The sequence below is a fragment of the Pavona decussata genome, unplaced genomic scaffold (assembly GCF_977016875.1).
Source record: "Pavona decussata unplaced genomic scaffold, jaPavDecu1.1 SCAFFOLD_137, whole genome shotgun sequence".
NCBI lineage: Eukaryota > Metazoa > Cnidaria > Anthozoa > Scleractinia > Agariciidae > Pavona > Pavona decussata.
Genome location: NW_028145550.1, coordinates 1,199,451 through 1,317,331, shown reverse-complemented (window position 1 = coordinate 1,317,331; position 117,881 = coordinate 1,199,451). Strand labels below are relative to the sequence as shown.

The 117,881-nt window shown below is 39.4% G+C and overlaps 3 protein-coding genes and 2 long non-coding RNA genes across 9 annotated transcripts; 3 read left to right on the top strand and 2 right to left on the bottom strand.

Moving 5' to 3' along the window:
* Positions 1-6,926: 6,926 nt before the first annotated feature.
* On the bottom strand, positions 6,927-9,564 carry LOC146467228 (uncharacterized). Its single transcript, XR_014867809.1, has 2 exons — positions 8,923-9,564; positions 6,927-8,092 (listed from the first exon to the last, which is right to left on the bottom strand). It is a non-coding gene; the product is annotated as an uncharacterized LOC146467228 (long non-coding RNA).
* Positions 9,565-12,450: 2,886 nt separating this feature from the next.
* On the top strand, positions 12,451-44,062 carry LOC146467226 (polycystin-1-like protein 2). Its single transcript, XM_085126024.1, has 21 exons — positions 12,451-12,475; positions 16,206-16,263; positions 17,447-17,731; positions 18,377-18,642; positions 18,734-19,068; positions 20,536-20,674; positions 21,101-21,210; positions 21,533-21,591; positions 22,284-22,450; positions 24,411-25,143; positions 26,364-26,816; positions 30,093-30,258; positions 30,744-30,887; positions 31,257-31,382; positions 32,577-32,822; positions 33,382-33,636; positions 34,335-35,090; positions 35,392-35,628; positions 37,757-39,043; positions 40,146-40,317; positions 41,164-44,062. Exons 1-21 carry the CDS (start codon positions 12,451-12,453, stop codon positions 42,912-42,914), a joined length of 7,770 nt encoding a protein of 2,589 aa, XP_084982150.1. The 3' UTR covers positions 42,915-44,062.
* On the top strand, positions 28,076-28,504 carry LOC146467227 (uncharacterized). Its single transcript, XR_014867749.1, has 2 exons — positions 28,076-28,108; positions 28,142-28,504. It is a non-coding gene; the product is annotated as an uncharacterized LOC146467227 (long non-coding RNA).
* Positions 44,063-47,463: 3,401 nt separating the features above from the next.
* Positions 47,464-94,793, top strand: LOC146467225 (dual E2 ubiquitin-conjugating enzyme/E3 ubiquitin-protein ligase BIRC6-like). Of its 5 annotated transcripts, none has more exons than XM_085126269.1 (43): positions 47,464-47,653; positions 49,526-49,707; positions 51,329-51,481; positions 52,383-52,606; positions 54,022-54,067; positions 54,557-54,639; positions 55,237-55,310; positions 56,012-56,061; positions 56,351-56,440; positions 57,897-58,155; positions 59,898-61,187; positions 61,763-61,973; positions 62,379-62,975; positions 63,728-63,856; positions 64,232-64,492; positions 64,838-65,261; positions 66,049-66,372; positions 66,927-67,184; positions 68,307-69,046; positions 69,670-69,887; positions 70,342-70,580; positions 71,152-71,355; positions 72,212-72,401; positions 72,846-73,839; positions 74,543-75,333; positions 75,805-75,993; positions 77,415-77,615; positions 77,867-77,994; positions 78,492-78,631; positions 78,981-79,112; positions 79,452-79,649; positions 80,241-80,402; positions 82,447-84,149; positions 84,678-84,921; positions 85,781-85,937; positions 86,118-86,286; positions 87,093-87,306; positions 88,365-88,846; positions 89,371-89,600; positions 89,837-89,998; positions 91,359-91,436; positions 91,815-92,003; positions 93,040-94,793. In XM_085126269.1, exons 1-43 carry the CDS (start codon positions 47,476-47,478, stop codon positions 93,265-93,267), a joined length of 13,215 nt encoding a protein of 4,404 aa, XP_084982395.1. In that variant the 5' UTR covers positions 47,464-47,475; the 3' UTR covers positions 93,268-94,793. The 5 variants fall into 5 exon arrangements, with proteins under 5 accessions (XP_084982395.1, XP_084982399.1, XP_084982396.1 ...); XM_085126273.1 differs by having other exon boundaries at positions 61,760-61,973; positions 66,055-66,372; positions 72,212-72,392; XM_085126270.1 differs by having other exon boundaries at positions 61,760-61,973; positions 66,055-66,372.
* A 3,910-nt stretch (positions 94,794-98,703) lies between these two features.
* LOC146467224 (monocarboxylate transporter 10-like) lies at positions 98,704-113,976 on the bottom strand. Its single transcript, XM_085126289.1, has 4 exons — positions 113,726-113,976; positions 106,909-107,504; positions 99,953-100,322; positions 98,704-99,347 (listed from the first exon to the last, which is right to left on the bottom strand). The coding sequence occupies exons 1-4, from the start codon at positions 113,892-113,894 to the stop codon at positions 99,217-99,219; spliced, it is 1,266 nt and encodes a 421-aa protein (XP_084982415.1). The 5' UTR covers positions 113,895-113,976; the 3' UTR covers positions 98,704-99,216.
* Positions 113,977-117,881: the final 3,905 nt, after the last annotated feature.

Sequence of the window (117,881 nt, the reverse complement as noted above, 5' to 3'; positions counted from 1 at the left end):
TAGTAGCCCCACGCAAATTTGCGTGTATTCACGCGGGTTTATGACGTGGAGGGGGGGGGGGGGGGGGCAATTTTTTCAAAGACTACATTTTTTTGGTACAACTCATGGGGACGCGTGGACCCCACGCTTACGGTCTCCATCCCTGATTATGGCTCCTGTATTTACTCATCTGAATTGTTTTAGGTTAGGCACAGAAGGGCGATATTCCATATAACAAACCTCAAAATATTTTTGCGGGTTTTTAGTTTGTTTTGTAGTGCCGACATTCTTTCGCGGATGTTGACTTCTGAACGAGTTTTGTTATAATGTTATTGAGGTAACATCTTTTGTGTAATCTCTGTTTTAATAGAGTAATCGTTTATTCAAATGTTGTTTTTGAAGATTTTGTTCTGAGAAGTCTTGACGCTTAGCCTTTGTTATAGCCTGTATTGGAAAGTTTCTGTCGGTTTGAGGTGCGTGTGCACTTCAAGAATAGATTGTTTTTTTTTTAAATCGTTCGCAAATCAGACAAGTATATTCAGTTGTTTCGAAACAAGAAGAACAAGCACATTCCTCTTTTCCCGCAATGTTGTTCAGAATGAAGTCCTTGGCGCACATGCTAAGTCGATGGAATGCACAGACCTCTGGGATAGATATAATTTATATAATTTATACGTAACGTATGCATTTGGTTCGGCACATGAAAAGTTCGACGTCTGAATCGAAGTCGAACTTTTGCCGTTCTATTCGACTGGCGCAGTCGAATAGAACGGCGGGTCGACCCAAATACAAATCTGTCGATCCTAACTGATTCATACGTCGATCTTTACATGCGCCGAACCAAATGATTAGGTTCGGCTCATGTAAAGTTCGACGTATGAACCGGGCCTCAGACTTCACTATTGTGAGTTGGAATTGGCTGAATCATTGTGTCAAAAATTTTACTTGCAAGGAAAGGTTTCAGTGTACTAAAATAGTAAAGTCTGAGGTGCCTTTGTTAAATCAGATTTTAAGTCATGGGAAGGCTCTAGAATTGAAAAAACAAATTTACATGCCTGTAAACGCTATTTAGAAGTACATAATAAGTCATCCAATGTTGCATGAAGAGCTGAACTTGGCAGATTCCCTCTAATCATTGACATAAATAAAAAGATACTTAATTACGTACACTAACTCTAAGGAAAGGATGAACACTCTATAATAATAATCCCCTCCTATAGCCTATTTTAACTTTAGCTAAAAAAAAGAACTACAACATATTGAAATTTACATCGAAAACCATATTAAAATATTACAAATTTCATACATCATTTGCAAAACTCATGTAAACGACAGTCATTCACGGCATAGGTTGCAGCGGACAGTCAAAGAGGAAAACAATCCCTAAGAATATCTGCTGACTTTCATTATAACGGCGTTCAAACCAGTTTTTACTCCAGTCTCATGAAGATGAGTGAATACTGTAATTTCCCCAACTTTAATTGTTACACATTGAATGAAAATAACATCAAACAGTATGCAGATCTTATGAAAGAGAAATATATCTCTTATTGGCATCCCTGCTAGCACCAAAACCTTCAACACTCACAAAAACTCAACTTTTATTACACAATAAAAAAAAATATGGCCCCTCTGCTTACCTAGATCTCACAAGGTAAAACGCTCCTAGGAAAGTATTAATGAAACTAAGAATAAGAAGCCACAAGCTTTTGATTGAAACAGGAAGATACGACAACATATCCCATTATGAAAGGGTGTGTAATGTTTGCAGCTGTAAAACCATTGAAGATGAAATTCACTTTTTATCAGATTGCCCAACTATTCTTCTTTAAGAGATATGTTCTTTATTAAAATAGAAAGAAAAACCCGAGTATCTCGAGATGCGCAGACCGTATGCGCAGTTACAAAAGTAGGCACCGTCCTCAAAAGGGGAGGGGGTCCCGCAGTACTTGCTTGGTTATCGACGGTTGGAGGGGTGAAATTTTAAACAGTGGCAATGTGTCAAACTAGGAAGTAAAATTTACATAAAGTGTACTTAACCCCAGCGTTTTGTTGAAATCAAGAAGTATAATCCTTAATTACAGTGTATCACTTGGTGCCATTTATTGCATAGTAAACTTCGTTCTTTGTATTCTTACTCTATCTAGACATGATAGAATCCGCCTCCCCCACCTCCATAACTTCACAAGTATAAAAGCTATAATAATTACACTTAGAAGAGAGATATAACTTTAAAAGATCTTTAAGGTCTGCGACTAGAAATGATGACGTGATTTGACTTGGTAATTACGTCATGATTGTCAAATGGCGGCCATCTTGGATCCGCCATCTTGGAAATCTGGATTTCCCTGGCTAAGACTTCAGGAAAGCACCAACAAAGAAACACTAATATGAGCTCAAACAGAAACGTTTAAGTACGAACACACCATTTTACTTCATTTTAAAAGGAAAACCGCCTGTCAAAAATTGGTTGCCATGGCGACATCAAAATCAATAAACTCTGATCGACGACAACAAATTGTACCGAGATAAATTTTTGAAGAAATTCCTGAAGTTTTAGGCCGTTTGCTCTAATATTAGAAAATTCATTTAGGTTCAAAGTTGTCGCTGTAAGAATTCGCCCCTTTCCGGTCCAGGGGCCCGTTTCTCGAAAGTCCCGGTAACTTATCGGGCCCGGTAAGTTGCCCGGTAAGCCCCCGATAAGTTTACGGGTGTTTCTCGAAACTCCCGTTATTTACGATCCCGGTGAGTTGCCCGGTAAGTTGCCCGGTAATTTACGGGAGGTCATGACCTCCCGTAAAGTGCCCGTAAAGTTTACGGGAAGCAACAATTTTGTTGCAAGAAAACAAGATGGCCGCCGGAGACGGTCATTTTTGTCCCGGTTTGTCGGTCGCGTACTTACCAAGAACGATTGATTTTAGACAAAATAGAAGAAAGAGAAATAATAGAAAGATACTGGTTATCCAGGGAAGTAATAAATTCGCTTGTTGACGAGTTACTGGAGGAAACCTTTCGAGAGACACCATACAGTACGAGAAGCGGTCCGCTGTCCGCGAAAACACAGGTAAATATTTTGCAATTTTAGAACTAGAACAAACTCCTAATCCAGTTGGTTTCAGTCGGTAAAAACCAGAGCTACTGTAGTTTGCTCAGTGGGTTTCGAATTTCGGTTATCCCGGGAGGACTTGCAATTTTGCGCCGTAAAGCATTTCATATGCCTGCCCGTACGTACGTGGCCCTTAGGCCCGGTTCATACGTCGAACTTTACATGAGCCGAACCTAATACCTATTAAGGTCGACCCAAATAATTAAGTTCGGCAGTTGATTCAGACGTCGAACCTAACTGAAGTCGAACTTAATTAAAGCTAAAGTGAGAAAGTAGATTTTCGTGGTCAGCGGCTGTTGTTTTTACTTAACAAGATTCAAAATGGCGGGAAAGATGAATTCTGACATGGAAGAGCTTGTTTGGTAAAATAATGAAGACAGGCCAAACACGGCTTCTACTGGTCGAGATAGGAAGAATATGACCTTTAAAGCTAATTTGCTCTTACGAGTACGTCTTTCAAAGATCTCCCTTTAATGTGCGAAAGTAAGGAAGGGTCTTTGTAGATCTCCCTTTATAGCAGAGGCAAATTTTCAAGTGTAATCAGGGATGGAGACCGTAACGAGATGCTATTTTGACTTGTAAGCCTGTCCCCATGTGTTGTACCAAAAAAATCTATTTTTAGAAAAAAAAATACGCCATACGCGCGTGTGCGCACGCGTTTTAACGGCCAGGATCGAGCGTGGAGAAATTGAAATTTTTTTCTACCCGTTCAAAATGGCGTCCAAATTTTAAAATTCTGCCAGGGAATATCTCCTCAGTGCCTACATTTAAGGAATTAGACTCTCACAAAAAAAAGGTAACAATTGAAAGAAGACGGGAAAAGTTGGAATAAGCGGCCTATTGCTCACATGACTCTCACAGTATAGTCAAAAAGGCGCCAAAACGGTGGCGCTGCATGCGTTGCTACTGTTGAATGAATGAAAAAAGCTTACACTCTACAAACATGTACTCAGACAGGTAAGGACTTTTTTATCTTTAGTGAATTTTTTCTCGGCTGCTTTCCGTGTCACATATAAGGTAGTAGCCCCACGCAAATTTGCGTGTATTCACGCGGGTTTATGACGTGGAGGGGGGGGGGGGGGGGGGGCAATTTTTTCAAAGACTACATTTTTTTGGTACAACTCATGGGGACGCGTGGACCCCACGCTTACGGTCTCCATCCCTGATTATGGCTCCTGTATTTACTCATCTGAATTGTTTTAGGTTAGGCACAGAAGGGCGATATTCCATATAACAAACCTCAAAATATTTTTGCGGGTTTTTAGTTTGTTTTGTAGTGCCGACATTCTTTCGCGGATGTTGACTTCTGAACGAGTTTTGTTATAATGTTATTGAGGTAACATCTTTTGTGTAATCTCTGTTTTAATAGAGTAATCGTTTATTCAAATGTTGTTTTTGAAGATTTTGTTCTGAGAAGTCTTGACGCTTAGCCTTTGCTATAGCCTGTATTGGAAAGTTTCTGTCGGTTTGAGGTGCGTGTGCACTTCAAGAATAGATTGTTTTTTTTTTAAATCGTTCGCAAATCAGACAAGTATATTCAGTTGTTTCGAAACAAGAAGAACAAGCACATTCCTCTTTTCCCGCAATGTTGTTCAGAATGAAGTCCTTGGCGCACATGCTAAGTCGATGGAATGCACAGACCTCTGGGATAGATATAATTTATATAATTTATACGTAACGTATGCATTTGGTTCGGCACATGAAAAGTTCGACGTCTGAATCGAAGTCGAACTTTTGCCGTTCTATTCGACTGGCGCAGTCGAATAGAACGGCGGGTCGACCCAAATACAAATCTGTCGATCCTAACTGATTCATACGTCGATCTTTACATGCGCCGAACCAAATGATTAGGTTCGGCTCATGTAAAGTTCGACGTATGAACCGGGCCTTAGATTGTTTTTGTTTGAGATCTAAGATGGCTTTTTTTACGTAGAAAATGCTTCCGATCGTCCGAAAAGTACAGTATGTGAATTACCGAATTAGCTGCATGCTGCATTTACTACCAAAATACCGGCCGAACTGAAACTAAACCCACTCAGTACTGTAAATAAACACTTCATAAATTCGGGAAAAAAAACGAAAGTGATGGAGGTGTCATTTTCAACTACAAAAAGACAGGAATTTGTGTTAATGACCTAGTGTAACATAGGAGTTCACAGGACAAACAAACAAACCAAAGTAAATAAAATAACTGAGGGCAAGGGTAGGGTAGGGTAGGGGGGGGGGTGGGAGTAAATAAAAAACATATGAAAATATTCTTTGGGCCATGGAAAGCAGACATACAACTGAACTGCCCAAATAATGTATTGAATGAATGAATGAATGAATGAGCAGCCACAACAGCAACTGAACAGGCAGACATAAGCAAGCCAAACTGAGTGGCAGCATGGTACAGACAAGAACAGCTGCACAAGATATTTTCGGGCATGAGGCCCACTCTTAGACGTACCAAACGGACAGTTGAACATGCACTAACACCATCCATCAGATGGAAAAGCAAACAAACAGAAACGACAGTCCCTCAGTAATTTAAAGAATGACTGAACAGCCACAGTTGTGACTGAACAACACATAGACAATAGAGTTAAACCACCATGAATAAGTACCAAGACAGCTGGAGGTATGGCATGAATGGGAACAGCGGCGTAAAAGGATAGCCTCCAGAGTATATGTTGATCGAGAATTCTTATGGTGTGGGATTGCTAGATTGAATTAATTTCTTTATATAAAATTACATTTTCATTTGAAATTTGGTGGAGTAGTTTTTTGGAAACCATTAGCAATTACATGTAATTGGCATCAATTGGATTTATTTGGAGGAATAATTTGAATTTTTTTGGAATAGAACCTTGAATATTTTTTTTTTAATTTGAATTATTGAATAAAAACTTGAACAATTTTGTGAACAATAACTTGAATAATTTTTTTAAATTGTTATTGAATAATTATTTTTCAAGATAATTTTTATTGAAAATTCTTTTTCATCCACAGGGGTTCAACTGACAGAAGAGGGCTAACTGAGAACATCAGGAGCAGGGGAACAACTGATGGAAGAAGACTGAGTGTGAACAACTTAAATGAATTTTAATGAAAAATGTAATTAAGAAAAATGTATATACATGAGTAATTGGGAGAATTAAATGAGCTTGAAAACTGCACTGGCAGTGCCGTCACTCATTAATCATTAAAAACAAATCCTTTACATGTGATAATTAAACTCAATTTTACTAAATGTTGCATAAGGTTAGACATAGTTGTATATATTGGAACTGCTAATTCTTTTAAAGTATTTCAATACTTTCTTTTCCTTGTAATATAGGACTTCATGAAAGTAAAACTGACTATTTTTGCTAGTGAAACAACATGAGAATGTGAAAAGTTAAGTGGCCACCTTGAAATGACCAAGTAGCAACATTTTTGGCATACGTACAGTCTGGTTCTTGTGTCAGAAAATTATATGGTTCCATGCTCACTTTGTAATTTGAGGGCTCAAATCTGCCACACAATCAGCTTCTGACTTAAGCCATTAACCAAAACATAATTTAAGTCCCATATTCTTCCCACCCCCAGGGAGGGTACTCAGTTATATTTGTTGCTGAGGTATGAAAGCTTTTGTGGGTTTGAAGTTAGGGATTTTCAGTTGGATGTTTGGGTGGCTTAGGTTTAATTTTTTTGGCAGATTTATTTGGTTAGAAAACATTTTGGTGGGGAATTTTTTGGTGTTGATAAATATGAAGCAATTATTGTATCAATTTTAAATAGAAGAAAGACCTTCACAGTTATTTATGCAACTTTCTTCTATTTAATCTTTCATCCGCAGTTCAAAAATATGTTTCATACATTCACATGGATGTATCTTTTTTATTTACAAGTTCGAATGATAAGCAGAAAAAAAGAAATAACAAAAAAATCTGATAGCCTGCATGAATAATAAGAGATGACTCGTGAAAAGTTTGATGTAAAAGATATCCAGCAAGAATATTACCTGTTAACCTGGCTATCAGATTCCAGTGGGATAGTATACATTAGTATTGTTGTAAAGTTATATTTTGGAGTTATATGGCCCCAATATCCAACACTGATCAAAGTCACAGGTCCAATGAACATGCGGTTTAATTATCTGTTCTAATACAGATATAGACGTCTATAATGTTCAAAGCTACAAGCAATAATAATATTTATTGCAAAAAGGTTGATACACTGTCAGCATTTTTCCTATTTCCCACAAATAATGCACTCTAAAAGGGCCATGAACAATGTAATACACTCTCAAGCCCCCTCCCCCCCCCCCCCCCTTCCCAGTCACTGTTTCAAGGTACAAAAGGAAAAATAATTGTTTTGCCTAGAATTCAATAAATTATACTTTCTAATCTCCACATGTTCAGCACCTCCTCGGAGCTATTAAAAAGATGCTGCATGTGGTCGGCTGCTAAGAACCTCATCAATGATAATGATGATGATGATGATATATCCTGACCAATATCGTAATAGCTATGTATAAGTAGCATTATGGGAAGGGTTCCAAAATGCTATAGGGTTCCCTAGTTCTGCCAACTCAATGTCATTAACTCACTAGTAAATGTTTTTTCGGCTTATATTGATTCCTGAAAAACTTGCAGCTAAAATTTATTGTTATTACTATTTTTATTTAGCATCTACCCCTAAAGGGCATAAACTAATTACGTAAAATATATTGGAGACACTCAGTGGATAGGCTACATTGTATACTTAAATCTGGAACATAAAATTGAGAACTGCACCTATTATCTAATTAGTCACTTGAATACAGCATTAGCTTTTGTTCATTTTTTATTAATAGACACTAATAATTAAAAATGAATATTCACACAGAATGTACTGGTGATCAGATTATTTTGAAAATATCAGTTATTCAGGAGTATGGTTAGAATATATCACTTCCAGCTGAGCTTGAGCAAGTGTCTAAATTGGTGGCCTTTTCCTTGTTTGGCCCAGTTGGTGTTGTGCCTGTCCATTTTTTTTTTTATCCTAAAAGGTTAAATCATCAATAAATTATTAGTACTATTAGAAGTGTTGTTGTCCTAGACATCATTTCAGTGACCATCACCAAAGGTCATGACTGTAATCCAATACAGTAGGTTAACCTTGGCTGGCCAGAAGTATGGCAAAATAGTCATAAACTGACCACAATTATGCTCCCACTGATATTTGCTATCACTAGCATCCTCCTTTCCCCCTCTCCCAGGTAATGCATGACTGGTTTTGGAATCATTTTGATTTTTGAACAAAAAATCACAATTTGTATTTTCATGTGAGCAATTTGGCAGCCAAGTGTTATTCAAGTGCAAATATATTACCAGTAAATAGTAACAGCGGCAGTGCAGTGTTACCAGCTGCCAGACTGACTTCCTGTATAAGATAACAATCATACTTGTAACATTATTATGATCAAAGTTATATATTAATACCATTAATCTGAATCCAGACATGACAACCACTCATTAGTTTCACAGTAGGGTTCAGGCACAGGGACAGAGACTACTTTTTTTAGCGATTGAGCAACTGAGCATGTATTAGTCATGTAAAGACTATAGCAATCCAATAAAATTCCGCTACGTAGAGTAAAATAACTAAGTATTGCTTCATACCTAGTATCTGTAATCTAGAAATTGGAATTGGCTCAGCCATTATTATTCAGACATGGTTTATTTCTAAGAGTGTGATTAGAATTAGTCATTTCCGGTTTGATGTATGTGTAGGATTTCAATAAACTGACTAACCAAGAACCGAAAATACAATATTTGATTTATAAACAATAAAAGGGATAGCTATGGTTATCTGCGCGTACATAAGCTTACCTTTAACACCACCAAATGTTTGTTGCACAACCACGAACTGACCATCAAAGAGAAAAGCAGATCGGAATCCAGCAGATCAATACACCTTCCTTCCTCCCACACTGGCGCGTTCTAAAATAATGTAAACATGGCATCTCCAATTCGCATATCCATGTGAAGTATCATCATACAAAAAATACTTCACAGACGATAGATACATGTAGGATGGCGAAAAGCGAAACTGTCGAATCGAGCTACCAAAGGCAACCGATCATCTCTTGCAAATTACATGATAATGTAAAATAATGATCTCTCTTGGTTGCTCTCCTTTGACACAACGAGAAACTCTCAAAGTTAAACTTAGCGCGTATTGTACTTTCCTTCAATAATCATGAATACAGTCCTGTCGTGCTTTTCCATCGGCAGCGAAATCGAATGAATCGAATGAACTACGCATAGTCCCAAGCCGTTCTCCTTCTCTTGTGAACGAGCGTGGAGCGCGCGCAAGAGCCTGGTAACGGTCTTCTATTTTACCGGGCCCGGAAATTACCGGGAAAGTTTACGGGTGCTTCGAGAAACACATTATCGGGCCCGGTAAAGTTTCCCGGTAAGTTGCCCGATAAGTTAACGGGCCCGGAAATTACCGGGACTTTCGAGAAACGGGCCCCAGTAGGCTTAAAAGGGGCAAAAAACATCACGAAAGTGACTTTTTCAGGCCCATACATTGTCCTTTTTCATTAAGCATTTTTACAAAACTGAAACAAATCCAACTGATGACTGCTAATCAACTGCAGCTCACGCAAATCCTAAAGTTGAAAAAAATTAACCACTAAGTTTTAGTTGTGAAATAAATGTTATGAAGAAAAATTTACATATCAATGGGTAATATTAAAATAAAGCCGGCAAAATTAATTCGGCTGTATGTTAACTTGAGTGTATTATTTCTAAAGAATGCGCCATACCTTAGATAACAACAATTCTGTAAAAGCGATATGCAAAACAATCATGGCAAACTATCTGTATTTCTTAACGTAAATCCGAGTGTAGTCAACAAAGTTAAAAAAAAAAAAACGTTTCGCCATCAATTCCACTGGTTGGAAAGGGCAATACTCTCAGAATGTTTTACTTACCAAAACGGCAAAATACTGTATTATATTGTCATCAGAACAATTAAAAACTCAAACTAAGGTTACTTTAAAGACGTAAACTGAAGGCAAGAGATTACTGTATTTATGTATTTTATCATATCTCTAAGTTGGTACGCACGGTGTGATTGGTTAATTTAGGGGCCGACCATTTAACTTTGAGGGGCGGGGGGGGGGGGGGGCACTGCACGAAAAAACGCCTTTGCGCACATCAAATGTGTGGTCAAAGACTGTCAAAGGCCGCCTTTGATTACCTTTGATTCGAATCATAGGTGACAAAGGCCGCATTTGATTCACGGTGGATTCAAATTTGTTTCGAATCAAAGATAGCATATATTTGATCCACCTTTGATGCGCGTCATAGGCGGAGTCAAAGTTGTTTGATTTAAATTTGACGCGCGTCAAAGGTAGGCTCAAAGTTGTTAATACATTTGAACTCACTTTTGATTCGAGTCAAAGGTATATGCAAAGGCGTCAAATATTTGATGCGCATCAAATGTGTTGTCAAAAATGTTATTATATTTGACCTCATCTTTGATACGGATCAAAAAAAGAGCAAATCTAATTTTTCGTGCAGTGGGGGGGGGGGGGGGGGGGGTTGATTTTGAAAAAAAATTTCCAGTAAGCTCGCCCGAAGAAAAAATTGCATGCAACACAAATGTAATAGAAAAAATTTCTTGTACTGCTGTAAGAAAAACAAAATGTTGCAAAGCTATTTGATCATTCCGGGGGGCTTTACAAAATCCCAGCAAAATTGCAGCCATTCTCTTCCCTTGCTCCCTTTAAACTCTGGATTTGGTGATGCTGCAGAATTATTGCTTCATATGTGCAATGCGTTATTAGCTTATCACAAGCAGTAATGGAGGTAATTTCTTTTAATTAAAGAATCAAGTTTTAATAGACAAAGAAAAAATTTTTTTAATTTTTAATTTTTAACAGAAACATTTCATGTAATTATTTAAATAATATTTTTGCAATGCCTTATTCTCCATTTAAATATAATATTTTTGCGATGTTTTAGAAACGCACCTATCAATGTCTAGCCCCAATGGGGGGAGTGCAGGAATACCCAGGGGCTATTGACGATTTACATTTTCAAATATTTTTGGTCAATAAATTTCAAATTCCACACCCTCTGCCATTTCAAACCTTAATTTTTGTTCAAAACGTCCCCTCCCTCAGACAAAGTTCACAGGTCAAATGCCCCACTCATGCCCGCACTCCCCCTGTTGGGGCAAGACATTGATAGGTGCATGAAAAGTAGCTGTATATTTCATGGATAAAAATTGTGCTGCAAGATAAAAATTAACAGCAGCAATGAACATGGCTGAAAACTGCAACTGTGTCCAATCAGTAAACGAAGCTATTCTATGATTGTCACATGCAAGGCAACTGTGACATTAGGAATTATTATTTTTTTTAATATATATATTCAGTATAAAAAGAAACAGATCCAAATATTTCCTGTTGTCAACCATAAATAAACAAATAACAGTAACATGTATCTATATTTTCCTGTTTTTATATTTTCAAATAAGATATATCTTTAATATAATAATTGATAGATAAATTATAATAGCTTACAACATTTTAAGGCTTTGCAGCTCCATATTAGGGATATTACTGCAATGACCAAAATGTAAATGTAAATACATTTTTTATATGTAAACACATGACCCTTTTTCGAGGAAAAAATATCCTGCAGAGAAATGAGGAGGGGAAAAAATTTCCTGCAGAGCATTTAGAAGGGAAAAAAATATCCTGCCCACCAGGTTGCTAGAGAAAAATTCTTGCTGACCAGTTAGTAAGAGGTTCATACGGCTTTAAGTGCTCGAGACCTCTTAATGACAATATAATTGATGGTCGATTTAACATCTTCCTTGTGGCATACATAACTGTAGGCGAAAACTTAAACCAGGCAACGTATTCCTCATTTAAATATTCTATGGAATATTTCTGCGGAGAATAGCTACATTGTAGTTCTAATTTTGCAAACAAATAGATATCATAAATAAACACCCGTTTTAATAGATTTCTGAGAACAAAAACGTGGATGCCTCGAACGAAATTATCATTTGAATAATAAAAAAACCATTAAGCATGCTTTAAAGACAAACAGACGCTAAGTTAAAACAACTGTCCAATAGACAATGTTAAAAGGTAATGAATCTAAAAGTATAAACACACGTTATTAAGAAATGTGACAAATAATCACCAATCAGACAGATGTGCATGCTTCGATAACAAGATCACACCCGCTTTTAGAGTTACAAGGAATTGGTTTCTCGCGAACAATTTCTAAGTCTTTGAATAGCAACGCTGTCTTTTTCGTTTTTGTTCACCAGCAATGAAACATCTTTGCATCATTGTATATTCAATTTCCCTTGTTTTGTTTTCTTGCGTAATGGAACGGGAGGCAGCTTGTCAAGGTGAGTTAAAACATTCCTAAACTTTCAAGGCAGCCCCCGTTTTCTGAACCGGTAACATATTATATAAAAAAACGTAATTTGTTTGGTTGATCGTATGTGTTGCCAGTGCCCTGGTCATCAAGGATAACAGAAATCTACTCAACTGACGTGTCATTGGCGAAGGGAGCATTGCCGACATATAGCGCCCTTATTTATAAATACATTTTGTAAAAACCACTCTACGCAGGACACCTTTTTGAGTCGCTATCGTAAGCTCTTGCCATCCACGCTGGGTGAAACTTCCGCCACGTTGGTGTAACTTCCAGTGGCCTAACAAAACGTCCTTCATCTGCAATCGCAATATATTTACGACTCCGAATGAGCACATGGCACTACACAATTACAAAGCCAAATTGTCTATGCTTAGTAAACAAACTGTGTAAGCGGTGCACGGGCGGGGATGTAAGCCTTACAAAGAATCTATCTTGACAATTCTGTCCTTCTGTGAAACTTCAAAATTTTGTCCCCAACCTTAATACTAGGGATTAAAATGAGTTTTTTTGGTGACCCGACAAAACTTCGGTTCAGCAATGTAATAGGCAGTATAGATTAACCATATTATGTAGAGACCATTAGGGTGGACTTTACGGGCACCCAAAGGTCGGTAGCCCTAGGTACGGAAAATTGCAAAATTCAACACCGTGGCTGGAATATCTCGGAAAACGATTTTCAGTGATTTACCGTTTCCCTCGCCCTTGCGACAGGCGATGTGAACTGTATTTTGTAAAATAAAGAATATCAAACAGCAACATTGGCAATAAGATACCGCGTTATGTGGTTTCAAAGATAAAGCCACATATATTGGCCCCTGGTTTAAATTAATTTTAATCCTAAGCTGAAGACAGTTATACGTTATGTTAAATCTATACTTCGGTCACCGAAATGTCTTGACGAATAAACCAGTTTCGGAGAAAAATTTCGCCATTCGACAAAACACACAGCCCGAAGATTTTCGATTAGGCATTAAGGTCAAATGAGTGTAAATTACCACTTCGCGTGAAAACGCTCGACAAGGTGACTTCATTCGCTGGACAGCAATTTTTAACATGAATCTAAAAGTATAAACACACGTTATTAAGAAATGTGACAAATAATCACCAATCAGACAGATGAAATAACTGGATCGCTAATGAAATAACTGGATCACGCTTCAAAGTCGACCTTTTTGGAACAACATTCTTGAAAGAATGAATGTACAGGTGCACTGTTTAGCAATTCTATTGACGTTATGCCGCAGTATTCGTCCACTCTTTCCTCCAATTTGTTCTGTGTTTTTTTCGCAATCTATGGTTGTGTTGCATTCAAATTGAACCGTCCAAACGAAAACTGTGCTCGATAAACTTAATATTGTTCACACGCTCTATCGCCTCATAAAAAATAGTCCGAAAATTGTAACAGTTGTAAGGGGAGTAAAATCGTATTTAAACGGACAGTTACTAAAACGAGGTTCTTTTTGGATGTATGTTCAGTACGCCGGTAAACATTTTGTGTTTATCTCCCGTCGAGTCAATATGTCCAAACTCCAACGGCCTTTAAATTACTGCGTAATATTGTATTATTATTACCGATCTCTATTAAATTTCCAAAAAACTACAAGTCAAATGTTTATTCTCAGCTTCCTTTTACGTGCGTTAAACAGGATGTTCAAAGTGTAAAGGAAGAGAATAAGATCGTCCAATTTGAAGTATTTTATTACGCCAGTAAAAATTTTGTATTTATCTCCCATCGAGTCAATATGTCCATCCTTAAAATTACTGCGTAATATTGTATTATTATCATGGATCTCTATTAAATTTCCAGAAAATGAAACAACACGTCAAATGTTTATTAGTTTCCAAGTTCTCAGCTTCTTATTACGTGAGAGAAATACGTGTGAGAAATAAACAGGATGTTCAAATTAAAGTGTAAAGGAAGAGAATAAGATCGTTCAATTTGAATGCAGCTGTATGATAATCGCGCCAGCTCATTTTGATTGACAGCTGTTCAACTTTACATGCCTACATCTTGGTAACTTGAAGTCAACTTGTGACCCAAAAGAGAAATTTTTTTAGTTCCCAAAATAAGTATGTTTTAATAAAATTTTTATCAAAAAAAAGTAAATATTTTCCGAAGAAATAACGTCTCTTGCGCGCGCAGACAATAAAGATGACATGATAGGCGAGCATTTCACGACTCAGTTCATCTGGATAGCGCACCGAGCAGAACTATATTCAGGTAACATGCAGTCAATGCCTTGCGAGGGATAAGTTATGGGTGAAAAGGTTTTGTCTTCATTTCAGCTGCCTGTATTTTAAGCCTTCAAAATATAAAAGATGTCTTTAAAAATTAAACTATCATTGTTTTTGATCCAAAGTGTGTAATGGTAGGCAACGAAACTCGAACATCTGCATGCATACATAATGAATCACAAGCATTGCAACATGTCGTTTTGTCAAGTTATTACGACAATTTATCATTTAAGTTCTTCCTGTTGTCGTAAATGCTGATTACCTATTAATTTAATTGCAAAGTCCCTTTTTAAGAGTCACGATATCTATTGCATAAAACTCCTAAAGACCAATAACCATACAATTGTAAAAAACAATATATTTGTACACAAAGAACGGTGTGATAGGAAAGCGAGCCGCAAGCAAATTGAACATTTTTGTGAAGTTCAACATGTCAAGTTGCACATGATCACACGATGTTGGAAGTATAGTATAACATTTGTAAACACTAGGGTAAATTTAGCAATATTTTTGTAAGAATTTGTCATTTTATGATTAGCGGATGTAATAAGGCTAAATGGCACGTGGTTTCTCGTCAGTCGTGTTACGTTTTACTAGGTGCTTTAAACCCGAATATATCAAACTGGAAACATTTGTTGAAAATTCGCTGGTATGAGTTAAAAATTTAAAAAAAAAAACTTTTGGACGATTTTAGCACCTCGTTTAATTTGGGAAAGATATTTTATCATGTCATGAGCGCAATTTAATGTAAAGGATCCGTCCACAATACAAAGTTTTCGCTTGAAACGCGCAAATTTCGATGCGCTTTAGCCTTGTGTCCTCACACTTCGTCGAAAATGCTCTCCAGTGCAGGATGGAGAAATATGAAAACGGAGTCCTATCGTATCATTGTGTCTGTTTCTCGCATGCGCAGATGTTAATCTAACCTTTTCTTCGGAGCGTGTTAAAGCGTTCGAGCGTTTTAGTGTCGATGGGAGAAAACGTTAGGAAAATGGTTACTAAGTGTGTACATGAGTCTTTTCGGGAAGCGAAAACGAGGCATTTCGAAAGAGCGCTTGTGCGGACGGAGCCTTAATTGTCAAAACACACTGAGTTTAAATCATGCATGTTTATGCCAACACCTTACAGCCTGATTTTTTCCGAGTGTGCCTGTGTCACTTTCTGAATAATACATCATTCTCATTTATTCACCAGGCTTAAAATATTCCAACAAATTTATTCCATCGCGCATATGCAAAACATGACATTCCAATCCCAGCAGTATGCAGGATGTTTGTCCCACGAACCTAGTTTAATGGCCTTAGCTCACACGAGTCTCCTGTAACTCAGTGGAAGAGCATCCGAACTAGTAATCGGAAGGTCTTAGGTTCGACTCCTGATAGGAGCACTCGGATTTTTTTCCGAGTATGCCTGTGTCACTTACTGGACTTCATTTCATATTTTCCCCTGATTTTTCGTTTTAGATTCTCCAGTTGACCTCGTTGCAGGTTGGCAACTTGATGGTTCCGAGAAGGATGTTATGTAAGTGAAAATTGAATGTTTGTTACTGATCAATATATTCACTATTTTGTTGCAATCTAGCCGCTGAAGAGCAGTGTAAACGAACGTACCTGGATCTCGTGTCATTCCACCGAAATTAGGGAACTTAAGCTGGGACGACGGCAACGGCAACAGCAACGAAAAACGTCACCTGAAAATATAACTTTATTTCTTTCATGCTACTTCGCGATTATTTCAACTAATTCAACTTTTACAGAAACGGCGAACTATCCAGAAGCCGAATTGGTAGGAGTGGCGTTCAAGTTAAGAAAGAAAATGAAAAATTCACCGTTGTGTGCGCACGTTCTCCAAGAAAACGTTATTGAAATATAATAGTGACATGCTTCTTACATTTAGTATAATGAAATCATTTTACGGGTTTGACTCACCAAAATTCTTTGGATTGGAAAAGCATTTGCATACAGTGAAAACTGAAAAGCCTTAAAAATATACGTACAGAGAAATATTTTTTGGTGTCTAATCAGATACGAGGTGAGACTCTAAATATAAACCTCAAATCCAAAAAATAAAAAAATAAATAAAACAATGAAGTTTTCGCTGGGCTTTGTCATCCATCTTAGTTTTGCATTAAACGGCACTAGTTTCCTGAAAAGATGAATAAGTTTCTTTGGAGCCAGAAAATTAAAATCACTTTGTTTTTTCTTCCCTTTGAGAAAATTATTTGAAATATCCGTTTTGGTTTTCCTAGAATATTTGGTGAACGACGAAAGTTACTTACTTTTAATTTTAGCACAGTCCTTACCCAAAAATGTAAAAATTACCATAACTAGCCTCTTTAAAATCTTTAACCTTTCCAGACGCAGAAGGGGCTGATTCTGAATTTGAAGGTTAATAACCTTTTTAACAGTGCCGACTGTGTATCACTAGTACCTTACGGTTAAAACATTTTTTTTCCTCTCGGCAATGAAAAAGCTTCACTTTCCTACGTCGCCCAATCGGGCGATGACTGTTTCCCCGTGGACCACCATTGGCATAATCTTTCAACAGAATCGTAATAAGATCTCATTACGCATTGGCCGGTCACATTTTTACATGTATTTGAATTTTGCGCAGCATTCTCCCAGTGAATTTAGCCAGAATTATTGTCAAATTTGACTCTTCTGTGCCCTGTGATAATCGTGACATTTTTTCTTCTTTAATCTAGTTTACATGGTAGGGCTTCCTACAGATACGAAGATGGCGTCCGGGCATTGTACTTAGATGGCAGTGGGTCATATGCAGACGTGCCGTCCATTAATCTTTACCAGTTTCCCGCGTTTTCGATCACGTGCTGGGTGAAGGTCTTGGAACCCGCCAAAACTCCAGGTTACATCTACGCTGATTGGTCAGATCCACATCAATTTTCCCTTTTGGTTCACGGTGAACGGAAGGAGATTGGGTACCAGTTAAGGAATCAGCAAGGACAAGACGTTATAGCGAACTTGACATCGTAAGTGAACATGAACCGGAAAGTTGATGTGCTGCGTGGCACTTGTACAAACAAAGAAGTATCTCTAGGTGATAGAGAATCAAAGTGCCAAATAATGGTTGAAGAAAAGTCCATAAGTTTTGGGCTTAGTCCTTCTTCAATGGATCAATATCACTTAGATGATAATTTGTGCCATGTGTGCGTTCTTGATGAGTGAATCAATTGTTCATGCAATCCGGTGTGAGCAATGCTTGACGGCTTGTGCAGCCTCATTTGTGTGCAAGCAATTTTAAATGTAAACCAACAAGACAGTAAGCACAAACATAGACACGAAATGTTCATTAAAAAACAGCAGTATGGTCTATTGTCAAAAGTTAAAACCATTAATTTGTGCATTAATAATTGAAATTATTATTAACTTTTAACTTATTGAAAGACAAAAAACTTGAACAAGTTTGATATTTTTTGTTTGTAATTCTTATTGGATATCCCCAGAACATCATATGTCTGGTTTATATGTCAGCTGGAAAAGACAACTTAAACGTTTCCAACTCTAAGCCGATTGTGTGGCTTAGTTTTGTTCATCTGCACGATTTTAGGAGGGTGAAGAATTCACACACCACCCTAATTATCAGCATATATAACTTTTCACTTTTGTTTTTCTAGAGCGATTCCTCTAAATGTGTGGTTACACGTTACAGCCACATGGGAACAAAGACTGAAACTCGCTAAAATTTTCGTCAACGGAACCATAGCCGCGAGGACAGTAGCTGCCGACGGCCTGTCAAGTTATGGGTTAAAAAATAACGCACACAGCTTTTACCAGATAGGGAAGAAGGAAGACACCGGAGAAACATTTTATGGACTCGTTACAAAACTCAAGGTCTTCAAGAAGGTTTTAAGCAGCCAGGACATCGCGACGGAGATGAGCGGTATGTTATCTCGGTTTAGGTATTATCTAAGAGGGTTGAGGGTTGTCAGCTTAACAGGATGTTCTAAACGTTTCAAAACAAAAATCTTTAGGTTTTAATTCTGATTGCTCCACGAGCCCCATCGGAGTTGCCAATCCAGGTATTATTCCTGACAGCCATATGACCGCAAGTTCCACGTACATAGGGAGTCGCTTCCAACCTTGGTTTGGCCGGCTGGGAGGAAACAGGGGCGATGGTTGGTGCTCACTGACAAGTAATAGCAACAACGACTGGCTTCAGATTTACCTTGGAGACATGTTTACAGTTTGTCGCGTTGATACCCAGGGGGACATTAATGGCAATGAATGGGTCACAGCCTTCAAATTATCTTTTTCAACGGATGGAAACATTTGGACTACTTACAAGTTTGACAATGGAATAGAAGTGGTGAGTCATTCGTGAGAAGTGATAGCTGACGGCAGACATTTGGCTCTCTCTGGCGCCATTAAACGTAGATTAAGCCTAACCAAAATTAGTGATATTTGATCGAAATTTATGGTTGAAAAAAAAAAAAGAAGAGACAGGTAGCCTAGATCTCAGCGCGTTCAATTTATCATTTACATATGATCAATGGCGGGAAAATTTCACTTTTGGAGTTTCGTTTTACATCCTGCTAGTAATTAATGTCAGTGCCTCGTTCAATTCTTGCAACTGAGCCTTTCCGCTTTTCATACTAGACAAACTGCATACATAGAGTGGTGAAATCAAATGTCAAAACTGATTAGTTTGCTGATAGATTTTTTCACGGAAGAAGGCTCACGAGCTGTTCATCATGCGAGAAGTTTCGTTATGAAAGGACAAGCCCTTCCTTTCGTTCACACCTTTACAGGTGCGAAGTGCAAATGTCGACGCCTTTCAGTCTTGGCACGTTGTTGACTCAAGCGTCCTCTGAAAAAAACATGCTTTAAATTTCATAATATCACCAAAGCAGTTTTAGACATCAGTGTCTTATTCACAATTTTTAACAGGGCCTTTATTTCCAAAACTAAGCCAATTTATCAGTAGGGGTCAGTTGTAAACATTCCAGCTGGTTGATTGACAGCTGTTGTGAAAGGCCAGGCCAGACCCCTTTTATACCGGAATTTCCTGTTTAAGTTGATGCCAAAAAGGAAAAAGTCATTATCCATTTCAAAACAATAAACACAATACAAAAGCTATCACCCTCTAGTTTTGCTTTCATTTTTTTCCTTTTTCTGTTTATTTTTTCAACATAATAATTGTAAGACGAGGCTTCGTTCATTTCTATTTTTCTTAGCCATTCAAATTATATCAAAGGAACTGAATTACAATTAAGTCAGTTAGTTATTTCTATAAATGCACTTTTAAGGTAGCCCAACGATGTCTTTCCTTTGTATGTAAATAAGCAGCGCCCAATACGAAAGCTCTGCTAGTTTTCCTTCCTTCCTTCCTTCCTCCCTTCCTTCCTTCCTTCCTTCCTTCCTTCCTTCCTTCCTTCCTTCCTTCCTTTCTTTCTTTCTTTCTTTCTTTCTTTCTTTCTTTCTTTCTTTCTTTCTTTCTTTCTTTCTTTCTTTCTTTCTCTCTTCCTTCCTTCCTTCCTTCCTTTCTTTCTTTCTTTCTTTCTTTCTTTCTTTCTTTCTTTCTTTTTTTCGTTGCTTCTTTCGTCTTTCGTATTGTACGAGTGTATTGCCTGAAGATTGTAAAAAAAAAAACAACAACAACAACAACAACAACAACCAAAAAAAAAAAACCAGAAAACGGAAACAATACATTTGAAGATTCTTCTTGGTAACTTTCATATCAAAATAAGAAACAGGATAACGAAAATATTCAAACGGGTTGATTTGGGGTACACAGTTTCGCTTGTTATAAATTAATGCATTAAACTCCTTTCAGGAATTTCGCCGCCAAGGTGACTCCAGGACTATTGACAAGCATCACTTGGTAGCGCCAGTGCAAGCTCGGTATATTCGCTTTCATCCAACTGATCGCCATGAATTCAATTGTCTCAGAGTGGAAGCGTACGGCACAAAATGTGAGTTGACTATTGGCCACATTCAGTCACAGACGAGAAGTTTTTTTTATTCGCAGAGCGCGTGTGCAAAGTCAGTTATTGTAAGGAGCATGGAGCTGTGTCGAACTGGCAAAGTTTCTGCAACTGAAGTTTGCACGACGTTTATACAACTGCTCACACAAAGAACTTCTCAGAGGGTGTCGAAAACTAAGCAACATCTAATTGCAACGCAGCTGACGCTACGATTGCTAGTAACAATTTAATATGTTTAACTGATAGCTAAGACTGAAAGCTGTACCAGCAGATGGTTAAAAAAAGGGACCCAGTGTTTGAACAGTAAATAAGCGTCTTCGTAGAGCAGACTTGTACTGGTTGTCTCCAAGGTACACCGTACCATTCCTTCATCTTCTATGTCATTAATGTGATGATGTAATATTTTTCTTTCAGTGTATCATTTTAACGTATGGCTTATAATTGCAAACCAGCAGTTAACTTTGGACCTTCTGAACTCAACTTCTCAACAGCACGAGGCCATGAAGACCAATGTGAAAAACGAGGTATGGATAACTACTTCTTTCGATAACACACGATCTGTAAGGTTCATAACAGGTATAATTTTTAATGCTGTAAAGTGTTGTTGACTTCTCGGAAAGCAAGGTTTATTTAATGAGGTTAAATATCAAGTTCCTTAAAGTTTGATTCAGTTTGTTTTCTTGATGATTTTGTTTGCTTGTTTTTAGTTCTAGTGGGCTGTTTTATTTATGTGATTATCGTCAAAATGTTTAATCAAAGGCCGTGTCAAATGACATAAACTTCATTTGGGTTTTGCCCTGTCGAGTTCAAGTCCATGATGTTTTTACTCTGATACTTTATCTGCAGTTTACCAGTATTCTTGGTGGATCTTATGGTTTTGTCATGGCTGAAGTTCAGAGATTTGGGTAGGATATTTGTTTTCTTTTCTTACAACAATTTACCAGATCTATATTGATCAAACTGTAATGTAATTGAGATAATGATGAGATTACTTTTATTTTGTATACTGTCTTCCTTGGATAAAATTTTTCTTCGACACTTGAGATACATCTTGAACCATATTCAGTACTTACTAATAATAATCAAAGATTAGGGAGTGCGTTCGATGATCTCGATTCCAGGCTCTCTCCTTTGCCAAGTTGGAGATGATACCATGCGCCCCTGCAAAATCTGCGGGGGATGCCAAATACGCGTCCCAAGATCCATTCATTCAAGGCAATCGACGTTGTCCCATACAATCTCGAATCCAATCTGTATTAGGAGGGTGATTTTCTACGTCGAACGCAACCAGATCGTTATAGATCAAACATTGATGTAGCCGATATAATGATGAAGTTACTTTCCCTCTGTATACTGCCTTGCTTGAATGAAAGATTTCTTCGACATTTGAGATACGTCTTGCGACATAGTACTACAGGACAATCAAGAACTCATTGAGGAGGGGATAAAGACACTTTACAAAGAGCAGCACCTTTTTCTTGTCTTAAGCCACTTGCCACCGAATTAATAAACGTTGTCCGGTATTCGTTCGACAATGCAAATTAAGTTACTTGTTGTTGTGTTAAGTACCTTATGATAAGTATCCTTATTTTTCCAGGGCGCAGAGTTCTAGCATTGAATCCAACACAACGTTACCAATGGTAGATATAAGGATCTTCTGCATCACCTCAGCTGTTAAGGATCAGCTGCTCAGCAAAATAAAATCAAGCATAAAGTCTGTACCGTTTTTTGACAGTAACTATTTGGACGCAGTAGATACAGCAGGTACCAGGAACAAGCTCTCTGAATTTTTTTTCCATTGTTACGTACTTGGGAATCCATACAGAACTAGGCGTAATATATCAAATTCGAGGAAGAGTGTTTCATGTAATATATCAAACACGAGGGAGAGTGTTTCATCAGATATCCAAACACTGAGAAGTAGGTTGAAAAAACGAGGCGAAGCCGAGTTTTTTTAAACGACTTCGATCACATTTCCAAACCTCTTTCACGGCAGTGATTTCCTTTGTCTTCTTTTCATGAATTATAAATGAGTTTGGAAACGTTATTTTCAAGCGTTAAAGGCATATAAGATTTAAAAACCGACGTTCAATTGCATTTGTATAATAAGATAAGCTAAAAAGGTGCTGCATTGGTAATAATCAGTAGGCTGACTCTCACACATTTAGGTAATTAACAACCAATCGCTCTGCAATGGCCCAGAAACCCGTCGTTAACCCTATTCAGCGAAGGCTGTTTCGTTCCCGAGCGGCCTGGGACTCTTGGCAACCACAAGGCCATTAAATCTATGACAAGGGGACTTGTAAGGTCTATGGAATGTCCCAAACTGTTTAAGGTCAACAACGTAGACCGATTGTGTCATATCACGTTACAATCACGTCATTTGTTCTTCACAGCCGCCAACTTAGATCAGCCATCTTGGATTTCCTGATATCTCCAAAACCGCGGAAGGCTCGTCCAAATTGGTTCAAAATTTATCAAAACCAATAAATAAGAACCAAACTGGTATAAAAATATTAACATTACAAACATAAAATGATAATTTATCAGAAGGAAAAAATATCCAAATTTGGCAAAAAACGGACTGTCAAAGTCTTGTTGCCATGGACACATCAGATCACGTAACCAATCAATTATTATATCAAACTGTTACCAGATAAATGTAAGGAAAACTCACAAAATTTGGGGATATTTGCTCTAGTATATAAACATAAAAAGTCAGCGCAGGCACTTTGTGCCCCCCCTCCCCACCCCTCCCAGACTGAATACGGTTAACCAAAACCCTGAAAGTTTTAGTCGCGTGGGACATTTTGTCTGGAAAGCGAGGTCAAGAGAGGTCAAGCCACCACTTCATTGCTCACTTTTCCATACTTGCCCTCAATCCCCTCTCTTTTCCACATTTGTGTTGTTTACCTTGAAGCACGAAGCCATATTTGTCCACTTGCTAGCCAAAACGTACGCCTGTACGGGAACGGGGACTACCACTTCAGACGCTTAACGATAAAACTATAACCTTCATAATAACTATACTCAAAACAAGGAAATGATAACAACTGTTAAATCTATTACGAATTGGGGCCTTCAAATTTCTAAGAATAGTTCTTTAAATGATTGGCATGCCTTACCAACGGAAATAAAGGCACTTTCTTCAAAATAGTCCATTTTACAGTGCAACGAACTCAACTGGGGCCACCCAACATTAATCAGCCAATCACAGGTCACGTTCACAACAAAAGAGTCTTGTAAGCCAATCAAAAATGGGAACATTTCTTTAAATTTCAAAGTGTCGCTTTTTTCGGTGGCCCCGGTTGAGTTCGTTGCACTTTAAGTTCGTGGAGCAAGCATTTCAATTGTGCTTTCTTGAGATGCTGTACTTGTATACATTTTTCTTTTTAACTTTTTTATATTAAACTGCTTCTTTTGTAATCAAGACATAATGTTTTGTAATCTTATTATTAATTGAAGATCTTATTACTCTTTTGTAATTTAATTACGCAATTTGCTTTATGCGCGACGTTTTTAAAATAAAATGCTCTTATGCTCTAATGACTTATGAAATTTTAGTTTTGCTGTTTATGTTATGAGGGGCTCCTGAAAACCACTTGTGACGTAGGCCCTCTGTCGAAAGGCTATTATTATTGTTATTATCATTATCATTATAAGTATTTTTTAAAAATGCTTACCCAGTTTGCAGTGATTGTTGTTGTTATTGTTGCTTTTTCAGTTAACTGCACATGTTTGCCAGCAACTGTTAACCTGAACTTAAGCAAGACGCTAGACCAAGCCAAAGTTTTTTCTACAACGGACTTAATGGTCGTCAACGCCGAAGTAAACCACTCAGTTTGCAGCTCGTCAGCGCAACTGAAGTCATACTGGCATATTACCCAAGCATCCTTGAAAACAAGGACTTTTACTACATTTATGCGTGCCCCACTTGGTACCAGTCAACCCTTTTGGTCAATGATCCCACAGAATCCGGACAGCTTCTACTATGTCAGTTACATTTTAAGAATTCTTCCCGATTATAAAGTCATAGGATATGACTATGGTTACGTTTCAGTCCTTCAACAGTCGCCTGTCGCTATCATTTCAGGAGTCTCGTCGGCAGCTCCAGGAGAAGGGGATATTACATTTAACGCTTCCATTTCCTACGACCCAAACGCAGGCAGTGGAAATCCATTAATCTTTGCATGGTTCTGCAGAAGAAGCTACGAAGCATTTCCTGCAATCGACCCTCTTCCAGTTGTCGATATTCCAAATGGAAACGCAAGCGCATCAGGTGGTTGCTATGGCTATGGTCCTGGAAGACTCAGTAGCGTCAATGAAGTTCTTGTTGTGAATGTAGATCGGATGGAGGCAGGCCAAACTTATGTTTTTGAACTTTTGGTCTCAAATGGTGAGAAAAGCTCAAGGGCATCCCATTCGCTTACCTTGAAACAAAAGGCATTCTTCATAAGGTAAGAGGCCGTTATCTCACTTTATCCTCATGCTATAGAGAATACAGCCAATCAGAAATCCAGAAACCCGTTGCATATTCTGTGATATGCAACGGGCAGTATTCCACGAAAAAATCCCATTTAAGGACGGTGCCTACTATTGTTACTGCGCATACGTTCTGCGCATCTCGAGATACTCAGGTTTCCTATGGGTGGTTCCCACTAATACAGGGATAATTTTGCGCGGCTTAAAACTATACGGAGAAAGCACAACTTAGCAAGTGCTTTTGTTATCTCAAAAGAAAATTAGGGGTAACCATGCATTTTTCAGAGATAATTTAGCTTCAATTTAGGAAAAAAATCCCACACATTGCTTTATATTTTGGCGCTTTTTAGAGATATTACTGCTTAATTATCTCTGAAGAATGCGTGGTTACCCGCAATTTTCTTTTTGGATTCCAAGAGGCCTTGCTAAGATCTGTTTTTCCCGCATAGTTATAAGCCGCACAAAAATACTTCGGTATTATTAGGCACCGTCCTTAATAAGCAGTACCTTTTTATTTTAATATTTTCCCAAAATTATGTAATTTCAAAAAACGTTGCCAATCTGTTGAATATTTTTTCACTGATTGTATTTGCTGTGAAAGCATTAAAGAGTGGCCTTTTGTGTTAATTCAATGAGTGGCATGAAATAAATTAGTTATGCAAAGCTTTCTCGTGGTATACAATGAATATCCCACTCGTGACTTGATTTTTCTTTGTATACATATTTGCCTAAAGGCTCGTGTGTATACCAAGAAAAATCAAGTCACGAGTGGGATATTCACTGTATACCACTCGAAAGCATTGCATAACAAGTATGAATTTACTTGTAGACCAAGCCAAGTGACATTCCCCTTAAGGCCCCGGGAGTGCCAATACCTTACCGGTAAGGTGGTAATTTTATTCAAGCGTCGTTAAAACTCCTATTTTTGCTCAAATAGTTTACCCCTATATTCATGGGTTCAACTTCAAGGCAATAATATAGGCAAATATATGACAAATGCCACTGGCTTCAAATGTCTGAAGGACGTTCCCTTTATTGCGGCTTTTATTTCTGGGTTATAATACTTTTATTAACGCGTATTACTACATTTACTAAACATCTCTATTCCCCATGAATAACACTGAATAAAAGAAAATGATGAAGCCGTAGATGCAGTCAAATGGTTATCACCTGCATTTGCCTTTTACACTTTCAGGTGCCTGTATAACTGTGGCCCTAAAGTTATTCCCAGCAAGAGGATGATTATAGAATCCAATTGTACAGAAGAACTCTGCAAAAGCATCACTCAATATCGCTGGTCTTTGTTTAAGGTAGATGCTGCAGATTCCAGTCAGTCTTGGACGGAAATCACAGACTTAAGCGACCGAATTCTCACAGAGTTAGACAACCCAAGTTTGGTTCTTGGCAAGCTCGATAAAAATAGATATTCACTTGATATGAATACCACTTACAAGATAAAAGGCTCAATTGTTTTGGAAGAAGGACGTTTTATGGAGGACGAAATAATCTTTCAAACTGTACCGCCTCTGTCTATTCCCAATAGACGATGCAGTGTTACACCATTGGAAGGATTAGTGTTGGAAACGAATTTTACAGTGAACTGTTCCGGATGGACAACCCAATACTCAAACTTAACATACACTTTTAGGTATATGTCGCTTAAAATACAATAGCTAGAGGTTACGATATTTTTAAAAAAAGGGAATATCGTTCGTCTTGGAAGTGGCACAGATGACTGAATGAATTGCCTATCATCCCAAAGACTATCCATCCCTGGCAACGATTTGGCAACGTATTGCATAATTTCCTCGCCCGAGCGTAGCGAGGTTAATAAATTTGTCGGGCCGAGCCGGCCCGAGCGGAGCTAAGCCGCGCGAATTCGAGCGAAAAATATATTTATATATATATATACAGTAAAAACCCGCGTGTAAGAACCTACTTTTTTAGAGTTTGGCAAAACAGGTTCTTATATTTTGGGGTACTTACTGGCGTTTTAGGCTAAGTAGGTTCTCAATTAGGTTCTTAATTTTTACGGAGTAGAAAATACTGTGGTATAATATATGGTTTGTTCTTCATTATAAACTGTTAACAGTATTTTATAGAATAAATGCTTATAATCAAGATCAAACCAGTTTCAAAAAAATAAAACCAGTTTGAAAAAAATAAAGCAGTTTCAAAAAATCAAACTGATTTGAACATTGAACCACAACATATGTTCCCATGGAGAAACTGGTAACAAGTCTAAAGAAAGGGGAACCAACTTGTCATCTTGATATTTCAAATATCAGAAAATGCCAGATCTAAACTTGCAACAAGAAATGGCTTTGTATCTTCTGTACTGGTTTATATAAAAATGAGCTGCAAGATGATACAGGCATGAAAAACTTAAACCAAGACCAAGATTACATACAAATGATACATTCTTTTAATTGTAGCCGAATTGTTTTATAACAACAGTTCACATTTAACATACATGGTGCATTTTTAGTTTCACTGTGCAATTTTTTGATCTCTAAAGACAACCTTTTTGGTAAAATATCGTAAATAAAATAGTTTAACCCTGCATATAAGAACCTGTTGGAATTTTTTTGGCTAAACAGGTTCTTATATTTTGGGGTATTAAAGTAGCAAATTTCTGCCAGGAGGTTCTTAATTTTCTAGGTTCTTACACGCGGGTTTTTACTGTATACCAATCTCGTACCCAGAGTCTTCCCGGCGTTGCCCCGCTGACCAAAAAGCCTGAAGACTCTGGGTACGAGATTGGCGGTAATAAAATTCGATGTCCCCAGAGTCTTCCCGGCGTTGCCCCGCTGACCAAAAAGCCTGAAGACTCTGGGTACGAGATTGACTGTATACGTATCTATGAAGGTGTCCGCACAATGACGTCAGACTGTCTGGCGTCGTCTAGAGCAAAATTTGCATACATCGAAAAAAATGTGCGTGCATGATCAAATTTCAACTGTAATGTTCCAGATGTTCATCAATATTCACTGGATACAGAACTATCTCTCCAGCATCTTTTCCCTTTCCTTTAGAAATCTTTTTTGTGAAAGATTGCAGTAAAGAAATTACACGTTTTGTGGCCGCGGTAAATAATTTTCCGTGGGAAATAAATTCATCGAACACGACAGCGCTGCACGCCCGTTGTAAATTACGTCGCGTCAGAAATAGATTTTCAACCGCAAACTAGCCCGTGGAACTACGAAAACACCATGCTCATCAAAAAAAATCTTATGCGCCTTTTAATCTCCTCGTTTGATGCTACAATACGAGTAAGGAGGGCTTTCCACCCAGCCCCAGCTTCGCGAGGTTTTGCGAGTCACGTATTTCTAGTTGTAATAATAATTGTAATAATAAGCATAGTTCTTTTGACGGGTTTAGTAGCCTCAATGTGTCTACAATAGTTAAAAGAGTCTAAAGCCCCATTTACACTACAGAAAATTTTTGGCACGGCTCGGATAAAAATGGCACGCGTACCCAAAAAAAAGGTTCAGCTCGGGTAAATTTTGTAGTGTAAATGATTTTGCCGTACCAAATTTTATCCCTGCCGACCCAAAATTTTACCCGTGCTCGGCCCTTCTGAAAAGGTAGTCCGAGCACGGGTGAAATTGGTACGCGTTCCCAAAAACTCGGCCCGGCTCGGACGAAATGTGTAGTGTAAACGATTAGCCGTGCCAAACCAATTTTTTCCTGACGAGCCTTCGTAACTGTGGTCAGCACCATCTGTTGGAGCATGTGTAGTAATTCCATTCAACATGGCGGAATCGGCGCGCCCTACAACAAGCAAGTCACCAAGAAAATCTCACGGTCACTCTAAGAAAGGAAATGAAGCAAAGGAATACACTCCTTGTCCCTGAATACTGTTTCTAGCAACTCAAATCAGTGACCATTACGTGTTAACATCCAAAATCATTGCTCGATAGGACAGTTACAAGCCAGCATTGCTGCTATGACAATGAACATATTTGTATCTTCACGTCTTTTCTATCATTCTGGAAAGAACAACAGGAAGAGACTAATTTTCGAAGTCCCTGCGACAAGATGTGTGGCCTTTTTAAAAGTAGACACTCCCAATACTTCTCACCCGCCATGTTTGAATGAAATAAGCCATTGGCCGCATGCGCCCTATGGAATAATCGCGTACGCTACCAAAGATGTTGAGCCTTTTACCCGTACCAAAAAATTTTCTCACGCCGCTTAGCACGGCAGAAAAAAGGACGTGTAAACAGGACATCAGTGCTATAGTTTTTGGTACGTGTACCATTTTTATCCGAGCCGTGCCAAAAATTTCCTGTAGTGTAAATGGGGCTTAAAAGTGTAATCAACAGTATCATGAAATAACTTATGCATACCTAGTTTTGAATAAATGGGTTTTCAAAAGGGGCTTAAACTTAGATAATAGGGAGCTTAAGCAACGACGATGTCGACGACAGCGACTACACCACAAAACAATAGATTTAATAGGCAAAAAACAATTGCTCTGCACGTGCGTTTTACAATTTAATAGATTTCTTTGCTGTCCTTTGCAAAACAACATCGTGAAATGACCAAATTCTAGGGTTTTTGAAGAACGTGAGGACACGACGTTGAATTTTTCATCTTCTTTCTTCACTTGAACGCCACTCCTACCAATTTGGCTCGCCGTTTCTGTAGAAGTTGAGCGAGTTGAAATAATCGCGAAGTAGCACAAATGTAATAAAGTTATATTTTCAGTTGACGTTTTCGTTGCCGTCGCCGTCGTCGCTGCTTAACCTCCCTGATGAGTCCTCATCTCAAATTTGGCTTGGTTTTGAGTTCCATCATCTTGACGCGGCAATGGAGAAAACGCGGTCCCCATAAACCACAAACCACTGAGTGGAGTAAATATAGGTCCAAACGTTATCCCTTAGATGAATGTTTTTATGACCTTACCTGTTTGTTTCAGTTTTATTTCTTCAACTGGCTTTGTCATGGTCAAAACTGGTTCCCACATTCCTCTTTTATCAACAATGCTTCCTGAAGGAAATGTTACCGATGATTACAATGTCACCATAAAGGTAGAAATAAGTGACCAAGGAGGAGCAACTCATGAAGACATCATCAAAGTTAAGGTGAAATTATTTAAATACATCATTTGCAATACGCTCGCTTCGTAAGTTAAATAATTCAGAAACCGAGCAAAATTTACGATTTCTTTTTTTAAACATTAGTGCTAACAACAGGCCACCTGGTTGTAAAATTTGATTAACCCTTATCTACTTTTAGATAACAATTTTTCTCACCTAAATGACTGTCAAAAGTCCATGTTAAGAACCTTCAACTTTTTGGCCTCTATGGACCTTGGATCCTTTCCTGTCCCACTTCAGTGTTGATTTTAGTCCATCCTAACTGGCCTCAATGTTTCAAGGGGGAAGAGTGATAAATAAAATTGAAGAATGACTCTTTCAGAGACAGTCCATCGGCCAGGCGTTGTTTCCCGAGGACTTCAGACCAGGCTTGTAAATGTTCACTCTTTTTAGCTTTAGCAGACATACCATAAAGTCTTTTTATGAACCATCTAACTCTTGCGTTGCATAATTATCTTTACACGACTTAGGTGAGACCGCTTCCACAGGGAATAAACGATTCGTCAATGGTTGAAAAGGTGACTCAGAATATTGAGACATTTTTAAAGAAAGGGCAAGTCCATGAAGCCACTACTCTGGCCATTTCCTTTCTTAGTTCAAGTGATAATGACACGGTAGGTTGGAGAAAACAGCCTTATGTTCCTGCAGTGTTTCTCAGTTAGTCAGTTAGTGTACTGGGCGAGTGGATAACCAGTTATTATTTCTTGTTTTTTCATTGTTGGCTTGTTTTTCTTTGGGCAGCAATGACTCAAGGTCGACATCTTAACATAGAAAAGAATTAGGATAATTAAACTTGTCAGTAGTATCGAATATCCCTTGTTAGTGAAAGAGGTATTTTTAAAAGATATTGGAAGGAATACGTAGGAAACGCAATGTGCATCAATATAGCAATCTAATTCATTGCTTATATGATTGCAATATTGTCTTTCTGTCTGTTTTCAATCCTTCTCTCCTCTTAGCTTTTTTTCTTTCTTTCTTGTTAGGCCAAGGATGCCACATTGCGTGCTATGGCTGAGGCGCAAGTTTCACATGTTAGTGAAGTGACTCAATTGTCTATGATTGTTGTCATGGCGACAGAGGACAGGGATAAAATTCCTCTTGACACTTTAGTAAGTAGTTAAGTAACCTCTACATGGCTATTCTCAGCCGGCTTTTCAAGATTGTACTCAAGCTAAGCCCCACTCTTCTCGATCCACTCTTAACAACCATTTGTCCAGTCAAAATCGATTAGCACAATGCAAAATGTGGTCACTGAAAAGATGAATAACGCTAGTTTTAAATAAGAATGGCGGATTTTGTGACGCACCTACAATCCTGGCCAAAAATGTTAGGACGATTTTCAAAAACTCAACGTAATTCCAGTGGCTATCAACATTGTGTGGGGAGGGGGGTCTTCCAAAAATCGCAGTGACAGCACCACCAAGCTTATGGTGACTGGTTATGGATATCCATAACACAAATGTACAATGCCAACGCTATTTTCGTATCTGTATATATTGGCAAGGATTGTAGTTAAACAAGAGCAGAAGTCACATACCTTGGGAAGGTTATAGAGGTAAGATAGATATCCTACAGGAGAAGACATCAGAGCAACAGAAATGAATCCACTTTCGACTACATCTGCCAATTCCAATCTCAGACAACTAGCTTGCCAGCATAAACCGAATCCTACGTCAAGCTCTACCCATTATTTTGGGCAAGTTGCACAGCATGTGAAGACGCCATCATTGACTGTATGGCGTTTCCAACAATGATGCAGTAAACATACGAACTCGAAGCTACTCAAGAATACGTCAGAAGCTTGCCCAGTGAGGGTCGTCCACTAACTGACGGATGAGCGTCAATGCTGTGTGAACATACACAATGGAGCTAACTAAACAAGTGTATTTTTCATCTATTATATAATTTTAAAAGTTTAAAGGTTACTCCTGATAGGGGCACTCGGAATTTCTTTTTCCGAGTTTCCCTTTGTCATTACTGAATAATACATCATTCTCATTTGTTCGTCAGGCTTAAAATATTACATCACATTTCCTTTCATTGCGCATATGTCACTCATTGTCATTCCAATCCTAGCAATGTGCAAGATGTTTGTCCCATGAACCTAGTTTAATGGCCTTAGCTCCCACGAGTCCCCTGTAGCTCAGTGGTAGAGCATCCGAACTGGTAATCGGGAGGTCCTAGGGTTCGACTCCTGATAGGAGCACTCGGAATTTATTTTTCCGAGTTTGCCTGTGTTATTACTGAATAATACGTCATTCTTAATTTTAATGTCTTTGCTTTCTTTTTCTCTTTTCATCCAGGAGGATGCTGCAACTTTACAGACCACGATGATCACCTTCCTTCGGACTCGCGCCCAAGACAGGGATGTTGTCCATGAAGTTGGTGGCCAAATTTTAAGCGGATTATCAAACACGTTGAATGCTTCTTCAGATATAACTGCTCACAGCTACGGTCAACTTACAGTACAGCAAGAAGACACCGACTTAGCAAAAGGATTCCGTAGAAGGGCTATTCAACAAAACACAGTCACCAAAGGGTTTTTCAGGGTGAATAACGAAGTTTTCTCTTCTTTTGTTTTGATGTTTCTTTTTGTTTATCGTTCGTCTGTCCTTTTGTCTGTCTCTCTGTCTGTCGACATTTTTGTTTGTTTGGTTCTTCGTTCGTTCCTTTCTTTACTTGTTTGAAGTAACCCCGTCGTAAATGCCATCGTGTGTACTTGAAATGATCTTATTTTGAAATGCATTTCGTTTTGGGTATTTCTACCTAAACATTCATAATTTACTTACATACATACACATACATAATTCTACTATCGTGTAAAAGATCATAGCCGAGAGTTAGACCCTCTACTAGTTCTACTTACATAACACTGGATGCAAAGAACACAACACAAGATCAAAACCGATGGAAGCCAAGTATGGACGCCCCATATATACCCATAGGACGGAAGGGAAAGATAATGATGACAAAAAACCTTAAAACTTCTATTTCTTAGGTTTTATTTTCCATTATTAGTTTCAGTGTAGTGAGTTTACATTTTATTGAAGTGAAAGAAATCACCTTCTATCATGTCTAAAAGTAATATAAATCGCTATTGAATGACAGGCTAAGAACTTAACGGAAAAAACGTTAACACTGGTGGATACACTTGGCACCGCATTGCTTTCCATTAAGATGAGTGGCCAGAAAAAGAGTCAATATCGGAGCAAGACCATCGGTATGACACTAAAACGACAAGCGCCAGCTAAACTGGGTAGGGAGAGGTTTCATGGAAGCGACGAAGAAGGCGGCGTGGTTTTTCCATCTACTGACGTGCTATTCGGGAGCAACGAAACGAACTTAACTTCAGTTGACACCCAGGTGAGTTGCAGTATAAAAGTTCAGAGCGCTAGAATTCCAGAATTTGTTCCACTGAAAATAAATCGAAACAGTTCTTAAACGAGCAAGATCCAAAGAACCAAAGAGAAGAGCAATGAATAAATGGATGGATGAATAAATAAAATGATTACTTTGTTGACTAACTGACTGACAGGCTGACTGACTGACCAACTGACTGACTGACTGACTGACCGACTGATTGACTGACTGAATTACTGACTAACGAACTGACTGATGGACTAAAGGACTGACTGACTTGCTGACTGATTTACAGATTAACTGACAGATCAACCAACTGTCTGACTGATTGGCTGACTGACCGGCCGACCAACTAACTGACTGACTGACGTTTGGTTGGTTCGTCAGTCGATTTGTTTATCGTTTGTCTTCTTGCCCGTCTACTTACTTGTTTATGTTGTCTGGTTGGAAAGAACCGTTACGTATTCCTGCAATTTCCCATTTTTTTGCGAATTTATTTTAATAATTTATGAAATGCATATCTTTTTCATGTCTAGGTTTATTTATCTTTTCGTATGATTTAGTAATCGTTGGTACAGTCCATTAGTCACAATTTATTCCTTCATTATATCTGTTCCTACCTTCTTTTATTTCATTCACGTAGTCATAGAAAATAATCTGGTTGGTCATCTTTACAACTTCATCTTTCCTTCTTTCAATAGATGGTGACTTTGAAAAAGAATCCTTATGTCTGGGCAAACTCTTCCAAAGACATAAAATCATCCGTACTGAGTGTGGATTTAAAGAAACAGGATGGATCACACTTAAACATCTCTGATTTAACTCATCCCATTGAATTGATCATACCAGAGAAGGACCCTGAGGAGCCCATTGAAGATGACTCCCAAGCCCATCTCTTTGTCAAACCTTACAATGATTCTAGTGCAATTCGCTACCATAAGATTACACTCTACAATGATTTTGAATCTGCGCTTGTAAAAATAACGCCAGAAGACAATGCCTTCTTTGATGTCTTTGTGGGTGCTGCTGTGAAACCAACCCCGAACAACTACACCTTCAGAACAACAATTCCAGATGTTTCATTGTGCGAAGGGTTTACGCCTGGAATTGGTTACATCAATTGCTCTAGCAATCCCTACGTGTTCTCATTGTCAAGTAACGTCACTGGTTACATTGGAATCCAGTATATTGGCATCCGTCTGGCTCAAGAAGCAAATGCGAAAAACGTACAAAAAAATCTCCGACGTTTACAGAGGTCCTGTAAAGATAGCCAAGGTCGACAAAAACGTTCCTGCATCGGTGTCAAGGATCCCCCGACAACCCCTCCTCCGACACCAGAAGTTATCGTGCCAACGTATGATTCCCTCAGTGATGTGAACTACACGATGTCAGTGAAAATGAGGAGTTGTCTTTACTGGTCTGAAGTGAAAGAAACCTGGACAAATGAAGGGTGTAAGGTATGTTTATTCTGGGCTTATTTTACCACCGAAATTAGAAGTAACTGCAAAGAAAGGGCGCTGAAAGTGGTTGAATGAAAATTTAGGCTTGATGATTGAAATAGTTTGTATCTAATCGTAAATTCGTTAAAAGCATTGGGAGATCATTGCGATCTATGTTTGCACTGAGAAAAATTTTCTCTTTGGAAAAGAAAAAGAGCGCCCAGATAAAAAGCCTCTCGTTTCTCACTAACGGCTAGTCTTTGTTGCAAAGCAGTGACCCTTTCATTTACTGTAACGTACCTTTTTTTTTTTTTTGAAGGTTGGATTGAAAGACATAAGCGAAAATCTGCAGTGTTTGTGCTCACATCTTTCAGCATTTGGAGGAAATATTTTTGTTGCTCCTAATCCCATCGACTTCGACAAAGTTTTCACTGAATTTACACGGCTTGGAGAGACTAAAAACTTTGTGGTTCTTACAACTGTGTGTGTCATATTCGGAGTCTACTTTGTTGGACTTGTGTTTGCTCGCCGGGCCGACAAGAAAGACGCCAAGAAGGTCAGTATATTTGTAGTTTTTTCATGTGTCTGGAATATATAGCTCAATACTGCTTAGCCGAGAGCTGGCAAATTATGGCGAGTGCTACAGCCAGATCGCAACAAGAAAGGGAAAAAAACTTTGAATACTAACGAAGAAGGAGGGCAAACGGCGAACAACGTCTTAGGGAACTTGGAAGCAACCAAAATCCAAGACCCATTCTTGTTTTCAGCATGTCGTTCCATCTTCTAGCTAATTTATTCGGTAAACTAACATGTATGAACCTTTGAAAGGGTTTATTGGTCATCGTGGTAGAAATTATAACGATAAATAAATAATCGTTTGTCTCACGATGTAGTAGCTTAAGTTCTATTTTTTTATAGTCACTTACATTGTAGATTGCGATCTACAACTTAAGTAACTGTATTGTGATACAAACGATTATTTTATTCATTAAGTGTTAACCTGTTTAAACTGATTGCCAGGACCGACCAAACTTCGGCTCAGAAATATCCTGTAAATCAAGCAGTTTTCAGTGCAAACCGACCTTACAACAACCTAAGTTTGCACGTAAACTGTAATCTCGTAGTCAACAATATTCGCTGCTTGTTTTAGTTTCAGGTATATTTTCACCATTGAGAAGTTTTTTGAATGAATCCAGGTGTTTTTGAGAACAATGTATGCATATTTTTCTTTCCGAAAATTTACAGCCAACCCGCAAATTACTCGCCTGCTTCAACCTAATAAGGCGTGTATATTCACCATTTTTTCAGCCATCTGATAAACGTGCAACCGCTCAAGCAGTTTAAGGCCTGGGTCAAGGGCTTTTAAGAGGAAAAATGGTTTATTCTAGATAACTTTAACAAATTCAATGGCACAGAACTGAAATTTGGAAGATAAAAAGATCTCATCATTCTGAAAATTTCTAAGCATAATGAGTAGTGCATAGATCACGTGACATGTCACGTGATCATTTTTGTGAAAAAAGCAAAGATTTGACAGGTAGGCGACGGTTTTAAGAGATAACATCAAACAAAAACGCGTTTCTAATAAAGATTAAATATCTCCATCGCTTCACGTTTGGAATGATCGTCCATTGTTCTCCAGAAAAAAAATATCGGGGCAAAGGTCATTTTTTAGGCCACAATTCAACTTTTGATCGTTAATTTCTCCAATTTAAAAGCTTAAGGACAGTCATTCCAAACGTAGAAAGTTAAATATTTAAAATCTGCTTCGGAAACACTAATTCAGTTATTTTTATAAAGAAAATTCGCCGCCATATCGCCGATTTACGAAATTCTCATTTTTTTGTCACGTGATCTGTCACGTGATCAAAATTATACGTTAAGGCAAAAGAAAACATCAAGTTAAATATCCAGGGAAAATTTCATCCTGTCTCAGGCAGACAAACCGAAGATATAGGGGATCATTCATATTTTCTGAACACCCTTCAAACCCAGGCCTTAAACTGCTTGAGCGTATGATTACTCTAGTAATTAAGGATGTACACACACTGGTGACATTTGAACATTTTGTCAAATTTCACTGACCCAAGGGCTCGTGAAATTTTAATGGAACTATCCTCGCGGTCACTAAACCACTAATAGCATTCGCTCTCTCCATACGACTATCGATAAACATTGTATATCCTATTTTGGCAAAGATATGTCGTTTAATGGCTTAATATCTCATCATTTTACTTTAATATGCAGCAAGGTGCTTTGTACCTGTGGGGAGAGGGGATCTAACTTATTTCTCAATTACCCGTACTCTTTGTTGATATAGCACTTCAGTTACACTACATTTAATTAATAGTATGATTAAACGTCAAATTTGAAGAAACTTTAAGATTAATTAAGGAAATGCTTCCAAATGTAGCCAGTTTAGTTTATGACGGTAAATCTAATTTAGACGTTGAATCAATATTAATTGTAACTTGATCCGAGGTTCTCTCCCCTCTTGTAATTAAAGCGCCACAATTCTCGTCTTTATGTACACCCTAACTATACTTTAATAATAACGACTTTTAGTTTTCGGCCAATGGAACTCTTAAGACAGTAAACGGTTTCCGGCTTTCCTTTAGATTTCCTCACCTGGTCATGTTATATGTATCTGGTAAATAATTGCACTTGGTTGTCAACTTTTTCAGGTTGTTGCAAATGTAATTTTAAAGGAGTCTCAAGCGGAGGGTTATGCTTACAATATAAGCGTCCAGACAGGCATGTGGAAAGGCTTTGGAACATCCGCCAATGTCGGAATACTCATAAACGGGAGCCAAGGAAGCAGCGGAGGAATCCTGTTGACGGATCCATTTTCCCGGAGAAAGTATTTTTCCCGAGGAAATGTGAACAATTTCACGTTAACCGTGCCATCATCATTAGGCAAACTAACCGATATACGCATCTGGCATGATAATGCCGGATCCAGCCCGGCCTGGTTTCTCCAACAAGTTGTTATAACGGACCAGCAAACGGATGAAACGCGTTACTTTTTCGCGAACCGATGGCTTTCCCTGGATGAGAGAGGAGGTTCTATTGAGCTTGACATTCAAGCCGCGGAGAAAGACGAACTCACGTCCTTCAAGCCCTTGTTTTACGCCAGAACGGCCCGAAGCTTGGGAGAAGGACACATTTGGATTTCAATATTCACGAGACCACCACATAATCCTTTTACCCGTTGCCAGCGATTGACATGTTGTTTGTCTTTCCTTTTTACAGCGATGGTCACCAACGCAATGTTTTACCAATTTGATCGTACTCCCACTGATACCTTCAAGTTTGGACCTCTTGTCATAAGCTGGACTCAAATCAAAATTGGAATCCAAAGCAGTGTGATAGCTATTCCAGCTAACTTGCTTGTGGTTTTGATATTCAGGAACACGAAGCAAGCATTATTCAATAAAACATCCTTTTATAGAAACACAAACAAAGACGTGAAGACTCCCGGATTTCTTCCGCCTTGCTTTGTGTACATCGCTTGGTCCCTAGCCTTGCTAATTTCCTTGACTGGTGCCGCTTTTACTGTATTCTACAGCTTAATGTGGGGAGCAGACACATCAAATGAATGGCTGACATCCATTTCAGTGTCCCTCGTCCAAGATATCCTCATTACCCAGCCAATCAAGGTGCTCGCGTTGGCAGCATTACTATCTCTTCTGATAAAGAAGCCGCCTGAACAGGATCCTGTTATCGGGCCATCGCTCTTCATGAGCAAAGAAGGTGAAAATAAAGTTTCAAGGCCTCCTCAAGAGGATGAACTGGCTGAAGTAAAGGACACCAGTAAGAAAGAATGGAATATGCTCGAGGCAATCAGAGAAATTGTCTCATTCCTCGTATTAAGCTTCCTGCTGTTGGTTGTCTGTTATGGAAATCAGCACCCTTCTCGATACCAGTTTACCAAGTCTACGAGTAACGTGTTTGGTAATGAGTTTCATTCGGTGAGTTGGCATTGCTCTAATCCAATAATCTTTATTACAGACAGAATCTGTATCCAAGATATATTTTATTTTACACTTTCTCACGACATGTTGTTGAGGACGGTGTCTCTTTTTGGTACCGTGGATACGTTCTGCGCTTTTAATAATTATATGCAATTATAATACCAGAAATGGCGTCCTACCAAGACTTCCCAAGCGGCGAACGGAATGGGGAAGATGTACTACATACTTTAGAACTTAGAACGATTTCAGCCAAGCGAATTAAAAAGACCTATGCCTAACGCGATTTTTAAAAGGAATCTAAATAAGTTTTTATGTGACTTGTATTAGGTTAGTGTGTATATTTTTATCGTAGATCCTAATTTTTATTTTTACGTATTTTTATATCTTAATTCAAGGGGATTTTGTATGTTGCTTGTTTCTATTTTTTTATATTTTAGAGGACCCCCCTTAAAACCACTTTTTAGTGACGGAGGCCGCCTCTTAAAAGATGTATTTTATTTTTTATTATATTATTATTATTATTTTCGGGATGGTTCGAGAAACTCGAGTTTCTTAAAGGCAATGCATGCTAAAACAACGATATTTTTCCGTGGTTCATAACTACGCTGGAAAATCAGTTCTTAGCAAGTGTTATTGGAATCCGAAAGAAAATTAGGGCTAGCCACGACATTTTCAAAGATAATCAAGCTTCAATTTGGAAAAAATGTCTACATTGTCTTGTATTTTAACTCTTTTTTAGTTACTGTTGCTTAATCATCTCTGAAAACTGCATGGTTGCCTTCAATTTTCTTTCTGGATTTTATTAGCCCTTGCTAAGATTTACTTTTCAATTTGGAAAAAATTTCGTACGTTGTCTTGTATTTTAACTCTTTCTTAGTTATTGCTGCTTAATCATCTCTGAAAACTGCATGGTTGCCTTCAATTTTCTTTCTGGATTTTATTAGCCCTTGCTAAGATCTACTTTTCCCGCATAGTCATAAAATATCTCTGTACAGTAGGAGATATACCGTTCTTGGGACATTCTAATATAATAGTTTTAAAGGTGTAAATATTATTGACAGCCCTTATGCATATTTTTTATATATTTTTTTTTCTCCAGGTGGCAAATCCAAGTTCTCTGTGGGAGTGGGTGGATGACGTCTTACTTACTGGTCTGTACGAGGTCACGTGGTATAATGGAGAGCTATCTAAGTACAAGGAAGGATTTATCAGCAACAAGCGCACATTTCTGCTGGGGATGCCACGGTTAAGGCAATTAAGAATGAAGACAAGTAAGGCTAAAACAAATAGATATTTCACATTTGGAATATAAATCTTCACGGTCTACCGGTAATATACGTCACAAAAGAAACAAGACAATTGTCGAAAAAAAAAAGATGCGGTAATTGACAACATGACTCCAAAGTGGAGTGTCTCGAATGGTTGTTCAAGGAAACAACGATTGCCAGGAATTTTCCCTCAGGCTTCTCCGCTGATATGTTAAGTGACTCCCCGTCCGAGAGACCTCGGAAGACTTCTTGTTATAAATGCTGACCAGTGAACAATTCAAATGTATCCATCGAGCCCCTTCGGATTTCTGATTAATAGTCTGAACATTTCAGACTACCTACACACTCAGTTGAAGAAAGGTTGTCAGGTAAAACCATGGAGGATAACACCCAACAGCTTTCTGGAAAATATTTAACCTGTGAACTTATTTGCATTATTTTTGCTATAAAATTAAAGCACGTGAAAATGTGCATATTTCTTGTGGACGAGAGGAAAACACGAGATTTGCGCATCGTTCACACTCTGCACGGGACAACGTTTTTTCAATCAGAGTGTATAGGCTCAGACCGTGTTAAAGCCAATTTGTGCTCTCAAAAGAAGTAATACAATCAGAGATCATTATCCATTTTGAGGTAAAAGTTATCATTGCACGTTACATGATTCAGGCCACCTTTCGTAGACCTTCCCTCGCCCCGTTTCTTTCTAGGTAGGTGGGAACGACAACACCTTTTTAAATCACCTTCACCCGCTCTTTAATCCAATGCTCTATCACTAGATTTACAGCTGTCTTACAAGACATTTGAATGTGCTTTCAATTCATGGATTGTTTCTGTTGATTGTCTCCATAGAGGAAGATTGTCACGCAGATCTGCTGGACACCCATTTAAATGACATGTTCCCTGGATGTCTTCAGACTTACTCAAGTGATAACGAGGACAGAACCCCATACCTCCTTCCAAAATGGATTCCTTTGAATAATTTAAGTCATTTTTCGTCAATTAATGACATCTGTCCAAAACCGTGGAGATATCAGTCCTCGTCTAAAATCAACACTCTTTCGCACGAGGCTGTTACAGAGACTTATGATGGAGGTGGGTATGTGGCTGATCTCGGTTACAACAGGAAATCTGCGGAAGAAGTGGTAAGAGACCTGCGCGAGCACAACTGGGTGGATGAGCGTACTGCTGCAGTTTTCATAGAGTTTACTCTGTTTGATCCTTCTTCCTCGCTCTTCTGTAATGTCAGAAATATCTACGAAAGGTTGGCAACTGGTCAGGTCGTAACAAAAGTAGATGTGAGGGTCCTTTCACTTTATCCGTCAATGGACGGTAACATGCAGTCGTTTTACGAGGTGTGCCAGTTATTGTTTCTTATTGCAATCGTCGTATTCTTCATCGTTGAGATAGTCAAGTACTTTCGTCAGAAGAAGTATCTGTTTCAGGTATGGAATTGGATACAACTGATCCTACTTACTGTCTCCTTTGTGGCGGTGGTTATGTCATTCCTCAAAGGAAAACACACCAGTCTGTATGTGCAGGACATCCAGACGAATCCTTACGATACCTTCAGTTCTGACTCCATTGCACGCTTACTGGACATGGAAACCTTCTGGCTGTCAATGGCAATTTTCATTATCACGTTAAAGCTACTGAGGCTAATCCGATTTAATCCTCACATATGTCAAATGCAAGAAACCCTCAGACGATCAGCCCAGCCAATTTTGTCATTCTCTTTGGTGATGGCCATTGCTATCCTAGCATTCTCTCAGTTTGGGTTTCTTTGCTTTGGGGTTAAGCTGGAGTCGTTTTCGTCCTTTTTCAAGGCTTTGCGAGTGGTTCTTCTTATGTCAGTTGGTAAATCGATAAATAACGTGGAGGTACATCTGAAATATCCTTTTCTTGGGCCACTGTTCTTGTTCTCCTTTTTGCTTGTCATATTGTTCGTCCTTATTAATGTTTTTGTGGCTGTTTTGGTCGATTCGTATGCTGAGATAAGGGAAGAGCAGGGCGATGGTGGTTTTGTAGATGCAGAAGTTGGAACTTTTATGTACAGTTTCTTCTTGAAGAAAATCAAAGAGTTTCCAGGCAAATTTAATTTTGGAAGGAAGTTGTTTTTTAACAAACTGTTATCAACATCAACAATGCTACAGAATCCGTCTCTCAGTTACAGCTTGAAGTCGCAGCGGGATGAAAGCTTAGAGAAAATTGACTATGAAATTTTTGAGCCCTCAAAGAACATCAAAGATTTCCACCCACTCTTGCAGCCACTTTGTTCCCAGGAATGCAGCGATGATGAAAATGTCCGTAATCCGGCGAATATTAAGGAAAGTGTCAAAGAAGACCAGCTATCTTCTACCGAGAAGTTATGTTTAATTGGCAAGTCGTCAGAGCCAGACGCTTCGCACCCCGAGAAAAAGGTTTTCACTTTTCCCCGATGTCCTCAAGAGTGTTTTGACGATCATCGGTCTTGTAGCGCTGTGGATGACAATGAAATGTTCAAAGAAGATGACTCTCTTACTAACATCAAGATTCATTTTATGGAGATAATTACTGAGCTATCATTGATTTCCTCTTCAAAAGGACGTAAGGCCAAAAAGTAAAACCAAAAAAAAAACAAAAAAAAAAAAAGGGAGAGAGAGAAAACCAAGTGGTTCCTCTTTAATAAGCATAAAAATGAGATCGGTCTCAGCCCGGACCATGAGTGCATAAGTTTTTTCTAATTGTTAAAATACTGTCAAAATTATATTCGTTCTAATAAGATATGACAAATACCATGCAAGTAACAACCACATGCAAGGTATAAATGATATTTTGTGAGAAGAATTGTAGAAGGACCGCTTAATTAGTCATGGAGCTTCTTTGAAGAGCAACAAATATTTCCCAATGTAACACTATTAGGAAATATAAATAATAGTGCCTATATTTATGGTAAATCTTGGCAATTTGCATTGTTATCTAAGTTGTTGCGGAAACCGAGCGCACGATTCAGGTTAGCTATCAGGGGAAGAAAATTAGCTACGGGATAGTTCGCTGCAATGTTAACTGGGAGCGACATTTTAGACTATTTTTATGCTGCTGAATATGGCATACTGCTTTTAGTACGCTAAATTGAGATTAAAATAGTAAATTTGTCCAAAGTTATCTAAAGGCCGATTTAGACAGTACAACTTTTTCTTACGACTGTCGCATGCGATTGCTGCTCGCGTCATGCAAAAAGTCGCACGCAACTCTCGTCATTTAACATTGCCTATACCTACGATTGTCGCAGGATTTTAAAACATGTTTTAAAATCCTACGACATTTTTTGTGACGTGCATAACAGTCGTAAGCGAGTTGTAGTTTTGATTTACACGAACGGCAATTCGTGTCGTAGCCCTGTCGTAAGCTTGTCGCATGCGTCAGCGACAAAGTCGTACCGTGTAAATCGCCCTTAAGAAATGTAAAGGACTGACCACGTTAGAAGTCTTTCTATAATCGCTCTAACACTTATCTAAGGCAAAGGCTTGTAGGTCTCGTCATTTACTGTTGTTGATGTTGGCTGTCCTTTCGTTAGGGCATTCAGTAAATCACTGAGAAGTGATGGCAGTATCTTGAACTATTATCTTTCACACTGAAAAATCTTCAAATAGAGATAAATCTTTAAAAAGAGTTTTAAATTGTACACCACTTTCGATGTATTTTATGCTTTGCATGTTTGTGTAGAAGATGTAAACTAACGTTTAAAAAAACCCTCTTTTAAAGTAACGTGCAAAGCATTTTAATAAATGCTGAAAACTAGTGCGCAACGTTATTTTTTATTTATTTACTTACCTATTTGTTTATCATTTATTTATTTATTTATTTACTTACATCCTTTTCTCAGTGAGAGGGCCATATTTGACAGAGCTTTGATTATTTCTTTACTGGACCCCAAAACCAAAACGAATAATATAACCAATTGCGAGAATAATTTGGCTATATGTAGCACTTAAAAAATTAAATGTAATGTGAATGCTTTTTTTATAGTGGAGGCGCGTTTAGCTAGAGCTAGTTTCTCGTGCACTCCACTCAAATGATGGGAATAAATAAAAAAATTCAACAGAACAGGTTAAAAATCCCAACTGGCAGGAAGCACACCAATTGGCTATTTACAAGGGCAGACGAGGTGTTGAACTCGGGACTATCAAGAAACAACTCCAGCAATTGGCTAGTCATGCGCCCTAATCGTTCGGCCATGTCGCATGCCAAAAGCACAAAGCCACCACTTTAACAAGAAACAGATCAGAGCGGTTGCAAGTACTGATTGTTCTCATCTCCTGGAGATTGATGGAGAATGGCTCGATAGTGTTTTTTTCAGGGGCGAATCCAGAAACTTTTACTGATTTAGGAGGGGGGGAGGGGGACCTTGGGTCATAGCGAGCAAAGGCGAAAAAAGTATTTTGATTCATGAACATGCACAGAACGGTGAACCCCTCCCTTTAAAGTTCTGAGAATTCCGCTTTCGAAAGGTACAGGAACAAGATCACTTTCGATCTTGAAAAACAATACAGCATGACGGCTGTCGAGAAACGTTTGACAGATTTTATCGGGCTGTCGGAGCTTTCTATGGAATTTGGCATGGCGGATTTCGAGATAAAACGTTCCCCTATAAAGCGTAGTTCGAATGAAAAAACCCGAGAACTACGGCATCGTTACGCAACAGCATTGGCGAATGGAAGCAAAGGGCAAATTTGTATTGCCATGCTGGGCCTTTTTGATTCATGTTTGTTTTTATTTGAAACAAAATTGCTGTTACAGTAACATTGGACCTAAGGCAGGGATTACGTTTCGGTGCGAGGGCAAAAGAAACGAAGCACTTGGTACTCAGCATTGTGCTTGACAAGTTGCATTTGGCATAAGTTTCTTTCGTGTAGATACGTTGTAAAAATAGATGAGTATGCTAATGCAAATAACAAAACAGGGCATAATGAAATTTTAAACTCGCGGAATAGAAATACACGGAACAGTACTCATGTTCACAATTCTATTTTCGGAAGAAGTGGAATCGGGAACGGAATACAGTTCACTCATGCAGAATAAAGGAAATTGAGTTCTTGTAGGGACGTTTGATGGTTTAATGCGTTTGTGAGGATTTGCGTACGTATGAAACCGATATTCTGCGGTCTGTTATTCCTGAACCGGAATAAGAATAGTCAGTATTTTTTTTAAGAAACAACAACTTAGTATACTTCCTGTTGCACTCCTATTTCTTCTGTGATGAAGAGTAAAAATAAATTCCTTGTTGTCACCTGTATGAAGATAAACTTCTACCTACAGCCACTTGTAGTTGAAATTAATCAATTTCTCACCTACAAAAGTATAGCACTTTGGCCGTTCTGATATGCGAATGAAAAATTATTGATCCAAGCTCACCCTTTGTCATGATACATGCAGAGACTCGAAGGATCAAGATTTACTCTAAAATATGAGAATACTTATAGGCTGCGATTAAACAAATGAACATCACTTGTCAGTGACGGCTCATACAACACAACCAGAACTCAAAGCCGGGGCCAGTGACTATAGACCTTCAGTTCAGTTTATTGTTTTGCCATAAATTGTACAAAAGCAAGAAAAACTAATTATTTAAACGCTAATTGCGAGGAAGCCAAAGGGAAGCCACCGGGTTTATAAGGAATGGGCTCCCTCAGTTAAGTTATTAGAACAAATTATCATAGTTACACATGGGACCAAAATCAATGGCAGAGCTACAGTAAATCTTAAAATATATAACATAGTCAAATTAATCATAGTTGAGCTAAGAAAGCGAAAATGAAAGTGAAAAGCAGAGGTAACTAAATAAATAAATAAATAAATAAATAAATAAATAAATAAATAAATAAATGTATAAATAAATATCTATGATAAGAAGAATGCTTTCAGCTTACTACAAAAGGAAGCGGTACTTGTTGCATCTCGAATTTTAAGACTTAGAGAGCTAAAAAAATTAGGACCTTGGGAACTGGTGGAGAACTTTCTTATATTAGTCCTGCATTGTGGTAAATAAAAAAGCTCCGAACTTCTAGTGCCATAGGAATGCACTTGGCGTGTCACCAAAAACATGTTATTGGAGCTATAAGGAAGTAAGCCAGATTTATATTGATACATAAATTTTCCTATTTGAAGTTTATAGATACCCTTAAGATTCAGAATTCTTAAGTTTTTAAATGAAGGTTCAGTGTGAGCATCGAAAGCAGTGGTTTGTCACGATGATTTAAAATTTTGATATGGGCAAGGAAACAAAGATCCATTGCCACTACTAAAAGAAACCGGGTTTTCGTTAAAAGCCTACATCAAAATTTTTAATTATCGTGCCAAACGAGAATCAGACCTTTGCTAGTTTTCAAAATATAAGGGAATGTATGGGAATACCCAAAGGGAAGAACCTTTCGATTTTCCTATACATTGCCTTCTACTTGGAAAACCGACTAGCAACGGTGGTGACTCACAGTTTGTGCGAGCTCCATGTGAAAGAATGACCAGCACGGGGAAGGATTATAATGTAAAAATAATTCAGATTAACTGTCATTATTCTTTTCAGAAGAAGAGAATAGGTGGGAGATTATTTTGAAACTGAGAACTGAGAAATCTCTGCCCCTTTTCTCAAACAAACACATTTGTTTATTTTCCGAGTAAACCGTGTTTTCAGGTTCAATCTGTTATCCGAAGTACAAATACAAGTTAGCTTGCATTATGTCCATTTTCGATTAAAAAAAGAAACCAAGTATACTTTTAAGGTTCATTCATTTAAATCAGGTACACCACTGTGTGTGTTATTTCTTTCAAGTCGAAGACTCCCCAAACTGCTTTCAAAAAGCTAAAATTTATTTAGTTTCTTCAGCCACTTTGGAGCAGTTAATTGCTCAAAAACTCCGTTAAAAGCTACAAACTAAGAAAGAAATTACCTTGCACACACAGCAGGTTAAGTTACCTGCATTGCAACTGAATCTATTTTCGACTTTTATCATGTGTGCACTGTGACAAAGTGCTTAGCAAAACGTGACTAGCAACATCTGAGTAAAAGTACTGTCTCAAAACTTTACGTCATTCTTTTTGCACGCAAAACGGACCTGCTGCAGGCTTGGATGCTGTGTAACAGGCCTGGAGCCTAAGTAATTCCTGAAACCATGTCGAAGCACAAATATGGCGGCCGAGGAGGAGTGGTGTGTTGAGGAAGAAGGGTGCCTTCAATTCAGTGGCCGGCCAATCTCAGTCACATTTTCACCCACATCCAACTGCTTTATCTGTACCCTCGATGATGGAACGGTCGAGGTTGTGGATGCGCGTTCGAGTCTGCGATTGAAGCGGACTGCACCGGCAGGTCAGTGTTAACAGTTAAGCATGTGTTTAAGGTTTGGTTGTAAGATTGCGGGTTTTTTGTCGTGTTCTGCACAGCTGTAATTACAAACCTGGGAGTAACCATCTTACAGTCCTACAAATTTGACTTTGTAAAAGCGCTGTACTTTATTCCTAGACCTTTTTCCCCGCGGCAAACATTATTGAGCTTACAGCATTAACCTTACTGGACATGGTTCATTGCAAATTGCATCAGGCATTAGATCATTAGATGCTCGGTAGAACTTGTAGTTTCTGTTTCATGGGAATGCACATTCTTGTAGGATTTCACTATAAAATAATGCAATTCGATAAGAAATCAGTTACTTCCGAGTAATTTCATTCATAATCGTGCCGACTACATGTAATTGTTGGGTGATCGCATCTATATCAACACACCTTTGATAACTTTCTCTTTTAAATTTCCTGGTAAATTGCTGTATTTCGCCGCGCCACATACGTTCTCTCGATTCTTTACAGACATTTTTTTTCACCTGCTACACATATGGCTCTCATCCAGAGTAATATTTAAGCTTACACAGTGACAGCATGTTAAAAATATTGATCTTTCACATAACAGTGTTTTAGGAAGATTTCATTATGCTACAACCAAAATCCAATAAAAATAAGTGGGATTAAACAAGAGTAATTATTGAATTCGATATCAATTAACTTCATTGTTGTTGAGATTGTCAAATTCTAAATCTAAGTGTTTTGTAGTGTGAACTTCAAGGGTTTTTCCCACAACTTTCATTTTATTGTTTCAGCCCAATTAACTGACCAGAATCTAGTTTCTCCTTATATTGTTTCTATAGTTCATGACAAAAAAGGGAAAGATTGCAAATGATGAAATGCCTTGATGTTTAATCAAATTCTCTCTTCCTGTACCATAAGAAACACATTAAGAAAACATTGAGGAGAATAATTTTGATGGAATAAATGTGGTGGTTTATTTTAAGCCTGGGGAATAGAATAAGAATGGTATATTATTCCGTCATTGACACAGGAATACTCGGAAAAAAGAAATCTCAGCTCTTCTAACAGGAGTCACACCTATGACCTTCCGATTACTAGTTTGGATGCTCTACCACTGAGCTACATGTACAGGAGACTTGAGGGAGCTAGGCCATTAAACTAGGAGTAATCTCTTTTGTAAGGATTCAATAACAAAGTAGCGTGTAAGTCCTATGCCAAACCCCCAACCTGGAGAACCAGGGTGCTGTTTTGTCTGGTCCCTCTCCCACAGACTAATCCGGCGCAGTTTTTCAAAGCTCGATTAAGCTAATCCTGGATTAACGTAAACTTTTATTCAAGTTTAATTACTATTCAATAAAGATTCTTTTAAATTATTTTTGTTTCTCAGTTTAAACTTAGATTTTTCTTCACCATAAGCTTCAAATTAGCTTATAAAAAACATTTTAGCGCGCGAGATGGAAACCTCAGTTAACTTTTAATCAGGGATTAGTGTTAATCGGCTTTTGAACAATTTGTCCCAGGAGCACAAGGCTTCTGCTGCATACATGTAGCTCTGGGGGTTGCAAGAGTTCAACTCCTCGGCCGCGCTTGTAATTGGGCAGCTGGTCCTACTCCTGCTAGTTGGGATTTTCAACCATGTTATTTTCAATTTAAATTATTTCTTTGTGAAGTTCAATGCTTGGCCCCACTAGCACTTGTGCTACGTAAACACTGCCAAGGGTAAATACAGTGCTGCAAATGTTATTTACTTTACTTTTTTTACCACTGTAACGAAATGTAAGAGTTTGTATGAATGTGAGATGAAGACAGGGCTTTATTAATAAAGGTACTTTTCAGTAACATCTCAGAAATGAATACAGTGTTTATTTTTCTCTCTGTATAGTAAACTCTGGACCCCTACAGTGTAGGTTCTGTCCTGAGGTGGAGAAGCTGTTCATCACAAATGGTTCAGTGTCTGGGCTGAGAAAGGATTTAAATGGCATCTTGTTGCTGGACAGCATCTTACAGCCTCCCCTCAAAGGCTCTTGTACTGAACCTGTGGTACTGGAGTTCACTCTCTCAGATGTGAGTTTTGAATTTTGTATTTTGAGAAATATTCAAACAGTCTGTTTATAATGGTACAGTCATGTATTCTGTTGTGAGTTTATCCAGTTCTTCATCAGTCAGTCAGTCAGTCAGTCAGTCAGTCAGTCAGTCAGTCAGTCAGTCAGTCAGTCAGTCAGTCAGTCAGTCAGTCAGTCAGTCAGTCAGTCAGTCAGTCAGCCAGCCAGCCAGTCAGCCAGTCACTTTGTCAGTAATAGGATATTTTCACTATGGTGTCATTAGTCATTATTTTGACTTCAGCTACCAGAATCCTTCAGTTTTTTTTGTTGTTGTTGTTTTCTCTTGCAAATTAGAGCTATTGTTCTTTGCCTTCCACTGGGATTACAAAAATTTGAAAAGGAAAATGAAATGAATTCTGATAGTTGTATTCAATTGATACCATCATGAAAAATAATGGCCTATTGACCAACTGAGTGACTGAAATATATTTAAATTTATTTTTTCAGTTAAGTAACCAATCAACCATTCATTTAGTCAGTTATTACTTTAGTCAGAGAAAATTGGTCTCGTCTTTCAGTCAATCAGTCAATCAAGCTATTAATAATTTATTATTGATTACTAACTCATTCCTGCATTCATTTGTTTGCTTGTTTGTTCATTTGTTCACATCACTCATTTTAAAACCTTTACTGTAACAAGACCATTCCTCCCCTTGGAGAATACAGCATAACAACTAAAAGAATCCTTTCAACAACAAAAAATAATTATTGTAACTGTTTAGTTAGTCAGTCACTCATCTCGTTCAGTTTCAGTCCAGTCTTAAAAGGCCTTATCCAGGTTGCTATGTGTGTGTTATGTTTCATTTACATGTAGTATGGCTAAGGGCTTGCTTTATTAATTTTATTTATTTTTTTTAATTGGGAGGAAAAGGGTGATTTTCCACTGGCTGAGTGAAACGAAAAAAGTGGAAAATGTTTTTCTCACACACCACTGGGGGCCTGGGGATCGGTTTAGGTCATGTGACATGTAAGGGTGGGCAGTTGTTTTTTGATGACCGCCATTGCTGACCTTCCCACCCACCCACCCTAGAGTTTTTCAGTTGTTCAATTCACTCCTAAACGAATTAAGATTTTGTTTGATTTTTAGCGAGTACATGCTTTGACCTTCCATGTATACTTGTATATTTTGTGAAGCTGTTATTGTTATTGTGTGAATAAAGGTCAGGCTTGCGGTGGTCGGCTTGACATGGCTCCCAGCGATGTGTGAGAAAGACATTTCCAAAAGCAATGAAAGCAAAAATACACGTATTACAGACAAAGTAATGGGTGAAAACTCAAAAGTTACTGTATACTAGGATGGGAATTTGTTTTCCGGACTGCCTGTCCCATTAAATGAAATTTGGTGAACGGAAATCAATTTCTAGCCTTGTAATCCTGTACTTATCACTAGACTTGTTCTCTATTGCTCTGTGTTATGTTTTTTAGATGTACATCTGTATATCTAGTTTAGTTGTAATTTGGTGGAATTGGCAACATAACATGAAAATTAGATTAGCTAATATTTCAATAATAAATTAGTTGGTAAGACACTGTCTATCTTTTGAATATTCTTTATTTTATTCCTCCCATTGAATATTTTCCAGGCTCTCCAATTATTGTCAGCTATGGAGTTATGTATATCTGCCGCAGACGAAGGTGTAAGAGTGAAGTGTATGAAGGATGTGCAGTCTATGCTCAAAGAGGAAGTGGACAAGGCACAGTCGCTATTGAATTCCAGTCACGATAAAGCAATTAAGGTAATTAGATTTTATTAACAACTAAAGGGCAGGGTTCCCATTGAATGCTGGCAGGCTGTTAAAATATTCAAAAAATTAATTTAATTTTAAAGTGCCTACAGTACTTTTTGGTGAAAATTTTACATATTTAACCCTTCCAAGACAGGGCTTTTTGTCGTCTTCTAGGGCTGAGCATGGAAAGTCTACACTGTAAAACATGAGAATGACACTTGGAGTATCAAATAATAATAGTACCTCTAAAGATGTTTCCTTTAAAGTCTGCGTTATGCTGAATGTGGCCATCTTGGATCTGCTACATATCTTGGATTTCTGGATTTCCCCAAAACTTCAGAAAAGCACCGAAATTGAATGAAAAGAGTAATCACAACCACTAAAGTAACACACTGTTTTGATTGTTAAATAGGTAGATATTAGAGAGATTTAGCTTTGTGTTTACGGCTAACACCAAACGAGAAACGTCAAGCCGCTGTTCGTTCTAAAATGCATAAACTTGCGTTTCTCGTACTCGCTTCTCTCTTTTTCGAGTTTGGTCGATAGCTATCGCCGACTTGGTGGAGATAAGCTTAAACCAAAATAGCTTCATTGTTTTTCATCAAAGAGAAAATTTCAGTCTGACGTTTGCCGTTTGCCATAAACGCGATGCTAAATCTCTCTAATAAGAATTGTGCCATAATGTTGTGTAAATGTATCTGCAATAGACCTTATGCAAAACTGCTCTGCTAGCCTCATTCAAGGTAAAAATGTTCTTTTGATTATTGAACTCAAGAATGAGGTAAATTAGTAAAATGTCAGCCATTTTTGTATCAGGTCTATGGACCACATGAAAATAATGTCTACTAAACTGTGTGGAGAAGTTGAATCTTATTAATTTTTATTTGAATGGTGTACTGTCTTTTCCAAGTGGTGCACCTGCCAGCTAAAGTATGCCTGTGGTGCCTTGGATGCTGCATTCAGTGATCTGACTAAATTCCTGGAGAAAAGCCACAAAAATCATGTTGCCCTTCCTGTGGCTGCTGCTGTGCATGCAAGGACATTATATCTGCTTGGTGTCGCGTTGAAACCTCAATTATTTCTGGAAGCAGAACGGAGAAAGACGTTTGTGTCATGGCCTCACAAGGAATACCGGTACAGTATGCGTTCGCTGGTGGTGCGGCATCATCAAAATAATATTCATTAATTAATCAGAAACTTAGTGAGACAACAATTAAAGGGCTGAGTGCATAAGCAATGTAAATTACATTTCATGGATCACTTTTTGTTGTTTTGGCCCAGATTCACCGGAGTTTTTGAATGTGGCCTTGAATTCCTTCAGGAAAAGTTGCTCCAATGTTTTATCCGCTGCTTTGCGCTTCGTTTGCAATAAAAAGCTATGATTATGGGTAAGGTTGTGCTTCAAGAGCTCAACTGGCCCACTCTAGAACAATGGAGAGCTGTTGCTCTCCTTGTTCTCCTGTTTAAGATTGTTAACAACCTTGTTGCAGTAAACCATGTGATAATTTGAAGAAACCTGTAAGACAAACTAGACACACAAAGGAACACTCATTCACAACTATCAAATCCTACTCAGAATACAGTATGTACCATAGACTCTCTTTTTACCCAAGGACTGTTCAACAATGGAATGCTTTACCTGATCATGAATCTGTATTTTGAAGGCTTCATTCAAGTAATGTGGATTTTTTTAGAACTCAAATTTCAAATTATGTAAACATCCTGCTGACTGCTCGACCGATAATCTTCATCATTGAGGGGTGACCCTATTGGAAAATAAATCAATCAATGAAGATTTCTGTTTTATCACAAAACAAAGCGCAAAACAGCAGATAAAACATTGGAGCAATGTTTCCTGAAGGAATTCAAGGCCACATGTAAAAACTCCGGTGAATCTGAGCTAAAACAAAACAAAGCAATCTGAAATGTCATTTAGGTCGGATGTGCTCTCAGCCCTTCAATTGATTACCATTACAGTTCATGCATACAACATGTACAGCTGTTATTGACTGTCATGGAAAAGTCAATATTTGTTTGAGAAATAAAAATTCTCTGTCTGATGTGTGCATGTATTTTTGGTGTTAAGGTTTGTAAAGTATGGAGTTATTTAGGTCTCAAACAAGCAAACAAGTCATGATCTGTAATCATCTTGAATGTAAAGCAATGCCATTGGCATACAGTACAATGTAGGAATAGTCTGGATCTTACAATTAAAATTGTTGCCTAGAACATGTAAACATCTCTGAAAACCTGAATCTATTAAATAAATACAATACAAATTGTAAAAATTATACATTTTGTGAGATCATTCATGTGTTTAAAACGTGACATTCATGCTAAAAATTTCAAAGCTACATTGTACATGTACGTACAGTTTTTCAAAAGTATTTGATTGTTTTTTGTTCTGTTTGAATAATCAATACAACATGAGTGTCAGTCATTTGTAGTGAAGTAATAATGACTTGTAATCAACTCTCCTGAAGACTCTACTTGTGATTTTTAATTAGTTATTTATATTTTCACTTGATTCATTCTTTTTTCTCATCAAGGTGGGCATATCCTGAAGCAATGGCAAAAGCTGGCTTTTACCACCAGGTAAGTTGCAAGGTAGTGTTGACAAAATATGCTGGTCTCTTCCTCCTCCAAACCCCATTACAAACAATACAATACAATAATTGAATGTAAAGAGGGAGGCATAATAACCTATTACAGTTTGTGGCCCTCAAGAGGAATAAATACATATTTGCACAATAAATTATTGAAGTCAATATGCTAAGAATACAATGGAACAACAATATTGTAACATTTGAATTTGCAAAATTAACAAGGGAGAATAAAAATATAATTATGTGGGGATAATGGTGCTTAGTACTAAAAGAAACACTAATGATATGAACTTGAGCAATGATGTTATTTTGTACTCAAAATTTCTCGAGAAACCGACTGTTACTAATGGTATCTCAAATACATGTAGTGTACATTTGGTATAATCTCTTACGGCTTTATCTGTAGTTTACCTTAAGCCTTGCTTCCCTCTTGCAAATAGTAAACTTGATCATTCCAAATGTTGTTACTCCCTTTCAGCCTGGCAATCGTGGAGATGACAGAGCCCTTTGCTTCACATGTAACGTGTGTTTAGTTTGCTGGGAGCCAACAGATGAGCCATGGTAAGTGTTTGCCCAGTGGACTTCCTACAGAATTCACCAGACTCTTAATCAGACAATGAAAACTGGGCATTCTAGAGTGCTCCAACCTGCAACTGTTTTGGTTGCTATGGCAAGTAGAAAATACCAGCTGTTAACTAAAATTATTGTCATGAAGGTCACCAATTTGGCAAAGTGAAATAACTAATTATCAGTAATTTTTGTTAATTTGGACCCAGATTTTGACTTGACGGTATACGCCCAAAAAATACAGTAATATTCAGTAGCAATTTCCTAATACGCATACTGTCGTGTACATGTGTACATGTACATGTACGTCTTTCTTCAGTTGCATGAAGTAGAGTGAACTGTACATGTATCTGTAGTCAAGTAGCAATCTTGAGTTTTTCATTAGCCCTGAATGTTTTTCACTGTCATATGTACATTGTAATTTGTGTCACAGAAAATCAAAGTTAAAAGTTACAGTTACTTTTAATCAAAATTGAAAATGATGTCACTGTCAGTTGTTTACATCTTGTGACCATTTTATCTTATTGAACCAAACCATAGTCACGCAGCTTGACTGTTTTATAATGGTTTATTTTCTATGGTAAACTGTAGGTCAGAACATGAGCGTCATTGTCCGGATTGTTCATTTGTGAGGGGGAATTACACAAAGAATGTTCCAATGGCAGGTTAGTGGCATACAATGATAATTCCACATTTTTATTAAGTTTTTACATTTTTCTCACAGAAATACATGTATGTTTTTAGAAAAGTCAGATAGAAATTAGTATGGACGAATGCCATCCACTATATTCCATCTTACGGACTGTAAAAGATTCTTTTTTCAGCCTTCATAAAAACATCTCAACTTCCTTTATACTAGTTAATACTGAGTGCTTAGATAATTGTTAACTATGACTTCCTATATTATGATTCAGCTTGAATTGTAACAGTATACTGCATAGTTATTTTTCTTTCACTTTCTTCCTTGTAAATATACCCCCAGATCTTATTTTTTTAATTAGTTAATTTGTTGATGTTTGTAACTTTTGATATGTCTTTTTTTGATTGAATAATGCTTACTACTATTATTATTATTATTATTATTATTATTACTATTACTATTATTATTATTTATTCACTCGTGATCTGAATGCCATGTGGAAGGAGACAGACCTTACATGTATAAGGAATAAACCATCATACAGTCTAATAAGAAGGAATTATAAGACCGTGTACAAGTATGAGGGTTTCGGATGTCAACTCCAAATTGCTAATAATTACATAAATTATTTTGCCTACAGAATGACAAGTTTAAGCTGATTTTGTGCTCTACACATTACATGTAATTTAGTTGTTGTTTTATGTGTAATCCTTTCCTTTTTTGCAGTATCACTTGCCACTTCTCCAGCATATGGCCATGAAACAACTCAAATCAAAGTAAGAGACTCAGACAAAGGTAGAAAATATATTACAGTTAAGTACTCAAGACTGGTGTGATGGTGATGTGGTATCAAAGAGGAGCCAACAAGCTCCTGTTTGGAAATTCTTGATTGAGTAGCAGTGAACCATTCTCCCATGAGAACTTGCTGACCTGACAATGATTAATTTATTATTATTATTATTATTATTATTATTATTATTATTATTATTATTACTATTGCTGTTATTAATTTATTATTATTTACTATTGGAAGCTAACAGGCCAAAAATAATCTTTGTGTTTTAGTTTATCAGTGAAAGCTCCTGTTCCCACTACGTAGCAACATGCAGCGAAAATGGACAAGTTATCATCTGGGATATTCAAGATGAGCTTAAGGTTGGAAGCAAGAAGCTTGGACAATCATTTGATTAAGCATTAATTTTTAGTGTAAAGGCTGATAATCAAAGCCATGGCAAAAGTTTTCCTTAAAAATCCTTGTATTGTACGATTGTGTGTGGTGTTTCAACACAAACACAAAACCAGTTAAATGCACATATAAAATCATGTACAGTAAAAATGGAATGGTATCAGTGGAATTTAATACTTGGAAGTTACCCAGTCTCCAGACCATTTTTGGGGTCAAATTAGTCCAACTTTTAGTGCTTGTAAAATCATCAATTCTCAACTTTGGAATCTTACATTTCATGCATTATATCTTATTACTGTGCAAAAATAAATTTTGCTTCATTTTTACCATTCTGTACATGTATTTTCATATTATGTTTGGCAATTATTTCTTGGGCTCCATGCTCAGTGCAAAACAGTGGAATGAGCTACCGGCCTGTCAACAAAGAGATCTTTTAAGAAAAAGCTTCTTTAGATCTTGACTGGAGTTTTGGAAGATGAAGATTCAAGTATAAACTTGTTTCAAAGTTATCTACTACAGTAAAAACCCGCGTGTAAGAACCTAGAAAATTAAGAACCTCCTGGCAGAAATTTGCTACTTTAATACCCCAAAATATAAGAACCTATTTAGCCAAAAAAATTCCAACAGGTTCTTATATGTGGGGTGAAACTATTTTATTTATAATATTTTACCAAAAAGGTTGTCCTTAGAGATCAAAAAATTGCACAGTGAAACTAAAAATGCACCATGTATGTTAAATGTGAACTGTTGTTATAAAACAATTCGGCTACAATTAAGAGAATGTATCATTTGTATGTAATCTTGGTCTTGGTTTAAGTGTTCCTTGCCTGTATCATCTTGAAACTGGTTTGTTCTTGATTATAAGCATTTATTCTATAAAATACTGTTTTTCAGTAACAGTTTATAATGAAGAACAAACCATATATTATACTACAGTATTTTCTACTCCATAAAAATTAAGAACCTAATTAAGAACCTACTTAGCCTAAAATGCCAGTAAGTACCCCAAAATATAAGAACCTGTTTTGCCAAACTCGAAAAAAGTAGGTTCTTACACGCAGGTTTTTACTGTATTTGTAGAATCCATCCTCAACCCTTGAAATCTGGTTTTCTTCTCTCTTTGATTTCTTATATACGTTTTAATCGCAGTAGTGTCTTGTCTTTATTTATTTAGTTAATTATTTGCTCATCGTTCGAATGACCTACCTAGACTTGCAAATATTGCTATTTGTGGGCCAGTTCCATTGTACATGTAGTGATTTTGCATGTTAGATTAAAGTGTTACAAGTGTTGTTGTTTCTGCTTATGGACAACTGATTATAGCATTTCACATACTGAGTTGGACACCTACAGTGTACACGTAACATCTCCACTGTTCATACTGTACAGTGCTGTACTGCATTCTGTCTTTGCCCTCTACTTTAGATCCACACTGAATTTCAAGTTAAACTGCCAGGTGAAGTTGCAGAAACCCAAGAGTGTGATTCATCGACAACCCTTGGTCCTCCCACAAGCTTTGTTGCTTGGGCAGAACCAGAGAGTGAAGAGGTAGATGCACTCTGCAAAGAGCAGGAAAAGGATTTGGAAATCACAAGTGATCCAGTGGAGAACAATCACGATGAAAGCTCTGAAAAGGATGTTTTACTGCCAGAGAATGCCAGTACAGAAAACCACAACAGCCAAGGTCTGTGTAGTTTGAATTTTTAAGCCTCAGTAGTAATTCACATGTAACATAAATTGTTTACTATCACCACCCTACATGTAGTTGTACTGAAATGAAGTGTACATGTATCTTCTGCACTTGTCCTTTTTGATCTGTGTTAACTTTATATTCATTTGATAAAGGAATTACATGTACAGTTGACTCCCGATAACTCGAACCCTTGCTAACTCGAACCTTGTGCTACCTCGAACCAATTTTCCCTTCGTTTCAGGTCATTTTCTATATAATTTTACCCTCGATAACTCGAACTCCCAATAACTCGAACCTTTTTCAATTTCCCTTGAAGGTTTGAGTTATCTGGAGTTGTCTGTAGTTTCTAAAGAAACTGTGGTGCTGTGTCAGTTGGGAGTGGAAACGACTGTTTGATGTTATCAGTAGAGTTGATAACTAAAGGTGATGTAGCCACCTTAAAGAGATTGGAGTGCTGATGTTTTGAGCATTGAGTACACATTGTAACCCTTTGCCAGAGCAAAGTACAGGTGCTAACACATCTCTGATGAAGGATTACACTGTGACGTTCCAAATGTCAACACTTGAGTTTCTTTATGGTGACCAGATCACCTTAGTGACTCTGTTGATAAGACTAAGCAATTGTTTATATCGCACAGCTTTGAATACATGTACAGTAATTACTATAAACTTGAGCGGCAACTTTTTTTTCTCCTCTGGTTAACCCAATCAGTTTGCATACAAGTCATTTACTGTGTGCAATTCACCAAGTGTTGAATGAGAAGCTACATGTACATGTAACTAGTCTAACAGTAAATAATTATACAGTTTCGTTTTGGGAGCTCTCCCATGGTGAGCAATCAATACACATGTAGGATGCCCAGTAACTCTGTACATTAATTGATTAATTTCATTAGAATAAGATACAAAACTGCCGACAACCAAGCTCCCCATCATCATGAAACAGCACATGATGTGGAAAGCTCCCATCATAAACCGTGCAAGCACATCTTCTGTAACTTTCAAGTTGATGACTACACTGTAGACTGATGGTAGACATACTACCTATAACATATCACCTTGTTAGTTCCCATCTCCCTTAGGCAGCAATGCTCCCGGCCCCAGGCAAGTCCCTTTTGTGGCTGTTGTGAAGGGCGTAAACTGTTACACCTCCTATGGTTGAATATCTGTGATGGCACTTGATGCTCCAAGTGATGTTATGACTGTTGCATGTTTACTTGGTGTAGGTTCATACTGATTACTTGCAAGTCAACAAGATTGTTACACGTAGGCTGTGTACGGTGGAACTCAATGCAATTATAGCAGGGGCTCAACATTTAATGACAGCTTTGCTCTCAACAATAAAATAATTCATTGTTTAGAACTGCAGAGTGACCAAAAACAAGTCATGGTTTCAATCAAACAAAGCACACACCCTCATTCTTTGGTTGTTATGCACGTATTAAATTTTCTCAACATACATTGTACACCTTATTCATAAATGGCGGGCAATTTATTATTCTTTTTGATACATACATGTTAATTAGCTCTACTAACCTAATTTTAGAGGTGAAAATAATTGTGTTGAACTTTGCGCATGCTAATGAGGCTAGTAAGGCTATTTTTCATAAAATAAGTTAGAGTAATTTACATGTATGAATCACCATTATTAATATTTTTATGAATAAGGTCTATACAGTACAATTTTCTATTTTTATTAAATTATTAATGTTAGTCATGTCTGTTATCTTAAGCTGAGGACAATGGCACTGATGATCCACCTGAAACTAAAGATCCTGAAGAACAGAAGAACAAAGAACAGTTGGCTGTTTGCACTGTTTCCATTGTTTGCTCATGTGGAAAAGATCCCACAACTACCATAGGCCAGAAATGCCAATCATTTGGACACACGGCAACTCTGTTAATTGCGTTATCCGTTAACAAGGACCACACTGTGTCAGCGGATGCTGCAAAGACTGTCAACAAAGATGACTCATGTTTGACATTTGGAAATCCACTTTGTCCGTACATTTTGGTCTATGACATTTTAACAGCAAACAACGAGACTACAGCAAAGCTGCCATTCAATGTAGATAGTAGTATTGAACTTGAGAAAGAAATGATGTTACAAGATCCCTACACTCCATCTGGAAGTGACGACGACTGGTTATATGATCAACTGCCTGTTCTTCCCCCTGACACCCTTCACTCTTCTGTGCTGCAGAAATTTGCCGAGGCCATCGCTGGCGAGGAAAATGGCAACAAAGGAAAGGCTAAGAAACCCACAGAGGAAAAAAATAAATTTAGAAAACTTATTCAATGCCTGGAATTATCAGGAGTTTGTAAAGGGCAGCATTGTAAGATCTCAGAAATAGTTCCTTTTGGAGATGGTCAAAATCTCTTGGTTAATTTTGTTTGTAGTGGTTCTTGTGGAGGTAAAAAGGAATTAGATAACATTGTCCTGAATGATGAAAATGAAGATACCGTTGAATTAAGTGCTGGCTGTTCCACTGTATCAGCAAGTATTCATCAAAGTACTCTAAGCCATGAACACAATTTTACTCAAAGCACGCTGGCAGTCTACAGAATAGAAACTAGTAATGGAGAAAGAACGCTGTCCTGGAAGCCTACAAGAACAAAACAATTTCCAGCCTCAGAGGGTATTGTAAGTAGCCTAGTTGCTCTTCCAGTTGAAAGTCGTGACCTCTTAGGTGACACAAATATCCATTTTCAAGAACCAGAAGTTGAACTTTCTTCACCAAATCAACTTTTGGTTGGTGCTGCAAATGGCAGCATTGTTGTCATTGATGCAGACTCTCTGAACATTCTAACCAAGTTCACTCCGTCAAATGAGAGTTCAAAGATCACACACATTTTGAACTGTCCAGGAATGGACTGTTTCTGTGCATGCACGGAGGATGGCATGATGTGTTTTCTTGGGTTACGAAACCAGCTGATGAGAGAAACAGATGTAGGTACTACAGAAGGTGACAGGACAGATGGCACTTCAGAAGTATCTTCAGGAGGTTCCTCAACACAACAAGGTACAAAATACAAAGCTTGCCATGAAATAAATGTACATGTACCAACTGGTAATTCCTCTGAAAGTAGCTCCCCCAAAAAGGTGCCCTCATCTCTGCAGCAAACATCCCTCTGATAATGCAGTAAGCCCACCTAACCATCAGCCTTTAGATACAGTAGTTTGTTAGAGGGTTACATGTTTAAGCTGTAGTATGAGTCTGTTACAGCTGCATGTTAAATGTAGATGTCCTTATTGTCAAGACCAAGTCATAATGTTAGTCAAGGTTTTCACTAATTTTTCTGGTAGGAAGGAATGGTAAATACACTGTCCCTGGGTACCACTTTTTTTGGACAGCTTTAAATCTCTCCAAAGGCAGGCACCATGTTCAGAGTACAATGGGGGCAGGTTCCTGTGTCCTGGCTTCTAATAAACCCCTGGTTAATGCCTTCTGATATTAAGCTACCCTGAAAAGAAGCCATTCAAAGAGAGACTGTTGTGAAGTGTTTCCTTGTTTGCTTTCAGCCCGTAACATTGAATGTTCCATGCACATGTAATTTGATATTCATGCCACCTCACATTTTTTCATTCTTGTAGCAGTTGCTCTCAGTCCAGATGAACCCGTCACTTTAGAGTCCCTGATATCTTTGGTTCAGCTGACAGAGTTTGTGACTTTGATGCCAAGGTTCACAGCATCTGTGCCTTCCTCTTGGGTGGAGGTTCAACAGGATCAGCAGCGTCTTCACCAACACACACTGTTAGACCCTGTGTTACACACCAGGACTTGGAAACTGCGGTCAGAAAACAGCAGGTAAACACACCAAATCCACTTGTAAGAGAGTTAAAGTTTTTGGTTTGTGTTAGAGTTGCATGGCATGCAGGACTAACAGGAGTATTGAGGAAACAGGATGGCTATAAAATACAGTGTTCCAGTTGGAGATACACTGTAACTTTCAAAGTCAACAAAGCTCTTAATTTAGGGGATCAATAGGTGTCAGTCTCTCCAAATCTGCTTCCGTTTGCAGTACCACTCATGCCAATTCAAACAAGAACAGTAAATAAATGTTATTTATACTGTGCAGCTGTTCATCCAAAGTCCTCTTATTTCAACCATCCTGCTGTATTATAAGCTCATAATTAATTTGCATAGTTTAGGGTTATGAGAATGACTCTTTTTCTTTTTTTTTTTTCATTCTTTTGTTTATTTATTTTTCAGCTTTCTGGCAAAGGAGCAGGTTGTTGAGCTTGTGCTTCCAAGATATTGCCACGTGGGCCACGTCGACATCAGATTCTCCTTAAGCCCTATGACAACACAACCAACAACAAATGTTTATCTCCTGAAGCCCCCTTACCCCTGTTCCCTTAAACCCAATCACAAGACCTTTGCTGTGCCCTTAGCAGAGCATCAAAAGAAAGGAATACTGGCCTCAGCACAAGAGCAAAACACAATTGTCTGTGGCCCTGTGAATTTGAAACTAGGGCTTGACAGCACAGGACGACATGGCCGTGTGACTCTGACAAGCCCACAGCTGATCAAGTCCAGCAGTAGAATTTTGCTGGTTGTATTTGACAGTTGTGGGCCTAGTGAAGATCTCTCTGAGGTGTCCATTACAGTGACAAGGTTCAAGAACAACTCGCCAGCAGACTGCCATAAATTGAGAACCAGTTTGCTGGAAAACAGTGCTGGTCGACTTCTTGATGTTGTTGTTGGATGTGAACCTGTGCTTGGAGCTGTTAGAGTAAACGATGGCAGGAAACTGGCCCTTGAACTCCTTTGTTGGATTGCTGGCATTTGGGTCAACTACAAGACTAGGTAATGAATGTCTTTAGTAAGTAATACCGATAAAATGACTGAAGCTGCAAGATTCTTACTATGTACAAAAAAAAAAAAAAAACTAGTATTTCCCAAATCTGTGAAAAACACAGGAAGTGAAGAACCTTTTCATCCCAAATACCAATTCAGGAACAATCTCAGGAATATCCTGTTCAACTCCATTATGTTTTTGCATTTGAGCCACTACCCTCCCATCTCCCCCCCCCCCCCACACTCACAGGCTATGAGCCCCCCCTCCCCCCAAAAAAATTCTGAACCTGTATTGTGCAACAGTCACCAAAATTTCATGTTATTTTTTGTGGTGAGTAAAGTCAAGAGTGCATTATTTGGTGTCTGATTTTTGAGCATCATTTTAAATAATAATTGAAGGGGTGCCTGGAAAAAGCCCTAAATGACTTCTGATAAATTGTTAGACTCTCCTTCCAAATTGCCTTGTATTCACTTTTGAAAAAAAAGGAGAATTTGATCTCACATCAAAAGTCACTTAGGGCCTTGTTCCACACACCCCTTCAATTGTACAAGCACTGCACTGGTCTGGTTATAATAGGTACTGTCAAGTTCTTGTCGACACCAGGAAGACACTGAGAGTATCAGTGCTTTGGATTAACTTCATTCAAAGCAAAGCACAGTGTTGCCTTAAAATGTACGTGTATGGAATTTCCCAGCATGCTTACGGTATACGGCAATAGTCCCTACAAAAGTTGTCTAATGTTTTGCTTTTTTCTTCGTAGGGATTACAGAGATACTGCTTTGATTCAAAAGGTAGAAGCTTATCTACCAAAGTTGATTCACACATGTTACCTTTGCTGTGGACGGAGTATAGCTCACAAGTGTAGCCGACTGCTCATGATGTGTGGAAGGTATGTACATGTAAATTACCTTTTCTTGGTGTCTATTTTATGCTTTACCATTGCAAACTGTGCCAACTGATGTATTAATGTACATACATAAATATGCATATATCATATTATCCACTCCCTCTTGGGATTTTCAGGGATAATTTACTGTACAGCACTGTGTGGGGGACTTTGCCAGACTGCTTGTGGCGCGGTTTACAATAATTAATGAAGTGATGAGTTTTGAATGCCCCCAAAGTGAATGTAAATTTTTGAGAGAGACCCCTAGGGGTGGTCACTGCCAGAGATTTGTTGTCTTCCTTAAGTGAGGGGCAGGGCAATTGAGGTCAGGATTATTGAGCATTGATTGTGCTGGTTTGTTTCCATCTTGTCTTCCAGGAAAGCGGCATCCCACAGGTCATCCTCAGTCTCAACATCGTCATTCAGAAGGTCTCTGTTGGACGCAATCCTGGATGTTCTGCGAAAGACACCATGTGCAGTCTCTTCTGGTGCAGTCCATTGGCTTTTTAAGTTGCTGACTGGGTTTGCAGCTCAGGCAGATTCTACTCTTACTAGCTTTGTTTGCTTGGAATTGCTAGAGTTTCTGTCAACTAAACTCAATGCTGCAAGATTGCGAGAGCATCTGTCCTTACGGTCAAGGTAGGAATTGAAAACTGCTAGCATTGGTACATGTACACTGTACATGTAGATTCAAGCTGATGAATTTTTGAGGTATTTTTGGAACAGAAATACCTTACAATAGTGGTGGGAAATGGAAGAGAGTCTTTTATTGCTCCCTCAGGTGCTGCTTTGTCAGGTACAAAAATGGTAAATTTTTTTAAAAAGGGCCAAATTTTCCACTCTGTTTGTCTTAAAAAAACCCTTTGGAATGTTCAATCCTTATGTGAGTTTTGGTGACAGAAAAGGAAGTTACGGGCTACATGTTATTTTTTATGGCTTGAATTTTACAATCATCACTTCTGTTTGGTCTTTTTTATGATGTAGATATGGACTTTATGGCTGCCCTCTGGACCCTATCTTGTTTGATGCTGTACCACAAGCCTCCACCACCCAGCAGAATTCACCTGTTGTCAGTCCTCTAACCACACCATCTCTAGCCCACAAAGGAGCAGCTGCTTCTACCATCAGTCCTACCCCTGAGCAGGAGTCCTGGACCAGTGTAAATTCATTACTGGCTTGTCAGGGACTGTTAGAAGTACAACCTCTTCATTTTGTATGCTGTTCAACCAGCGATGGTGCCAGAGTAGAGAGGGGCGACCTCCAGCAAGTTACAGTCAGTGTAGGGGCTTCAGGAGTACCAAGTGCTGTCCCCTTCATGTCTTCTGCAATGCCGATTCCTCCACCTGCAACCTTGCCAACAGTGTCAGCATCCTTGGCTGCTCTGGAGCAGGAGCTTCAGATGTTGAAGGTAGCAATATATTTTTATGAACTTAAACACTTATTTTGCATTATAAGATGTCTAGAACATAAGCAAAGGGTAGGTTCATCTATTGGTATACTAACATACTAGCTTTACAAAAATTGTCTTGATGCAGCAATAGAGAGATTTAGGATCTCGGTTATGACAAATAGCAAACGACAAAAGAAAAACCTCATAACTGATTGTCCTAGATGTTTGTCGCTCAGTGTTTTCTGTTTCTAACTGAAGTTGAGTTGTGTAGTTTCTTGTTAAGGCCAGAATTATTCTGCACTATTCCTATCTATTTAGTAAACTAATTCTTTTTGAGGAAACGTAAATGTGAATCTGGCATTTGCTCTTTGCCTTAAACACTAGTTTACAGTAAATCTCTCTTAATGTCTTCATGTAGAGAAGGTCAACATTAAGTAAAAGGACTTTCCAACAGTGGAAATGCGATTTATTTGCTTTTTTTATTTCAAATTTGTTTTAGTTTCAAAAAAATTTCAACTGGTTCCCTTAGTCTAGATCATGGTAATTATCCTGAGACAAGTTCAAGTTTATTGAAGTGTCAAGTTTTAAAAAAAAAATAGCAAAAAAGAGAGACTGGTCCACAGGTAGCGAGAGTTAATTTAGGCGGGCCAGACTTACAACTGTTTAAGGATAAAATTAATGTTATTACAGAATTGGGGATTGAGTTTCTAGTTGACACTGTCAACTTGCATTAATTTTGCATGGTACTGTATTCAAACAAAAATGATGTTGCTGCTAACATTTTGATGCTACATGTTTTCTTGAGATGCAGCAGCACCAACAGCAGCTAGTTAGTCTGCAACAACACAAGCAACAGCTGGAGAAGCACAAAAAGGAGCTAGAAGACCTGTCTATGTGGTCTCTGTTTCCTGGTAAATTTCTGTCTAAAGTTAGTGACCCCGCCGGTGACCCGTGGATGCCTCCGCCCACTATTCTACCACCATTTCAACCACCCATTGGAACTCCCATGACGTCCACCAGCACTCCCATTAACCTGGCCCAGCAGAAGAAACAAGTAGGATCCACCAGGAAGCAGGATAGAACCACTGGTATGCCTACTCCACAGCCAGTCCAACAGCATCTTATGCAGGTTAGATTGGGTTAGGTTAGAAATAAGTTGCCGCTTTCACTGAAAATTGATTTGGAGGAAGTGTGGCTTGGAAAATGCCTTCTTCTCAGCTACATGTACATGTACAGTGCTGTAAATGTAATTCATTTACCCACGAAGCACCAAAGTGCTCTAGGAACTCGTTCAAAGGCGTATGGTCTGCCAGGTCAAATTGGAATTAATTTTAGAACTGTTCGTTTTTGTGGAGGGAGGAAAACCTGAGAACCGGGAGAAAAAGCCTCAGAGTAAGGACGAGAACCAACAACGAACTCAACCCACGTATGACGCCGAGTCCGGGAATCAAACCCAGGCCACATTGGTGGTAGGCAAGTGCTCTCACCACTGCTCTATCCCTGCTCCCCTGTGCCGTGTACATACTCTGTCATCATGTTACATGTCTTATTACAATGTAGTGCCCCAACCTCTTTTGACCAGCATTGCAGCTGTTACCTAGGTAGTCCAAAATGAATGAAAAGTGAAGCGTCAAATAAAGAATTGTGATTATGTGAGGTTAAATGTTTCTTTTTCTTCTGCAGCTTCCTCATCCCCAGATGTTGGTGATTGACAGACTTCATGCAGGTGCTCGTCATCATGTTATTATAGACTTTGGCTGTGTTGTGCAGTTGACAGATGTGTTGATTCCTCAGTGCACAGACATAATGTCACTCTCTGTCGACGTCTGGACTCTATGGGATGACCCAGATGTACAGAGGATAGCAGTAGTGTCAGATATCAACCTTTGTGCTTGTCTTCTGAAGGACCTTTTGCCTCCCCCTGTTTGCCGATATGTTAAGGTTAGCTGACTTTCATTACTTCTGTTTCAGTTAATATAATTTGGATTGGTATGGTTTTTTAGAGGTTATCATGCATTCCTTTATCAGAAAATTAAATGATCTCAGGCCTTTAAGGCTAAAAAATTAATTATCATATGTAAGTGAATCAAATTTGAATGTAATATACATTGTATGAAACATATATTTGAACTGCAGATGAAAGATCAAATGGAAGAAAGATCCTCACAGTTAGTACGCAACTTAAGCAGTTGCGAAAAGAGAGCCTGAAAAAAATTCAAGCTTGAACGGGATTCAGCCCATGACCTCTGCAATGCTGGTGCAGTTGGTAGAGCAGAGTTCATGAGTTTGAATCCCGTTCAAGCTGGAATCAAATTAAGAAGTTTCATTGAAAATTTAAGAGTGTGTAAATTAATTATTTCTGGATTAGCAATTTGTCAGAAGTGAAAACTATTGAGACGCACAAAAACAAACCAGAACATTGCTTTTTCTATTGTCTTGATCTTGTCTCATTCAGCACAGCTCAAATAATGTAAAGGGCTGTCATAAAGGTTTAATTTACATGTTGCGTTGATGTAAACGTCCATGAGTAAAGTGCACCACGACAGTCAGCAAGATTATGTGTACCATCATGAGCCCATCATATCAAGCACACTCACGCATAGGTTATGACCAAATATGAAGGCATTTTTTTTACCTGCCCACCCATACATGCATGTACTACCTTAAGCCCCAATAGTGACTAGGATCTAAATTCTCCTTACTAGGTCTACTTCTTGAGAATAAAGGAAAACATCACCAAAGACAAAAATAATGTCTCCATTTTGAAGTGATTTCTCCCAACTGGTACCATAGGAAATAAAAAGAAAACAATGAGAGAATCTACATGTTGACATTGGGGCTTAGCCCTGACATGTCAATGTCAAATAAGAGGTCATGCCTTTTAGGTTTTTACAATGAAATAATAATTAATATTGTTAGAAAAGCAAAGCCAGAAATACATTTTTTAAGTCAAGCGACCAATCAAACAGTCAAACAGCCATATTTTCTCTTCTACTTTTCATTGATTATTTTTAAACCAGCGGTTGCAGGAAAACTGACTCAACTTTAATTTGACCTCACTAGTTGACAGTTGTTGGAAGGCCCAAGAACAATGCTAAGGCTCGTGTGAAGATTGGAGAATTCTATGGTCACCCACTGTGTGGTCAGACATCACTGAATGGAGAAACACAGCTTTTGGATGCAGGTTACCATGACCAACATTGTTTGCCGGTACTACACAATCTCCTGGAAGATATTCACTGTCACTACAATTTGACTTGCACCCAACTGAGGAACTTGTTACAGTCAACTGAGCCCAGGCATCCTAGGATGGATGTGCCTGGAAAAGGTGCAAGTCTTACTGAAGAGGAGAGGAAGGTCCAGAAAGTGTACAATGATTGTATGAACCTGCAGCATCAGCTCAACCTTGTAGAGCGGTCCATCAATAGGTTGACTTCTAACTCTGAATGCATTAGTGCAGTGACCTCTGTGGATGATGCCAAATACGATCATTTGCAGGTCATTTGCAACTGTTTAATAGACTCTGTGGTGGCACTTATGGGCGTTGGCCCTTCGTTAGATGGTTATCTGGCTAAATCTAAGCTACTGCTAGAATGGCAACCATGGCTAAGTCAAGTAACACCCGTGATGTGTGAAAATCTATTCAGGAATCTGTGTGTGCACGGCTCCCCACAGAAGCGCGAGAGGGTTGGTGCTCTTCTTTTGAATGCTTGTGGTAACAGGCCATGGTGGGGTGAATTTTTGTCCAGTGTCTTGAAAGAGTTCTTTTCTTCAAACCAGAAGTGTACTTTTCCACAAGAAAGGTATGGAAAGGGAAAATTGATTGATTCATTTGTTAATAAATAGATAGAAATGGTTCATTAGGGAAGACTATCAAATTGCTGGTGTTCAACTTGTGGTGGACTGGTGCTTCATCCCTAGTGGCCCGGGGGCGGGGGGGGGGGGGGGTGGAGGAAAAAATACAAAAATAATGGGAATCTCAGTGGATTCCATAGAGTGGCTCTTCCATCCACTGTTTTCAGGTCGAATAGGAATTTGGAAATGTTGGTTTTTGTGGAGGAAGGAAAACTGGAGAACCCAGAGGAAAACCCCTAGGAGCAGGGATGAGAACCAACAACAAACTCAACCCAATTATGACGCTGAGTCCGGGAATCGAACATGGGCCACATTGGTGGTAGGCAAGTGTTCTCACCACTGTGCCATCCCTGCTCCCCAGAAATTGAACAGAAAGAATGGAAATTGAGGGGCTGAAAGCATAACTATGTTGTCTAATTATATGTGTGGCCCTCACTTTTTCAAACAAAATTGTCCTGTTTTTTTTTTTTTTTTTTGCCTGTTTTGGCTGTCATTATTTAGTGGCCAAGGTACTGTACTTTTTAACAACCCAGTATTTTTATAATTGACTAATTTTGCATTACATGTACAGGTTATTTGCAGTACTCGTAAGTTTAAGCCAGCAATCTCCATCCATTGAGCCAGTGCTGACAAGTTTTCTGAGCCTCTTGGACGGACTTCTGCTGCTTAAAGACCTCAAAGTGGATATGGAGTCTGTGGATTTGACATTGGTTGGCTGGCTTTTACTCCTCTTGGCACATGTTCTGGACACGTGCATTGTTCAGTGTAAGCCGCCCACATCTGGAATAGGTTAGTCAGAGAATTTACCAATTGTTGTGCTGGTTACATACATGTACATGTACATGTACATGTACAAACCAATCACAGTGTAGCTGGTTTCTGTTGACATAACATTCCTCCCTTCGTTTAACTGGTACTTTATAACCTTAGACATACTTTGAATTGCTTGCTGAAAGGGTCAACTGGATTGTCTTGGCTATGTCTTTGACACCTTTCTTTGTCAAGGCATGGCGAGGCAGAGTACTAGACAACAAATTTACATCATTATACTTATGAAGGGGCCAACAGACTTGATCTTCAAGTTAGCCTTTTAGTCAATGACAAGTTTTTGGCACCTGCAGCTCTTAGAAATCTAGGTAAAATAATGCTGTATTGAAGACTATAATTATCCTTATACATGTATTTACATGTACGTGTTCATCTACATGTACTATAATATTTACGTAACCTTATTTATCACCAGAAAATGTTGAGAGTTCCAAAGGGTCAAATGGCAAGAATGGAGGGACCTCTTCTTCTATCAAGAGCAAGTCCTCCAAACCTTCAAAGAGTAGCAAATCATGCAAACGAAGTCGGTGGGACTTCATGCTCCCAATGCCTGCAACTCAACCAAGCAGTTCTACCAGTGATAGCAGTGTCTACCGCCTTCAGCGGCACATAAAGATGAGCAAGCTAAAAGGAAATGGCAAACAAGCATACAAGGTAATGCTGATGCTGTGACAATGATATTAATCCATAGCTGTTTGAACGCAAAGGTGTTGAAACAATCTCTCAGATAGCAGATCCACTGACAATCAAAAGGAATTATATTATTTTGCTGCCACAAATACTTGTTTTCTGACATCGCATCATCAAAATGCGAAGTGAGAAGCTTTCCATAAGGTTTCTATAATTATTTCGAACTCATTTCACTGCACTTACATGCAGCATCACATTTTAGATTTACGAATTATAGTTAGCTGCTTATCTACTGCTCTGACTCAGGTTTTAGCTTAGATAAGTTAATAAGTTGTATGTACAGCATCTTCATGTTTCATGGCTTTAAGTGCCAAAATAAACGCTTTTTGAAAAGTTCACATGAAGGATGTTGAAACACAAACAGGCCCATGAAAAGTTCTCAATACCAGTGATGCCAACATTTTTGTGATAATAAATTTTCAAGAGTTTGCATTGCATGCATGTTACGTGTTAGTTTTATGAAAATATATATTGTCACACTTCTTTTAAATGTGGTTCTGTCCTTCAATTGACACAGTTCTTCATTGTTCTTTAGCACATGAAGGACTTAGCAAAACTGCGGCGACATGTGGATGAGGGCAAAGCACAACCTGAGAAATCAACACCCCAACCAACTGTGTTTTTGGCAAGTACTCCTCTTCCTGCAAACACTACAGTACCTGTGATCCGTAAGATGACCAGCCTCATACTGAGTATGAGTTCTACTTGCAGTGTTGAGCTGTTTTTGATTTCTTGCAAGGTAAGTCCAGTCTTGCAAGTTTAGTGGGTCCCAAACACCATTTCCCATAGCCTTAACTAAGTCTATTCAACTCTGAAGTCATCAACTTTCCCATGATGGTTATAAGATAAGATAAGATAAGATAAGATAAGATAAGATAAGATAAGATAAGATAAGATAAGATAAGATAAGATAAGATAAGATAAGATAAGATAAGATAAGAGAAGAGAAGAGAAGAGAAGAGAAGAGAAGAGAAGAGAAGAGAAGAGAAGAGAAGAGAAGAGAAGAGAAGAGAAGAGAAGAGAAGAGAAGAGAAGAGAAGAGAAGAGAAGAGAAGAGAAGAGAAGAGAAGAGAAGAGAAGAGAAGAGAAGAGAAGAGAAGAGAAGAGAAGAGAAGAGAAGAGAAGAGAAGAGAAGAGAAGAGAAGAGAAGAGAAGAGAAGAGAAGAGAAGAGAAGAGAAGAGAAGAGAAGAGAAGAGAAGATAAGATCTTTATTTTACGTGGCACTCCACTTAGCTAAAAGCTACTTTGCAGGAAGCCCACAAATAAACAGATAAAATTACAAAAACAAAAAGAAAAACATTGTTTGTTTTTCTGTTGTGTGGTACTCGCTGTCTGTTTATACACAACTTGTCGTGGTTAAAGTGTCTACTGCACCTAATGATACACCCATGCACAAGGCAGGAATTCAACTACCCACCAACCCTCAGAAGAATACTCTTTGAGCTATTCAATGTGACCACCATGACAATTAAGCATGAGCATTCATCTCCTCTTTACAGGATTTTTCATTCAAAAAACACGAGACACAGATTTCCTTGTGAATCCAGCCCCTGAACTCTTTTGTGACTGTTCAATTTGTTTTTTCTATTTCCAGGTAGTAGCTCACCTGTCCTGTGTAAGTGAACCACATGTGTGCCTTACTGATGTGGTGACTGATGATCAGTTAGAACAGTTGTTACGAATGTGTGTGATGCCAAAAGGCTCTCAGTCAGTTCACTGGGGAGGACCTTGGGCAACTCATGCACTAACATCTCTGTTACAAGATCTTCTTCAAGGTGCAAGTGGTAAATTAATTATAATTGTTGGGATATCTGAAAATTTATATTGCTGTGCACCTAACTGTTGTCTCTTGTTGAAGTATTTCATAATCCAACAATTTATTGACATCTTGAAGACTCTCTGATGGTATGTGTTTCAAGAGGAGAATCAAAATTGCAAGAATTGTGTGGGAGTAGATTTTTCAATTGTCACAAAGAGAATGTGCAGCTTCAGCAGTCAATCTACAACCCCTCATGCTTGCATTAATTTTTGTTCACCAGGTTACAGTGATCACAAACTATCATGAAGTTGTGGAAGAATTAATAACAAAGCTTTGTCAAGAGGCAACAAACTACTATTAATCAACCACCTTTTTCTTATTATTTTGTATTGTGACAGTTGAATGTCTGTATTTTTTTTTTGACATATTCAAGTGTTGGTGCTTATTACTTGTTGTTATTTCTTTCAAGGTGGATGGGGAATCAAAACATCTGATACTCCAAAACCATCAATTGTTCAAAGTCAAGCAATTCAAGAAAATGGCTCAGACAGTTCTTCAGTGACAAGCACCATACAAGTAGATACAAAGGAAAAGAGTATTCTTGTCGACATTGAGAACAGTGATTTCTATGAAGACTATGAATTGCCTTCTGAAGGGGAACTTCAAGCTCCAGGCTGGATGGGAGAGTACGTAGATATAAGCAATGGTAATGAGCTACCACAGCCAACGCCAGTTCACGAGAAGCCAGTGATGCCAACTTCTTGGGAGGCCAAGATTGGTCCACCTCCTGTCAAGCTGTCGTCTGCAATTGACTTGCGTTTGGAGCTGGGCCTTGAGATGGAAGCAGAACAAGATCTTAAGATGTTGCAGTACCTGCAAGCTGATGCCATTGCTAAGGCTCTGAGCACCACAGCGCCACTCTTGAGGGGAACCACTGAGCAGTCAAGAAAGTCGTCAACTAGAAGTGGAAACACCAGTATGGTAGAGAGCACTCTGCAGTCTTCTTTTGGTAAGATATTCAATTGTTGCGACAGTCCTGAGGTGGATCTCGCTGCTCTTTTGGACCTGTGGCTGAGGATTCAACTTTGTTGTAACAGTTTGAAACTTGACACAGCTTCTCTACAAAATGTGCTATCCCATTTGGTGCATCACCCGGAATCCTCTGCTCAAGCCAACCAGCTTTGTTTGCAAGTCCTTACAGTGGTATCTGAGCAACAGCTGAAAAGCTGTTCCAGTCTTGAATTGTTGGCATTTCTCAGCAATGAAGATCTTTTGGAGTTTTTGGTGAAGCTTTTATCTCAGACTCCATCATTTGGATCGCACTCAATTTCTCCCAGTCCAAAACCAGTCAAAGCGTTTCTGATGTCTCTACAGTCAGCAGTTGAGGGCCACAGCGATTTAAAGCTTTCCCTGCTGTTCCAGGAGCTGTTGCTCAAGACAGTACTTGAACTATGTACAAAGAGGTATGGTATACTATTTGTTTTGAAAGCATCGATTAATGTCTTCACACACAGCACGTACCAGGCAGTAGGTAACCCACTGCGCAACCGCAAACCTGGAGAACCAACAGGCTATTGTTTGTCTGGCCCCTCCCCTGAGACCAATCCATCATGATTGAACCTACGATTGGAAATATTCCCCAACCATCTACAGTGTATCTCCAAGACAAGGTCGTTGCTTCACAAGAGTGCTAGTGCCAAGTCATAATGACTGTTTTGCCCCAAGCACCAATGATACAAAATTAATGATGGATCACAGAATTAACTCTGCAGTGTATGCTTAAGTGAACCAATGAATTTCCTACACAGTGCTAGCCCTAGTAAGGAAATGGGAGACCACACGAGGCAAAGTAAAAAATTTCTGACCTTGGCAGGAATCAACCCACTACCTCTGGATTTCATCAACCGTTGCTCTAGGGACTGAGCTACAAGGCCAATCCAGAGATTGTGGGTTCGGTTCCTACTGGGGCCAATTTCCTTACTAGGGCTAATACTCAGTAGGAGATTCATGGGTTCACTGTAGGCCTTAAGCATCTTCTGATCCATCATTAGCACCAAGTCAGTTGTGGTGATGTGCTGCACTTGGAGGCTCAAAGCACTTTACTGGTACATCCTTATGTTATAATAGCTGATCCCTTGACTGTTATTTTTCTCAAACACCTTACAGACTTTCCAACAGAGGAACAGTCCTACAAGTTCAACCAGTCATTGACATTTTATTAGGAAATTCTAATGCTGCATGGCATCAAGCTGAATCCGAGGTCATTGTGAGTCTGGTAAATGTTTCAGTCCAGCTAACGTTGGATCACCTTTCCCAAGGACAGAGTATAAGTCTTCTCCCCTCCACTGAGGTCCTCATATCACCTTCAACTGGACCAGGTGTGGACAAGCTCGATAACACTGCCTGGCTTCTTCAGCTATTGAGTTTAATCATTCAGATTTTACAGAATTCTGTACCAAAAATGCGTGAAAGCAAAGGGAACGAAACACCAGCAGCCTGCACCATGGGAATTAATCAGGATCAAGAGTCAAGTGACGTCCAAGAAATTGCTGGTAGTTGTTGTAGTAACTCTTCACCCACCCTTTCTGACAGACTGGTAGCCAGGAAGGATGTACTCATGTGTTTGTTGGAGTGTCTTAATCAGTGTCCTACTGATAAGCAAGGGGTGTTGAACTCATCACCATATTCATCTGTAGAGGAATTGTCTGGTGACGTGAAGGTCTCAGGGAAGCCTTCTTCTGTTGAAGGTGGAGTCCTACAACTTTTGAGTGTTATTCAAAGCAGTGTTACTGAACTTGGAGTACTTGTAGATGGAATTCTCTCATTTCTTGAAACGCCCGAACCTGGCAATGCGGAGTCGATGTCAGTGACGATAAAACGTCTCTCAGATCCACTTTTGTGGCTTTTGTTCAAAGTGTTGAACACATCTCAAGCAGTAACTCAGTTTTATGAGAAAGGTGAGTTTTAAATATACAGTTTAGTCACTACATCCACTGCATATTACAGTAACATGCCAATTCACAGTTTAGACCCAAATGATGATAGTCATCAGTGATAATTATAACAGCAGCCAACAAGCCCCGTAAAAGAAGTAAAGAAAAACAGAGATCAACCAATCACAGCCCATATGCATGGCCTCATGAACCTGTTGAAGGTTACCTCTGTCTCGATCTTGACACATAAGTAATAATTTATGACCTTCTACACTATGCATAGTACATAGACCTTGGTTAGGAAGTAATCATCAAGAAAGGATATTTGGGTTTTTGCTTTTTGTTTTGTAAGTGTTACGGATATTGTTAAAAATGTCTATTTGTTGCTTTATCTTACTCCAGTCAGACCAATTTCTTGTAGAGAAATTGTAGATGGAATTATACATTGTGGTTACGTGGTAGTACGTGTAGCTCATCTGTATCTTGCCTATTTAGGTGGTCTGGACATAGTCTCCAGGTCAATTGTATCTGGACAGAAAACGTCACTAGACAATACCTCCAGTGGTCTGTTATCTGTGATGCAAGAGTTATCCCGAAGGTCAAGCAGGAGAGAGCCCAGCAAGGGTGTACCAACTGCAACAGAGATCGACTGGGCAAAGAAAATCATCAACTTTGGCCCACACGGTAAGTGTTAATGGTGTTTTTCCTTATGTTTAGAAAAATATTGCATCCTGCTCCCCCCCCCCCCCCCTCCTTCTGCTGCTGTTGTTGCTGTTACTGTTTCTCCTCTTCTTTCTTGTTCTTTCTTGTTCTTCTTCTACTCCTCTTCCCTTTCTTCGCCTTTTAATTCTTCCTCTTCTTCTTCTTCTTCATTTTCCTCCTGCGCCTTCCTTCTCCTCCCTCCTCCCTTTCCTCCTTCTCCTTTTTTTACTTCATCTGCTTCTCCTCCTCCACCTCCTCCTCCTCCTCCTCCTTCTTTTCCTCTTCCCCATTATCCTGCTTCTACTTGTCCTTCTTGTTCGTCTTTGTCGGTTTCAGCTTCTCTTCCTAGTTCTCCTTCCTCTTTTCCTCCTTCTGTGTCTGCCCTACCTCCTTCCTCTTCTTTGTTGTCTTTCTTCGTCTTCTTCTTCTGCCTCTTCTGCTACTCGTCCTCCCCTTCTCCTTGTTCTTCTTCTACTTGTCCTCATCCTCCTAGTCGTCCTCCTCCTCTTCCTTCTTCTTCTTCCACTATTTCTTCTCTCCCTCCTCCTTTTTCTTCTTCTTCTTCTTCATTTTCCTCCTGCGCCTTCCTCCTCCTCCCTCCTCCCTTTCCTCCTTCTCCTTTTTTTTACTTCATCTACTTCTCCTCCCCCTCCTCCTCCTCAGATTTTCTTCATCCTCCTCCTCCTTCTCTTCCTCTTCCCCCTTATCCTGCTTCTACTTCTCCTTCTTGTTCCTCTTTGTCGGTTTCAGCTTCTCTTCCTAGTCCTCCTTCCTCTTCTCCTTTTTCTTTGTCTTCCCTACTTCCTTCCTCTTCTTTGTTCTCTTTCTTCATCTTCTTCTGCCTCTTCTGCTACTCATCCTCCCCTTCTTCTTGTTCTTCTTCTACTTGTCCTCGTCCTCCTCGTCATCCTCCTCCTCTTCGTTCTTCTTCTTCTTCCACTATTTCTTCTCTTTCACCTCCTCTTTCTTGTTCTTGTTCTTCTTCTTGTTCTTGTTCTTCTTGTTCTTCTTGTTCTTCTTGTTCTTCTTCTTCTTCTTCTTCTTCTGTTTCCCCTTCTCTTCTTACTTCTTCCTCTTTTTTCTTTGTTTTTGTTCGTCTTTTCCTTCCTCTGTTACTCCTCATTCTCTGCTTCTTCTTCTTCTTTACATCTTCACGGATTATTCTTGCGGAATGTGGAGAGCACTTGCACCTCTGTCTGATGTTAAGAGTTGATCTTCAAATGAAGGTCTGAAATAGCTACCTGTATTTGCGATTACATCCTGCAATCATGAAATGCCTACTTTTGGCATCAGCTGGTATCAATTAGCACAAAATCTTGTTCTGTTATGTGCTGTGGTGCTAACAGAATCTCAAGTCTATATTTTTATCCCCAACATTGGTTAACATTGTTTTCTTTCTGTAGGAACTATTACGTGCCCGTCCTCACCAAGGCATCCTCCTGATGCTCTGTTGAAAGCCACAGCTCAACATCGCCGTGCTAGATCTGCAGCATGGTCATATCGCTTTCCTCTAAATGAAGAATGGTGCGACCTTGTCATCAGTCTTCCCACAGCCATTTTATTGCACGAAGTACACATTCAGCCACATACAACTGGACTTGCAAGTAAGTTCTCTGGCTTGGTGTTGTTGTAAGATAAGTATTTGTTTGCCTCGGGTGGATTAAGCCAGTCAAACTGGCTTTATCCAGCAAAGGTCTGTAACTAAAATCCAACCCCTTGTTGTGGATGCCCTCGTAATGCAGGCACCTCACAAATATTCTCACTCTGTAATGATGACAGTTTGCTCCATGCCTTCTGTGTTTGTGTTAGGGTCTCCATTGTCTCTTTGACTTGGCATTATCTGTTATCTTTTCAGCATGTCCTTCACATGTGTCCCTGGACATCAGTAATGATACTCAAGTCCTTGTGCCTGTTTGTGGGCCAGTTCTCACAACTGGTATAACTGTCATCAAACTTAAACTTCAGCAACCGCAGCTGGCTCAGGTAAGGTCTTTGCTTGTTTCCCTTCCACATTGTAGATGAACTGGGTTTGGCGTTTTGGACACAAGTTAGCAAAATCGTTCTCGAGAAAGTTTGAGCAAACTCTGAAATTAAAGCCAATTGTTTCTATTCTTCCACTTAAAAAACCTCAGGGACATGAACTTAGCTTTGTGTAAACCATTACATTAACTGTGAGACCGAATTAAGAAGAAAACAAACTGAGAGTCCATTGCGTAGTATCAACCACATTTTACATAAAAAAGGTTACTGTTCTCGAAGATATTAGCTTAATGTGTAAGCTACTCTGAAATTTAAGAGTAAGTGAAGTTTACGTGTGTTTGTATGTATGCATGCCTGCTACACCTCAGCTTTCTTGAGACACTGGTTATACTGAAATGATGTCTGTCAGTGAGGTACCTTCTCTTTATATTAAGCCACAGAAAAACTTGAATTACTTTTAGTTGTGACTCTTTCCGATGATGTCTTCTTTGAATCCCCAGCATGTCCATATTCACTGTCACTGCCCGCGGGACTCGCATGTTTTGGGACTATCACAGATCAAGGTTTTAGGGACGTCACTACATGGCTCTAAGAATTTAGTGAACCAGGAGCTCCAAAGCTTGAAAGGCCAAGCAGCTAGGTATATTTGTATAAAATTATTTGTCTCAGTTTCATAGTTGTTGAGTTCTGAATGTCACTTCTGTCTAGCCAGCAGGTAGATGTACGTGTGATTTTAACATGACAATCTGTTTCAATGTTAGCCATCCATTCTCATCGTCTTAAAACATAAGCACCTTTTGATTTTTGATATGATTCAGCTGGATAATCATTCTCCTTATTTGTCAGCCATTGCAAACAGGCAGAAGTAATGATCCCTTGAATTTGCTCCCCATATATACAGCATGAAACATCAAACAATTACTTCAATAATCGACGACATTACTAGACTTACATTCATTCTCTGAATTCAGTATTATTCCTCATTTCAGTCTTGGATGGGTACGATTACTTGGTCACTGCCTCTCAAAAGGATGCGATTTGTATCAAGATGCAAAGGAGCCTTCAACACTAGTGACAGATGTGTTCAACACTTGCACGTCTTTACTTTTATCACCACAAAGGTAAAACCTCTTCTTTGTGTTTGTAAAACAAAGATTGTGTTTTGTTGGCCAACCATTTCAACCTTGACGTTGACACTTAAAACGGTTAAAAATAATCATCAATTCAATCAACTAGACATGGTTCTCCACGCAATACTAAAAGAAAGAACAACTACAGGTAGTTTTTTTCTTCTGTGAGTATTCTTTCATGTACCATGAGATTTGCTGCCAGAGGTCCTTCTATAGAACATGACCAAAATGACATTCATGCACACTTTCTTTTTCACTACATTTCTTTGCCAGATAGTTATAAATGTAAGACCAGACAGTTAGTTTGTTTTACTTTTTTTTCCATTTTAGTGAGGCATATTCCACCTGCCTGGAACTGGTGCTCATGAAGTTGTCTGTGCGGTTTCCAGAGCTGGGAACAATGTTGTTGAGAAAACTTCTCAAACGTCCAGGTGTTAAGGATGGAACAAGAGGACCAGTTGTGAATGTGGCGACAGTGGAACTTATTTACCAGCTTGGCAAGAAACAGGATTCTTCATATGAAGATAGGTGTGGTGCAGCTATTTATAATTTAACAATTCCTGCAAAACAGTTGAATTTCATTTTTTACACTGGTGATATTTTGGTAAGGTTTTTCTGTCAGTATCAAGAGGGAGATTTTAATCGAAATAGCCCCAACATCGTGTTGATGTTTGTGTCTCTCGGCCTTGCACCTTGGAGAGGTTTAAATCTGATAAAAGCTGAAGCGTGTAAAAGTAGACTGCAGATTACTTTATTACTTTCCCTTGAATTAAAATATGACTCTCTGTGAATGAAAAAAATACTACTTTTCTTGATACATGATATTGTGTACAGTTCAACCCCTCCCTCCCCACCTCTTTCTTCCTCAACGTTTTCCACTTTTTAACACTTGTCAACTTCAGTTCAGTTCAGTTTATTGATTTTTTTACATAAATGTTTTACAAATGTTCACTGCCCGCAGGCAAGCGGTGGTTACAAGTAATATTTACGGAACAAGAAAAAAAACATTAAGTTAGGTATACAGATGATGTGAAACAAGGCTGTAAGGAGCCTGTCAAGTGAATTATTAGTCAATTACATTTTGCTGATGGTCAATCATTACATTCATTTCTCTGTCAGGTTGTCAGTCATGTCGTCATGGTTAGTCTCCCTGTGTGGCTCCTCTGCATCAGTGCTGACAGCACCTGGCCACATGCAGGCCATAGCTGCAGTGATCTGGCGTGCCAAGGAAACCGATTCTGAATCCAGAGTTAAAGAACATTTTCCTGAGACACTCTTCAGGTTTGTCGTAGTTTGATAAGAGAACTGAACGTTGTCTCTCTGGCTGTTAAGACCAAAAACTACCAACAGGGACAGCCATCACCCTTTATTCCTTCACGTAGGTCAAGTCAAGTCAATTTTATTAAACTCACACGAACATTTACAGAGATGATTTGTTTTTTATAACTTTATGTCTGCTATGTTAACAGTTGGGTGACGAAGCAGACTGAATGGGTCACTTTGTTTTGTCAAATCAATCTTGGGTCACTTACATATAGTAATTTTAATCTTATGAAAAATTATCTGACCTGGCATTACCTAACTATATAAGTAAATCTTCTGCTGTTCAATTGGTTTTGGTTTCTCCTTCGTATTGTCATATTGTGAAACGTTCAGAAAGAACATGCTTAGCAAAAGGATGTGAAGGGAACTAATAGGGGATCTAATAGACTGTGCGTAATGCTGTCTAGTTCATAATCTGTCCATGATCTGCCTTGTGTCATTGCGCGAGATTTTTTACAGCGTCTGTTCCATCAGGAGTATAATTGCTGCCGGAAAATATCAAAATGCAAGACTTCATTGATATTTGATAACCTTGGTTCCGTGATAACTGCTTAGGACTAACTATACATGTCACCTTTCAGTTCGTAATATTTACAAGTAAGAAATGTTAGAAAGTGGCAGCCCCCATCCCTGAGGAAAGTAACAGCCACAGCTGTAGCCTGACGCTTTTCAAAGGTGGTAGAGGAGAGTAAATATTGCAAAGAAACAGCTTGAGAGGGATTAATCTCTAGAATTTTATTGCAAAAACCCACGTTGTAACTGTCTTACTTTTAAGTCTTAATTTTTTGCCTTATTGACGTTTGTCATGATTTTGTTAAGGTTACCCGGTACCTTCAGAGGTGTCTTCAGAGGTGTCTCGCGTCCAAGCGATGTAGCGCGTCCGCTTTAAACTGTAGTTACCTGAACTCTTATATCAAACTAAAGCTTATAGAGCTGGCTATCCAACTAAACCAAGAATTTTGAAATAAAATGAATTGCCGAATTTTTAGCGCCGTTTTCTCGAATAAATTTTTTTCACTTGGAGGAGCCACTTCAAAGAGCTAAAACTCGAAAGTAATTTGTTCGTTTGCCTTCAGATTTGGACAGTAGCTAGTTGAACATATAAACAACAAAAAGGTGTCTGCGAATTTTTTCTTTCGAAATATTTTTTCTCCGAGAGCGATTTTTGTACGATTACTCCACATTTTTTTCATCCTATTTCGAAAATGCTCTATAACTTTTCACTGCGATTGAATATGGCAAAACGCAGACACGTTTTTTTAGCGCTTTGGGTCTGGAAACTGAGGAGCAAATTAAATTAGCAAAAAAAAAAATCACTTTGACTTGTAGCTTTAAAAAGGTGATTCGGACGCTCGCAGGTCGTGAAAAATTCGACAATTTATTTTATTTCAAAATTCTTGGTATGGTTTGATAGTCAGCTCTATAAGCTTTAATTTGATATAGGGGTTTAGGTATCTACAGTTTAAACTGGACGCGCTACATCGCTTAAAAGCGAGACACCTCTGAAGGTATCGGGTAACCTTAAGGTGGATTGGCCCAGATACGTTATTTTATTTTTATTTTTATTGTCTTGCCACACAGAATAAATTTCAAATAGAATAGAAAAGATAATAAATAGCTAATTAATATTAAATTTAAAGTGAACATGCAACTTGGAAACAGTGACTGTGGCAGGGAAATCTCCGAGAAGCGAAGCTAATGAGGAATAGAGATTTCCCCCCACGGGCAATTTAAATACTACTAGGCGGCATTTAAAAGAAAAGAAAAGACGTATATTTTGAATATGTAAGTGTGCTTAGATAAAAAGATAGATACAAAGTGTTACGGTATTTAGGTTGTATCTTGTCTGGCCCTTAGAAAAGACACTTTTTTACGTTACACGTTTTAGTTAGCCGAAAGTAGTGACCGTAAACGTAGTTGAAAGTAGTTCGGGTCATTACTCTCAAAATGTTATTGCACAAACCTCGTTTTGTTAATATTGGTTTTCTTTTTTTCTATTTAGGAGTCTGTATGAGTGGTCCCAAAGTGTATCCGATCAAGATGCATTGAAACAAACCATCGATCACCTCATTGGTGCCTTGTCATATGTTTGCCCATCATATTATGAAGTTCTCCTGGAACTAACTGGAACTGTGAAGGTGCTTCAGGAGAGTCTTAAGAAAGGCAGCAGTACTGATAGTGCATTAACGAGTCTATTGTCATCTTCATCACTTTCAACCCTTGCAACTGCAAGTCAGTCTGCCATTACCAGCCAGATGCTCATAAACTCTGGCTTACTTGAACTGATGGTAGATGGCGTTGTGGACTTCTGTCGTGAAGCCGGCGAATCTGAAGAGCAAGTGCAAGATTCATCTTTGAGTAGTTCACAGCAAAAGAGAAATAGTATTCATGTTAATCTTCTTCCACATTTGTTACGTTTTCTGACGTCTTGTTGTAAAGAACCATCCGTGACAGATTGGATGGGTGATGAGGGATACCGATTTTGGTTCCCACTTCTATCAAAGCTCAGCGAAGGGCCTAGCGATCTCAAGAACAACTCACCTACTTCTATTTCGAGCTACAACAGGTTTGCTATTGAGACTGCAACTGTGGAACTTCTGTGCAAGTGTGTACGTTTTCATCCAAGAAATCAAGAGCAAATGGCCTGCCTTCTGGTCGATACCATTGGGTGGCAGGACTCGGAGAGTTCTTCGAATATCTCAAAGAAAGCAACTTCAATCAGCAGCTTTATCCGACAGCTGATCCTGCAAATGTTGCTAGAAGAGGAAACAGTTTCTATTTGTTTGCATGTTGAGAATGATTTGATTTTACAGACATTCAGAGGAATTGATTTCTTTCACAAACATGGCTGGCATCCCCGCTTTGGAGCAGGACACTCATTCATGTTACTTTCTGCTAAGCTCTCCTCAAGCCTTCAGGAATTGACCAAGCAGTTCCTGTTGCCTAAATCAGAAAAACCGGTTGAACCAGTTCCAGAGGAAAAGACTTCAAAGCCTCTGGTTGTAGAAGGAGTAACAGACCCAAATGATTTTGGCCTGTATGAAGGATTTGAATTTCTGGAATCTGTTAGTCTTGCTGCAGGGTTGAATGTGAAAAGCAAGAGAGCTGAAAAGAGCGAAGCACAAACCACAAAGGAAAGTAACCCTGGTACCGTTCAAAATCACAACCAAAGAAATAACTTGTCATGTTCATTCTATCATGAAGCTTTCGGTGACACGCCTTTGCCACAATCTTTGACATTGGCTCAATTACTGCAGTCTCTAATGGACAAAGGATTCCCTTGTGGAAGTTCTTTTCTTGAGCTGAATTGTAGAACACAGGGAGAAACGAACTCACAAGACACTCTTTCAACTGCTGCATCATTGCTGACTCCACTGGATGTCTTTGCTAAACAAGACGGACTGGCTCAGTTATCAATGCACTTGCCTTGCCATACTGTCGTGCCTCCCTCGGTGAATCCTGGTAGTGAAGCAGAAGGTGATAAGAACAGCAGTGGGGGTCGCTTGCCCCCTTACCCCACTCACCTCCCATTACCACTGGTATCACTACCTGCTTCAGTTTTGAGTGCAGTTCCAGCTCATTCACTTGTAGCGTTTGGGTTGTTCATTCGCCTTCCAGGTTATGACAAAGTGTTGCTTCAAGATCGTCTCAGAGCCCGCTATCTTCTAAGACTGCTTCTGGGTACCAAACAGGATGGAGATGGAGGTAAGATTGCGCATCGGTTTGTACAAATAACCCCCCCCCCCCCCCCCCACCTTTGGAGTGCAATGCTGCACGGGGCCAACGTTAAAAATTGACGCGTACTTTGAAGCTGATGGAGTTCATTCCTGGTCTCTGCCAAGACGGTTTTTTTTTTCTTTTTTTGCTTAAACAAGTATGTTTGTTCCACATTCGGTCTCTCAACCCAGTTGGAGAAATGACTATAAACAATTGATTAGGGAAAGCTGACAAGGTAATTGGGCCTGCTGGGACGAGAGATGTCACTTACAATGGATTAACAACTTATTTGGAGGGGTAGTGATACATGTACCATTTATTAGGTTGTGTTTCATAACAAAGCTAAGTGCCTACACGTTTAAGCCTTCTACAATAATGCACGTTAACATCCTTGGCTGAATTAGTTTTACTCATTGTTACATTTCTTAGGTGTTTGCAGCTATTACTACTTGTGAAAGTCAGATGAAAACCCTTTTGAACATTTCCTTTTTTTGTGTTGTTCTATTTTGTCTCCAGAAGCTATTTTGTCGTCACCAGTAGCCAGCAGCCTATCCACCCTGCCATTCCAGGTTTTACGGATCCTTTTCCAGAGCAGCGCACTCGCACCACGGGAAAGTGTGGTAGTGCAGAGAGCAGCTCTGGAGGTTGGTGCCATCCAACTGGTGTTACTGTGCCTGGCAGTTCTCAGTCATCACAAACCATGCACAACGAGCCACTCCCATAAGCTGGCACTACAAGCTCTGTCTGCTCTGACTGGAAGGTAGGTCTTGAGCTTAGAAACGCATTTCCGTGGCGAAAAAACTTTTATTCTCTTACTGCTGCCCTTAGTCCTCAGGACGTGCCCTTGATTTTTCACTTCTCCTAAACTACAGAGCTGTTATTCCCCACAAGAATAAGAAGTCAGTCCAAGAAAATTTTCTGGATGTGTTCTGGATGATGTGGTGGCTCTAAACAGAGCGGGTTTTGAGTTGGTTGTTTTGAAACCTAAACGAAAGTAATCACTTGGCTATTTTTTTTTCCATCACACACAGGACAATTGGCCAATCGCAATGAGAACCAAATGCTTACGGATGCAAATGTGAAAATATGTGTCCGAGCAAGACAGTATTGGTTTTAGTTTTTGATCTGGCTACCAACTGAGAAAGTGGGATGAGATTTTACCAATGACAGAGGTAGAAATACAACGCCACAGAAAGGGTTAACCACATTCGATGCAAAAAGGAATCCTCTCTTACTTCAAGTTCCTTTTGTTAAACTGCAACACAGTGGCATGTTTTTTCAAAAAAAAAATAAAATATTGGTACGATGGGCATCTTACCAGTGTTTTTATCTTTGTACATTTGTGTTGTATAGCGGTTTCATGAAAAAGACAGCAACTTCTTATGAAGACCTCCAAAGCAATGGTATTACACTTAAGGTTCTTGAATAACACCATTGGTGAACATTGGTGAAAACGTATGCCACTTTCTTAGTCGGAAGCCAGATCAGAAGCTCAAAAAAAGTACGCTCGCTCGCACACATTGTAAAATTTGCATTCACATGCATTTGGTTCTCATTGCGATTGACTGCATCGTGTAATAGTTCCTCTTACATGTGGATGTATGTGCATTTGGTTTCAGTGTGTGTCGCGACAATGATACAGGGTCAGCCAGTGAGAGGAGTTACTGGGCAAAAGGAACAGGGTTTGGCACAGGCCCCACCTCATCTGGCTGGGACGTTGAACAAGCCATGCTGAAACAAAAAGCTGAAGAGGAGCACGTCACTTGTCTGCTGCAGGTAAAGGAACTTAAACTTTAGACTGGGAAGGATCTCACTCTGTACTAAAGGGTCAGAGATGAGTAGGGATTGGGGATGTATGCAGATGAAGATACACATATGTCTCTACGTGGTAGCCCTGCAGAAGCCCCTATCAAGTCGGTGTTTGAATTTGAATGTCTTTATTTGATTATTTTTCAGGTACTTGCAAGCTACATTAGGCCTTTTAGAAAACAAAGTGATTCTCGTGGAAAGGAGCATTCTCAATCAAGCACTGAAGGACCTTATGACCTTGCTGTGGCACTCCTTGAGTTATTGGAAGAATCGTGTCTGGTTCCTGCTCTCTCGTCCTACCTGAGGAATGATTCAGGTGTGTAGGGGATTTTTGTTTCCTTTCATTTACTGCACTTTCACTTTTCAACAACATGCAAACTCTGAACTTCAAAACCCAACTAACCACCTCGCTTAGTGGCTGCAAATCGTAACTATATTAGTAGCCAATGGATTACTAACATGGGGGATCGTACTCAACCAATCACAGCATACGAAGAGACTCTTTCGATCCCGTCAAGACGTCTGTTACTATGATTGCTTGCAATGAAAAACGTAGCCTTTGATTGGGCTTTGAACTTCAGAGTAAAACGCCTTTCATCTTGGATTCAAACCAGTTATGTGATGTAGCTCTACTTTAAAAATCATCCAGGCCCCAGTTGTATAAAGAGCGGATAATTTTATCCACTGGATAGTTCGCTATCTGGCAGATAAAATGTGTGCAAGATTTTCCCGATAGCCCCATAATTTGTGGATAGAGTAGAAGCATATGTCAAATTTAAGTATGGGATTGTGTGGAAAACTTGCCAAAAGCATTAGTTGGAGTACATCTGCTCCACTGGATAGTGACTTACCCAGTGGATAAAGTTATCCGCTGTTTGAACAACTGGGGCCAGGTCTGCATCGATCGGGGAATTATGAGATGAAAACAAGGAATGCCTCAAATATACCCCATTTGAAGTTTGACTTTGCTTTGCGTTTGAGATATTTTCATATAACTTTTTGCGTGTTGGATGAAACAAAATAAGCAATGCGCATAAAATTATCATATGAACTAAATGGTCATTCAGAGAATAGTTCGACCTCCATTGCATTAATGGTATTTTGATTTGATTTCCCTGACAGTGCTGGATATGGCCCGCCATGTTCCTCTGTACCAAGCCGTACTAGAAGTGCTCCGCGCCGTTGCCTTGTGCCCAGTCCTCTTGCCTCTGTTACTTCCTCGATCAAATGGCTCATCCCCGAGTCATCGAGGCAGGCCTTCAACTGATACGCCTTGCATAGCCAGCCTTCTGGACAAAATGAAACAGTGTGTAGACACCTACTCCAAAACGTTACGGTAAAGTGCTAGAATTCTGTATGTTTTACGATACCTATAAGAAATCAAAGGCTGGATTTTTGGAGCTCCCCCTTGTAATACAAGGCGTATTGGCATCCTAACCTACGAATACACTCCATTTTGCCTTGTGTCAGAGGCGATGAATTTAACAGCGAGATATTGCATAGTTCTGTTGAACCTCTTATTAGGGAGCTTAAGCAACGACGACGGCAACGGCAACGAACACATCACCAGAAAATATACCTTTATTTCATTTGTGCTACTTTGCGATTATTTTAACTCGCTCAACCTTTACAAAAATGGCGAACTATCCAGGAACCAAATTGGTAGAAGTGGCGTACAACTTAAGAAAGTGAAATTAAAAATTCACCGTTGTGCGTTCACGTTCTCCACAAAACCTTAAATGTGGTCATTTCACGTTGTTGTTTTGCAGAGGACGGCAAAGAAATGTACCAAAATGTAAAACGCTCGTATAGAGCGATTGTTTTCGCTCATTAAACCTATTGTTTTGCGGCGTTGTCGTCGTTTCTTAAAGGGGAAGTATCACGAAAATTTGATGTCATTTCAAACCCCAGAAATGTTTGTCTGAGAACAGAAACAGAAAATTATTGTCTAGTTTTGTTATAAATTATCACCCCAGTGCACTAAAACTGTCGATTAGTGCCTCTGGCTAGAGACAAAGTAGGCCGGTATGGATTGAAACTTGAAAAATATTAGGCTAATGTTTTTCAAGTTTTCGTATTTTTGTTTCCAAAATGCGCTAGAACAGAGTACGTGTTGTTCCTGTCAGGAATTGAGTTGATTTCTCTCCTCTCGTTGTGCTAGAATTATTTTGTAGGAAAGTGAAGGTCTTATTTCACCATTTTTAACAAAAGAGGTCAAAACCCTACGATACTTCCCCTTTAAGCTCCCTATTGACGATGAATTATTAACGCTAAACAATTTTTCTTGCCTAATTGTCATGTGTTTGTTTGCATTTTTTTCTGGTTACGAGCTTCAACTAATGGTTTTTTGAAAAAACAACAAAGAACAATGATCAAACTTGTATCATTCAACAGCTCAACGCAAGGAAAAAGAGAAGAACCCACTTCCAATGGGGCGGGAACAACTACCATAGCAGTACCAAGCACCACAGCAGGGCCAAGCACTGCAGGGCCAAGCACCGCAGGGCCAAGCACCAAAGCAGTACCAAGCTCCACAGCAGGGTCAAGCACCACGGCTGGCCCAAGTACCACAACAGGACCAAACCCAGCAACAGCATCAGAAACTGCAGCAGGATCAGGTTCATCAGGCCAAAGGGTTCAAACACAGGGCACTACTGGAGAAAAGAGGGACCCAGAAGCTGAAGGGCTTGCACTTCTTATACCAGACATCCAGGAAACAGCCAAGTTACTGCAAAAAGTAGTTCAGGAGTTTCACGAGCAGCAGGCCAGCTGCGGCAGCAGGATGGTGGAAGGAGCTGGAATAGTGTCCGTGGAAGAGACTACTTCGCTCTCTGCTGAGCAGAGGTACTTGGCCAGTATGAAATTCCTGCAGTTTGGTGAGTGTTGTAATATCCTTGAATCAGTGAGTAGAACGATGAAAGTAGTTGAGTTGCATGCATGTGCTCAGAGTTTTGAGGTTGATTGTCACAGATGTGGATGGTCGCGAGCGTGCAATAGCTACTCTTCTTGCCTCGGTTTGCTTATCTTGTACATACGCTTTTAAATATTGTACGAATGATTTGTACTTGCAGCAAAATGTTGAACACGGCTCGCTGATTGTCGTAGACACTACGTACACAAATCTTATAAATTTATAGTATCCCTTCATTCAAAGAGCTGTTGAACGGTGTAGCCCTAACTTTTGATACTGGAAATTTCTAGTCCTAGAATTTGACCATCTAAATGAAAGTTCTTTAAGCAGCTTCTTTTCCCTGATTTTCTTGGGTGCTTCCAGATATGACAGGGTTTAAGGGATTTTCTGACCTGGACGATCACAGTAGAGCAGCTAATTGTTTTCTTGTGGTTATTCTCGTGCTCTCCCTTTCTTATCCTTTCCGCGTTTTATTTGTTCTGTGAACAGGAACTCACAAAATTGTCCTTGAGAAAGCAGATGGGAAACTGGAGTTTGATTCTGGCGGCTACCACTTTGCGTCGTCAGTGCGGTCAGCGGCCACCAATGGTGGCAGTGGTGGCATGGTACGAGCTAGACGGTTAGCCCAGGAAGTGTCCTCACTAGCTACATCACTTCCGCTTTCTTTCAGCTCAAGCGTGTTCGTACGCTGTGATAAAGAAAGGCTTGATGTTATGAAGGTACGTTCCGTAACTCTCTGGGGATCCTTACACTCACCTCTTTCTAAGGTAGACATCCTTTGGGATCAGCTCTATCTTTCCGCCTTAGAGAAGTATACGCCCTAATGAGATGAAACGCCAAACATGACACGCCAATTTGACCGTTCCGGCTTAAAGATGTGTCCGCCGTACAGTTGTGTCCATTTTGAGAGGGGCGACTCTAAGTCGTTTTTAAACCTTTCTTCTGAATATTTCAGGTCCTAATAACGGGTCCGTCAGACACTCCGTACGCCAATGGATGCTTTGAGTTTGATGTGTACTTTCCTCAGAACTATCCAGATTCCCCCATGTACATCAACTTTGAAACGACTGGACATCACAGCATTCGCTTCAATCCCAACCTCTACAACGATGGAAAGGTAACTGACCAATCACAACACGCTCAAAAAGTACATTCACCCTATCAAAAGATTCTATTATTGTGGACCAAGCACGGGAAAGTCGTTTATCTCGAATTGGTATTTGCCTAGGTACGGGGGCCCGTATAGCTGGTCCACAACCCTGGTTTCATTAGCTTGAAGCAGTTAAGAGTCCAACCACCATCATTGTGCTCGGTCTCCCTAAAAGCCTATTTCAATGGCGCGACTTTGATGGGGATTGTGGTATGCATTCTCTGTATCACAACCTACTCACGCCATGCCATAAATGGTGCACAGTTCTTATCAGGGAACACTGTTTGCACCACCAATTGTCGTAGGGTTAGGGTTACGGCGTTTTGCGCATCGTTCGCGTAAATCGTTTTGCAAGTTATGGGTATGATTTACACGAAATCATTTGTTCTTGATGACTATCTCTGAATCGTGCAAAAAATCAGTGTACTTGATTGGCTTAACACCTCTCGAGATCGCTTAATTCATGTCTACTTCTGCTAATTGTAAATATTCTTTTTAACAGTTGGCAACATAGGTAAAGAATCGTACTGGGTTATCTCTGTATTTATTGATGTGTGCCCTTCCATCGCCTCGATTAAATCTTTTTTCGTTTGCGGTTCAGAGGCTAAAATGTATTGAAGTATTGAAGCTTCAAACTCAATAATAATTTATGAAACAAAGGAAAACACTACCCTGAAGGAAGTTTTAAAATGTAATCTTATCATAAGATTTGTGAGCTTTTACTTTGAATTTCTCTAAGATTATAAATGGTTTGAGAAGTTGAGTGTTTCATCCGATTTCCAAACACCTCGAACTTGGCTCAAAAAACTCGACTACACCAGGTTTTTCAACCTGCTTCTCGGTGTTTAGAATCGGATAAAGCACTAGTACTCTTACTCGTGTTTGATATATTACATAAAAGCTGTTTCTTGCCGTCAGCCTGTGGCATACAACAAAGTTGTGCAATCCGCATTGACAGTTCCTTAACGCACATTGTGTGCACATTTAAACACCTGACTGGTGAGAGAGATTTTGTGGAGCAGTTTCTTATTTAAGGACACAATGGGCCAGTTAGTTAAACAGAGTCTAACTTAGACCGCGGCTTAAGACAATCAGTGGGCCTCCAAATCTGTTTATAAGTGGTTTATTTTACGTAGATAAATAGTTTTCTAGTCTGGGATGCAAGCCTTCTTGTTACCGTCAGCAGCAGACAATGTTTAGTTATGACTGTTAGCAAAATTGAAAATGGCTTAGAAGGTGGTTTTGTTAAAAACCGTCTTAACTGTCTGTTAATAACTGACCCAATAACTTTTTAGTTGCTAATGTTCAGGTGTTCGTTGTGGAACAGGTGTGCCTAAGCATTTTGAACACTTGGCACGGCAGACCAGAGGAGAAGTGGAATCCACAGAACTCAAGCTTTCTTCAAGTAAGTCACAGAGCTCTTTTATTCTAACGAGTCTGTAGATGAAACCCTGAAGTGTGACCATTCAACTGAAAGCTACTGAGCAGTGCTTTCTTGTGGTGCTGTTTGTTATGCTGTACAAGGTGGTTCTAAATTTTGTGTTTATAGATATCCTGAAGTGTGGCCATTCTAGTGAAAGCTACTGAGCAGTACTTTTATGTGTTGTTGTTTTTTTCTCGACATCTCATAAAATGAAGATAGATTGTTTTTATTTTCAAAGTATGTTTTGGGCGATTTTCAATGTGAATGCGCCATGAAGTGTTATCAGGAGAGACATGGAAACCAGGAAGGTAAATGTGTTTTTCTCAGAGCTTCACCTTAGCTGTTTAATTGAATACCCAGGTACTGGTGTCAATTCAGTCACTCATTCTGGTGCACGAGCCATACTTCAACGAGCCTGGGTACGAGAGGTCCAGGGGTACACCCGCTGGCCAGCAGAACTCGCGGGAGTACGATGCTAACATTTATCAAGCTACCGTCCGTTGGGCCATGTTGGAACAACTAAGAAAGCCATCACCTTGTTTTAAACAGGTCAGATTATAGGAATCATGTTAGTTGGTTACTGCTTAGGCCTTCTTCTCCTATGTTGAAGTATAGGAGGGAAGAGAACTCATCTATCGCCATTTATTAACAACTGGGTCATTGTATAATGCAATTCCAGGGATTCGATTGCCTTAGTGGTCATGGTATATGAGCCCTTATACTATGCCTGATAAATAGCGACCTTCTGGTTGCCCTTGCAAAGCGAAATCAGCAAGATCTAGAAATATTTATCAAAAACAATCATTCCACTCGCGCTTGTTGGATATGAGGTTATTATATCCAACGCGCACTCGTGGAGCGATTGTTAAATATCAAACCGGAGTTTCTTTAGAACAAATACAAGGAGGAATGTACAATAGATCGACAGAATAGATTTTGTAGATGGGCCATCACACAGTGTTCTACCAACTGAGCTATCAAGCCAACTTGGAGCTTGTCATTTTTTGAGTTCGTAATAAACCCAAAGAAGTTGAATAGCTAGAAGTAAAATATGTGAAGTACCATATATTTGAACATGCCACTGGTATCGCAGAGGTTATGGGTTCAAATCCCGTTCAAGTCTGATCTTTCTTTTCTCAACTGTTCAAGTTGCGTGCATAACTGCATGCAATGGTCTTCCACCTATACAAGTCTTTAATCGACAGTTCAAATGTATGTTTCATATATTCAGTACCATATTTCGAAGCTCTGTTGTCTTGGAAAGCTCGGTAGAAACTCAATAGTTTTTTGCTTTATGACAGGTTACCGTTTTCAGGATGGCAGACTCCATTTTGTTTTTCCTGTCTTATTTGAATTTTGTAATCCGAGCGGTGTAAGCAAATACTAGTCCCAGTTAGCTTGGGAAAACAAGAACAACAACAATGACCGATTCTGGAAGCTTTAGTCAAATGTCCTATTAACTTGATATCGTGATAACTTCACCCCACCACGTTCCAGTGGTCTCACTTCTTCTTGCCCCAGAACGATCCCGGAAACGAGGTGAAATTTTTAATGGCAATTTTATACTTCCGTTTTAAACAACCAGGTTATCCAAGCCCACTTTTACTTCAAGAAGGATGAAATCCTGGCACAGTGCGAACGGTGGATCAAAGAAACGGAGGGTTTGTTGTCAGGACGACCCGTGGGACGAGCTATATCGCATCACGTGCAGTCACTAAAACAGAACACGGCTCTACTGAAACAGGAACTAGCCAAACTAGAACCACCTCCGCAACACGTCCCAGAGGAGGATAGTGATGAGGATAGTGATTGACAATGTCACTTACTCAAAATCGTCATGACAACGACTGAGTGAACTGGGTTTGGTTTCGATGGCTGCAAGCGTTAAGCCTTGAAATGGAGTGTACGGCGTCTTCGTACGCTGGGTAAATTTGGCACTGTCAGGCAGAAGTTAAATTTCTTCATTCATTCTTCACTACATGAAAGATTCATGGCAAGGACCAACTGAATTTTCACTTGGAAGAAAATAAACTTTCTACCAGCGAAATTCCAATCTGACTCGTGTTTGGGATGGTTTACGTTGTTACCTCACGGGTGTTACATTAACACGTACTTGATTTACTGACCACACCAGTGAAGAGCTGAAAATACCCGGCAGGGACCGGGTAAATCGTCATTACATTGCAGGCTTGATTTCTAACTCTGGAGAGATAGTTAAGACTCGAGCTTTTGACTTTCATCGGTTACTGAATTGCTAATTGTTTATTTAAACCAACTAAGAGTTCCAAACTCTTGAATGACTTTTTTCGCTTAAAGAATTGAGCTGCATCTTGAAAGAAACAAGGGTTTTCTTGACCAGAAGATTACGAATTCGAAGATGGCTCACATGATTTGTGACAACTCACAAAGAAGTGAGGCGACAGATTTGGGAAAGTCAGGGTAAAGGACTTGAAGCGGCAGAAACGTTTATCAATCGCCTCAATTTGCGAACTTGAAAACTAGTTTATTGGTCTTTTATAGTTCTTTTGCGTCCACATTGTCTGGCGTTTAGTTAACCGCAATATGTGCCAGAAGTTAATGCATTCAGTTGAAATGGCTGTAATGGTGACACTTGGCTTGAAACTTGTCATTCTCATTGTGTAAGTTTTACGTGCGTGTACTTTAGGCGTTGCCTGCAATAACTTAAGCTTGTTGTACGAGCATCCTGAACTTCAGTAATTGTATAGTATATTCCAGTCCGATGCGATAGCATCTATTGGAGGGTCAGGGCATTCATTTTTTCTTAAGTACCAAGTTAATTACCAAATTCTGTCACGGCTCGGGGGTGCTTTGATTCAGAATTGGTTTATGTCAGTGTATAGCTTGGCCTTAATAGTCTTATCCTAAGTTTAAGTTGGAATGTTATTTTTTTTATTATCGACCGTTAATCAGTGTATATCTGTTGTTAGTTTTTCTTGTTCTATCAGCCGTGCGTGGTTGATTGCTTAGTTCACTTTCAACCTAGTTCCTTTTAAGTATGTGAAACCATAAAGTATGTAATGGACGTTCTTACTTACGGCTAATTATTCTTCGATTACAAAGGCGCTCGGTACAGGGGAGATTGTAAAGTTTAAACATAAAAATTTCCGTGTTATGTCTGCCCGTTATACCTGACAAGCAAAAGTTGTCAGTAACGAAATTTCTGAATTCCTTATAGCTAGTTTGTATGGCAGTCACAATGTTGTATGGCTTAGTACCACGGCGTCCTCTTTTGGTTTCCTGTCTCGGCAGAGGATGAAGAAGTGTATCTATTTCCTAGGAAAGAGTAAAGTGTTCTCAAACGGCAACTTTAAAATAAAATGCATGGCGTAGAGATTCGCCAGAAATGAGTAAGCGGAAAGGGTTTGCTTTGGTGCAAGGCTGATTTATTGCACAGAAAACAAGAAACGATTGAATGAAAACAGAACTTAAGTTTTAAAAGTAGTAGCTCAAAGTTTTACAGCAATATGACCGCCTTTTTGGAACATGCGAATGCGCTTTTATTTTGAAATAAGTACTGGCACATAATTTGGTCAAGACGAAGTAGTGTACTTTTTATCCACTGTAACTAATCGTAGGATGTCTGCAAACTGTCTTACGTTCTCTTTTAATGTGCTGGGGGAAAAACTGCTAACAAAATGTGAATTGTGGATAAGCTCTGCGCTGCGTGATGCTAGTGTCTTACTTTCAAAGTGAAACAGTTTCCTGTTGAATGTTGTAACTGTAAAGTAACATCTGACCAATCGCAGCAGGCACTGGTGACGCAATGAACCAATCAGAACTCAAAGCAGAAACATGGTGGCCGAGGCCAAGCGCGGGAAAACGTTCCAGCTGCTATTGGTTTTTGCTTTGGTCCTGATTGCTTGAAAAACTTGTTTGCTTTGATTGGTGAGAACCCTAAGCACGTGTTGAAGAAGTTCTTGGTTGTATACCATTTGGAAGACAAACTGATTGGGATCGCTTTGAATAAAGGAAACTTTTTTTTTTCAAAACAGCACACTAACCGAGAGAGATGGTGCTTCCACTTAAAAGGACACGGGATTCTTCGTGATAGAAGTCTGGAAACGGCAGAAATGACATGGAACGGAGTTTTCCGGCTTGCCATTTCCCACGCAGTCGTTTTTAGGGGACTCGTATTACCTCCTCCCCACAAACGCCTGCTTACCCAAGCGCCACATTCCTCCCATTGTTTAACTCTCCAAGCACCCTAGCCAATCACAATCGAGGCATTGGCTAACGATATCAAATCAAATTGCTGGTTACAATGGCGCTTCCGTTTCCCGCGAGCTTTGTACAGTCTCTGGTACAGTCTAGAGAGATGCGGGAGTTAAGTTGGAATAAATATATTTTTTTCACTTCTGGAATGGCTGGTCATGGCTGAAACGCCCAACCAAATTTCGAATGTCAATACAAGCGGTTCTTGTGCGACGCTTTGACACCGTTATCTGCTGGGGGAGTCAATATCTTCGGGAAAATGTAATCGATCTTCCCAATTTCCGCCTGATCGAGTTGACAGTCGGTGAAGATATCACCGGTGCGGAAACTCTGGAGCAGATTTGTTTGTTTGTACGAAGTGCTACGAGAGGCTAACTCGATTCGAGAAAGCAAAGAAGAATGTACAAGGTATCACGGGGAGATCTGCAGTATTTATCAGTGCACTAAAGACTATTAAACGGAAAGTTAAACGACAAAGAGCCGATCAACTTGTGGGCCTTGTGGAAAATGTCGCACATGCCCCCAAACAAATTGCAACAAAGCGAGTTTCAACTGCAAAATCTTTAAAGTTTACCGACATATCGGGTAATATTTCGGTTTCCTCCACACCGACAAGGTCGACAAGTTTGAAGGCAAAGCTTGATAAATGTTAAATCAACTTTGCGTAACAATTTTGCGTAACCAGTCGGCAAATTGACGAAAATATCGCTACTTCCCGTCAAGAATTCTTTGATTGCAGCCACTTGATAGGCATTTAAACGAGAAGTTTTGAACGTAGGGCACACCGTGCTGGAAGTTCATGTAAGCTCGGTTAAGTCCGTGATGTTTTTAGGCGTTCTGAGGTCAAGGTCAACCTTCTAGATTTTAGAAGGTTCACTGTGATTGGCTTAGCGGCGGAAAGGAATGTGGCGCTTGGGTAAGCAGGCGTTTGTGGGGAGGAGGTAATACGAGTCCCCTAAAAACGACTGCGTGGGAGGCTATTTAGAACGCGAAAAGCGGAAAAACGCTTAAGATGTGCTGATTCATTAAAGGTTCTGATCCGTTTGATTTCTAACCAAGATTTCTGCATTGTTCGTGAAATGGGTAACGCCTCTTTCCGCCGTAGAGTTCAGCCACGCAGAATCGGTCGCGCAGACCCGATGTTCCATCAAAACATGGCCATATCTGCCTTCGCGCACCTGTAAATTTTGTCTGCAAATTCGTTAACTTCTTCAATTTCAGTGGCCGAACCTCTTTATCCTCTGATGTCCTCTCATGCACTTCCAAACTTTTAAGGGGCGCATAACGGGAATGTTAAAGCAAAATACTGAAACTGTTGTTTCTGGTTATCTCAGATAGTTTTATGACGTTTTAATAGCATATTGTATAAGCCAACACGGTTCTATCTGTTTGGATACTTTAACTGCCAATCTAATTTTGTGCGTGTTGCCGAATTTCCGAGCTGCTATCGGTTATCCGAAAATGCCAGCTGGCCTTACTTCATACTTTTGGAGAAAATCTTTACGTCCCCGAAAACAAAAGGAATTAGTTTTCCATTGTGATGTTTCTGCATTTTCCGGCACCACTTTTCCATGCCAACAAGTATGTTGCTGTCCTTGTCTGCTGACACAACAAAATTCTATTTTACGCCTTTCGTTGCATCGACGGTACTCAAATTTGAAAACAGGGAGATATCGCTTTAGGAATATCATCGGATATATACCAGTTTATTCGAGGCACACCGCTTCGCTGGACCGGCCCTGTCTTCCTTATGGATGAACCCATGTTACCGAGGCAGCTGTTGGGGAGTCGGTGTCTTGGCAGTCGAAATCAAGGTCGCTTAAAGAAAAAGAGGTTCAAGGACAACCAGAAGTTCCATATCAAGTGTACTGAACTGTCTCCAAACCAAGTTGAGTCGGCAGGACCAACTGGAGTGCTTTGATCTGAACTTCGAACAGGACCGTCGCCATCGCCTCGCAGCTCGACATTAAGCTGCCTCCGCGCCCGTCCCAACCTCGGGCGTTTCAAGCCTCGCCTGCAACCATTTTGACAGGCATTTTTTTCCAAAGTAGGTATATTCCTGTTTTTAATGCACAAAAATTGACTTTCTTACAGTAATTTTCATGTTTTTAGATCAGTTTAGTGTTCCATTGTTATTGCTTTGCTCTTTGGTCAATTTTGGTGGTTTTCTGAAGGCTCGGAGAAATCCAAGATGGCCGCCGTTTGGAAGTTACTACGTAACTCCCATGTTACATGACGTCATCACTTTCGTTCCGGATCTCGAAAACATCTACCATGGAGGGTGATTTATACAATCAAGTTATACGACTGTTCTGTGTTTTAACATCGCACAGAACATACTATATGACAGGACTAATATGACTAAAAGATAAGCTTACATGTACCCGGTTTCACCTTTCTCCAGATTTCAAAAGGCTATCTTCAAGAATTGTGAATCAGACGTGAGCCTGACCCTTTTTGTACCTTAGACGCACGGAACATGCTTCAACTTGAAATTCGTAAATGAGTAGGCTCGTAAATTTGGCTATTTCCTTGCGATTTTGTGTTCTAAATCGCGAATTTATTTCAAGTAACACTTGTCAAGGGAATTAACGGAAGAACGACATAATAATAATGAATCTATCTACCGCTATTCCAAAAGTTCATAGCGCTTTAAAGAAGAACGGCAACGGCAAATCTGGCTGATTGAACGAAGATAATCAAATAAAAAAAATATAAGAATTGGATTTAATGCTGGAGTACTACAGTTAGGCTTGTAAACAAACAGAACTCTGAACTGTTGAGTATCTCTTTCCTAGAGGCGTATAAATGGGGATAATTGTAGCCGAAAAAACTGGGGAAGGGGGGGGGGGGGGGGCAAAGGGCTGCCGCGACAGCGACGTGGGGTAAATTAAAATCTTTGTCATCAACTGGGTTTCAGCGATACCTTTTGGAACGGCCAGAGAACCTGTGAGAACCTTTAAATCTCTCAAGGAAGACAAGTCCAATACCGGTTTATCACTAGTAACATGGCGACTCGAGGAGGAGTGGTCAACTGTGTTAACTACGACATTCGCTAAGATTAAAAGGAAACGTTGATTTCAGCCTTGGTGAAAGAAGAACCGTGTGTCCCTTTAAATTTCTCTGAAAAGATTTTTAAATACTACAGTTGAGATCCTTGTCACAGTTTGTGATTTCAACGTGAGGAGAAGTTACATTTTGTTATTTTGCTTATGGACCAGACATAAATACTCGATAAAGAAATCCGGTACCTCATGATACGAGGTATTTTTGCGCGGCTTATGGCTATTTAATAGGGAAAAGAAAATCTGAGCAAGGGCTCTTAAAATCCAGAATGAAATTCGGGGTAACAACTCATTTTTCAAAGATAATTAAGCAACAATAATTGTAAAAGGCTTTAAAAATGCATAACAATATATGGCATTTCTTTTCTCAAAATTGAAGTTTGATCGTCTCTGCCAGTGCAGTGTCTCTCCCAGAATAACCATGCCACGTTTTGAACTCCACGGCTACAATCTCTTCTTGACGTTTAATTAAGATCTTTTGCCTCAGACTCTTTAATGCAAAGAAGGAGAAATGGAAGAAGTGCGCAAACAACCAGTCCACCACCGGCAAAATAGAACGCTGGTGCATAAGACTCTAATTCATCTGCAAGAAAACCTGTGAAAAGATACAATATGTTAATACTGGGAGGAGACGAGGGGGCCACGTCTTATTTTTGTTGTCTCGTCAATATTTAGAATTTTGTTTTTGGGGAAGGGAAGTATTTTTTCGATTTTGGTACGAAATGCGGAGGATTTCTGCGGTAAAACAGTCTAAACCTGAGTATGAGACAATAAGGCTATTAGGCTAATAGTATGTAGAAATTACGTCATGTTTCTGAAAAGCAGCCATCTTGGAACGGCCATCTTTGATTTCTCGTTTTCTCTAAAACTGTGGAAAACGGTACAAATTGACTGAAAATAATAAAAAACCAGCAAAGAAACGTTGAAAGCTTTTCATAAAAGGTAAAATACAAATTAGCCAAAACACATGGCAGTCAAAATCTTGTTGCCTGGGAAAGCCCCATGAGCAGCGAAGTTTTATACCAAAATGTTACAGGAAAAAGATTAGGAAACGTCACGACGTTTGATGGTGTTTGCTATCATATTGAAAAGAATACTGAATGATCATAGGCGGCGTGCGGATACATTCTGCAGCTAACTTTCTAACGTTTTGTTATACCCAGTAGTAGTAGAATGATAAAACTCCGCAACCAAACTTACCAGCAAAAGGAGGAGATGAAAGTATGGCCAATGAAGTCAAACAGCTGCCCAACCCAAAAGCTGATGCTCTCCTTTTATTATCCACACAAGTTAGGAAAATGAGATTGCTTGTTGCTGTGACAGCTCCCTGTGCTACACCGAAAAGCGCGCTGAGAAAGACAAAAAGACCATAACTGTGTACAACGGTGAAAAGAATGACAGAGACCGCAGTAACGAAAGAACCAACTTGGAAAACGTAGCGAGGATTGATGAATTTTAAATTACACACGAATCCTGCGACGAGCCTACCGATGCACGACGCGAGACCAGTGGTCATCAGAAGATGGTAAGACCTGTCTGATGAAATGCCCTGTTCCTGGGCATACTCTACCTGAAAAGAAAATTAAGAATGAACTAAATAGAGAAACAAGGTTTGAAACGTAAAAGAATGGAGAGAGGGAGTTTGACAACCGTTATTTAACATGTCCCTCAATTAACTATGATATAATCAAAAAACCGTTTTGTTCAGCTCGGTCCATAAACTTGCGAAAAAGCAAAAACTCGACCAATATTTTCCCAACAGTCGGACGGAACAAGCCAGTTCTGTCCTGGCCTACTGACGAAATAAGACTAAAACGTCTACGTCTTTAATGGAGATGGTCAATCTGGTATATGCATTTTAGAGTTCTCGCGTTGGTCGTTAGTTTGGTCAAAATTCCATTACCGGATTGAGCAGATTTTTCCTAATTTCGAAGCTCAGTTGGGCGCTTGGGAACGTTCCCCAGATATCAACTAGTAAAACCCAGCTAAAAACTTTGTACCAAACCGAATATTCGGAGGAAGAATAGACACTGAGATGGTGCTCTTTGCATAAACTCTATCTTGTTGCGATGATTTCAACAAAATTTATTCGTTTCTCGTTTGATAAACTCGCTCGTACTCACAAGATCGCTCGCTCAACTTCTCCTCGTGTTCTAGTGTCAAAACCGGTCCTGACCGGTTCGGCTTACGTCACACACGCACCACAGGAACCCCATTTCGGGTCCGACACTCTCCCCCTATTTGATACACGCAAGTGGAGCAAATATAATCACACAGCTCCATGCTTATATAACAGCAACAGTTTTAAAGAGTTCTAATAGTTCGTGACTCCGCAAGTCCCTGGGTCTGTTCACTTGTTCTCTTGCTCTGCAATCTCTCTGATCCGCTTCGCCGCAGCTCTAGGGGCGAACTCTCTGGCTCGAGGATTGAGCTGCACCGAGTTTCTCAACTGTGTGTCCCGTACGTCGCACGACAGCTCCATAGGACAAAGCTGTTGGATTGCTCGCTCCAAGTAGGACTTCCCCGCTCTCAACCTCGCTGCTCGGACGACGCCGTCACGCCCCTTGATGAGTTTCACTACAACTCCAATGTTCCACTTTCCACGGTTGCGCTCCTCACTTTGAATTAGCACCACATCTCCAACTTTCAGTGTCAGCACCTTGGTCTTGTGTTTGAGATTGTGTCTCTCCCTCAAACTTCTGATGTATTCTGTAGTCCATCTTGACCACAGAATGTCCTTGCAGCGACGGAGGTATCTTGTCCTCTTACGTAGCTCCACATCCTCCACTGACTCTGCATCCTCCTCTGGCAGGAGGTTAGGTAGCCCGTGCATCATGACGTTTGGCGTTAGCACCGGAAGTTCAACATCATCTTCAACATAGGATAACGGGCGGTTATTGACGGCCACCTCCACCTCAAGCGCAACTTCTTCAAGCTCTCCGAATGTCAGGTACGCTCATCCCATAGATTTGTAAAATGACTGTTTCACAACTCCAACCAACCGTTCAAATTGACCCCCCCACCATGGGGCTCTGGCGAGGTTAAACTGCCAAAGGATGTTGTGGTGGGCCAGATAGTCTTGCAATTTCTCCTTCCTCATAACACTCTTGAGCCACCTGGATGCAGCCACAAAACTTCTTCCATTGTCCGAATAAATCTTTGTAGGCCTCCCCCGTCTCGCAATGAAATGTTTCAAACACCTGATGAAACCAGCAGTGGTCTGGTCAGTTAGTAACTCTAAATGGACCGCTCTCGTTAAACTGCACGCGAACAGTAAAATGTATGCCTTGCCTTCTTTCTTCTTTGAAATCTTGTAAGTTATGGGCCCGGCGTAGTCCACCCCTACTACTTGGAACGGAAATGTCCCCTCTGTACGATCCACTGGTAAGTTTCCAGGCGGTGGATTTTGGAGCTTTGTCACATGGAACTTCTTACACCCATAGCAGTGGTTAACCACGTTCTTCGCCAGTTGCCAGAGACGGGGAATCCAATACTCTTGTCTCACATGCGCCATCGTTAGGCCGACTCCCCCGTGTAGCGTCAAGATGTGGGCGTCTTGCACCATTTTTTCTGATAAGACTACCCTGGGCGGCAAATACACCGGATAATGTCCTTGAATTCTTCCTCTGCACACATAGATTCCTTGGTCATTTTTCTGAAGGTTGAGTCTTTCTTGGTCTTCCAGAAACTTGTCTGTGGTGCTGTGTCTCTGCTGCTCCCGCCTTATCCACCACTTGACCTGTATCTCCGTCTCAGCTGTTGTCAAGGGTCCGCTTACTCGGTTCCACTTCTTGCTCCCGCAATTTTGAAGGAATCTCATGACCCATGCACTGATTCTGATCGTTCGCCAGAAGGTATGCCTTTCCAGCACTTCATCGAAGTCGTCCCTCGCCTCCACTGCCACTGCAAACACCTCCTTAGTAAGCTTAGCTTCTGCTTCCGTTTCTTTGTTAGGCTCTGTCACTACGTCTCCCGGCCACTCCTCTGGCTTGGACAACCATTGTGGTCCCGGCAACCACACATTACACAGCTGATCTGCCTTGCAGCCTCTGCTTCCTATGTCGGCTGGGTTTATGTTTGGAGTCGACATGTCTCCATTCAATGTAATCTTTGTCGTTGATCTTGCGGACTCTGTTGGCCACAAACTGTTTGTAAGTACCTCCCCCCTTGATCCAGTGGAGTGCGACAGTACTGTCACTCCACCCATGGACTGACTTGATTGGATATCCTTCAAGTGCAACTCTCACGTTCTCCACCAGGTTAGCGGCCATGTGAGCGGACACAAGTTCCAATCTTGGAATTGTAAGATTCTTCTTTGCTAATATTGACTTTGCTGCTATTAAGCTCTTGCTCACCCCGGAGGCTTGCGTAATCACTGCATAGATGGCCGCTGATGTACCAACTCCACTTGTGTCACCGAATACATGCAACTGGACTCCTTCGATCGGCTCCTTGAACCTAGGTATGCTCCGCAGTACTTCAACCTTGTTGGGGAGGCTCCTCACAAACTTCAGCCACTCTTTTCCAATTCTGTCTGACAGTTTCTCATCCCACGGTAGTCGACTGTCGCATACTTCGCGGTATAGGAGTTTTCCCACTAATGTTGTGGGCGACGCTACACCAAGCGGGTCGTACACCGCAGCTAAGAATCGTAGCATTCCTCTCTTAGTGTTATCAACAGGTTCCTCAGGGAAAGTCACTGCAATTGTGTCCTCTCTCTTGTTCCACGGCAAACCTAATATCTTGGATTCACCTTCCTTAACTCCCAACTGTTGCTTTGCGTAACTCTGCTGTTCATCAACAGCAGAGTCGGTTCTCACCGTCTAGCTGAGGCTCGTGGACCGGAACAACATTCTCACTCTCTAGCTGAGGCTCGTTGGAGTTCCACTTGTGCATGGTAAACTTAGCATCCCCAAACACTGATATGATCGTCTTCTTCAGGTCCTGAACCTCTTCTTTGGTGTTGCCCCCCGTGATGACGTCATCAACGTATAGACTCCTCAAGATCTCGTCTACCTCCACTGGGTATTTCTCTCTTAGGCTTTGCAAGTGCAACTTTAGTGTTCCCGCCAACAAGAATGGCGACTGGACCAACCCGAAGAGCGCTCGCGTGAATCTCAAGGCTTCAATAACTGAAGGGTCCTTGTTCTTGAGCCAGTGGAAACGTAGTGCATCCCGGTCTTCAGGTCTTATGCGTACTTGTAAGAAGGCTTGTTTGATGTCAGCTGCTAAGGCTACTGGCTTTAGGCGATTTCGCACAAGAACGTTCCACAACAGATTCTGCAAGGGAGGCCCCGTTTCTAAGCACTCGTTTAACGACGGACTATCCTCACTTGGCTTAGCCGATGCGTCAAATACAATTCTGAGTTTTTTGGTCACGGCAGTTTCCTTTTTCACAGGTTTGTGAGGGATGTAAAATACTCTCTCGTTTGGCTCGTCTACAACTCTCTCAACTATCCCTTCAGTGAGTTGCTCTTGGATGATCTCATCGTACTTGTCTATCAGACCAGGCTCTCTCTGCAACTTCCTCACTAGACCTTGTAGTCTCCTGATACTTCCGCGTTCGTTCGATTGCAGGTGATCGTGACCCGGCTTCCATAGCAAACCCGATTCATACCATCCTTCGTCACTTCGGTTCAGTTGCTCAGAGAATTCGGCAAACACGTTTTGCTGGTCTGCTTCTGGTCTATCTGCGAGTCCTTAAACATCTAAAGAGCAGAGTTGTTCGTAGTCCGCTGCCGATGTTTTCGTCAAATAAACGTTGGATAGCGCGGCTTCTCTCCCTGTGGACATCATCGTCCACCCCAGCATAGTGAACTCAGCAATGGGCTCAGACGGCTGACCAATTCTAGGTTTCGTCTCAGTTTTGATCCTTGAGTACTCGCTGGCGCCGAGTATTACATGAATGGGTAACTCACTCTTCTTGTCATCGTCATCCATGACCACTCCCTGCAGGTGACGATACTTGCTGATCAGTTCTCCATAATTCGGATTTGGGACTGTGAGTAGAACACCCTTGTCCACCTTATTGATCTTCGTCATCATCTCAAACTTCCCATCAACACTTTTAACCGTTACTAAATACCCTTGTACCTTTTGAACTGTTGAGCAAAGCATCATGTCAATCTGTCTATGTTCGATATGAGTTGGTCGCTTGTTAAACCGTTCAATCAGAGCCGCTGACGCATAAGAGCTACCCGCAACTGTGTCTAGTAATGCTCTGCATTTGATCCCATCGACGAACACCACTACCACCGGATAAATAACAGAACCCTCACCAGTTGCCAACATCATTTGACTGTTGCTAGGCAGCCTGTCACAAATAGACGTGTGATGTCTGCCACCGCAACGTGACAAGTGTACTTGCTGTGGCACTCCCGTGCTTGATGTCTTGTTCCTGTACAGTTGAAGCATAGTTTCTTGTCACTCAAGATCTGCCTGCGCTGGTGCAAGCCAGGGACTTTCTTGCACTGGGTGGAGCTGTGATCCTCGCCATTACAATAGATGCAGTTACGCCCCGCCTTCGCACTCTCATCTTTGGTCTGGTAAGCAGGATTTTTCCTTGCTTGGAAGCGATTTCGCGGGTCACGGTTCGGAGGATAACGACTTCGCAGGTCAGGCTTTGGTGGTTCAGGTTTAAGGTTTTCGCTGACAATAGGGTTACGGTCACACCACTTCCTCAGGGATTCGATTAGCTCTGCAAATCCCCACTCTTGCCAGTTATCGTCTAGTCGTACCAGATCCGCTCTGATTCCAGGTAATTTATCAAGCGTCGCACGCACAAACCCTCCTATTTCGTTAACCTTGCCCATGGTCTCTAGCACTTGTATGTGACTTGTTAGCTTCTCGTAGAAATCATGGATTTTTGCTGGGTGTCCACCATGAACTGTGGATAATCCAATTATGCATTGCATATGTGCGTTTGCTACCTCACTGGGTTTACCATACCTGGTTTTCAATATGGCTTTGGCCCTTTCGTAACCCTCCGTCGTGAAAGGGAGTCCGTCAATGGACGCGCGGACACTGGATACTAGTAACTCCTTCAGGTAAGAAAACTTAGCAACTTGAGTTAGTTTAGCCTTGTCGATTTCAGTTTCGAATTGATTCCAAAACCTCATCCAATCCAGGAAAGTCCCTTGAAATTTAGTTATCTCCAGTTTTGGCAATTTCGCTCCGACACTGCTCAAATTCCCAGATTAATATTCCTCCGTGGATGCCTTCGCCGTTTTCTCAAGACTCGCTCGCGTTTCGTGTTTAGCCTTTTCAAGCTGGATCTTTTCCTCCAAATTCCGTTTCCGTTTCTCTTCCTCGCGTTTTTCCTCTTCGATTGATCTAATACCGGCAGCTACATATTCCACTTCTTTAAGAATTCCCTCAAATTTACTGATTTGGCTATCTAAAGTTTCGGACCAAAGTCTGGCCTCTGCAGGATCATTCCCACTTTCAATACGCAACTCCTGAACTTCCAATTTGAGCTGATGTGTTTTGTCAATAACGTGCTCCAATGCGCTTCCATGCCTCTCAATTGTCTTCAGGTCTCCGGTCTCGATTACTTTCGCTGTATCTCCCGCTGTAAATTCAAGCATTTTCAGTTTACCTTGAATCTTCTCCTGCATTGTTTTGACTTCACCTTCGGCGCTCATGTTGTTGACTTCGGTGTTTCTTCGCTGTGTTTACATGTAAAATTCCTCTCGTCGCTCACTTCTCGCCGCTCGCTGTTACTTTCTCGAATCACAGGTGTCCTGGCAGGGTCGCCACCTTTTGTTGCGATGATTTCAACAAAATTTATTCGTTTCTCGTTTGATAAACTCGCTCGTACTCACAAGATCGCTCGCTCAAATTCTCCTCGTGTTCTAGTGTCAAAACCGGTCCTGACCGGTTCGGCTTACGTCACACACGCACCACAGGAACCCCATTTCGGGTCCGACAATCTAAACCAAGCAAGGAACAAATCTTGTTGTTCAGAGTAAGCTTATGAGGCAACTTGCGGTTTTAGTCGCATACTTGCAAACGCTCGCCAAGTCCATTGATATCCCGTACCAGTCACAACTGAAATAGAGCTCATTTGGAACAATTTGGATTTTCAGTAAAAGTTGTCACTTACGCCCCTTATAGCCCTTTAATTTATGAACCCAAGGCAAGTGATTGTAACTTACCAAGTGAATGAAAGGGACATATGTTCCTGCACAATTCAACGTAAAAACCAAAGAAAAGACAGTGAATGTCGGAACTCTCCACACGGAACAGTCAACTATCTTCATCTTGCCTCCTGTTTCATTATTTTCATCATCCAATTCTAATGTAGCTGAATCTTTTGGATCAGTTTCCTCCACATTGGGATCATATACTAGCGCTGAAAACCCACTAACAAACATAATTCCTGCCAAGAACCTGAAAGTGTTGTGTAAGCCAAAGTTGTCCAGCAAAGTTTGGATTAGCGGCGCTACCAGAAACATGCCCATTCCAGAACCAGCCGTTAGCATCCCTGTGGCCAATGGTCTCTGTCTCTGAAAATATTGTGCAACCACTAGGAAACTTGATGTACGAATACAGCAAGCACCAAAACCCACAATTAAACTATATGTGAAATAGTAAATGATGATGCTTTGAGCAAATGATGTCAAAATGAGGCCTACAGTGAACGTTGCTACTCCAATTATGCTGACTAGGCGACAGCTGAGTTTCTCTGTTATACGAGCAGCCACAGGACCGGCAAGAAAGACAAGTCCCAGGCACAGGGAACCAATCCAGGCTGCAAAAGGAAAGTACAATAAATTCGATTCAAATTAACCTACTATTGATTGTAAGTAAATTTGTAATAGCGGAGCTCCGCGCGCCGGAGGCGCGCGCGCGGACTCCCATTGATAAGAGATTTTGGTAAACCCATGTATGCGAAAAATTTTGGTTATGACGTCACTGTCCGACCGTCCGTACAAACGTCTGCCCCTCTATGTAAGCCACCGTGAAATGTCACACTCAACCTGGGCGGCAATACGCGTTTTTTCGGTGGGAAGTGGGATGGCTTACTTCTTTTAGAAAAACAAGCGATTTTGAAGAAGAGTTATTTCTTGTATGCGTTGAATATGTTGTCAAACTACATATGTCGAGAAAGCAGGCGACTAATAAGCAAATTTGAAACCCGAGAGCGACGAACAAACAGGCAAAATGTCAGTTAAAAACAAACATATGGTGAGCTGGGTGAGTAAGCAACTCCAGGTCCCAAGGAAATTAAATTCAATTTTATGGGCAACTGTCGGTAATTTTCCATATTTAACATACTTCAAATTATACACAAATACTTAAATCGTGGCCATACGACAAATATTCGTGGATAAACTAATTTTGAACATTCACAGAGCTATTCACAGAGTTATGTTTTGTGTTGGACTTGTGTAATTCAATCGCAGCGCTCACTTGTAAAAACGCAGTAAACGTTTAAGGTTACCCGGGACCTTCAGAGGTGTCTCGCGTTTAAGCGATGTAGCGCGTCCAGTTTAAACTGTAGATACCTAAACCCCTATATCAAATTAAATCTTATAGAGCAGGCTATCAGACTAAACCAAGAATTTTGAAATAAAATGAATTGTCGAATTTTTCACGACCTCTAACTGCGAGCGTCCGAATCACCTTTTTAAAGCTACAAGTCAAAGTGAATTTTGTTTTTTGCTAATAGGCCTTATCACGGTTTCGACGCCATTTTGACGGGTAGGCAAACAGGCTTGAAATAACAGTGTTTGTATGGAAATCCGATGTCAAATAATTTTCATAAAACATCGCTTCTAAAAAATTCATGAATTGGAAACTTTTGGCACTATAAAAAAGATTTTAAGAACAAAATTGGAGGGTTGTAGCTGTGACAGAAAGCGTCCAGTCGTGTCTTGAACTTTCCATACATTTGTCTGTAAAGCGAACCAGCCGTGAGCTGCTACTAAAAATAGTTCGCGGGAAAAAATACAGGGAAATGTATGAAAAGTTCAAGGTTACCCGGGACCTTCAGAGGTGTCTCGCGTTTAAACGATGTAGCGCGTCCAGTTTAAACTGTAGATACCTAAACTCCTATATCAAATTAAAGCTTATAGAGCTGACTATTTAACAAATAGATTCCATTTTGCCGTGCGTCTGTACTCTGATAACGCACAGATGACGTCAAAACGTGGTGAGAACAAAGAAGTACGCTACGAGCCTCAGGCGAGTAGCGTGACTGATGTTCTCACCACGTTTTGACGTCCTCTGTGCGTTATCAGAGTACAGACCCACGGCAAAATGGAATCTATTTGTTTTATACAATAACCAAGACATTTCAACACATTTCGTGAGCGAGCATCGCGTTGCCTGAGCTGAGTCGAAAACTTTCCAGCAAACTCACTTTTGGACTAATACACACATGCAATTGTGATCTTCTAAATTAGAGTATAATCCGAAAGAATTTCGCCAACAATATTTTCAAAACTAACCTTTATTTCAGAAGGAAATCCTGACCTCAAAATATTTCAGCACGTAAGTCGCTTCACTGCGACTTGTAATCGATTACTCGCCATTACCGGATTTCTAGTGGCGACATGTTTCGACAAATATTTGCTTCCTTTTCACGTCACAACAAAGTTCTAGCTTTCCTATCTGGTTGAGGTCACTCTCAACGGTCTTTGTCCAATTTTTTATTGAATGGTTTTCCTTTCCTGAGAAAATTTGGCTGTGTTTGTCCGCTACTCGCAAAAACAGTTTGCAAAACTTTGTTGACCAGTCGCTCTGGCTGGACTCTAGACTCTGATCACGTGCGCCGGTCACACCACTCGATGACGTCAATCGTGCGTCTATACTCTAATCACACACTCCTCTAGACCAATCAAAACGCGAGTTTTACACAGTTCATTGTATAACAAACCATACCAAGAATTTTGAAATAAAATAAATTGTCGATTTTTTCACGACCTCTAATTGCGTGCGTCCGAATCACCTTTTTAAAGCTACAAGTCTAATTGAATTTTGTTTTTAGCTAATTTAATTTGCCCCTCAGTTTTCTGCCCCAAAGCGCTAAAAAAACGTGTCTGCGCTTTGCCATATTCAATCGCAGTGAAAAGTTATAGAGCATTTTTGAAATAGGATGAAAAAAATGTGGAGAAATCGTACAAAAATCACTCTCGGAGAAAAAATATTTGGAAAGAAAAAATTCGCAGACACGTTTTTGTTGTTTATATGTTAAACTAGCTACTGTCCAAATTTGAAGGCAAACGAACAAATTCCTTTTGAGTTTTAGCTCTCTGAAGTGGCTCCTCCAAGTGAAAAAAATTTATTCGAGAAAACAGCGCTAAAAATTCGGCAATTCGTTTTATTTCAAAATTCTTGGTTTAGTTGGATAGCCAGCTCTATAAGCTTTAACTTGGGTTCAGGTATCTACAGTTTAAACCGGACGCGCTACATCGCTTGGACGCGAGACACCTCTGAAGACACCTCTGAAGGTCCCGGGTAACCTTAAATATTTCGGACCACAACCAAACATTATCTTTCCTGTACTCTCCTTTTGTTAACGTTTACTTATAGACTAGAATTATTTTTGTAGGAATAATATTTACAGAGTTATGTGTTGTATTGAATATTTTGTGTTGGACTTGTGTAATTCATTCGCCATTCTCAGCGCATAAGTTTTGTAAACACGCTCTAATTTTAAGCGCTCGCTGAAATATTTCGGACCACAACCAAACATTATTTTTCCTGTATTTTCCGTTTGTTAGCATTTACTAAGAGACTAGAATTATTTCTGTGAGAGAAATATTCACAGAGTTATAAATTGTTTCAAACATTTTTTGTTGGGCTTCTCTAATTCATTCGCCATTCGCAGCGCATATTAGTTTTGTAAAATCGCTCTAATTTTTAATTAAAGCGCACACTGAAATATTTCGGCCCACAACTAAACATTATTTTCCTGTATTCTCCCTTTGGTAACATTAACTTAGAGACTAGAATTATTTCTGAAGGAAAAATATTCTCAGAGTAATAAATTGCTTTGAACATTTTGTGCTGGACTTGTGCAATTCATTCACAATTTACAGCGCTTAAAAGTGTTGTTAACACGCTCCAATTTGAAGCGCTTACTGAAATATTTCGGACCACAACCAAACATTATTTTTCCTGTATTGTCCGTTTGTTAACGTTTACTTGAGGACTAGAAATATTTCTGTAGGAGAAATATTCACAGGGTTATGAATTGTGTTGGACATTTTGAGTTGGACTTGTGTAATTCATTCGCCGCATAAGTTTTGTAAACACGCTCTAATGTTAAGCGCTCACTGAAATATTTCGGACCACAACCAAACATTATTTTTCCTGTATTCTCCGTTTGTTAACGTTTACTTAGAGAGTAGCGTTATTTCTGAAGGAAAAATATTCACCGTGTTATGAATTGTTTTAAAAATTTTGCGCAGCGCATAAGTTTTGTAAACACGCTCTCATTTTAAGCATTTTAAGCTGACGCTTAAAAAGTTTTGTTTATATGCACTTAAGATGTATACATGTATAACTCAAGACAGGATGAAGAATTTGTAACGTTATTACGTTCAAACAATAAGCAGAGTGGCATGTATATAAATGCCATTAAAAAGAAATTGTGGAGCTCCGCTTTTAGGCTTGGCTATATATATATATTAGTGATTTTTAAAAATTAAGTCCTCATTCTCTCTCTCTCTCTCTCTCTCTTTCTTTTTTTTAATTGAAAGATAATAAATACCCATTAGATTCCCGCTTGCTGTGTGACAATCGGCCAAGAATATTAATATCAAAAGAGTATTAAAACAAACACAACTTTCTGAAACATCGCTACCATTGACACAAAAGATCAATATGGTTGTCTGAGCAAGATGAACAGAGCCGTTCATTGCAGCCGTGAGAAAGATGGGTGTTTCTCTTAAAAATTTCTTTAGAATTATTTTCATATACAGTCGAACCTGTATAAAGCGTCAGTTGTCAACTCAAGTCAGTTGTCAGTTGTCAAGTTCCCAAGTCGTGGGAAGGCTCCAGAATTGAAAAAACACATTTACATTTCTGTAAACGCTATTTAGAAATACATAATAAGTCATCCAACGTTGCATGTAGAGCTGAACTTGGCAGATTTCCTCTTATCGTTGACATAAATAAAAAGATACTTAATTACGTACACTATCTCCAAGGAAAGGATGAACATTCTATAGCAAAACAATCCCTGAGAATATCTGTTGACCTTCATTATAGCGGTCAAACTTTCTTTTACTCCAGTCTCATGAAGATGAGTGAATACTATAATTTCCCCAACTTTAATTATTACACATTGAATGAAAATAACATCAAACAATATATAGATCTTATGAAAAAGAAATATATCTCTTATTGGCACCAAACCCTTCAACACTCACAAAAACTCATCTTTTATTACACCTATGCTTACCTAGATCTCACAAGGAAAAACGCTTCTAGGAAAGCATTAGTGAAACTAAGAACAAGCAGCCACAAGCTTTTGATTGAAACAGGAAGATACGACAACATACCCCGTAATGAAAGGGTGTGTAATGTTTGCAACCGTAAAACCATTGAAGACGAAATTCATTTTTTATTAGATTGCACAAGTTACTCTTCTTTAAGAGATATGTTCTTTTAGTAAAAGAAACTTTACTATCGCATATAATGAACTCAACAGACTATTTTATAAACACTCAATTAATTTCATTTGTTTCCTCGTGCTTCGAATTGAGAGATAAACTTCTCTCCGGAATGATTACTTCTACTGTATGAAAAGTTTAAAATAAGCAAAGACTTCAGTTACTTTATTTGTCTATTTTATTTTATTCTATTTTAAGTTATCTTAAGAATTAGTTAACGAATCAATAATTAGCTATGAATAGCTTTTGCAATGCTGTATTTGTTATAGTCATGCAAATAAAGCTTGTTGTTGTTGTTAAGTCCCGAAAATTACGTTCCTTGACTACCGCCGTAATTTTGACCTGCTACAAGCGGTCGCAGTCACCCTTAACTAAGTTCCAATGAGCTGTTTCTATTGTCTTGACCTGTTTTAAATGGTCACTTTGTGAAAGTAAACTTCTCAAATACGGTTAGCAAATAGTGTGCCAGGCAATTGAATTACTAAGCAACTACAATGCTGACTGTAGTATCTTGGCGTTAATGTTTTGTAGTCCGTTTTTTTCTGTATTCTGCTTTGTCGTACCATTTTATCGCTGCAGTTTTTTAACAAAGTAAGTAATTTTGTGAACGCTTTTGTGCATAACGTGTACACTAAGTTGTCAAATGTTACACAAAATGTCACTTTGTTGTGTTTGACATGTATTCTGTGCAACCTGTATTAAGCCGTCGCTTAGTCATTCCCCGAGGGTGACCGCTTAATACAGGTTCGACTGTACTGCAGCTAAGATCCTCGAAAAGTTCCACATTGGCCGGCTGCCATCTGTGAGTCTCAACGCGAAAACAATTTGGTGGCATTTTAGCTTATTATTGAAGCTCAGCAATTAAATATTACGGATCATTCACACAGTATACGGCAAATATGAAGTTGTCTAGATAAAAGCAGTGAGGAAATTAATTTTAAGAAAAACACGACACTCCTGAGTTTTACAACGGACATGTTTCAGCAGTTGCCTCTGCCATCTTCAGTGTGAAATGAACAACAAATTACAGTGGAATATAAATGCTAAAAAAATTACAATAATAATAGAAATAATTAAGACCATAACAATAGTAATACATATATTTGTATTTAAAACATATAATTGTATTGTATTTAGAAATTTTTAACACAATATTATATTCTTTTCAAAATCTCAGCCTCGGGTTTATTCTTAGAATATTCTAAAAATTTCGCAGATTTCAACCTCGATATTCTTATATTCTTATAAATTCTTGTAAAAAAAGAGTGTAATCAAATCCGTTCCGTGACGGACAAAACGTCAGTGTATATACAACTGAAAAACATTTTATATGACAATTTTCACATACCGGTCTCTTGCCTGCTTGAGTTAAACCGTTTTATGATAACTGGAAACAGAACTCCAAAGTTGATTACAACGCCCATGTTTACCGCTTGGGCGAACGTAGCACATGCACACACCAAGTAAGACCAGCCACTGTCCTGTTGTCGGGCGGGACGATTCGAGGAAGAGCGCATTGCACTGAGCTTTATAATACACCACAATAGTTTTTATCGGTGCACTGTGTGTATCACTCAGGCTTTTATTCACAAGTGGAAATTCGGCATCCTAGTATCGAGTGTTATTACTCAACGCTTTGTAATCCTGTCCAAATATGGTTATGGAACGCTCAATAATCGTCGTCTGCACGAACAGATATCTGACAATTCTTTAAAGGGGCGCGCGTTGGCGGGATGCCAGATGATGGACAGCTAACGTGGCACGCTGCCCCAAGGTGGCTACAATCATCTCATATCGAACAAGCTCGGGTGTATTCGTTTTGTATTTTTTGTTTTTGTTTGTTTGTTTGTTTGTTTTTCTACCAACCACGGAAAATAATTGAATCTTGCTGCTTTACTGCTATTTTCTTTCTCCCTGACGTGTACTGTTGCCATATTTGTGGGGCATGGTGTAATGCCTCTTAATCATGGCTGTTAAACCAATCAAAACTCTGGAACTGAGTTTATCTGAAGAGTCCGTATCTAATAATCTGCGATATACGTTATTTCGTGTGTAGGGGAGAAGAATGTAACAAGTAAAGACAGCTTTTCTAAGTAAGGCTGTACTTTGTTTTCAAGATGTTAGAGTAATAGATCAAAAACGAGTGCAAGTGTTTCCAAACACCGAGAAACAGATCAAAAGCGAATTGTTTTTAATGCACGCAATGTGACTATGTGTTGTATTTTGTCGTAGTATAAAGTGGCGGAATTGGGTAGAACTATTTAATAACAAGAGTGAATTAAAAGCCGTGGACAATTTGCGATTGTTTGTTTATAATTTGGTAAATAGTAAATGAAATGACGGACATTTAGCGGCTGAAACAAGCAAACAAAAAAAAAATGAAATGAATATTCAATTTGTATGTGAGTTTTAAAGGTAGTATGTTGTAGAGAATTTATATAACGCCGCATGCTGGCGCTCGTGTCCGAATCAGCACGATTTCTCGTTCCCAAGTCGTGGTGAATGAAGCCATCCCAGCTTTAAATAAACGTAACAATAAGTTGGCCGGCTCAATCTTCCAAAACACCGCGTGATTTTAGCCAACTCGGCCAAACGGCTTCCGCGTATCAGGCGATATTCCGCGCGCTTTCCAAAGATAATTATTGAACGTTCATGTTTATGAAATTATAATTTTCAATATAATAGTGTCAATGAGAATCAAAAAGTGTCGTGACGTGATCAAAACCTGCTTGCCCGGGTATCCAGTGCTGGCAGCACGCATCCACGAATTAATTAGCGGCGGTTATTTTGAGGCAGTTTATGATTTGTGAATTAAACTTTCATATATAAAAACCTTTGTTATAAGGACGTTGAGGCTGAGATAAACTAAAATTTGAGAACATACGAAGAATATTACCCAGGCTGAGATTCAGTAAAAATCATTTTTATTACGACCAAATGTTTTTGAAATGAACAGTGTAAATACCGATAAAATAATACATGTTAAAATTCAGTCTATATTGTCCAATTAACGCAAATAACAGGTGTCTTGGTCACGAGATATTATAACAGAACGTCTCAAGAACTGTTCAGGCTCAAATTGCCAAAAACTTAATTAAGAACGTTCAGCCTCGGCCCCTAAATTAGACGCATCTATTAAAAAACAGTGTAGCCTCTTTGGTCCTCAGACTGATGTGGTGCGTTTTAGTTTTGCCGTTTTTCTCCTTTCTCCTGGACTAGTTTTAGAATTGAATTGTGTTCAAGTGAGCCCTTGAAAGAGTTTTTTGTTCTTCGATCGTACGCATATAAGACGTAAGTTTCAGCGAGCAAATTTCATGTCAAGATAAGGCTAGGTAATCCGTAGGCGGCATATGTTAGCGGATAAAAATGATGGGCTTTTAGCTCGAAGGTTATACAAAGAAAAAACTGTAATATCCATCTTTAGTCAGCGTTGTGTCGGTCTTTTGTCGCCCCAGTTCCAAAGCAATCATTTCAACTAACAATTATTATTGCATCTGATCAGTCGATTTTAACTCGCTCAGGACCAGCGAAGATCACTAAGAAGGGTCTGAGGGCAAATCAAGGTCAACCCACCGTTTTGCTTCAAAGATATAGATGTACGAATTACTTGCTCTGGACGGAAAAATTGTTCAGGTATCACTCTTAAAGTACAGGGTGTTTCAAAAGTTCGTTCCGATTTAAAGTTGTTCATTTCTTAAACAAATCAATTGTTTGTTAGAACTTTTTCAATAAATTGAGGTAGATTATTTATTAAAATGGGTGGCAATAGCAATTTTAATTGTCAACTTGATGCCTTTGTTTCGATTTTCGCGCCAAATGTACACACGCGCGTTTTCCCGCCATGATTTTTTTCCCGAACTTTCTGTTTTCTCTGTTACGAAAATGAAGTCAGGCATTGTTTATGCAAGAGCGCAAGTAGCCATATTACGATCATCTGGTCATTCAGTCAAAGAAATCGCTAAATTTTTTAACAAGACTGAACGTTGGGTGAACAAGTGGTCGAAAAGAGAGTGCTTCGAAGACAAACCAAGACGCGGGCGACCGTCTGTTTTGACGAATTGTGCTCGAAAATCAATCGAGAAAGCAAATAATATAAATAATATAAATATAATAATATAAATTTCTATAGACTCTCTTTAGCAAAGAATATCTTAATGTTTATTGCCTACGTAACTCGGCTGTACATAGAAATTTCTATAGACTCTCTTTAGCAAAGAATATCTTAGTGTTTATTGTCCACGAAACTTGGCTGTACATAGAAATTTCTATAGACTCTCTTTAGCAAAGAATATCTTAATGTTTATTGCCCACGTAACTCGGCTGTACATAGAAATTTCTATAGACTCTCTTTAGCAAAGAATATCTTAGTGTATATTGCCCACGAAACTCGGCTGTACATAGAAATTTCTATAGACTTCCTTTAGCAAAGAATATGTTAGTCTATATAATTCACGCAACTTGGCTGTACATGGAAATTTCTGTAGACTCTTTTTAGGGGAAAATATCAGTTTTTAGAAAGAACAAGTAATTTTTTATTATATTTCACGTTTTTTTGCGTAAAAAACTATTCCTGTGTTACAGTTGGTGTATTGGTTTTCATTTTACTTAGCTGTTTACCAACAGCAGTTGGAAAGGTCCGCGCTGTTGTTCTAACAAAGTAGCTGTTAAAAGATACTTAGATGAATACTACTGAAAAACATTTGAAATAAACTCAGTCAAACAAACAAGAATGTGGTCAATTGTATAGGAGTAACAGCTGATGGGGTTTTGGAACTCAGTTCAATAGACATGATATACTAGCCGTGATATATCTTTTTCCATCTTGTTGGAAAACGTGCTTATACCACAGTTCCCTTTTTTCCAAATTACTTACTTCAGAAAATGCGTACTTAAAAAATTACGTGTTAATTGCAAACGGAACAATTCAACAAGGAAGATTGCCAAGAATCTTCAGCGGAAAAATATCCAAGTTTCGAGCATAACGGTGTGGAGATACATGACTAGGAAAGGATGGAAGGCTTTCAAGCGAAAGAAAATACCTCTGTTGAGCGAAAAGCAAAGAAAAGCCCGTTTGAGATTTGCCAAGAAATACGCGAAGCTGACAGCAGAGGATTGGGACCAATTTTTTATTCACAGATTAATGTCCTAAATATCGTTTCCAGTACCCAAATCCAAAAAACGATATTGTATGAGGCTCGCAGGAATGTGATGTTCCTCCAGCTTTCCAAGTGAAGCAAAGTGCAAAGGTGATGTGTGGGGTGGCATGACGGGTCGTGGGCTCACAAAGTTACACATGCTACCCACAGGCCAGACCGTAACTTCTGAATACTACATCAACCAAATCCTTGAGAAAGAAGTCAAACCGTTAAAATCAAGGCGCCAGGTTACAGGTGGCCCGATAGAGAGGAGGCTGTTTAGCTCAAAGAAAGAGATGACATTCGTTCAGGATAGAGCACCGGCTTACAACTCAGAGATGGTGTCAAAAGAATCTGCCAAAGTTTATA

What these genes read in the sequence shown, in the direction of transcription:
- LOC146467224 (XM_085126289.1), bottom strand. Translation starts at nt 113,894, where the DNA reads ATGCGCTCTTCCTCGAATCGTCCCGCCCGACAACAGGACAGTGGCTGG. An exon ending in ATGTCCCTTTCATTCACTTG is followed by an intron (nt 100,323 to 106,908) that starts GTAAGTTACAAT and finishes TTTTCTTTTCAG; the next exon opens with GTAGAGTATGCCCAGGAACA. An exon ending in TTCATCTCCTCCTTTTGCTG is followed by an intron (nt 99,348 to 99,952) that starts GTAAGTTTGGTT and finishes ATCTTTTCACAG; the next exon opens with GTTTTCTTGCAGATGAATTA.
- LOC146467225 (XM_085126268.1), top strand. Translation starts at nt 47,476, where the DNA reads ATGGCGGCCGAGGAGGAGTGGTGTGTTGAGGAAGAAGGGTGCCTTCAA. An exon ending in CTGTCTGCTCTGACTGGAAG is followed by an intron (nt 84,922 to 85,780) that starts GTAGGTCTTGAG and finishes ATTTGGTTTCAG; the next exon opens with TGTGTGTCGCGACAATGATA. An exon ending in CATCACCTTGTTTTAAACAG is followed by an intron (nt 92,004 to 93,039) that starts GTCAGATTATAG and finishes TTAAACAACCAG; the next exon opens with GTTATCCAAGCCCACTTTTA.
- LOC146467226 (XM_085126024.1), top strand. Translation starts at nt 12,451, where the DNA reads ATGGAACGGGAGGCAGCTTGTCAAG. An exon ending in CATCGCGACGGAGATGAGCG is followed by an intron (nt 18,643 to 18,733) that starts GTATGTTATCTC and finishes AAAAATCTTTAG; the next exon opens with GTTTTAATTCTGATTGCTCC. An exon ending in AAATTCCTCTTGACACTTTA is followed by an intron (nt 31,383 to 32,576) that starts GTAAGTAGTTAA and finishes CTTTTCATCCAG; the next exon opens with GAGGATGCTGCAACTTTACA.